The following is a 135,000-nucleotide window of genomic DNA, read 5'->3' as shown; positions in this document are numbered from 1 at the left end:
CCGAAGCCTATGTCCAGTGGACCCAACTACTCAATGTCACCAGCATGGTTCAATGTGCAGTGGGAACATCGCCTCCCTTCGCCATCAATGTCGGAGTACATCAAGGATCGGCCCTTTTGCCTTTCCTATTCGTTCTCTGCATGAGCACCGTGACGTCTGACCTCCAATCGCCTTATCCATGGTCACTCCTCTACGCCGATGACGTCTTCCTAGTGAACGGACAACGTTGAAAACTCCAAGAGCAAGTGCGGCAATAGAACGAACAGTTCGGTAAATTTGAACATCGACTGAACATCAAGAAGACAGAATATATGGAATGTGACCCTCACATCGATGGAACCATCAGCATTGGTGGAGAAAACCTCAACAAAGTGGATCAATTCAAGTACCTCGGTTCCCTCACATGCAGTGACGGAGACAGCTCCCCAGATGCTCGCACCCGTGTCAAGGCTGCATGGATGAAATGGCACCAGGTGACTGGAGTCCTGAGCGATCGTCCGATGCCCCTACGCCTCAAGTCAAACTTCTACAAGACGGTGGTGCACCCAGTCTCCCTCTACGGATCAGAGTGTTTGCCAGCAACAGCAAAGCACGAGCAGGCCTTACACTTAATGGAAATGTGAATGGAAGGAAGACATAGAAGGTACGGGCACGTTGTACGCAGCAAAGAATACTTGGTGGCAAGGACAGACATGAATCTCGACCCTGATGGCCGGCGCCCATGCGGTAGTCCCAAGAAACTATGGACAGATGCAACATGTGAACGCAGCCCCCAAAGACGCCTTTGATCAAGCCAAATGGAGACGAACCCTGCCGTAGCGCAGAAATAATGCTAGGAAGAAGACTCAAGTTCCTGGTGTAAGAAATCTGCAAAGCACTTCAATAAATGCACAGACCAAAGCATGGCTTAAATGCAGATCATAATACTCACCCAGGTCAAGGATTCGGTCACCTGGTCTGTTCCAGCGCCAGCCCTCAAGCTGCTGGTGCTCAGTGTACTGCAGTCGCCGGTCATGAAAAACTACACGAATGATGCTCTGCATTGACCAAAACCAACACAGGAGGAAGTAAGCCATAACCACAGATGCATTATCCTGTGTTATGAACAGCAAAGTAAACTCGTACCTTCACCATTTTGCCTGTGATTTCAGGAAGCTCACCCATTTTCCGATTGTCCAGCATTCGAATTTCGTAAGACTGTCCTGCAAATACAACTTTGACAACTTATTTTACAGATATATCTTTGGTGGTAATATTAATAGCACAGAAACTGTTGGTAGAAAAATGCTTTTCAGAGAACAACCAACAAAACCTATGTAATTAATTATATTACCAGACCTGCCTATCTTTACACATTTTGCATAAGAGCTCTGCAATTTAACACTGGAGTATGCTAATATGAGCTACCATTCAAAAAAGAGCAGTCGGTCTCTCCCCAATAAAACAAGAGATGAGCCAATAAACATGTGACTCTGGAACGATATGCATAGGTGTTTTGAGAATGTTTTGAATTCAATAATATTGATTAATTAAATGGAGCTGTTTAATATTCACTTTTTTTTTGCCAAAGAGAATAAAGGACAAAGGTTTTTACCTACAAAGTGTCAAATCCAACATGTTACAAATAATGCTAATGATAATTAGAAAGAAATTAAATGCTTTTTTATGCCTCAGCAAGCAGTTCCCAACTGCAAAGCTGAGAATGAGTTGTAGCAAACTTTATTATTTTTTAGCCTATCCGTTCTGCGTGATTAAATCTTTTATAGAGATTTTTTTTTTTTTTTTTTTTTTTTTTTTTTTTTTAAATGGTAAATCGCAAATATGGGGGGAAAAAAAAAAATCATAAATCACACAAGCCTAAAAAAAATCTTTTCTTTTTTTTTTTTTTAAGTTTGTGAATTCATTAAAAAATAATTAATCAATCAACTTGTATGTTGTTTATAAACAAGAACGGCTTTAACAAATCATTTGCCATTTTTGTTTATTGTTTTCTGAATAATATAATATAAACCAAAACTCCCAGGAACAATTTAACATCTAACATCTTGTTACTCTACTGAGTTTCTCCTCTAGGGCTAATCAAATGACATAATATCAATTTAAATGACAAATAAGAAATTTGAAGAATTTATTTTAAAAAACAGCATTCAGTACATCTACATTAACTGTAATAAATCATAAACACTGCCTCATCATTAATCATAACAAGCCAAAATTAAACAGGCAAAACTTAACCGGTTTCATTAAACTATGAAACTGCTAGAAGAGGATTTACATTTATATTCTCACAATCTGGTGACACACAGAAGAGGATGGATTCAGTTTGAGTCTGGGTCCAAGTTTTATCCCCATGTCGTCTCAGAGTTTTTCCTTGCCACCGTCGCCTCCGGATTGCTCATTAGAGATCATTTTAAATATATACCTATGTCTGGATATCTCTAAAACTGTCTTGTGACAATGTACATTGTTAAAAATGGTTTAATAAAAAAAATTCAAGACAAAACTTTCATAATCAACCTTATTGATTATGTCAACTAATCGTTGCAGCCCTATACCAGGCCATGTCGTCATGTTGCAAAAAAACATGTTCCTCTTATCCAGTAATTCAGAAGGAACAGACCTTGGTTGAGGTAGGTGAGGGTCTCATCATGTAGTTTGACAGCTGGTGACGTAGCAGCACAAAGAACATATTGGAAGGGAAGGATCTTGTTGTCATTATCCGGTGGAAGATTGGACTCTTCCTGCTTAAAGATTGGAAGTGCCAGCACATCACTGTGAAGAATGGGAAAGAGAGAGGGAGTAAAAAAGACTTAGATATATAGAAAGCAATATTGTATGACTTGTCTTTTATGAATCAAGTGCCTTAAATATTCTGATGATTTTTACTTTTCTTTCACATTCAGTAAGATTATCATACATGGAGCATTTATTTTCAGAGAAAGATACTGTACTTCTGAAGTATTGAGACATAGATCTTACAGCAGAAGCTTGAACTATACCTCATACTGTAGGCTCCAGCTCCTAGCTCCTGGCCAATTCCAGACAGACTGGCGTCGAAATCCTGCACCAGGCCGGACTCGATCACCTCATCAGCCAGCGGCAGTTTCAGAGCCCAGGCCATCACGACCAGGAGGTTATTCAGCTCGTACTGACCACGAAGAACACAAGTGGCCTAGAATTCTTGGAGTTGTGTGCAGGATCACACGCACCTGTCAGACGACACGTTGCTTTAGGATATTCGAGAGAGCACTTCCAGAGTCAAACGAGTTCAACCGTACAGGCTATCGTCCGTGGTTTGAAAGTTACACGATACAACGTTAAGGGATCAAGCACTGTGCAATCATTTAAAAGTTAAAGGAGTTTAAACTTTGCCCGATGTAATCACACGTGCGAGACTAAAGAGACAACCTGGTGATGGTAGTAATTACCTTCCCATTCACAAATCAGTTTGGTTCCCAACTTCAGCAAGTCACGACAAGCAAACACGAGCAGCAGTCAGAACACGTCCAAGACGTGTACAAGTACAAGACGCTCGTTTTATTCGGCTCAGGAATACAAACAAGTTAATTGATACATTGGACCCCTTTTCACGCCATATTTTAATCCGTCGTCTTCGCAGTGAAACAACTATCTGGGGTCTGGAGAGGAAACTGTTACCGTAAGCTACAGTACATCAAAGATATGCTAGTGGTCGTTCAATGTAACGAATATAGATTTAACAGAAAGAAAATAGAGAAAACTAACTGGACCAACACACACAAAAATGTATTTACATGAGAGACATGTTTCTTTATCCCTTCTGTTCACTAGAGATAGAGCTGTAATATCCGTGGCCGTTTTCTTCGTCGGTTGCATAAGGCTTAAAAGGCTCTTAGTACATTATTGCCCCCTATCGGTTTTATGGCTATTTCCGTTCTTATTCTTATTCTTAGTGTTTTATGGCGGTTGGCAAACCAACGTTAGGTGCATTTCCGCCACCTACTGGGCTGGAGTGTGGAACATTGCTGAGAAGTGAAATAAATAAACAAAACAAACACAAAAAAAAACGGAATCCTATTAAACAGTCCTGCTTTCTTCTAGCAGATGTATTCTTTCTCTTTTAAAAGCATTACAGCATAAGAGAACATGCTCAATAGTTTATGCTAATCCACATTTACTGTAATTTCCAGACTCTTGGTTCCAGATTTTGTATAGTGGGTAATTTAAAGCTGTATGACCAAGGCGAAGTCTAGTTATTATTGTGTCTTCTCTTCTACTACCAAAATCTCTTCTTTCACTACCAACCTGATATTGAATATGAAGCTGATGTCATCCCCTTTCTTCTTTCTCCCAAACGTCTTGCCACTTTCTTTTATAACCATTTGGATTAATGCCTTAACTTCTATTTTACTTAAAGGGATCTTAATCTCTATATTAGAGAATTTCAGAGCTTGCTTTGCCAGGTGATCTACCTCCTCATTTCCTTCCACCCACATATGTGCTGGAACCTAAAGAAAGCATATCTTACCACCCCTGCGATGGACTGGCACCCTGTCCAGGGTGTACCCCGCCTTGTGCCCGATGCTCCCTGGGATAGGCTCCAGGTTCCCCGTGACCCTGAAAAGGAGTAAGCGGTAGAGGATGGATGGATGGATGGATCTTACCACCCAAATTTTTAACTCTAAATAAACTTAGAAGATATCTTTTCTGGAAGATCTTTAATTTAATATGCACGGTAGTGCAGAAAATGAGTCTGAGCAGATCACCATGCTCAAAGGTTGAGAGTCATCCTCCACCCATTTAATAGCTAATAAGATTGCTACCATCTCTGCTGAGAATACTGCTACTTGATCAGAAGTCTTTTTTGCAATTTTTATTTGAAAATGTGGAATAAATACAGCTGCTGTAGGTCCAACAGTTTCTGGATCTTTAGAGCCATCAGTAAATATTGTAAGCATTGAGTAGTATTTCTGCTCTAGGTACTGATTGAACACTTCACTGCCAAGCTGCCACTGTTGGGCCCTTGAGCAAGGCCCTTAACCCTCTCTGCTCCAGGGGCACCGTATCATGGGTAACCCTGCACTCTGACCCCAACTTCCTAATAAGCTGGGATATGTGAAGAAAATAATTTCACGGTGCTGTAATGTATGTGACAAATAAAGGCTTCTTCTTCCTCCTCTACCTTTGACATTACTCTGTTTCTATCTTTAATTACTTATTGTAAATGAAGGTCCACTAAAGCCATAGGGAATAATCAAGGGGGAGCAGGTGATGCCACCACTGTAGGTGGTATCTATCTTAGACAATCCCAAGGACTGGACTACTTTTTCTGCAATCCATCCAAAGCTATTCAGGATGGCTGACTCATGTTCCCAGCAGTTCACCAATACCTTTTTGACTGGATGAGTCTTACTATGACCTTTTATTGACATCCTGCATGACAACAATAATTTTAAGCTTCAGATGTCAAGAGGCATTAGACCCATTTCAACCTGTAGGGCAGGGATGGATGTACATCTAAGAGCCCCACAACATAAACGTAATGCCTGGGATTATATTGCATCAACTTTTTTTAACAGTGTTTTAGATGCAGATCTTCCAAATGAATCACATTTTTGAGGGGCTAAACATACACAAAAACTCAAGAAACTTTGCACACGTGTCAGAACTGGTGACAATTCACATGTGAAAGGGGTTCCAGAATTGAGTGTTGCAAAATGGCTCGATAGCACCATCTAAATATTTCACCGATGTGAGCCTCACACTACGTTTCACCTACATGTAAGAAATCTGGTAAATCGGATCAACATCATATTCAGTCAGTGTCATGAATCTTAGGTAATGGAGGTTAGGACGGATGCAAGTACAGTTAAAGAAGTTTATTAGAGAGAGAGAAAGGCAAACAGACAAATCCAAAACGGTAATCCAAAGCATGGTCCAAAAACATGCAAAAGGTCAGGCGATTGGCAAACGGGCATAAACAGGGCAAGGCAAAACACAAAATGAGAAACCAGAAACAAAGTCAATAAACAGGAATCGAGAACGAGAACTATGAACAACCGCTTGGTAATGAGATAAACTCAATACTACGCAAAGTGCTAAGAGACACAAGGGGTTTATATAACATACGTAATCATGGGTTAAACTCACTCATCACAGGACAGCTGAAAACAATGATGACACACATTTGGAAAACAACCAACTATAAAACAGGGCCAGAGACAGAACATAACCATAACAAAAGCATATGTCCAACGTAAACAAATTCAGTCATGAAGACCGAAAAGCGTGCGTTCGCTAAGGGCTCGCGCACCAGGTTAGTGCACAAGCTTCCGCTTCGGTTTTCTGAGCATGCTGCAATACAGTGGTGACTCAAGGGGAAATCATGACAGAACACTGCCCCACCAAGGGCACTCCTTGAATACACTCCCCTCCCCAGGACCTGGCGGTCCTGGCCTTTTGGGCAAAATGTCTTTGGCTGAACCTGGAGACTGAGCGGCATCCTCAGCAGAGCAGGAAGGTAGCGTGACATCCTCAGTGGAGCAGGGAGGCGGAGCGACCTGGGGATGAGACCGCCTCGTGCGTCTCATGCTGGAGCTCTGAGGATGAGACCGCCTCATGCGTCTCATGCTGGAGCTCTATCTGTGAGACCACCTTGTGGATCTCAAGCTGTAGCTCTGGAGATGAGGTTGCCATATTGACCTCTGGCTGGAGCTCGGTAAGTGAGACCACCTCGTGGATCTTGAGCTGGAGCTCTGGAGCCGAGGTCACTACGTTGACCTGTGGCTGGAGCTCAGCAGGTGAGACCACCTAATGGGTCTCAGGTTGAATCTTGGGAGATGAGGTCGCCAGGTTGTCCTCCAGCTGGAGCTCAGCAGGTGCTCTCTTGTGGAGCCGTTTGTGAGAACACCAGCTGCTCTTGAAACATCCCCGAGAGCAGAAATATGATCCATGGATCCCAAGTTTCCTGCATGTGGGACACTGTAGCTGGGCCTCTTTACCGCAGCCCTCGGTCTTGCAGGTCGGCATCAGCTCCACCACTGCCCTGTCGGACGGGGGCTGAAGCTGAACTGTGGAGACTGCCCTGTTAATCCACACATAGTATGTGTGGAATGGCAGGTCAGGCTTGTTTGTCACTCTGACTCCCCTCAAAGACTCCTTCAAGAATAGTTCCACAAACTGAGTTACATTATTGAGGGCACTGGACCCTTTATTGGCCAGATGCTCCGTCCATTCACGTGCTGGGCCATAAAACTGGGACACAATGAACCCAAGCCACTCTTGTCCGGTTTGTGGTTCGCCAGGCTCGAAAAGTGGCTGTGGAACAAGAATTGCCTCGGGTAGTGATACAATCCAAAATTCGTCTCCGGGAGGTCTATGGCAGTCCACTGGGGGAACTGGACTTACATGAAGGGTGGCCAGACATTCCCATGTATACTGCTGTGATGCTCTCCTCGCTTTGCTTCTGCCTCCATGTTGGAGGCATAGTATTATGTCATGAAACTTACGTAATGGAGGTTAGGACAGATGCAAGTGCAGTTAAAGATGTTTATTACAGAGAGAGAGGCAAACAGACAAATCCAAAACGGTAATCCAAAGCGTGGTCCAAAAACATGCAAAAGGTCAGGCGATCGTCAAACGGGCATAAACAGGGCAGGGCAAAATACAAAACGAGAAACCAGAAACAAATTCAATAAACAGGAATCGAGAAGGAGAACTATGGACCAACCACTTGGTAATGAGATAAACTCAATCCTACTCAAAGTGCTAAGAGACACAAGGTGTTTATATAGCAAACATAAACATGGGTTAAACACAGGAAAGCTGAAAACAATGGTGGTAACACACATTCAGCAAACGACCAATTACAAAACAGGGGCAGAGAAAAAACATAACCATAACAAAAGCACATGTCCAATGTAAACAAAGTCAATGTCATGAAGACCCAAAAGCGTGCGTTCGCTAAGGGCTTGCGCACTGGGCTCGTGCACGAGCTTGCGCTTTGGTCATCCGAGCACGCTGCAATACTGCAGCGCTAACTCAAGGGGAAAGGCCATAGGTTTGGTCTCAATATTGGTAGGGACACCCACCCCGGAAAAAAAGGACTGTTTAATGTTGACAACTAACTGGTTTATTAAAATATAACATCTATATTTATATTAAGATCTGTATTTACATTTAAATACAAATGATACAAAGCAACAGATCAAAGACTAAAAGAAAGTAAACTATGAAATTACTTGTTAACGGAAAAGAGAAAAAAAAAATGTTTTGCATCCAACATCAACATTCTTCATGATAGTCCTTGGTGTCTATTGAAACGATCGAAACATATGCCTATGTCGGTCATTGACATTACATTTATTTTCACTTAATTGAAACAACCCAACTCCAGTTTGATTGATGTTACCTGGAATGTGCAATAAAAAAACATGATTTTTAAATATTCATATGAATGGAGATATCTGTTTTTGCAAATGAACTCTTCATATAGGCCTATGTTTAATCGCAGTATCATTTTAAGACCTCACCTGAAGCCCTGAAGGTCCAGCTGCTTCTCCCTCAACCCGCCGTAGGGCATCTTTAGGCCTACTTGACGTCTGAGTTTCCTATGTGTAATAAAATTATGCACTGATGAAGATACATAAACATATAATTAAACTTTGGACCCCATTTACAGTGCATCCGGAAAGTATTCACAGTGCTTCACTTTTTCCACATTTTGTTATGTTACAGCCTTATTCCAAAATGGATTAAACTCATTATTTTCCTCAAAATTCTACAAACAATACCCCATAATGACAATGTGAAAAAAGTTTGTTTGAAATCTTTGCAAATTTATTAAAAATAAAAAACAAAAAAGCACATGTACATAAGTATTCACAGCCTTTGCTCAATACTTTGTTGAAGCACCTTTGGCACCAATTTCAACTTTCAGTCTTTTTGAGTATGATGCTACAAGCTTGGCACACCTATTTTTGGGCAGTTTCTCCCATTCTTCTTTGCAGGACCTCTCAAGCTCCATCAGGTTGGATGAGGAGTGTCGGTGCACAGCCATTTTCAGATCTCTCCAGAGATGTTCAATCGGGTTCAAGTCTGGGCTCTGGCTGGGCCACTCAAGGTCATTCACAGAGTTGTCCTGTAGCCACTCCTTTGTTATTTTGGCTGTGTGCTTAGGGTCGTTGTCCTGTTGGAAGATGAACCTTCGCCCCAGTCTAAGGTACAGAGCGCTCTGGAGCAGGTTTTCATCAAGGATGTCTCTGTACATTGCTGCATTCATCTTTCCCTTGATCCTGACTAGTCTCCCAGTTCCTGTGGCTGAAATACATCCCCACAGCATGATGCTGCCACCACCATGCTTCACTGTAGGGATGGTATTGCCCAGGTGATGACTGTTGTCTGGTTTCCTCCAGACATGACGCTTGCCATTCAGGCCAAAGAGTTCAATCTTTGTTTCATCAGACTTGAGAATTTCATGTCTCATGGTCTGAGAGTCCTTCAGGTGCCTTTTGGCAAACTCCAGGCGGGCTGTGGCTTCCGTCTGGCCACTCTACCATACAGGCCTGATTGGTGGAGCGCTGCAGAGATGGTTGTTATTCCGGAAGGTTCTCGTCTCTGAACAGAGACACGCTGGAGCTCTGTCAGAGTGACCATTGGGTTTTTGGTCACCGCCTTGACTAAGGCCCTCCTCCCTCGATGGCTCAGTTTGGCCGGGTGGCCAGCTCTAGGAAGAGTCCTGGTGGTTCCAAACTTCTTCCATTTACGGATGATGGAGGCCACTGTGCTCATTGGGACCTTCAATGCTGCAGAAATGTTTCTGTACCCTTCCTCAGATCTGTGCCTTGATACAATCCTGTCTCAGAGGTCTACAGACAATTCCTTGGACTTCATGGCTTGGTTTGTGCTCTGACATGCATTGTTAACTGTGGGACCTTATATAGACAGGTGTGTGCCTGTCTAAATCATGTCTAATCAACTGAATTTACCACAGGTGGACTCCAATCAGTTGTAGAAACATCTCAAGGATGATCAGTGGAAACAGGATGCACCTGAGCTCAATTTTGAGTGTCATGACAAAGGCTGTGGATACTTGTGTAAATGTGCTTTTTTGTTTTTTATTGTTAATAAATTTGCAAAGATTTCAAACAAACTTCTTTCATGTTGTCATTATGGGGTATTGTTTGTAGAATTTTGAGGAAAATAATTAATTTAATCCATTTTGGAATAAGGCTGTAACATAACAAAATGTGGAAAAAGTGAAGCACTGTGAATACTTTCCGGATGCACTGTATTTTTGAGGGAAATGTTAATATTGAGTATAATAGCATCTTATGTTGTTTTAATGTAAGATTTTTTTCAAAACAAACTCATGACCAATATGTTGACTTTCAAAGCTTATACTGTATATTTGCTGAACATCCTAAAGACTGACTTTAATGCTGATGCCTCCCTACAATTTCCAAATATAATTCATAATTAGCACCTCACCTGAAACCCTGAAAATGCAGCTGTTTCATCCTGCTCTACTTCAGCCTGTGCATTTCCTGCATACAAACTAATTAATTAAATGATGACATTTTCATGGGATTTCTAGACTAAAATTCAACTCAACATAATTTCATATATGCACCTATTTTATGTTCCAGCTAGCAACCTGACTGCTAGCCTGCAGATGACAGAAGACAGGGTTAGCTTGTAGTTAACTCTAGCTAACACGGTTAACTAACATCAGTTGACATTACTTTCTGCAGTGCAAGGCTGGTGACGTTTGGTCGCTAACAGTTTTTCATTTTAAATCACTGTGGCTACTGGACAGTTAGTTTACTATTACTTAGGCTTTGGGTGGGGAAAAAGCTCCTGATGTCTCTTTTTTTGGTGGCATGATATCTACAAAGTACAAAATGTGTTGGCATGGGAAAAAATACTTTATGTATGCTGTGCCCTGCAGGCAAAAGAGGAAAGGGAGTAAAGTCATCTGAAAGACTAAATCTTTCGCCCATGCTTGAGGTATGGACTGACAGCCTTGATAACTTAGTTACCATTGTCAGCCGATCAGCCCTTGCCTCCATGTCTGTACTCTACACTGGCAGTTCGATATTTGCACGTAAGGTGAGCCTTCAGATAGCCCCTCCCTTTCAGCCATTCAAATGCTAGCATGCCTAAATCCTGGAGCTTCTGGGAGAGTATGCTATGGAATTTACATGAAAATTACATTTTCACTCCAAAGATAATGCGAACGAGTTTTAATTTTCGCCGCAAATATTGGTAGGGACAATTCTGCCCTCCCAAAATATTGATACGGACCCCTACCATCCATATGAAAACCTACGTGACAGTCAGTCTCATCTAAAGACCTTGACTATGCTAAATTGTGAAGTTTATGTGGCACAGCATAGGCGTGGCAGTCTCACAAAGTTCACTGTTGCACTATGAAAGAGGAAGTTGTTATAACTCAAACATACAGTGTCCAATCTGCTCCAAACTTCACATATTTGCTAAAAGTCCTGGCCTGAAGACATCTACATGCCAATATTTAGTTATAGTCATAGTGCCACCTACTGGCAACAGCCATGTCCAGGCCTCATACTGCTCCCAGAGATTTAATCAGATTAACATCATATTCGGTCTAATCTAAAAGGCTTTGTCGATGTTAAATTGTGAAGCTTTTGCATTTTCACTGAAGTGCGTGTCCGGGGTGGCCTCACAAAGTTCGATATGAAATTAATCACATTTTTGAGGCCTAAACATGCTCGAAAACTCATGAAACTTTGCACACACCTGAAAAGTAGGCAGATGTAACATGTTAAAACATACAAAACATTCTCTTAGAGCCTTATTCTTAATCCAACAGGAAGTCAGGCATTTTTATATTTCTCTGCAATTCTCATACTTTAACAAAGTCCTCCTAAAGATTTCATCCGATCAACATCATATTCGGTCAGTCTAATCTAAAGGCCTTGTTGATGCTAAATTGCAAAGGTTTTGAGTTTTCATTGCATGGATTGGCTGTGCCAGTCTGACAAAGGTCGATGTTTTGCCATTAAACAGGAAGTTGTTATAACTCATATATACAATGTCCAACCTGCTCCAAACTTCTCAAGTTTCATAGCAGTCCTACCCTGAAGACATCTACATACCAATATTCAGTTATAGTCATAGTGCCACCTGCCAACATAAACTGACATGTGTGAGGGCCCGTTCATCGTTACTTCCAGCTTTAATTATGGTTGTAATCTTTTCCATCTGTCCAATCAGCAAGCAATGATTTTGCTTTTCACACTGCTAGCGGTTCGAGTTGCAGGCTCATTTATTGACTCTGTTTACATTGAGGACGTAATAGGCTACAATAATATTGGGCATGCTTTTGAATTGCAGTTGCTTATTTGTTTCACAAGAGCAACACTGAGGTATTCGTATGTGGTGTATATTAGCTCCGATACTTGACAAGAGGTGGCAGCGGATACGGTTTTCATGGAGTAGAGATGTGTTGCTGTCTCTTATAGGTAGCAGAAAAAAGTGCAATTAACCACACTGACCATAGAAAAAAAACCAGTAAACTCAATACCTAGCTTGTCAATCAAACAAGTGCGCTAATGTTAGCTTCCTACCTATTGATCCACTGAAATGTCTTATTTGTTCAGCAGAAAAAAAATATCTCTGCATCAGTATTCAATCCCTTCAGATATTTATTCTCATTTTAGCATGGGCTTTGTTGCTTTCCCTTTTTGACTGTAGGCTCTCCGCAGTTTGAGGTTTCTTGGTTTTGACAACAGGTGATTCCCCAGATGTCAACGATGATTGCATTTAGAACTATCCAGATTAAAGCAGCCATTCAGATGACAAGTTTAAATTCTAAGTAACTGTTGTAAAAGCAAGCTACAAACACCCCACCATACTTAGCCCCCACATGCTATAAATTAGAAGGCAGACGTGACATAACCACGCAAAGACGAATGATGCCACAAATGACGTCAACTGGCATTTTCCAGTTGGCGGCATTTTTATGTACTTGCTCAATAATTAATTTTTGTTCATTTTTAACCAAAAAAAGTTCCGTACTACAGCTTTATGTTTGCAAAATTTTCTGAACTGATCTGTTACTCTCTGCAACATATAGTCATATGAAAAAATTACAAAAGTACACACTATGGAAATTGTTGCTTTTTTGACATATTTGGACAAGCAACCTGTGACAGACTTTAAAGCAGGGCAAGGAGAAGGAAGGTGGAGGCAGGTTTAAAACAACTTAGCTCTCTTTTTTTTGCTGCTTTTTTTTTTCTTTTTTCCACTTTTCAGCTTTTTTGCACACATACACACACACACATACACACACTTGGGGATCGGCTCTCTCCCTCTCAAGGCGAGTGTCTCTCTCCCTCTTATCCTCGCCTCGTCTCACTGCAACAGAGAACATTCATTCAGAGAATTCCCCACAGGTGTGCATTCTGTACTATTTGCCTTCTCCGGCTCCGCCCTCCACTCACAAACAATAATAGCCAGCCCATCCAGAAACTGTCTCACCTCCTTTTTGGTCTTGGGTCTTGGGCCGGTCGCAATCACCACTGTCTTATCAATTTGGGGACATACCTGCCCATAACCCAAGTGGAAGCCTAAATACCATACTTCCACACATCTAATCGCTTACTTCTTAGGGTTCGCTGTGAGTTCCACCTGCCTCAGTGATCTCAGAACAGTTCTCGGGTGCTGCTAGTGCCACTGCCAAGCATTATTGTAGATAATAATGTCATCTAAATAGGCAGTGGCATATGCAGTGTGTGGACGGAGAATTCTGTCCATGAGTCACTGGAACATTGCGGGGGCCCTGAAAAACCCAAAAGAAAGGGTCACAAACTGGTGTAACCCAAATGGAGTGGAAAAGGCAGTTATTCATGAGACATTGGAGTCAAGGGGATCTGCCAATATCCCTTTAAATCCAGTGTCGAAGAAAAATGAGCCACGCCTAAATGATTGAGCAGTTCGTCAATGTGAGGCTTTGGATATGCGTCGAATTTAGACACCGCATTGACTTTTCCACACAAAACCGGACCTTCCTGTCAGTCTTGCGAACCAAAATACCAGGCTGCTCCAGTCACTGGGACTCCTTGCTTACTCCCATGTCAAGCATAGCCTTAAGTTCGTCCCGAACTAAAATTTTTTGTGTTTGGACAGACAGTAGGGGCTGCTGTGCACCACCACCCATGGGATTGCCTCAATGGGGTGCTCTGTGAGATTAGTTGACTGTGGAGAGTCGAGAACACATCAGAAAATTCCGCCTCTAATTTATTAAATCATTTTTACTGTTTGAAGGTCCCTCCTCGCAATTTTCCCGAATGACATCAAGCATACCACACGGCTGGTGTCTGTATGAATATTCTAACAGGGAAAACTCCGTGAAGGCTTGCTGGACCTCTCGTCCTGCAAATAACAGAGGCTCTAAACACATCCTAATTTCACACATCATCATCAAGAAACTTACAAATAATGTTTTTAAGTGTTTGCTTAAACTGTTCTACTAGCCCATCCGTCTGCAGATGATAAATGCTGGTGCAAATCGATTTAATCCCCAACAATTCATAAAGCTTGCATAATGTTGGTGACATGAATATTGTGCGCTGATCAATCAGTATCTCTTTTGGGATCCTGATTCGGGAGATAATGCAGAAGAGTGCCTCGGCAACATTCCATGTGGAGATATTACAGAGAGGAATGGATTCCAGGTATTGCATTGCGTAGTCCACTAACACAAAGCGATGCCCTCATGCAGATCAATCTAATGGCCCGACGAGGTCCATACCAATCCTTTCAAAGGGGATTGATTAACGAGAGTGGTCGCAACAGTGGTTTTGGGGTGGCCTTTGGATTCACCAGCTGGCATTCGCGACATGCTGCACACCACCTGTGAACATCGGCACGAATGCCCGGCCAATAAAAGTTGGCCATGAGCCGGTCCAGTGTTTTCCCCTGCTCTAAGTGCCCTACCATTTGATTATGGTGAGCCACCCGGAATAACAATTCACGACTGCTCCTCGGAACCAACAATTGCGTTACTTCTTCATGAGTATGAGTGTCCTGCATCACTCGACATAACTTATCCTTAATAATCGAAAAATAGGGGAGGGAGAGGACAACACTTGGTCAAAGGCATGCCTAAGAGTCTAATCATGCGACTGCTCCAAGGGATCAGTCCCAGAGGGGAATCCCTGCCAAGAAGGGAGGAGTGAAGCTCCCCCTGCTCTCCATGTCTCTCTGATGTGGAGCTGGCACCAACTTCCCTGGCACCACATCTCCCGCCAATGCTGCGCACATGCCACACTGTTTTCCACTACTGCACACCTCACCTTCAGCAGCCGTGTATTTCCCAATGCCTCGCCTTGAACCAAAACTTGGTGAATTGAGGTCTGGTTACAGCCCAAATCCAGGCCCCCTGAACACTCACCAGAATGTGATACATCCCAGCTCGATCGGGATGTATCAGTCTGCGGTGCATCGGGGAGCCGGACCACTGCTCCCACCTCCATCACGTGGCACTGGTCCCCGCAACGCCAGCACGCCGACCCACTCAATACTCCCACAACTGTGGCCCCAGATTCACCCACCTGGGGAAAAGAGAAGACAGACACAGGGGGAGAGGGAAGGGGAGGGAAAGAATGGGTATGGGGCATGGGTCTTGGGGGACTAGGCCCCCATGCTCATTGCACAGGGACAGGGAAATGACAAGAGGAGGGAGAGAGATACAAGGGTGAGAGAGAGAGAGAGAGAGGAAGAAAGGTGGGGCTTGCCTGCCCCCGGATACACCGCAAGGTGGTCCTCTGCCAGCTGGACCACCTCGTCGAGTGACGCTTTGTGGTGCCACTGGACCCACTCTGCTGTCCCTTCCGGAACTTGGGCAATGAACTGCTTTAGCACCACAAGGTCTACCACATCCTCAGCACCGCATCCCTTGGCCAGCAACCACCTCCAGCAGGTGTCCCTGAGCTTCTGAGCAAAGGCAAACGGGCAGCTGAGCTCGCTGAAGGTAAGTGCCCAGAAGCGCTGTTCTGAGGTTCGGCCGTTCGGTGACTGGTAGCTGTTAGGCTGCAAGCTGGGCCTTGACGGGCAGAAGCGACAACAGATGGGCCGCCCACTGTCTTTAATCCCCCTTCTTTTGGTCACGATGCAGCTGGAGGAGGGCCTGATGTTGGGTCTGGTGGAGGTTGGGGAGGGACCTGCTGAGGTCTGCCAGCGGTGAGGACTCCATGACAATGACTTCTTCTCTCCCGGGTTTTGGCACAAGTTTGACAGACTTTAAAGCTGGGGAAGGAGAAGGAAGGCTCTCGTCCATACCCCGCCTCCACACAAACATTTGATCATCTTTGAAAAAGAGCCTATAATTAAAGTTGATATACTTAAACAAAACCACAAGGAAATTTAGCTTTTTCAATCTTTTATTCACCAGAAATATCAATAGACATGATATTCTTCTCTGGAAAAAGTAAGTACACCCTTGGCCTTAGATGCTAGTATTGCCCCCTTTAGCAGAAATAACTTTTTTTGACCACTCTTGCATGCAATATTCTTTCAGTTGCAAGATGTTTGAGGGTTTTCTTGCATGCACTGCCCATCTTCAATACCCCCAAAACGTTTCAATGGGATTTATATCCAGGCTTTGACTAGAACATTCCATAACCCTACATTTCTTATTTTTGAGCCATTCCTTGGGGGATTTGCTAGTGTGCTTAGGATCATTATCCTGTTGAAAGGTCCCATATGGCTTCACATTATCTTCAAGCATGCTTTTGTAAGGGTCCACTCACTGGTCCCCAAAGACGGTATCCAATGACGTGGTAGAAGGATTCCTTTCTGTCTTTTCGAAGCAATGTGAATACATTTAGATTATTAAATTTGTCATTCCAATTCTGTTTGACTCTCTCTTAAATTAAATCTGACTCCAATTGTAAAAACCTAAATATTCTTTAAATATCTGATCTGTAAATACTTTTGATCTTTTACATTTGATTAATTTTAATTTATTTTATACTTTAAATTGTGCTCGTTCATTCGGATTCCATGTCGCTCAGACTCTCCCGTCGGTCGTGTACATGGATCTCACGGTCAAAATTCACCAGTCTTGGTCATTAGCCAGAGGTAATTGACTAATACTATTTAGATGGCTGCCCATGCTTGCCCTTTTCTAAAAACTACTTTGTTTAGTCCCCTTAGATAGTAACACTTAATTATAGTAACATTATTTCTAGCCAGAGGTCATGACCACTAAAATTTACAGAGATAGACCAATAATATCTGAGGTAAAATTAGCTTTATATAATCATGCCATAGATTCCTATGTACACTTAAATAGAAAAATATTACAATAACCAGAGGTTTAGACTTCACCATATTTAAACTTGGTCGATCAACTTTACGTTGTCCTAAATAGAAATTTCATATCGAGCCTGTACACACTAAGTACACTTAACTTAAGTGTACTTAACTCCCACTTAACTTGTGTGAGACGAACGGAAGACGACAGGGATTTTCCGGGCTGACCGATAGCTGTAATGTGGGCGACGGCAGAATCCGAGCTCACCACAAAGCTGGTATGTTGCAGGATCTAGATGCAAGTGGAAGTTCAGGGCCCTGAGTTCTGAAGCTAGGAGATTTGTTTCCATGATTTTCATGCTAAGTACGAGCGCAAGACTGAGTAGTAGCATAATAAGGGGACAGCTCCAATGCTTGATCATATACAGCATACAGTGCGCAATATACTACCGCCGCACCAGTAGCCAGAACTCAACTGTCTTAACACCATCTAGTTAATCAAGTGAAAGGCTACCCAACCAGTCAATAAACCAGTGACACAGATAATAAAGAGAGTATCAAAGAACTCACTCATCAGCTGAACCATAAAAATGGTGAACGAGAGAGAGAGAGAGGGCTCGTAGCATATCGGTGTAATTGAGCAGCTGTATCCAAGCCAAGCACAGCAGCGTCAACAGCATACTCCGGTAGCAGGTAGAACTTCTTGACAGTCGATGCAAAGTATGCCAGTAGTTGTCATAGTCCATAGAGGGTGTAAACTTAGTGAAGCGGTCAAATAATCCGTAGGACAAACTCAACAGAACAGAACAAAACAAACAAACAGATGACAAACAAATAGACAGAACAAAACAAACAAACGGATGCTACAATGTGAAGCAGCAGCCAGGCGCACACAGCATTCTCACAAAAAAAGTCGGAAACAGAAAAGGAAGTTCTCCTCATCACTTTCAAAGACTTACATGGTGTAGCCTCCTCATACATTCATACCTCATATGAAATCAAAAGTCTGACCCAGCAGCTCAACTCCAACAAAGAAGAGGTTGACACAGTCACAGACGAGCTAAAGCATGCCTACATCTTGCAACCAGAGGCAAGAAGGGTGAGAAACCTGCTAGCATCACCACTGTCCAACAGAGCAGGGTCTTCCATTTATGGGCTGACACAAAACATAAGAAGTGAGGGGGCACACCACAGAACCTCACTGGCTCTCCTGCTGACAGAAAAAAGTGACCCATCTGTGCAGACCCTGAAGCTGTGCATGGCCTGGCCCTAAAAGACCTTGACTGTCCAGCCAGAAAAATTAATAAGTTCACCCTGAATGCCACTAGAGGCTATGATGTACGGACCTACCTGTAAGACACTGATTTCCACCTGGAAATGAGGCCTCAGGTGACCAACCGAGACAGGCTCTTTCTGCTGAGGACAACATCTAGTCCAAAGGTGCAAAATTACCTTGACAGACAGCCCATCTGCATCAATTTGGTCTATCAGCTACTCTGTCAGGTGCTGATTAAAAAATTTGCAGACGCAGAGTCTGAACATGGACTGTTAGACACCCTGGAAACCATACAGAGTTGGCAGGAGAATCCCCAAGCCTACTACAACTGGCTCCGGCAACCCTACTTTGGGGCACATAATGAACCGGAACTGGAAGAGGACATGAACTTCAAAACCTTCTTCCTAAGAAATCTGCATCCTGGAATAAGCCATCACCTAGGTTTCATGGCCTGCCCTCACACACTGAGGATTCAAAAGTTACGTGACCTAACCCACAAGGCCTACAACAAACAGGCCTCTAGAAAGGGTGACAAAACATCTACAGTCTTTAACCTCAGAACCTAAGACCAATAACTGGCACTGGAAGGCACTCAGCATCACAATGGAACTGGACTCACACAAAGAATGGTACCCCATGTCAGCAGCAAACCCAAGAACACCTGAAACAACTCATAGGAGCCCAACTGGATGTACAAGGGCAACCGACAGATCCAGGAGTGACCAGTCTTGGTAACTGATGACGACGTCTGCCCTGACACCACTCAGACTGACAGAAGCTGAAAATGAGCAAGAACAAGACACTCCACCCACAGCTGACTCACAAAAACTTATCCAGCTACTGAAGGAGTTCCTCAAAAGAAATGAATCCTCCAATGAACATGAGGACATGTCAGAACTGCCTCACTGGACCAACCACATGATATCATAAACAAGCTCTTGACAGTCGCATACAGGATTAAGGTCAGCCAACGGTGCAGAGAGCTGATCCAATGGTTCCAATGAAATCAGAGAAAGAGGCACCTGGGCACTGACAGACAAGAAAAGGGAGTTGAAACAGAGTGACACAGCTCAGACCGTTCATACACTATACCACAGTAACATACATTTAAAGCAACCACCACAGGAAACATCCAACTGTCTTCCTGATAGATAGAGCAACACACATCAGATAAACATTCCTACACTTAAATCAACTCAGTGTATAAAAGTACATTCACATCATTTATTTTATCATTACTTAAAAAAATAAATAAAATAAGTCAAATGGAGCAGATGTTAATTGTAAAGTTTTCAGCTCTACTTCATGAAAAAGTAGGGGCATAACAGGTTTTAATACAGATCATAGCCCATATCTATCTCTAATCAAAGCCTACATCTAACCAAACATTCAGAATAGTAACTTCTTAAGTCTTCAGTATGTTTATCAAGTCAGTGAAAAAAAAAGCATTTCATTAGGACATCACCAGGTTAAAAAACAGCACATACGTAAACTGCCACTGGCTTTCGGTTTCTAGCTGCTACGACTCGTTTATATAGGCCCAGCAGATTCTAATAGAAGCAAAATGACATCACAAGAACCAGAACCATGTGATGGTGTGGAATGGAACTCAATGATGTAAACCCAGCCCTAGAGACAATTCCAAGACAGCTTCCATATTGAGTGAATGGGGAAAATTTGTCTACCTCTAGAAGTGATTACAAAACTACCGTAGTAATCTGGCTCAGGGAATGGTGGCTTCAGCCCATATCCTTTCTCCACCAGATGTTTATTTATTTATTTATTTATTTGTTGGTTGATTTTTTGGTTTTGCCCCCACAGTATACAGTGCATCCGGAAAGTATTCACAGTGCTTCACTTTTTCCACATTTTGTTATGTTACAGCCTTATTCCAAAATGGATTAAACTCATTATTTTCCTCAAAATTCTACAAACGATACCCCATAATAACGATGTGAAAGAAGTTTGTTTGAAATCTTTGCAAATTTATTAAAAATAAAAAACAAAAAAAGGACATTTACATAAGTATTCACAGCCTTTGTCATGACACTCAAAATTGAGCTCAGGTGCATCCTGTTTCCACTGATCATCATTGAGATCTTTCTACAACTTGATTGGAGTCCACCTGTGGTAAATTCAGTTGATTGGACATGATTTAGAAAGGCACACACCTGTCTGTATAAGGTCCCACGGTTAACAATGCATGTCAGAGCACAAACCAAGCCATGAAGTCCAAGGAATTGTCTGTAGACCACCGAGACAGGATTGTATTGAGGCACAGATCTGGGGAAGGGTACAGAAACATTTCTGCAGCATTGAAGGTCCCAATGAGCACAGTGGAGTCCATCATCCGTAAATGGAAGAAGTTTGGAACCACCAGGACTCTTCCTAGAGCTGGCCACCTGGCCAAACTGAGCGATCGGGGGAGAAGGGCCTTAGTCAAGGCGGTGACCAAAAACCCGATGGTCACTCTGACAGAGCTCCAGCGTGTCTCTGTGGAGAGAGGAGAACCTTCCAGAAGAACAACCATCTCTGCAGCACTCCATCAATCAGGCCTGTATGGTAGAGTGGCCAGACGGAAGCCACTCCTCAGTAAAAGGCACATGACAGCCCACCTGGAGTTTGCCAAAAGGCACCTGAAGGACTCTGAGACCATGAGAAACAAAATTCTCTGGTCTGATGGCCTGAATGGCAAGCGTCATGTCTGGAGGAAACCAGGAACCAGTCATCACCTGGCCAATACCATCCCTACAGTAAAGCATGGTGGTGGCAGCATCATGCTGTAGGATGTTTTTCAGCCACAGGAACCTGCTCCAGAGCGCTCTGGACCTCAGACTGGGGTGAAGGTTCATCATCCAACAGGACAACGACCCTAAGCACACAGCCAAGATAACAAAGGAGTGGCTACAGGACAACTCTGTGAATGTGAGTGGCCCAGCCAGAGCCCAGACTTGAGCCCGATTGAACATCTCTGGAGAGTAGGGATGCACCAAATGTTCGGCAACTGAAATTATTCGGCCAAAAATAGCAAAAAAAGCACTTTCGGTGTTCGGCCGAATAAGTGAAAAGGCCAAATAAATTTGACCGATTTTTTACTTTTAAAAAATCCCAAATTGGGCTTTGTTTTTTCCTACCTAATAATTTCACCATTAGCGCTCCTATGGGCATAGATTTGGTTTGAACATTGGGGGGTGGGGGGATGAATTGAAGGGTGAAAGGGTATGCTTCCTGATATTTACTTTTTAATTACATTTTTAAATAATAATTAATAAATACATTTTTTAAAAATCAGCTTTCTTTTATCTGCAGTGTCATTACATAATTTCCCTCTGCTTATCTATCTTTATATCTATCTACCAATCCATCCATCTATCTGTCTAATCTATCATTCATCCACAAGCATCAAAAAGTGCTATATAAGTGCAGACCATTTATCAAGCATTTATGATCAAATGATTGTTTCATTAAAACAAATTTCCACAGGGCATAATAACAGTCTAAATGAATGCACACTGTAACTGATTAAATTGATTGATTGATGGATCCACTCCGATGTTTCTGACTCCGATCCACACCTGCTTTTAAGTCAGACCACCAAACATTTAAAATACGAAAACTAAAGTTGTATTCTCAGAAATTCTAATTAGTTTTCATTTGTTTTGCAGATGGATATTATAGTTGCAGTTTAGTTTTTGTTTATTTGAAAACATGTTATTTTTATTTCAGTTAACGAAAATGTTTTTTCATTGATAGTTTTAGTTTTCATGCACTATGTCACGTTTTTAGTCACATACATAGTCAGTATGTAGTTTTCAGTCATAGTTTTAATTAACAATAAAAACCTTGCATAGGCCTGGGATATGCTGCTTTGTCTTGAGCCCAGGTTTTATATCATATAAACAGAACAGACAGACTTACAAAGAGAGGTGTGACTTACCGCACTAGGTAAGTACTAGGTAATATCTAATGCATAATTAATAAATACACTAATTTCAAACTTATCACTGGACAAATAATTGATCAGAAATATTAAGTTTGCAAAATTTCCCTCTCTGAGCTGATCTGCTAGGCTCTCCCACATATAGTGGTAAATATCTAAAATAGCTAATTCCCTTACATAAGGCGAAGTTGTTTAGAATGAGGAGTCCCATAAAATGATATGAATTACTTGTGTGAAACACTGCGGTATATATACCATTTGTGCATGAAAAACTTGATAGTGCCTCCCAGTAGCTGATTAGTTTCAAATTTCTCACAGAATTTTGGAGCCAAGAGTCAAGCAAGTCCACCAAGTTTCGTTCCGATTGGCCTTGGTTAACCTTGACTGAACCTTTGACAAAGACACTGCATGCAAATCTTCAAGTCAGTTCGACCAATGGTGCCATAGTTAGAGCAAATTTCATATTTTTTTCATGGCCTAGGGCTAGTTTGCAAAAGTAGGTTTTGCAAAAATCCAATATGGTGGAAAGTTTTCCATGGCAGAAATGAAATAGGAGATTTTGTTCCTCTTGACCCATGGATTCAAATGATATGCAACAAATGGTTAAAAATTATGTCCATTTCCGTAAAAGTTTTTATTTTGTTCACTATAGCGCCACCATGGGTTGAGACTTTGTGCTGTTCTAGACTGGTGGAGTAATACCAACCCTCAAAGTTTCAAGTCTCTAGGCCTTACGGTTTGCTCTGCACAAACAGTAGGTCAGAACAAAAAATTAAATAAATATATGTGCAAGCAGCACTACAGAGGTAAAGTAAGGAGATAGCATGGTCATGATGTTTATGACAAACCGTTCAGAAATTATAAGCAAAAATGGGATTTTTTAATATCTTTTGAACACTAGGTGACACTGCTCTGAAATTGTGCAGGTACCCTAATGTTATGATGCCCATTACATATACTAAGTTTGGTCTGAATATACTAAAGCATTACGGAGATATAGCATCATGCCCATTTTGGCATGCTTGCTTTCACATTCATTTGCACATAATTTGAGTAAGGTTTGACCAATCAACTTGAGTTCCATAGCTTTTTGTTGGCCTGAAGATGATCTGTTTTAATTTTGGTGAAAACAGTCTAGGAGTTCTAAAAAGTAATTTTTTTACTAAATTCAAAATGGAGGACATCAAGTTCAGCCGACCATGGCCTAATTGGTATCATTGTTCTCGGCCTGAGCCACGGAATCTAGAAAGACTAGTCTCATGACAATGGGCAAAAGTAATCAAAAGCAATGAGCAATTTTTAAAAATTGCATTACAATTTTTCCAAAACAAGGTACCCTCAAGTCATGATGCCAATCACAGGTACTAAGTTTGCTCTAAATACACTAATGCACATCTGTTTTCGCGTGATAGCCATTGAATTCATCCACATGTTATTTGAGAACAGTTTGGTTTATCAAAAAGCTTTTTATCTTTTGATAACTTTTTGCCGGCATCATCTGATGATGATCTCTTACGAATTTCGTGAAAATTGGACAAATGATGTAGGATGAGTACAAAAAAAGTAGGCTTTACAGATAAAAATGGCAGACAAGAATTTTAGCCTACCATGGCATAATTGGTATCATTGTTCTCTGCATGACCCAGGGAATCTGACATAAGCAATCTCATGACAATGTGCAAATGTAGTCAAAAGCTATTAGCATTTTGTCTACATGTTTACCTTTCCCAGTACTTGCTGCAGTGTAGGAATAGTGGTTAAGCAAGGGAAGTTTGTATAGTGCGTTGTGTTGCACACTTCTTGCACGCAGCAGGCTTTCAAGAACAAAAAGTGATATGAGTAATGGGGGGCTTGTGCCCCAGTAGAACTTTATGTCTAGCAACGCCCCTGAGAAGAATAAAGAATACTAACGAAAACAATAGGTGCCTATGCACCTTTGGTGCTTGGCCCCTTAATATAGTTGCAAGCAGCAATTAAGGCCAAACACAAAAGAGGCTAAATGAAGAGCTAAACAAGCAGACAGGGAGCATCAAGACCAACTGTAAAAAAGAGCTATTTTAGACATCTGTATATGATTTTAGGCAAAACAGTAGTCATAAATACAATAAATTGTTATATGATTTAATTGCTTATTATGTTTGACCAATATAGTGGTGCTGTCACCAAATTGATGTGGTGTGGTCAGGGTGGGGTGTCAATGCCAAACACAAAGTTTGGTTTGAATACGCCAAAGTGTCGCAGAGATACAGCCTCAGAATCAGTTTGGCATCATGCCACCATTTTTGTTGGTGTTAAATGAGAATGGTTTGGTCTATTAAAAAGCTTTTGATAACTTTTGGCTGGCATGGTCTGAAGATGATGATGATAATAATAATAATAATAATAATAATAATAATAAGAGGAAGAAGATGAAGAAGAAGAGGAAGAAGAGGGTGTGTAAAAGTCTATATATAAGTTACAAGTTATGTGAACATGACATGAGTAGAGCATAAGGAAAGATAATGTACTTTGCATGGTACTGTAGCAGCTAAACCCATAAAATAATAGCTTAGTTGTGCCTCCCCTTGGCTAGCAACACAAATCTAGCCTAGTTGGAAAAGTTTTATTGGTCTGGTAGTCCTATGAACAGTGACAACACCCAAGGGAAGTTTTATGATAAAGACAACTTTTTTCTGATCAGGTCATACATTGACAGCTAAGTTACCACAGCTTCCATAACGCAAAACTCTATGATACTAGCTGAGCTGGAAAAAAATGCAGGAAAAAAAAATGCATGGAAACAATCTATTTAGAAGTATTTTTTAAAACATTTTTTGATGGATAAGAATCAGTCCATCTCATGTCCAGCTGAAGTCCCTGGTCAATACAGTATATTGGATCTGTGCATTACGTCTTAAAGTGACAGCTGTCTAATAAACCTGCTGCTGTCTGTATCATTAATATTAGTCAAACAACAAAAGACAAAGAGAAAATCACTCACTCACTCATTTGACTGAATAACTTCAGCAAATGTAATAAGAATCACTGTATATGTGATACGATGAAGTCTGTTTTATTTCACATTTAATTGTTTTATTCAATTTCCGCAGTATTTCTTACTTGAATACTGATAGACCTACCTGAGAAAACGTATCGTTATCATGAAATAAGATTGTAGTCATATGGTCATTCCAGTCTTGAATTTCATGTAAAATGTGAAATGAACTCCTAAATGTAGTAAATATCATAAACCCTGCTGATACGTTTTTTTTTTCATTGTAGGAATTAATATGAAAAAAAGTTAGAAGAACAGAGCTGAGTTCAGAAATTAGTTTGTTGTCATTCATAGACAGATTAAAAGCAGTAATAAAGCATGAAGCTTTTTGTTAAGACAGGCTGCTGAATGTAAGTCTACTCTGTACTCTCTATCTCACCCTATATAACTGTGGGGGAGACGCATCAAATAATTGAAATGTCAACTCAAACTTGAGGACACAATATACTGTGATACAATAACAAAACAGGTTCATTTGTATTTTCATACACTTATAATATAATAAAAATTCTATATATACACCTCTATATCCCTTTTTTTTATTTTTTTGATAGAAAACTAGTTGAGCTGCTGATGACAATACAAATATTAAATGGCAATGGCAAGATGTAATAGTGGGTGGTATTTTTTGTTACATTTATGTTGCCACTGGTTTGTGAAGGTTAAAATATTAATTTAACAGCTTAGTGTTGAGTTTTGAAATTAAAATTTCAAATTACTTACTGGATTTGGCCATACTCAACTCGGACTCTGCCATTAAGGATACGGACTTAAGTCCAACTCAGCCCCTTTTGGACTCTGACTCTGACTTGATTGATTAAGGACTTGGTCTCGACTTGACAAAGGTGGACGCGGACACAATACTACTACAAATACCAGTCCATTTTAGTGCAAACCTTTCAGGTGTCTGCTAGTAAGCTGAAGATGAACAGGAATTTCATCTTTCAGCATAACAATGACCCAAAGCATATATCTAAATCAACAAAGGAATGGCTTAACCAAAAGAAGATCAATGTTTTTGAATGACCTAGCCAGATCCCAGAAATGAATCCAACTAAAAATCTGTGGGGTGAGATGAAGCGGGCTGTGCACAGGAGATGCCCTTACAATTTGATGGATCTAGAATACTGGCAAAGTCAAGATGTGCCACGCTGATAGATTCTTACCCAAAAAGACTGAGTGGTTTAATAAAATCATATGGTGCTTCAACAAAGTATTAGTTTACGGCAGAGGGTCTTAACCTTTTTGTGGGTGCGACCCACTTTTAAGAATGACAATGTTTTGCGACCTCGAGGTTCACATACCTTTTCTGACAAACATATTTAATGTTGTATAATTTTGCTCAACAAATAAGTGTAAAAACTATAATGTTTTTGCATCATTTGTTTAATCGTATTGGCTTTATCTAGTTTACGACGAAGATCTGATTACATTTCAGGTCATATTTATGCAGAAATACAGAAAATTGTAAAGGGTTTCACAAACTTTCTAGCAGCACTGTACAGTTAAGCTGGCACACACAGATAGATACTGTAAATGAACAAGGTTTTGAAATAAAAAATATATGGGATTGGCATATCTTCTGTCATGTAAAACTGAAATCTGAAATAAAATCTAATCAGTTTAGCAGTCTAACAGCTGAGGAACAAATTTGGGATGCTCTGTCCTATACCCATTCCCACTGTATGTCTACATGAGGTAGACAGTTGCTTTTCAAAAAAACATTTCCTTTAATACAGAGACCCATCAGTGAGATCACCATGTTTCTATAAAGTAACAGTAAATGTAGTTTCTCGTAGGTTATTCAGTGAAAAGCTAAATGTTTTATACTTCTTAAATTCTGTATTTAATTCTGTATTAGACATCAGTATGCATCAACTTTTTGCCCATATTTGCCTCCAAAATAGACAGGAAAGCCCACAGTACTATGACTGTCCGGTGTTTCTTATACATACTGTAGAAAAAGAGGGGGCAGGCAGAATTTCTTACAAGAGACTGGCTGTAGAAGACCTGAAAGAGAGAGAAAGCTAAAACAAAGCATTTAACAAACAACAGCCCCAGCAAACTGAAAACTTTTTGGAAGTCACATTTTTCTAGATATCAGTTAGACTCTTGGGAATACACTAGAATTCAATGGCAAATGGCAAATTGTATGGCACAAGAAATCAAGTATGTGTAAGAATAACATCAAAAAGGCTCACAGACTGAAAAAGCAGATACAGTATGCATCAGGAGATTTTGCCAGTAGTACTATTTAATGTTATGACAGTCTGTATAAATTATTGGTTCTTAAATTGTTTTGTTATTTCAAAGGGCAAGTTCACATGCAGATTTAAAAAAAACATGACAAAACCAATTATGATTTGTGCCACATTGACCATCTGTGCAATGCCAATGCTTTTAATGTGAAAACAAACCTAGAAGCTCCTCACAAAACATTAATCTTTAACATGTCACAGTACAAAAGAACAATTCGTATCCATGCATACAGTTGTAATCAAAATTATTCAACCCCCCCATTGCAAATCAGGTTTATTGTCAAAATTTACAGACTTCCAGCTGTTTGCAATGAACAAATCAAAACAAAAGCAATTGAAATAGTTCGACACAATGAATGCTTCAAGTGGTTTCCCCAAATTCAACTGAAAATGCAACTTATAATGACTTCTCCAGTTTCAAAATTATTCAACCCCCTGAACAGAATCCCTCACAACCGCACAGATATGCAGAACAGGTGTTGTCTCAAGTACACCTGATGCAACTAATCAAGGGCTTCATTAGTTGCACCAGGTGTGCTTGAGCTGGAACACATGAAATTCGTGAACTGGCTAGGGGTAGAGAATGTATGAAATACCTGGACAGAGCAGAAAAGGAAGCTATCAACAGCTGCAAGCGGATTTCTGAGAAGGCAGGTTGTGAAAAACCCTCCAGTGACTGTAAAAGACCTGCAGCGAGACTTGGTAGCAACAGGCACTAAAGTTTCAGTGAGCACAGTAAGACGCGTACTAAACGCTGAAGGTTTCCATGCCAGAACTTCAAGACGTTCACCACTACTGACCCAAAAGCACAAGAAAAGTCTCTCAAAATCATATAAATCATGGGATTCTGTTCTGTGGCGCGATGAAACTAAACTGGAAATTTTCAGCATGATGGATCAGGGGTATGTCTGGAGGAAGAAGAATGAAGAAAGAACACTCTGTCCACAGTCGAGCATGGTGGTGGCTCGATGATGCTCTGGAGCTGCTTTGCATCCTCTGGCACTGGAAACCTACAGCGTGTGGAAGGTGAGATGGATTCATTGAAGTATCAGCAAATCCTAGAAGAAAACATCATGCCGTCTGTGAGGAATCTGAAGCTTGGGCGTCATTGGACCTGCCAACAGAACAATGATCCCAAGCATACCTCAAATTCCACCAAAGGCCTGGTTGCAGAAGTCCTGGAAGATTCTACAGATCACCTGACTTGAACCCTCACAGTCACCTGACCTGAACCCCACAGAAAATCTCTGGTGGGATTTGAAGAAAGCGGTTGCAGCACACAAAACCCAAGAATATTACTGAACTGGAGGCTATTGCTCATGAGGAATGGGATAAGATTCCTCAGGAACACTGCCAGAAGATATGCATCTCATTTGCAGCAGGTCATAATGGCAAAAAGGTGCTCTACTAAGTACTAAAGATGTTTGCCATGAAGGGGTTGAATAATTTTGAAACTGGAGAAATCATTATAAGTTGCATTTTCAGTTGAATTTGGGGAAACCACTTGAAGCATTCATTGTGCTGAACTATTTCAATTGCTTTTGTTCTACTTGTTCATTGCAAACAGCTAAAAGTCTGTCAATTTTGACAATAAACCTGATTTGCAACGGGGGTTGAATAATTTTGATTGCACCTGTATATCTCATTGTCCTTCCAGGTGTGTATTGTACACTCTACTGCACTTGGAACACATTGATCTTGCTGGTATTCTTCAGTGTCTGCCTGCGGTTACAAAACCAAACTCGTACAACCTCCCTGTCATAATTCAGTTCCTTGGCAATTTCTGTGATCTCCTGCCCAGTTGGAAGTGCATTTTTCTCAAAATAGCTGTTCAGGACCTCGATGGCTTGTGGTGTGAAACTGGTGCGGCGTTTGCGTTTCTTGGACGGCTCACCTCCCACAAATTCCATTAGATTTTGCTGGCCCTTCTGGTTCCACAGCTCTGCTTCAGCAAGCCAACGCTCTAGAACAGGTTTTAGCTTCTGGGCACTCTTAGGCGTTATATCAAGCTTCTCAAACCTGAAATGGGTCAGATCTTAAGATGCTTCAGATCTTTAAGAGGCCTAGATGTCCAGAGGTATCATGTATTATTAATACAGTAAGATAGAGAATAAATAGAGTAAGAGGGAGCAATACAGAAAAATATAAAACAAACTAACCTGCATATTGCAGACTGGCTATAAGCCGGTCCCTCAGTAGCTGTTAGAGCTTGACCCACTTGTGTTTGCGTCAGTCCCAATGAAAGCCGTCGAATCTTAAAGTTTTTGGCAAATTCACGGATCTCCTCCAGATTAATGCCCTCTTCTTCAGTCACCCCAGACTGTGGCTCTAAATATAACAGAGTTGAAAGGTTTCAACTCCCACAATTTAAGTACAGTTGCACACAAAACATACTGTAACCTTCAGCAGTATTGAAAGTCAACATAAATACCTTCAGTTAATACATGTTAATAATCATAATATGATCTATCTATTATCTCTCTATGCATTCAGCTCTTAAATATCCCCCAAAAACCATCCCACAGTAAAGAATGTATGCAGTGGATATCAAATGTCAAGACCATTAATAAGATAACATTATCAAATGTAATGTTATTAAAAATGTTATCATATGTGGAAAATGACATTAGAAACCGTTTTTAAAAATTACATTTACTTGCGAATTAAACAATGTTTTTGGAGTAATCTCTACAAGATTTTTAGCATTTCCTCATAATTTGGGGAGTCTACAAGTCTGTTTAAATTTGGCTTTATTACACTAGTACTCGATTTCAGATGCCTTTTTTGGATCAGGGCTCTAACTGGACATTGCAAGGACATTTATCTTCCTGACCTGAACAGTATATGTGTGACGGTGAGCCTGTAGCCCGCGGACGCCAAATACAATGTGCTCCTCACACAACAGCCGGATTTAGACAAACGGACAGTGCCATTTCAGCACCCTGAATGGTTTGGACAACACATCTCTCTCTCTCAGAAGCAGACAAAGAAGACGACGATGATGACGAAGTCAATATTCCCCAGCCTCCCCACCGGTGCCCATGCTCCACTCCCATTGCTCTGGGCACCGCCTCAACACTGCTAGAACCCGCACGCTGCTCTCCACACCAGGAAGGTCACACCTGCACCCTTCACTCACACCCCTCACCTCTACACATTGATTTTTATTACAAACAAAAGACTTCTTTTCTGTCTGCCTCTTGTGTGTCTATGTTCTGCCCTGCCTCAGCTCTGAGTAGCCACAATGTGTTTGGGATCACTGTCATGTTGAAAGGTAACTTCTTTAGCTTCAATTTCTTGCAAAGTGTGAATTATACAGTAGCATTTGACTTTTTTTTTCTCAATGGATGTTTGTACAGGGATCCTTTTTAATACAGGTGCATGTTTCAAAGAACTGAAGTCTGACACTAATTACATTATCTTGTTTATATATACATATTACATACAAATATTATTCCTCAGCTATTACGTATTACTTTCTTAAATTGGTATCAAGTTAAACTCTCATCATATATAATCATAGGAAAAAGAAAGTACACTCTCCTTCAATTCAATGTTTTTATTCATCAGGGCCTAATTAATAATTGTGTGGTCCTCCCCAACTTCTATAAACAAAAAAATAACCGTCATGGTCCAGGCCAAGACTCCTGTGTCTTTCCCCACGTTTCCCTGTTTATACCCTTCCTTGTGTTTCAGTGTTATCGCTCCCTCTTGTTTCTGCCCATACCTGCAGCAGTGCCTCCTGCTCCACTTCCAGTTCCCCAGGTACCAGATCCCCTTGTAGAACACCGTCTGCCTCTACCACAATACTTCTCAAGAGATCCCAGTACCTCACCTAGTGCTCTCTCACATTCAAGCTGCAGCCAAGGTCTTTTGGAGCCAAAATTGCATACATCATCAGGATGAACACTCTCATGGGCTACAGCCATCTGAGAAGCTCAATGTCCCATGTGTTCCAGCTACTCTGCCTGTGCAGAAGAGTTCAGGCAGGTCTTCAACCACCTCATCAATGGTCATGAGGTGACTAATAGACTGCTAACTTTCCAGCAAGGCAGGTGCAGTGTCCGTGTCCAGTGTCGCAGCTAGAACAAGAAGAAACTTATGGCTGGGCCCGATGCCATGTGCCCCCTCTGGGAATTTTTGAGGAGGGGGCTCCTGTCCTGGCTGGAGCCATCTCCCACTCTCCCTACCCCACTTTAGATGCTGCTCTACCTTCCTGCTCTGCTGAGGACATCACTCTGCCTCCATGCTCAGTTGGGGACATTGCCCCCCCTCCCTGCCCAGATGATGATTTCACCCCCCACCCTGCCCTGCTGAGAGGCGCTCTGCCTCCTTTCTCTTCTGAGGACGTCGCTCTGCTTACACACCACGTCATTCCCCATTCCCGCCTCACCGTGGATGTCGCTCCCTGCTTTGGCCTTGCCGTGGGCACTGCTCTACCCAGGGATTCAGGCAAAGCACATTCAGAATGGAGGGCTCTGAGGGCTCGAGCCCCTGCCCTACTTCAAAATTAATCAAAAGTGGCCCTCTCAACAATTAACAATAAAACATAATACATCTGAATAATAAGTAATATGATGTATAAAACAGTAACATATCACACAAAAGTCCCCTGATTATTTGCCATGGTATCTTTTGTCAGACTGTCTGAGATGTTGTTGCCATAATGCGTTGCTATGTGTTCCATCTTGCTTTGGACCTGACTGACAGAGCGGCAATCTGGCACTGAGTTTTCTTATTAACAATATTAGCAGCATTGTATGCTTATCATCCGTAGATTTCAAATTGTTTGACAGGGGATGTTAATAAGTAACCTACTCAACAAAGTTTGTTGCATTTCCAGACATGAGTCTGCAAGCGATCTTTTTATTTTATCTGTTATAAAGGGAGAAAAGGCAAGATGCCAAACACACAGAGATGGCAGACAATTAAAGAAAATTTGAAGAAGGTGGCAGCAAAAGGGACAGTTTCTCTATCAACATGGATAAGAAAAATTGAGCTAATCTGAGACTGACAGGTTGAAAAATATGTGGAGAACCTCAAAGAGTCAACCTCTTCAATTTTGCTTTAATCTTTTTGTTAATAACTAATATAATCAGAAAATCCAGAAAATTTCTTAACATGTGTAAATATTTGTATTAACATAAAAAGATTCAACAACTGAGACATACACTGAAGAAGTTTCACAGACATTTGACGAACAGAAATGGATTAATGACTCCCAGAACAAAGGGGGGGGGGGGGTCAATATTAAAAGTAACGGTCATTATCTGGTGTGTCCTCCAGCTGCTTTAAGTACTACAGTACATCTCATCCTCATGGACTGCACCAGATTGGTCAGTTCTTGCTGTGAGATGTTGCTCCATTCTTCCACCAAGGCATCTGTAAGTTCTCCATCACGTCTGGGGGGACACACGGTTACATGTAATTTTCCACTGCAAGGACGATCAGCTGTCCTTACTGTCTCCCTGTAGCAGTGTCTTAGGTGTCTTACATTACAGACATTGCAGTTTATTGCTCTGGACACATCTGTAGTCCTCATGCCTCCCTGCAGCAGGTCTATGGCATGTTCACGCAGGTGAGCAGGAACCCTAGACATCTTTCTTCTGGTGTTTTTCAGAGTCAGTAGAAAGGTCTCTTTAGTGTCCTAAGTTATTGTAACTGTGACCTTAATTGTCTCCCACCTGTAAGCTGTTAGTGTCTTAAGGACTGTTCCACAGGTGCATAAAGATCTGTAAAGCTTATTTGGATTTTACAAAATTATCTTTAAAATACAGTCACCTGAAAAAGGGATGTTTCTTTTTGCTGAGTATAAATACAATTAGTGTTACTTGTCTCTTGTTATGGTAACTAATATAGTAAATTTAGTTCTGTAGCCTAATATAGCAAAACAAAATAGACTAATGCTTAATAATAGGAAGTAATTGTGATATATTCAGTAAAATATCAATTTATTTATTTAAAATGGAATTTATCAGACAAAATTGACCAGAGATGCATGGTGAGGAGGGAGAGAGAGAAGATGTTGAAGTAAGAGAACAGTCAGAGATGCATGTGTCAGAGATACCCCCCCATTTCTGGGTTTTTTTACATTGTCTTTGTTTACTGTTACACATGTGTTTGTTATGGTTTATGTCATGTTTCTGCCCCTGTCTTGTTATTGCTTGTTTCCCTAATGTGTCTCAGCTGTTCTGCATGTTCCCTTTGATTACTTTGAATATTTAAACCCCCGTGTGTCTTTGTTCCATGTGAAGTATTGTTTCTGTGTTTAGGCCCCCGAGCCATACCAAGACTTTTGTTCATTGTCCTCGTTTCCTGGTTTTTGATCCTGCTCTTGCCATCGTTTATTGTTTTTTGGCTTAATTGCATCCTTTTTAACTCAATGGACTTTCATATATCCCCCAGAACCCTTCGATGGCTTTTCAATATATCCAGAAAGTTTCCTGGTGCAGAGCTAGTTATATTTTGAGAGCCTGGTGAACACCAAGCCTAACTAGAAGCAGTGGCTGGGGTTCTTGTTGTCCTGGCTCACTGGCCCAGCCCACCGGTGGGTGGAGTTTCTGATTGCCATGAGATCCAGTGGACTAAGTAATGTATCATAGTCGGTTGGACTGTTAATAAAGATGTTCGGTAGACCTGAGTCCAACCCTGACCTTAAAAAATTTTGGGGTAGGGTCAGCCCATCGGACAAACCTATTTCGCCATTCACCAGCAACTATGAAGTAGTACGTGGTCTCCCCTGCAGAGCTCCAGTTAGAGCTCATCCTGGTGACCTCATCTCCAGAGCTCCAGCCTGAGACCAACAAGATGGTCTCCCGTGCAGAGCTCCAGCCAGAGGTCAACGTGGCGACCTCATCTCCAGAGCTCCAGCTCATTTTTTACCAACTGGAATAAGCTGTTTCCCAGTCGATAGCACATGCCGTCAAACACACGTAATGTGACACCACTAGCTTTAGTAGATACCCAGAGTCAATTAAATAAATTTCTTTAGTTTACTGTTTGTCAGCGCTACCTTTTATTCCCAACATGACCTCAGTCACTATCAGACGTGTAACCTTCAAGTGACAGTGGAAAAAAGTGTGTGACCTCCAAATCCTCCAAAGGCATGGGCGCATTATATTAAATGCCGCGAAGAAGATCAAACTTTACAAAGCGGAGCTTGTGTAGAAAAGATACACGACAGTGATGCACGAGCACTTGTGTTTATATTCAAAATGCTACATGGTCTGCAAGGGGTTGGGGAAACTGGTGAGAATTGCTTAAAAGGTTTAGTTTAATTCATTATCATTGTTATTGTCATTATATGCAGTATTTGTGCAATATATTGTAAATTCTGTAGATTATTAAAACTGGAGCGATCTATTAGTAATGAGGCATCGTTGCTCCTCACTTGTAGACACAGTGATAAACAGTAGTGCGAGTAAGATCTGCAAGGTCTAATTAAAACTCTACAATCGTACCGTTGGGTACAATGGGTACCGTTGTTAATGAAGGTACCGTGGTTGCAATTCTTCCGGAACTGATGGGAGCAGCATATACGCATAAGTGTTTTAGTCGATCCACAAGTGGTGAAGAAGAAGAAGAATGCCTACAAGCACACGGGAAAACCTACAGAAGATGGCGACAAGTTTATCTCCCACTCGTTGAGAGGAAAGGTGGTAAGAGTTAAATACGGAAATACTTCACATTCGAGGCGGATGACAACAAACATATAATTTATGCTCTGAAGCCGGTGTGCAACCGATGCTATCGTTCATTTCAAACAAAGCGAGGAAACACCTGGAATTTGGTGAAGCACCTGAAAAACGGTCCTATATTATGTTTGTTTGAGGCAGCTGCATTGTGGCGTGAAACCAGCTAACGTTATGCTCCATGTAATGTTAGCGATAGACAGTTATTTGTTAACGACGCTAACGCATTGCGATGTTATAAACTACCTCCTAATGTTCCACCATGCATCGCCATTCAGCCCGTGTCCTGTCAGATAAATGTAGCCTAATGTCACTAATAATTACTCAGATGTTCATACTTCAATAAACCTTTTTGGCCTGACACCATATCAGTAAATTTAAACTAATGCTTGCATTCAGAGTATAAGGTATATGTGTATGCGTGCGTACGTGCGTGCGTGCGTGCGTGCGTGCGTTTACGAGTGCACCTTAGCACTTGTAGCCGCCACTGTTTTATTAGTCATTGTTAGACAGTGTTTGATAACTGATATATCCCCCCCTCCCCTCTCTCTCTCTCTCTCTCTCTCTCTCTCTCTCTCTCTCTATCTATCTATCTATCTATCTATATATATATATATATATATATATATACACACACATACATACACACACACACACACACACACACAGTGGGGGAAATGAGTACTGGACGCATCAACATTTTTTTCAGTAAATATATTTCCAGTGAGGCTAGTCACATGAAGGTAAAGCAAGGAACCAGCTGAAATCCGTAAGTAATTATACCTCCTATCTGTGCAAATTAATATCAGCTGGGTTAGTAAATTGGTGGTCTATAAAAAGGCTTTTCATTACCAAGGTGTTACACAAGAAACATCTCATGAAGGGTAATAGCAAAGAGCTCTCCCAAGACCTTCACAACCTTATTGTTGCAAAATATTAATCAAAACATATTGATGGAATCGGATACAGATATATTTCAAAACTTCTGAATCCTCCAGTAAGCACCATTGGGGCCGTTATCCGCAAGTGGAAGCAACATCACTCCGTCTTCAACCGGCCACGCACAGGAGCTCCTCGCAAGATTTCTGACCAGGGAGTCAGAAGAATAGTCAGAAGAGTAGCCCAAGAGCCAAGGACCACTCGGAAAGCGCTCCAGAAACACTTGGAGGCAGCAGATACCATCGTCACAGAGAAAACAATAGGCAATGCACTCCACTGCTCACGTTCGCCCCGCAAGACTCCATTACTAAAGAAAAGGCATGTTGAAGCTCGTTTAAAGTTTGCTACAACTCATTTGGACAAGCCTATGAAATACTGGGAGAGTGTAGTCTGGTCAGACGAGAGCAAAATTTAACTTTTTGGCTGTCATACTACACGCCATGTTTGGAGAAGAAATGGCACTGCACATCACCCTAAAAACACTACACCAACAGTGAAGTGTGGAGGTGGAAGCATCATGGTGTGGGGCTGTTTTTCATCACATGGTACTGACAGACTTCATATAATTGAAGTAACGATGAATGGAGCCCTTTACCGGGAGATTCTTGAGAAGAATCTTCTGCCATCCACCAGGATGATAAAGATGAGACGTTAAGTTAATACCAACGTCTGGTGAAAATTTCATGTGAATCGCCTCATTGGAAATATATTTACTGAAAAAAAGTTGACACGTTCAAAACTTATTTTGCCCACTGTATACACGCCAAGGTGTTTGAACCTGACAGAGTGAAAGCTGCAAGTCTAGGACAGACCCGTTTCCTGTTGTGGTGCTGTTTTTAAAATGCACATAAAGACGAAGATAGCATAGTTTTGTCTTGTGTACATGTTAACAATTCACTAATTTATGTCGTATTTTAAATATGTTTTTAGGGGTAGACAAATTTTTTTTGTTGAAAGTGTGCTGAAAAGCACAGACTGAATATGTGCAAGTCTGGAGCTTGGCTAAAGTTACACCTGCCTCCCTAGCCTTCCTCCACACTCTCAAACACCAGGGGCAATGGAAATGGTATTCTCTAAAGGCTGTTGTTTTGCTCGTGATCACCAATCCTTGGAAAAAAATTGCCTTGCTTGCATTGGTGGCTAGATGACTTCAGAGTGACCTTGGGGTTTAACCTGGGGTTCCAGCCCCATCAAATCATCTATTTTTGTGTAGTAATTTATTGCCTTGCAGCATACCATTGGAGTGAATCTGCTAAACATTCCTTGCTATGCCTAGTATATGTCCTACAGTACTATTTGGACCATATAGTGGTGATTCGACCTAGATCAATTGTTCATCTGTCACAGAGGATAGACACAGGGATTTTCCCTGTCTAAACAGAAATTTAGCTACTCTGTGATGGACATCACCACCTTGGCCCACAAGCTGGTCAGATGCCAGGACCATACTATAACCTGTCACTCTAGTTTCTACTCCTCATGGGCATACTTAAAGATGTGCCGTTCAAGGAAGTGCTGTTGCTACCTGTATTTTCTCTAGGTTCTACAAGGTTAACATTGCCCCTCACCATTGGCATGAGTGTGGCAGTCATCTCTGAACACCTTTGCAGTCAGTCCTAAGGTGGGGTGGTTCCTCATAACATTGTGGCATATATTATCAAGGTGTTATTCACTGCATAACAATGCTGCTGAGCACGAAGTGAGTTCCATACAGACATGGTTTGCCAAAGCTGTTTTGGAAGAACTTGAATGGACTGCACAAAGCCCTGACCTCAACCCCACTGAACACCTTCAAAATTAATTGAAATGCTGATTGGGCACCAGGCCTTCTCACCCGACATCAGTGCCCGAACCTCACAAATGCTCTTGTGTCTGAATAGTAAATTCCCATAGCCATAATCCAAAATCTAGTGAAAAGTCCTGTTCCATCTGAAAAAGTAGCCCCAAGACATCTTCCCATATGGATGGGGGAGACTGAAGTTATATACTGTAGATCTAAATATAAAGCTATGTCCAGATTTCTTTAAAATTGCTTTGTGACCATTTAAAATTTTTTTCAAGTGCTATACAAATAAAATAAATCGAAGTGAAATACTGGAATTTAAATAAAGGCATGTTTGAAATCCACTGTACACTATTCTGTTTAAAAACAGAAAGAGTGTGTGCATACTGTTGACGAGCTGGCTGACTGTGGGCGTTTCTGCACAGGCAACAGGAATCGATGAGGAGGTTGATTTCCCTGTGGAGGGCTGTGGGGCAATCATGACTGGAGCCTGGTTTACTGTTACAATCGGAGCCTATAGTGCCGATCAGAACAACCACATTAACTTAATACATACAACTGCTACATGCAACTGAATATTCTATAAAAGAATTGCACACACACAATCAGTCATTCAATAGCAATTTACTGTGCCACACCTGTGTGTTGACCCTGGTGTGCGACAGAGTAGTTTTATTCAAGACTGTGGAGCTGGTGGATGTAGTGAAAGCACCAGGGTTGCTCCCAATGGTGGCAATGATTTGGCCCTGGGAGTTCAGCAGCAGCTGAGGAGCCACAGTCTGCACCTGAAGACCCTGAGTTTGTGGTGAATGTGTTGAGGACACTCCGGTCAGAGATGCAGGGTTCACCAGCACAGGCAAAGCGCCTATCATCTAAAGATAAGGTAATAAACTCCATAAGAAAAACCCCACATGATTATGGAAATTGCATTTATTTTAATTATTTTTATTGGAATGTACAAGAATGCAAATTGAGGCAGCTATTGCAATGCCACTGAAATACTGTAAATTGGGTATGCAATTTGTGAATTAATGAATCTGTCTTTATGAGAGAACACACTATCCTTTGAATAGACAGGTCTGGTTAAAAAAAAAAAGCTGCATTGATCCCATTGATTCTGGTAAATCCATAACTATTACATATGCTCTAATTGCATATAATTGCTGTTATCTCACCTGACCCTGTGCATTGGTGATGATCTGGCTGGTTAGTCCTGCCACATTGGTGTTAGTGATGATGGGAGTTGTAGTCAGAGAACTGATGAACTGTGGCTGAGCACCCAAAGATGCAGCACTGATCTGAGATGTAGATAAATAATATATTATAATGCTACACAAATTCACCATACACTATACACCTGAACCATGGAAACATGTATTCAACCATTAAGCTAGGAGAAGCTTATATAAATCACAGCATATCAGCTTTATTACACACAAAGGAATGACTCATTTAATCTCCCACCTGAATATATTTTAAAAAGTCCACTGCTTAATTAGTGTGTGATTAATTTGTGTAGGGCCACTAACTCACAATAGCAGGGTTGATTGTGAGGCCTGTGGTCTGAAGTGCTGCAACTGATGAACTAGGCTCAGTGACCTTGTGCATGACTGAAGCTACAGTAGCAGGGCTGGCTGGAGCAGCCTGAGTCTGCTGCACTGACTGTAGTGCAGTTGCCTGGGGCTGCAGGAGTGTCTGTGCAGGTGCCTGAAGCTGAGGCTGGACTGAGTTCAGAACAGTGGCAGCTATAGGGAGAGAATATACAGATAATTCATGAAAAAGCCATCAAATCAAACTGACCAGATTACTGACAATCATTTTTCAAACACTGAAATAAGAAAGAATGAGTAGGTACAATTTACTTGTAGGAATTATGGTCTCCGATGGTTCAAAGGAGTATTTCCTACAGGAGCAATTTTTTCATGATTATACCATTTCATTTGCAATCGTTCATTTAACCAGATCATGATTGTTGTCTTACTATCCATGTTGTTTTACTAGTATGTATGCTTAATAACCACATTTCCAAATGGGCATGGTATGCCACCAAGTTTACTTTTTCATCTGATGAAAGCAATGTTACTTTCTAATTGCTTATGTTCCGGAACACCAGGGTGGTTCCTACAGACATGGTGGAGTCTTCCAGTGTGCTCATTTCCTGGTCAAGTACAAATAGCAAAGTTGTCACCTGATAAGGAAGAGGATTCAGACTGGTGAACACATTCAGACTGCTCCCCTCTGGCAGGTGATACAGGACAATTCACTCATATATCACAAGTATGAAAATCAGCTTCTTTCTCAGAGCTGTTAAACAGACTGGCAAACCCATTCAGTGTTCAGCTGTTTAATAGCTCTGGGAAAGAAGCTGTTTTTCATACTTGTGGTATATGAGTGAATTGTCCTATTCACCTGCCAGAGGGGAGCAGTTTGAAAAGGTGGTGTGCAGGGTGATTTTGAAGGCCCTGCTCTGACATGTGGAAAGATAAATGTCCTCAACTGCGTGCTCATGATTTTCTGGGCCGTCCTAATGACCCAAAGCAGATCCTTCTGGTCTTCTCTTGGGCAGCTGGTGTAGCATGCTTTAATGCAGTACATCAGTACACTCTCCACTGTACATCGTTAAAAGTTCATGAGAAGATTCTGGGACAGTCTCAGTCTCCTCAGTCTTCTCAGGAAGTAGAGATGGTGTTGTGCCTTTCCAGTGACAGCAGAGGTGTGTGTGGACCAGGAGATGTTCTCTGTAATGTTCACCCCCAAAAATCTCTAACTGGGGACTCTCTCCACAGCCTTGCCATTTGTGAGCACAAGTCTAAGGTCAATTCTCCTTTTCTTCCTGAAGTCCACCACAAGCACCTAAGTCTGCCTGATTTTAAGGATGAGATTGTTGGCAGAGCACCAGGCTGCCAGGTTTCGTACCTCTTGTATGCAGTTTCATTATTATTTGTGATCAGCCCAATGACTATTGTGTCCAGAGTGGCAGGGATGATGCTTTTAATATAGTGGGGGAAATAAGTATTGAACGCATCAACATTTTTTTCAGTAAATATATTGCCAATGAGGCTATTCACATGAAATTTTCACCAGACATTGGTATTAACTCAGGAAATCCACACATATACAGAAATCCAAACATTAAAGTCCACATAAATTAAGTTATGTGTAATAAAGTAGAATGACACAGGAAAAAAGTATTGAAAACACTAACTGAAATGTATTTAATACTTAGTGGAGAAGCCTTTGTTTGTAATGACGCTTCAAGACACTTCCTGTATGAAGAAATTAATGGGTTGCAGTATTCAGGTGTGATTTTGGCCCATTCTTCTAAACATATTGTCTTTAAATCTTGTTCAATTGGATTAAAGTCAGTTTATTGACTGGGCCGTTCTAATACCTTGATTTTTTTTCTCTGAAACCAATTGAGAGTTTCCTTTGCTGTACGCTTTGGATCGTTGTCCTGCTGGAAGCTCCACCCACGTCTCATCTTCATCATCCTGGTGGATGGCAGCAGATTCTTCTCAAGAACCTCGCGGTAAAGGGCTCCATTCACCGTTCCTACAAATATATGAAGTCTGCCAGTACCATGTGATGAAAAACAGCCCCACACCATGATGCTTCCACCTCCAAACTTCACTGTTGGTGTAGTGTTTTTAGGGTGATGTGCAGTGACATTTCTTCTCCAAACATGGTGTGTAGTATGACAGCCAAAAAGTTCAATTTTGCTCTCGTCTGACCAGACTACACTCTCCCAGTATCTCATAGGCTTGTCCACATGAGTTGTAGCAAACTTTAAACGAGCTTCGACATGCCTTTTCTTTAGTAATGGAGTCTTGCGGGGTGAGCGTGAGCTGTGGAGTGCATTGCCTATTGTTTTCTCTGTGACGATGGCACCTGCTGCCTCCAAGTGTTTCTGGAGCTCTTTCCGAGTGGTCCTTGGCTCTTGGGCTACTCCTCTGACTATTCTTCTGACTCCCTGGTCAGAAATCTTGCGAGGAATTCCTGTGCGTTGCCGGTTGATGATGGAGTGATGTTGCACTTGCATATAATGGCCCCAATGGTGTTTACTGGAAGATTCAGAAGTTTTGAAATACGTCTGTATCCGATTCCATCAATTTGTTTCACAACAATAAGGTTGTGAAGGTCTTGGTAGAGCTCTTTGCTTTTACCCGTCATGAGATGTTTCTTGTGTGACACCTCGGTAACGAAAAGCGTTTTTATAGACCGTCAATTTACTAACCCAGCTGATATTAATTTGCACAGATAGGGGGTATAATTATTTCAGCCGGTTCCTTGCCTTACCTTGCCTTGGAGAACTGCTTTTTCTTAGTGTGTTCAATACTTTTTCCCATGTCATTCCACTTTATTACACATAACTTTATTTATGGACTTTAATGTTGTGATTCCTTTATATTTCCGGATTTCTTGAGTTAATACTGATGTCTGGTGAAAATTTCATATGAATAACCTCACTGGAAATATATTTAGTGAAAAAAATGTTGACATGTTCAATACTTATTTCACCTACTGTATGTGCCAGAATCAGCTTCTCAAAGCACTTGGATCTAGCAATGGTCAAGGAGCAGGTGAAAATGCTGGTGAAGACGTCTGTCAGCTGGTCAGCGCATGCATGATATATATGCCCTGGGATACCAACAGGACCAGCCACTTCCCTCACACTGATGCTGCACAGAACCCTTCTGACCTCATTAGTGTTCAGTGTCGGCAGTTGATGCTGGTCATGTGGCAGTGTAGGCCTAACTCTCTCCCTACTATTGTTCTCTCTGTCAAAGCGGGCAGAGAACATTTTCCTCAGCCATGGAGAGGTTGGAGAGGTGGGTTATCATTTTTTGTAGTCTGTGGCAGCTTGTATACCTTGCCACATACATTGGGGTTATTGTTATTAAAATGGTCCTCAATCCTGAGATTATGGTTGAGTTTATGGTTGAGTTTTGCTGCTTTAGTGCCTCATTTTAGATTAGCACTGCTAGACTTTAGGCTGTTGTGCTACCTGCCCTGTAAGCAGCATCTTTTTTTAGTAGACTTCTGACCTCTTTGGTCATCCAGGGTTTCTGGTTAGAGAACACACGGATTTCCATAATTATTCTCTGAGCAGTAATTAATGTAGGACAGGACAGATGAGGTGTATTGCTCCACTCTGTGCACTCAAAACACTGCTGTAGTTGTGACATTGCTCCCTCAGGCCATACTCTAACCACTTTGCTAGTTGGTTTAATCCTGTTAATGAGTGGCTTGTACGCTGGCAGCATTAACAAGGAAAGATGGTCAGACTGTCCTACATGGGGACAGTGTAGGGCCTTAAAGTGTTGTCAACCTTTGTGCAAACATTGTTGAATGTTTTCTTACTGCTGGTTGAGCATTTAACGTTCTCGTGGAATTCTGAATAAACTGACCTTAGATCAGTTTGAAATCCCCTGCTACAATGAAGATTCCTTCAGGATGCAAGCTCTGTTGTTTGCTAATCAGTCACTCCAGGATTTTGAGATTTTGCAATCGCAGACATTAATGCAAAATCACTCAAACTTCCCAATATTCGGAGGAGCTTGTAATTTTTCAAAATTACCACATATTTTGCACAGATTTGGGCCAAGATATGTCATGTGACTTCATCACAACGTGCAGTCAACCAAAGCCCTCTTTGATTCACATGCATCGAACATGAGTACAGCTAAAATGTCTCATTTACCAACAAACATCACTGCAAAAGACAGAACAATTTCGTGTAACTGCAATTTCTCCAATTCAAGTAGTTTAAAAAAAAAGCACAAAAACTCTGGTGAAATCCTGGACGGATTGGCTAGTGGCTGATTGTAATATCTTGAGTGCTAGCTTACCAATAGCGTGCAGTATGTAAACTGCAATTGCAAAAACCACAGAGAATTCCCAAGGAAGATGGAAAGGCCTGCATCTCACCATGATATATTCCAAATCGGGTGTGCAGTGTCTGTCTGTGGCAATTGCATGCTTGCACCAGGCACTGTTCACATATATACAAAATCTGTCTCCTGTTTTCTACTGACATGGAACAATGTGCGGCCTGTTAACTCCATTGCAGGAATGTTGGGAATGTTGCGGTTTAGCCATGTCTCAGTCAAGATCAGGATACAACAGTTGCGATCAGTACCTCGCTGCGATGTTATCCTCAGTCGTAGTTCATCCATCTTATTGGAAATGGACCAAATGTTTGCGAGAAATATGCTTGGGAGTGGTACTTTGTGTGGTGTAGCCTTTAGCTTAGCTTGTAGCCCCACTGTCTTTCTTTGTTTCTGTTTCCGTTCCCTCCGCTACCAACGGTGTCATCCTGCTGACATGTTAACTGAAGCTGCTTCCGGTGGTGTCTCACAATCCATTTTCCTAGTGATATTTCTAATATTAATTTTTAAAATAAACAAAGCAAAAGAGGAGATTCTTAGAGTTTCTCTAATGAACCTATGGGAGAGAGATGCAGTATAGAGTCCAGCACCACTGTCTGACAATTTGTTGTAACATGTCACTCTGAAAATTAACTTTCTGGGCTATTAATTCATTAAAAATATTGTCCTTGTAAAGTAATGTAAAACAGAGGTCGGGAACCTTTTCAGCTGCCAGAGCCATAAAAGCCAAACAATGATATGATTTTTTCTTTAAAAAGCCAGAGAAAAGTTAATGTATTTTTTGACACATAATATTTAATATCTTTACTATTATTGCATAATTATCAAAAGTGGTCATGTAATAAAGGCCATTTCACATTTTGCGTATTCTTGATCTAACAGCCTAACTTCACCTAATAGGCCTGCCTGACGGCTTCATCAAATGGAAAATCAATACAAGATGCAGTACATTTGTAACAGCAAATTGAACACTACTTACCATTAATGTGACTTCCACAAATGTAAATTCGTCTGTCCATTCTTACTGGAAAGAACGATACTGGTCTTTTTTTCTTTTAGCCATTCCACCTTTGTTAAAAAACTGAAAACAGACAGTGGCCATGTAGTTTAAACTTCAAAATTTCAACCGTTTTTATTTATTTTTCCCACTGTCGAGCAGTGAAAGAGCCATAGGTTCCCAACCCCTGCTGTAAAGGATGTGAAATCAGATGAAATCAGAGACGGCATCTCAATGATAGATACTGCTCATCTCAATGACAAAATGTGATAGAGATAAAATAGTGAACTATAGTGAGTTAAGCCCTAGCAGAACTATAGTGAGCTATAGCCCTAGCAGAAGAGTGCTTGGCAGACTTGCCACAATATCATAATTTTCACACCTATAAGGTATCCCTAGTTCAAAGCTGGTTGGATGCTAGATGGTGCTATGGGGTCATTTTCTGTGCGCAATAGCCTACACAAAAATGCAAGGTAGCTTGATTTCAAACGTTGATTTTTTTTTTTTTTTTTACAAAATATAAAAATGAAATTCGGGAAAAAGTGTAAGCAAATTAAATTGTGTGCTGTTCACCAAACTTCTAACACCACACCTGTGGATGCGGGGGCGTGGTTTAGCGCCATCATATGAACGGAGGGCGGAGCTGGAGAATGTGAGCAACATGGATTACAGACACCTAAATATTGCCTACTGTCATGAGACTGGTTCATACCGAGAACAATGATGCCAAATATTTCATGGTTGAGCAAACTTCCTGTCTGCTATTTTTAAATATTTTGAAAATCTGCTTTTTTGAACTCCTCCTAGATCGTTTGATTTGTATGAAACTTGGCCCGCATCATATAGACGCACTCATAACAAAAATATATTCAAGAATTTTGATAAACCATACTGTTTTTGAATGGCGCTTCAACAAATTTGAAGAATGTGCAAAACTGAATTTGAAGCTGTGTCTCCGCAAGGCTTTGAGGGATTGTAACGAAACTTGGTATGTGTCATCACCATTAGGCCCTGAGGTAATCTGCAGTTTTGGCACACTGGCTCCTACTGGTCAGGAGATAGCAAAAACTTTTTTGAATTATAACTCTTGAACGCTTTCCTGCATGATGACCATCACACCCAGATGCTACCTGAGCAGTTTCAGAACAGCACCAAATACTGCAAAAAATTTCTTAGAAGTAGCTATTTTTAGTTATTGTGTGTTTTATGATTGAAAGTGTATAACTCCATTTTATAACTGCTCATACACTGTTCATCGGACTCTAACCAAAAACATGTCACAAAGCTTCTTTTGCTGCTCATGGTGCCAATGATTGGCTTGACCCCGGTATTGCTGCTTGTAACTATATTTATTATTATCATCATTGTGTTTTAAACATATGGCGCTAAGGCCATAAGTTAAGCTAATTGTCACTTGTGCTTTCCCTGAAGATAGATGGCCCCAATGGCAAAGAGCACACACTGCTTCTCCTTCATCTCATAGAATATGATGAATATATACACTGGTGAATTTTATATACAAACACTCTCCCTCCAGAATGTTTCATTTTAGTAACAATAAAACTGGTTTGTTGTCAAAAGTGGATTACTAGTTGTGCCACCCATGTTGTTATGGTATCCAGTAGTAGGAACGCCTACAGGCGACTTCATAGTACAGCGACTGGTGACTTGCAAAATCGCTGTATGTGTGAGTGAACCTTAACAGTTTGATTGGCATATTTTATGTTCTTTGACTTGAACTAACGTGACTACATTTTGAAAGACATCAGGAAAAAAATAAAAACGAATAAGTGAAATTAACCTTTTAAATAAAAAAAAATAAGCATGGTTGGGGAGTAACAGGGTACAAGCAAAAACGAGGCAAAAACTGTATTTCATCGTTCTGGTTTGAGTACAGTAACATTAAATCAGTCAATGATGATTTTTTATTTGACAAAATAACAATAATAATATAATAAGCTTACATTTTTATTATTATTAATTTATTCCATTAATTGATCTCCATGTCACACTTCCAGTCATTCTGGGAACTGTCACTTTGCACATGACTTTATATGAACGACTTTCACATGTGACTGGTTTGTATATACTGTCGTGGCCTTGCGGCGATTGGTACATACGGTGTAATATACATTCTGGTTGACTACCTACTGTACACACGTAACCTTCCATTGTTTCATCCTGTTGAAAATAGTAGTAATGTTGGCAATACCATTTGAAAACACTGAGTACAAAACACCACTAACATGACTGTGCCCAGATATAAAATTAAGTGTTTATGATGATTTCACAGCATACTTTATAAGAAAGCTTGAATGAATTATACACATATTCATAGGTCAATTATTTCCAGTTCGAAACAGCACCTTACCCTGCAGGCCAGCAAAAGGTAATTTAATGAGACCTCCAGCTGGGCCACCAGCTCCAAAACCTGGTAGCGTGGCTAGTGTGGTTGCTGGAAGGGTGAGTAGTGCCAGGCCATTTTGTCCACCCACAGAGCCTGCCATACTTAGTGGAATCAGCAGAGGCTGGCTCAGAGGGCTTTGCTGGGCAATCATGCCAGTCATCAGAGTAGCAAGGCCATCCTGGGTCAGAACCTTAAAGGGGATATCACAATATGAAACAGCGAATTAGAATTCTTTTGGCAGGTTTATTTTCTTTTAGGTGCTTTCATCTAAACCATCCCACAAGTCCAATCATACTGCTAAACAGGTAAGGGACAAGGACCTTGCTCAAGAGCAACAGTGGCTTTCTGTCAGTCCCGGGACTTGTACTTAAACCTTCTAGTCACCATCAATCTACCTTAACTGCTGAGTTACAAGCTGTATAGACTTATGAGCAGCTCACCTGTGGACAGGCCTGGATAGTGATAGGCATGCTGGTCTGAGGGTGAGGCAAAGAGAGACTTATAGGAATTGCAACATTTTGAACGGAAGTGACAGCAGCCTCATTAGAAACTGTGAAGATTAACATAAGAAATGGTCAAAACACCAGAACATCACAGAATAAAACAGAACAAAATATGCATGTGTGCAAAAGATCCCCCACCTGTGGGGATGGTACTGGGTGCTGTTTGTCTATCCTGAGTGGTGCCTTCTGCTGGCTCTAAAGCTTTTCCTCTCCCCTCTTCTGCTCCTGCCTCAGTTTTCACGTGAGTTCCTGGGGAGGGAACAGCTGCATCCACTTCAACCTCTAGAATGCGTATGGTCTCATGACCGGACATGACAATCACCTGAAGACAAACGAGCAAATAAATTTATTGAGTTGTGACAATTTGCAGTGTTAACAGTACAGATATATATAGGTAACATTAAGGCTTGCATGATTTGACCGATGAGTTAATAGTTTTGAAGATTAAATATGGGCTAGACAGAGATGTTATAGCGCTCTTTTTGCTTTCTGAAGAAAATTACATGCATACCAGATTGTGTGGAAAAGGGAATATGAAAGTGCAGCACCCTAGCAGCTCAAAAACACTTCTGTAGTCAAAGGGTAAATATTTAAGGAAAACTGCGAGGCCTCAGCATATCCAGTATATTCATTTCAAACAAGAAGGACACAACTGGAATGAACATGAAACATGAGTATAAGCAGTGAAAAATACATGCATTGCCAAAACTAATGGAATCAGTGGTTTCTGCAAATGTCCAACCAGCAAAAGACTGTTTTTACTAGCTTAATTCTAAATGTATAGGACACTGCCTAGGCAGTCATGCATGGATCAAGGCATAATACAATAATTTTAATTAAACTTTAAATTGGCAAGAACATAAAGACACTTAAGAAAATTAATTAATTACTATTTTTTTATTTGTTTCTAATTTGTTTCAAATATAAGTTAATACTAGTTGGTATAGTTGTTTTAAAGGTAATGTGCGGTGCCATTTCTTCTCCAAACATGGTGTGTAGTATGACAGCCAAAAAGTTCAATTTTGCTCTCGTCTGACCAGACTACACTCTCCCAGTATTTCATAGTCTTGTCCAGATGAGTTGTAGCAAACTTTAAACAAGCTTCAACATGCCTTTTCTTTAGTAATGGAGTCTTGCGGGGTGAGCGTGAGCTGTGGAGTGCATTGCCTATTGTTTTCTCTGTGACGATGGCACCTGCTGCCTCCAAGTGTTTCTGGAGCTCTTTCCGAGTGGTCCTTGGGTCTTGGGCTACTCTTCTGATTATTCTTCTGACTCCCTGGTCAGAAATCTTGTGAGGAGCTCCTGTGCGTGGCCGGTTGATGACGGAGTGATGTTGCTTCCACTTGTGGATAATGACCCCAATGGTGCTTACTGGAGGATTCAGAAGTTTTGAAATATGCCTGTATCCAATTCCATTAATATGTTTTGCAACAATAAGGTTGTGAAGGTCTTGGGAGAGCTCTCTGCTTTTACCCATCATGAGATGTTTCTTGTGTGACACCTTGGTAACGAAAAGCCTTTTTATAGACCATCAATTTACCAGCTGATATTAATTTGCATAGATAGGGGTATAATTACTTATGGATTTCAGCTGGTTCCTTGCCTTAGAGAACTGATTTTTCTTAGCATGTTCGATACTTTTTTCCTGTGACATTCCACTTTATTACACATAACTTTATTTATGAACTTTAATGTTGTGAATTCTTTATATTTCCATATTTCTTGAGTTAATACTGATGTCTGGTGAAAATTTCATGTGAATAACCTCATGTATAAAGTGCCCTCCAATAATATTGGCACTAATATTTATAAATAAATATTGTCTTTATTGTTTAACCTGTTGATCTGCTCTCATGGATATCAAACAATTGCAAACAAAACACAGGTTTATCAAAAAAAATCTTTGATAAATATGTGTGCAACAATTATTGGCACCTGTTTACTTTGTACTACCACCTTTTGCCAAGATAACAGCTCTGAGTCTTCTCCTATAATGCCTGATGAGGTTGGACAATACATGGCGAGGGATCTGAGACCATTCCGCCATACAGAATCTCTCCAGATCCTTCAAATTTCGAGGTACATGCAGATGGACTCTCTTCTTCAGTTCACCCCACAGGTTTTCTATGGGATTCAGGTCAGGGGACTGGGATGGTCATGGCAGGACCTTGATTTTGTGGTCAGTAAACCATTTTTGTGTTGATTTTGACGTATGTTTTGGATCATTACAATTTGGATCGTACAATATGTTGAGACGATATAGACACATGTCCAATTCCAGGTTGATTCATAACATTTCCAGTTGACTGGAACTTCTTAATTATTGCCCTGATGGTGGAAATGGGCATTTGCAATGCTTGTGCTATTTTCGTATAGACACTTCCCATTTTGTGAAGACCAACAACCTTCTGCCACACATCACAGCTATATTCCTTGGTCTAACCCATTGTTATGAATGACTAAGGGAATTTGGCCTATGTGTTACCTCATATTTATACCCCTGTGAAACAGGAAGTCATGGTTGAACAATTTCCTGTTCCTAGTCACCCAGGTATACTAAAAAATTTTGAATATCAATGGGAATATACTTCAAATATATTTTTCTCATATGAATTCATAGGGGTGCCAATAATTGTTACACACCTATATTAAACAAGGTTTTTTTTTAAATAAACCTGTGTCGTGTTTACAATTGCTTGATTTCCATGAGCGCAGAGTATTTTTCTGAATTTTTTCAACAAAAGATTAAACAATAAAGACACAGCCTTCTTTTGTCTTTGCATATTTATCAAGTTTGCCAATATTACACAACCTTATAGGTGCCGTCGCGAGCGGCAGCGGTCACAGCAGCTCCTGCAGCTTTTAACATTAACTTCCTTTTTCACCTCTTTCCAACTTTCTATCGGTCTGGTTTTTATGCCACCTTATTGTTTATATGTGTGCCCGAATTTGTCATTTTAAACGTGTTTCTTGCCGTATTTTTGGACCGTCCAAGATTACTCGGACAATGCTTGTTTATTCAAGTGAGCAGCTCGTGATGTATCAGACTAGGGTGGCGGCTTTGCCGACGAACACACCAGTGGAGTTACGGAGGCACAGGCGAGGGATGAGAGCAGGAGAGAAGGTCAGAGAGGAGCGAAAGAAAAAAAGGAGACTCAAACTTTGCCTTCCATCATTTGTTATGGGGAATGTAAGATCACTGGCCAACAAGTCAGACGAGATTGCAGCACTGACGAGTAGCCAACGCAAGTACAGGTTGTGTGTCACAGAGACGTAGCTAACAGGGAACATTCCTGATTCTTTGGACGAGCTAGCTGGCTTCACACTAGTGCGAGCAGACAGGAAAACAGAACAGTAAGAAGGGAGGAGGTATAGCTGTCTTTGTTAACTCAAAATGGTGCACCGCTAGACACATAACGGTGGAGGAGAGCATGTGTACGCCAGATATAGAGCTACTGGCTGTGAGACTGAGACCATACTATTTGCCCAGGGAGTTCTCTCACGCCATTATTGTGACTGTGCACATTCCACCATCGGCAGTTGCGGCACATGCCTGTGACATTATCCACTCCACCACTGCAAAACTTCAGACACAACACCCGAGTGCACTCATGATTATTAATGGGGACTTCAACCATGTCCCCCTCTCTAAAACCCTTACAAACTTCACACAATATGTAAAATGCAAAACAAGGGAGAATAAAATCTTGGACCAGCTGTATACCGATGTTTAGGGGCCATACAACTCCACTGCCCTTCCCCTTCTGGGCAGATCAGACCACAACTTGATCTACCTCACACCTGTGTACAAGCCTGTAGTCAAAGAGAAGCCTGTCACCATCAAGTTCGTAAAGGTGTGGTCCAGTGAGGCTGAAAAGGCCCTGCAGGAATGCTTCGAGACCACAGAAACAAAAAAAAACAGTGCCAAAGAGGTATGGGAGGGCATGAACAGGATTACTGGGCTTATAAATTCCAGACCAGCCATGGAGGGCTCCTGGAACATGCAAATGAACTAAACCGGTTTTTCAACAGGTTTGACTCAGCCTCCACACCTGAGAGCTCAAATGTACATTCACACACTCCTGATGATAAGGACAATACAGGAATCATCACACACAAAGGCCCCCCAACGACCCCCTCCCTCCTCCACCAGCCCATTAATAACATCAAGCCAGGTGAGACGGGCACTATCCAAGCTCTGAATTAAAAAAATCTATGGGCCCAGACAACATCAACCCCAGGCTGCTCAAGGTGTGTGCCACACAGCTTACAGGGGTGTTTCAACACCCCTTCAATCTTTTGCTAAGGCTGAAAACGGTGCCCCAACGGTGGAAGACTTCCTGTATTGTTCCGGTGCCCAAGAAAGGTCATCCCAGTACCTCAAATGACTACAGACCTGTGGTGCTGACCTCACATGTCATGAAGATCATGTCATGAGAGACTGGTCCTGAGGCAGCTGAAGCTGATCGTAAGTGACTCCCTTGATCCGCTGCAGTTTGCATACCAGTCCCAAATTGGCGTGGACGATGCGATCATCTACCTACTGCATATGGCTAACTCACACCTGGAGAGGCCAGGAAGCACATTGAGAATCATGTTTTTTGATTTTTCTAGTGCATTTAACACCATCCAGAGCCCCTGCTTGAAGAAAAGCTCTGGGACATGCGGGTAGACCACGACATGGTGGCCTGGATCATGGACTATCTCACCAGCAGACCACAGTACGTCAGACTGCAGGGCAGCCTGTCAGATATGGTGATGTGCAACACTGGTGCACCTCAAAGAACTGTGCTTTCACCTTTTCTATTCTCCATATACACCTCTGACTTCAGCTACAACTCCGGAACATGCCACCTCCAGAGATTCTCTGAGGACTCCTCCAATGTGGGCTGCATCAGTGAAGATAAGGAGGAGTACAGAGGCGTCGTGGAGAGCTTTGTCAGATGGTCTGAGGATAACCACCTTCAGCTCAACATTGGCAAGACCAAAGAACTGATAGTGGACTTCCACCGAAACAGAAAGCCCCCAACACCTATTACCATCCAGGGGGAGAAAATAGAGATGGTGGACTCATACAGGTTCCTGGGAGTGCACATTAACAGCAAGCTGGACTGGTCGGAAAACACCGAAGCTCTCTACCAGAAGGGACAGAGCAGGCTGTTTTTTCTAAGGAGGCTCAGGTCGTTTGACATGAACAGAAAGCTACTGCAGATGTCTGTAGTAGCCAGTGCCCTTTTCTTTGCTGTGACCTGCTGGGGAGGTGAAATTAAGGCTGGGGAGGCTGACAGACTCAGCAAGTTGGTGAAGAAGTCGAGCTCTGTTGTTGGTCACAAACTGGACAATCTGGAGACAGTGGTGGAGAAGAGAATAAGGAACAAAATCAGGTCCTTTTTGGGAAACCCTCTCATCCTCTGTATGCTGAGCTGCGGCAGATGTAATGCACCTTCAGCCACAGGCTCATCCCCCCAGGTGCAAACCAGAACGCTTCAGATGTTCCTTTGTGCCAACAGCCAACAGGCTGTACAACACTTAGCCACCCCCCCCCCCCCTTACTTTTGACTACTCTGCAAATACGCTGCTACACTGTTGTAATATTGTTACCATACTGTACTTTTTGCACTGTTCACACATCACTGCTTCAAAGCTTTTGTTATATGTCTACACTGATTATACCATACAGCTGCAATATGTATATAGTATTGTGTACACTGTACATATGCGATATGTACATAGGCTATTTGTATAGTGGGACTGTTCGTTGTTGCTTGCTGTATATTCTGCTCATATGTGTGTGTGTGTGTGTATATATATATATATATATATATATATATATATATATATATATATATACATACACACAGTGAGGGAAAAAAGTATTTGATCCCCTGCTGATTTTGTACGTTTGCCCACTGACAAAGAAATGATCAGTCTATAATTTTAATGGTAGATTTATTTGAACAGTGAGAGACAGAATAACAACAAGAAAATCCGGAAAAACGCATGTCAAATATGTTATAAATTGATTTGCATTTTAATGAGGGAAATAAGTATTTGACCCCCTCTCAATCAGAAAGATTTCTGGCTCCCAGGTGTCTTTTATACAGGTAACGAGCTGAGATTAGGAGCACACTCTTAAAGGGAGTGCTCCTAATCTCAGCTTGTTACCTGTATAAAAGACACCTGTCCACAGAAGCAATCAATCAATCAGATTCCAAACTCTCCACCATGGCCAAGACCAAAGAGCTCTCCAAGGATGTCAGGGACAAGATTGTAGACCTACACAAGTCTGGAATGGGCTACAAGACCATTGCCAAGCAGCTTGGTGAGAAGGTGACAACAGTTGGTGCGATTATTCGCAAATGGAAGAAACACAAAAGAACTGTCAATCTCCCTCGGCCTGGGGCTCCATGCAAGATCTCACCTCGTGGAGTTGCAACGATCATGAGAACAGTGAGGAATCAGCCCAGAACTACACGGGAGGATCTTGTCAATGATCTCAAGGCAGCTGGGACCATAGTCACCAAGAAAACAATTGGTAACACACTACGCCGTGAAGGACTGAAATCCTGCAGCGCCCGCAAGGTCCGCTGCTCAAGAAAGCACTTATACATGCCCGTCTGAAGTTTGCCAATGAACATCTGAATGATTCAGAGGACAACTGGGTGAAAGTGTTGTGGTCAGATGAGACCAAAATGGAGCTCTTTGGCATCAACTCAACTCGCCGTGTTTGGAGGAGGAGGAATGCTGCCTATGACCCCAAGAACACCATCCCCACCGTCAAACATGGAGGTGGAAACATTATGCATTGGGGGTGTTTTTCTGCTAAGGGGACAGGACAACTTCACCGCATCAAAGGGACGATGGACGGGGCCATGTACCGTCAAATCTTGGGTGAGAACCTCCTTCCCTCAGCCAGGGCATTGAAAATGGGTCGTGGATGGGTATTCCAGCATGACAATGAACCAAAACACACGGCCAAGGCAACAAAGGAGTGGCTCAAGAAGAAGCACATTAAGGTCCTGGAGTGGCCTAGCCAGTCTCCAGACCTTAATCCCATAGAAAATCTGTGGAGGGAGCTGAAGGTTTGAGTTGCCAAACGTCAGCCTCGAAACCTTAATGACTTGGAGAAGATCTGCAAAGAGGAGTGGGACAAAATCCCTCCTGAGATGTGTGCAAACCTGGTGGCCAACTACAAGAAACGTCTGACCTCTGTGATTGCCAACAAGGGTTTTGCCACCAAGTACTAAGTCATGTTTTGCAGAGGGGTCAAATACATATTTCCCTCATTAAAATGCAAATCAATTTATAATATTTTTTACATGCGTTTTTCTGGATTTTTTTGTTGTTATTCTGTCTGTAAAATTATAGACTGATCATTTCTTTGTCAGTCGGCAAATGTACAAAATCAGCAGGGGATCAAATACTTTTTTCCCCTCACTGTATATATATATATACATACACACACACACACACACACACTAGAGCTGCTATGCAAGGCGCTAGCTTGCCATCGTGAGCAACTCGGGATTCAGTGTCTTGCCCAAAACCACTTTGGCATGTGGAGTCATGTGGGCCGGGAATCGAACCGCTAACCCTACGATTAGTGGACAACCCGCTAATATATATATATGTGTGTGTATTATATATATATATATATATATATATATATATATATATATATATATATATATATATAAATATAAATCATCGGATTTTCACATGAATCCTAAAAGTAGACAAAGAGAACCCAATTAAACATATTAGACAAAAATATTATACTTGGTCATTCATTGAAGAAAACAAGCTAATATTACATATCTGTGAGTGGCAAAAGTATGTGAACCTCTAGGATTAACAGTTTAATTTGAAGGTGAAATTAGAGTCAGGTGACTTCAATCAATGTGATGACAATCAATCAATCAATCAACATTTATTTCACATTTAAAAACAACACAAGTTGACTGAAGTGCTTTACTCTCCCAAAATTACAAAACACCAATACACACATACAATAAAACAAAAAACTCATCACTATTCAGTCTCCATGCATTTAAGGACAATTATATGCATCAGAGTAGGGATGCGTCTTCAACATAGATTTAAAACTTTCTTTCGAGTCACAGGATCTAATACGTAGGGGAGGCTATTCCAGAGGTGTGGCACCGAGAAGGCATGATCTCTTTTAGCTTTCAATTCAGATTTTGGGACAGAAAAAAGGAAACTCTGAGACAGATCTTAGAAGTCTAGCAGCACGATGATGCTGTAACAGGCTGGAAATATATTCTGGCGAAAGTCTCTGTAAACCTTTAAAAACCATTAGCAAGACCTTGTCGTGCACTCTAAAATCAAGAGGAAGCCACTGCAGAGAAGCCAGAACTGGAGAGATACTTCAGCATTTCCTCGTTCCAATCAACAGTCTGGCCACTGCATTTTGCACCAACTGCATCCATGACAGCATATTCTTAAACAACCCCAGATATAAAGAATTACAGTAATCCAGTCTGGATGGAATAAAAGCATGAATCACAGTCTTCTTCTTTTCGTGCCGAGGTTCCACTTCATAGTGGAACTATCGTGGTGGAAGGATTAGTCGAACCCGCAACCCTGGAGGTGTGAGGCTAACGTGCTAACCACTAAGCCACCATGCGCCCCATGAATCACAGTTTCCACCACGGCATTAATTTGTTTGAGAGGAGGAAATAGAGCTGCCTAATTCCACAGCAAAGGTTCTTCCATATAAATAGGATAAGAACCACTTTAGGGCAAGCCCCATTATATCCATGATTCAGACAGTCAAAAAGAATCCCATGATCCACAGTATCGAATGCTGTGCTGAAATCAAGAAGCCCTAAAACAGCACCATTCACAGAATCTACCCAAACAAATCATTAGTCACTTTAAGAAGGGCAGTTTCTGTACTATGCTGGGACTTAAAACCAGAATGAAATTTGTCAAAAATGTTATTTTCATTCAAAAATGTCAAAAGTTGACTAAGAACCACCTTCTCCATTATTTTCACAAAAAAAAATAATTTTGAGGTTGGTCTATAATTATTTAACAATGATGGGTCCAAATGTGTTTTTTCTAAAAGAGACTGCACCAGGGTGTGCTTAAAAAAGGATGGGACCAGCCCCTCTATCAATCAGGTGTGAGTAAGCACCTTGTTTTACTTAAAGAACACGGACCCTATCAAAATCAGATCTTCAAAATTCATGTTTGTGGAAGTGTATCTTGGCATGAATAAATTAGATTTTTGAGGACCTCAGAAAGAGAGTTGTTGATAAAAATAATTTAAAATACTGTAAACCTATTTTGGAAAAAAAAAAAAATCAACATTTATTTCCAAATCAGTGGCCTGGTTGCTGTATGCCTCCATGTTGTTTTTGACAAAGATGATGTGATGATGCCAGGGTGCTGATATCAAGTCACATTACCTGGGAACTTGAGCCAGCCCATTCTTCAAATGTTACCCACTGAAATTAAGCCCACCCAATCATTGCTTCTCCCCAGAGCAATTTAATTGGTATCTGATCAGATTAGGCACAATTTAATTAAATTTTATTTGTATAGTATTTTTAACAATGGACACTGCAATGTCCATTAGAATGAACACAAAGCGATGCCCTCGTGCAGTCTGCTCTAATGGCCCAACGAGGTCCATGCCAATTCTTTCAAAGGAGACCTCAATCAATGGGAGGGGGAGCTTTTGGGGTGGCCAGCAGATTCACCAGCTGATATGCACGACATGCTGCACACCACCTGCTTACATCACCACGTTTGCCTGGCCAATAGACTCTGGGCCATGAGTCAGTTGAATTTTTTTCCTGCCCCAAGTGCCCCACCAGTGTTTGGGACTCAGACACAGTGTCAGTCATTAAGACTAAGCTGAAAACCTGTAGGTTTAGTAAAGCCTTTTGTCAATAGCCTTTTTCTTAGGTAACGGTGCAGATCCCGAGGGATTATGGGCTTAGAGTGCTTTGGTAAACTGGATGTTTGGATGCTGTTATTACAACTCCTTTTGGTCCCTCTTGAATAAATGACAGCAGCCAGTCACAGGTTGAGTTCACCTTCTTTTATTGAGTCAGTCGGGTTTCTGTGAGATCAATACGGGGGAAACACTACATCAAAATGGCTTCTCTGCTCCGAGATTCATCCTAAAGTGTAGAAATTAAACAGCATTGTCCCGCATCCCAACTACGCATTGCACAGTGCTATCAAAGCTGGCCTACATGCTGTCGAGTCGGTTAAAAAATAAAGTGTGGATAACTTGAAATACAAAACAAAGAATTAACACAATATGTCTAAAAGCATTCATCAATCAATTATCTTGAAGGATGGACACTTGCATATAAAATTACCAAGATAGATGATAGTTACTGATCACAAATGGAGCAGAGCACATTTTGACTTAGTGTCTCCCGCACAGTTGAACTCAGACTGGAGATGAAGGGACGGAGGGTGCGAAAAACTTCTACATGTAGTCCCCCCCTTCTCCACTAGAGGGCACACATTCTCCTTAACTGGGCTTAATATACAGGTGCATCTCAAAAAAAATTTAATATTGTGGAAAAGTACATTTTTTTCTGTAATTTAATTCAAAAAGTGGAAATTTCATATATTATAAATTCATAACACATAAAGTGAAATATTTCAAGCCTTTTTTGTTTTAATAAAAAGGATTGAGGGCAAATGGAAGAAGGATAAACTTCAAGTTTCATATGAAATCATGAGAAACTCTCTCACTATGTTCCAGAGGGTAGTTAAGGCTGTTAAGTGCAAATACCTGTCTGAACTGCCAAAAACTGTCATAAACCTCAAGTTCTTTTTCCCACCATTGACTCTGTGTTAAATCCTCCTGTAAAACTCTTTCCTGAGCCTTCTACATCTCTTTGTGCAAGCTTTAGGGAGTTCTTCACAAATAAAATCATGGAAATAAGATCACAGTTGTCTCATACTAAGTATAATTTACCTGATGTTCCTTTATACTCCTTTACATGGTCTATGTTTGAGCCTGTTAATCTGCATTCCTGTAAGGAAAATTTTTGATCATCTTAAACCCATACTATGTCCCCAGGACATTATTCCTTCGTGTTTCCTAAAAAAAAATGATGGATGCGGTTGGCCGGGCTGGTTCTAGACATTTGGAGGCCACCCGCACCTCCTATGACAACATGTTTTTTCCCCATTTCTTTAAAATGTTAACTTGATTAAACTTTTTTTTAAGTCAGTTTATTATAATTTAATTAGAAATTATTCATAAAGCCACACTGACGAAAAATTTTAAGGCAGCCAGGATTTTTTTTACAGTAATTTATTTACAGTAACACACCCACCCACTATTTGGGATGAAGAACAACTATAACAACTTTTGCCTACTCTATACTGTAAAATGAAAAAAATAACAAATAAGATAACATTACATTGCCAACAAGTAATTATAGATGAACACTGCACACCACTTCAGTAGATGAACATCAGTGCCTTTACTGTTTTTTCCTAGCTGGGTATGGACAGGATTCCCTCCTATTGAATCAATATCGACTACAAATATAGTCATATTACACTCTAAAAAAATGCTGGGTTATTTTTTCTACCCAAACTATTGGGTTAGTGGCTGGGTCATTTTCACGGACAGTTGAATCAATGCACCCCTCCCCCACCCCGACGCCTCAGCCCAGATCCTTGGGTCAAATCAACTCAGCGTGGACCATTTGTATTCCCCTCAGGTGGAGGTAGCGGTTTTTGAGGTGAGCAAACCTAATGAATACAGGTAAGTTAGCGTTCATCACTACTTAGTGTTAACGCTGCTGAAAATGCCTGGCTGAGTTTTTGATATTCAGGCAGGGAGCTTTTGAAAATGTATTCATTGGAAAACAGTAACTCAGCGAGCGATAATTAACTTTACCTATCGCAACAGCCTCAAAAGTGAATATAATGTTCTGCTTCTTCAGTATTGGAGTTACACTACTAGTGTCGTGTTTATGTTTGCTGTGAAATATGGACTGAGGTTATTATATCATTCTCTGGTCTGTATCTTATCTGAGGCTCCGAGTTAGGGTTAGCCAGCTGGATACGGTCACCAATCACAGTAGGAATGAGTGAAGCTAACCCTGAGTTAATAACATTACTTATAGTATACAGTTCGTGCTAATGTTAGACATTCCCATTACCTTTTTGAAAGTTAACAATAACCTAGCATTACAGCTGTTCACCATGATGTAAGACAAAGAGTGGGTTAACATTAACTACATTTAGCAAGTGTTTTGAACAAGGCAAGCTGTAGTAATTAGCATTAGGAGGATGGGAGAGAGCAGTGTTTCTTCATGTGAATGAACATTCGGTGAATGTTAATGCTGGATAACAGCTGCAGACAGTCAGTGGTTAACGGAACTTAGCTAGCTCTTAGCAAAAGATTATCGGTGAGGTGCTAAAGGCAGGAAAATAAATATTAACAAATTTTCCTGGTGAGTCTACAGCACCATTGTGTTCATTAGGAGAGCGGAGGTCACATTTCCAAAATTACACAGTCTGGGATTCTGTAACGCAATTTCTCAGTTGAAGCCCAAAGGCATTTGTCCATATTTTGTAGCTAACAACTAACTAACACTCTTTTTGCTCTTTTACAGCTTTTCAGATGGAAGGGAGTGTGACTCTTGTAAGAAGATGCATCAACTCCAGTTCTTACATCTATCAAATGTTTTCATGATTTTAATAAATGTTACCTGAATTTAATTCAATTGTTTGTTTATTTTGTGAGCATTTACTAGAATTTTAGCATATAAACAAATTGCATTTTAGTATAATTGTAGGGAAAAAGTATGAACACATCTCTGTTATGTTTGTGTTATTTGTGGAAATGTTTAACATGCAGAATGTGTTAAATGTACTAAGAAACAGTGTTAAAAACAACACAATATGTGTTGTCCTTAGCTAGACACACAGTTGTGTTAAAAATTAACACATGACTGAAGAGTGAATGGTCATATCAGTATATTTATCCATAAAACCCATTACTGTACACTAGAAAAAGCAAAAATGTGCGATAAACAGTCCAGTTTACATGACACTAAATGCACCACTGTCTTCGTTAGCTTTGGCTTACTTGTTTGTAACGCCACTGGATCCTAAGTTGTTTACTCAGTTTTTTGGATGTTTGGATCTCCTTTGATCAAAATCTGACATTTTCATCTCAAATATATGACTTATTTGAGTCATTTACTTCAAAGTCTATATATAAACACCACTTTAATAGCTAGCAATACATTTCTGAACACCTTCTTGTGTATAAGTAAAGGAGATACCATGTTGATTTATTTGTTTATAATGTGGTATCTTTGACATTTTCAAAGGGTAAAAATAATCCTGAAAATATTAACCTATATATGAAATAAAATTAACCCAGCGTTTTTGTAAAAATGAAACTGTCCTTTGGGTTAAAGAACAGCCCATTTGCTGGGTTAAAATTGACAACCCACCTTTACGGGTTAATTTAACCCAAAATGTGTTCTGTCCTATATTTACCCAGCCATTGGGTTAAAAACAACCCAATATGGGTTGTTTTTAACACAGTGTTTTTTTTTTAGAGTGCATGTATTGCAGTGCAATACACTAAATATGCATTTTATACACAAATCAACTGCTAGTGAAAGTGAAGAATAGTTCATTTTTTCATAAAATTGTATGCTTATTTTTCAATAAATATAACGAGTATTTATGATTTTAAATCTAAAATGAAGTATTATGTTAGAGCAGTTTGAACAAAAAAGTTGAGGTACTTTTTTAATGCTCTAGTGTGTTTGCTCTTTGACTTTGAACACAAGTTTCTTTACTTTCACTTTAGTGTTTTGCTAGTCAGCTCCCGATGCAATGTCACTGTGCGGGCGAACTCAAAGTGTCTGACAGTCTCAACGCGTCGATGGCGCTCTCGCTTTTTTGAACTCGGAATAATGATCTATGCAAATTATCTATCCTGAAATGACGCTCATCAACAGAACGAGGCCTAGTTTATTTTTAGAATTGATTTACAATCACTCCAAATAGATGATAACTCACATTGTTTCTTTGCGTGCCTGTTTAGCCTTTTGCTCAGCAGCACCCGAAGGATGTGTTCATTTCGGCGCGATCATAAATCACTGACTTAAAGTCAGTCAGCTGCAGAAAACTTACATTTTTGCATTTTGTTCATCATACCCTATCTCTTCATACATTCAGATGGTGGGACCCACTGTGAAACTGTGACATTAAATGGGGTCATTACATGTCATTAAATGGGGACATAAATTGGGGTCATGTGAGTGACAATTCATCTATATCCAATGGACAAAGAGCCTAATCTTTTGCTGCCTATCTTGATTGGTGGACTGGCATATAGTGATGTGATGGTTATGAAGGCCCCGCCTCCAAGCCTGAGGCTCTAGGCAATTGCTTACTCTACCTATAGGTAGCCACGGCCCTGGCAGTTTATACACCGGTACTGTTCCTGCTTGTCTTAAACATGCTGTAGTGTCACTGTATCTTAAAAAACCGAATCTTCGTCCAACACCCCTCTCTAATTTTTGGCCTATCTCAAATCTGCCTTTTATTTTTTTTAAATGATGGAGAAAGTTGTACTGCTTAAATTACAATCTTTCTTGTCAAATAATTCTATCCATGAAGTTTTCCAATAAAATCCTTCTTACGACTGATACAGGGAAATCTATGGCTCTAGTCCCACTAGATTTAAGCGCTGCATTTGATTTGGTTGACCATGACATCTCTTGTCTCGCCTGGAGACATGTGTAGGACTTTGTGGCACTGTATTAAAGTGGTTTCGCTTTTATAAGTAAAACAGGTGGTTTACAGTACGTCTGGGATATCATTCTTCTTCCAGCATACCTCTTGGTCGTGGTGTTCCGCAGGGATCAATTCTTGGTCCGGTGTTGTTTTCCCTGTATATGCTCCCCCTGGCCTCTATTTCTTATAAATTTGGAGTGTCCTTTCATTTATATGCCAACGATAACCAGGGTTCCCTTACACCGTAACAATAAAAACTCACTTTAGCCGCTGTTAGATTGCCTATTTGAACTTAAACTATGGCTCTTAAGTAAATTTTAAACCTTAACGAAAAGAAAAAGGTTGAACTCATTTTGTTTGGCCCTAAGGAACTCAGCTCTCAGCTCTCTTGCCTCATGTAATATGCAGTGTGCCAGGAACAGTTAAGTCCTTCTTATCCATGAGTAACTTTGAAACAGTAATCCATGCCTTTTTAACATCTCAGCTAGATTACTGTAACTCGCTGTATAACGGTGTCTCTCAGTCTTCCATTTCTCATCTGCAGCTAGTACAAAATGCAGCTGCCAGGCTTCCCAAAGGGAAGTGTAAATTTGACCATATTACACCCATTCTAATCTCCTTGCACTGGCTCCCTGTCAAGTATAGGATTGACTTTAAAATCTTATTATTTGTCTACAAAGCCCTCAATAATGTGGCACCTCAATACTTAACTGACTTATTGCTCCCATACACTCCTCGAACCTTAAGACTGCATGACCTTCACCTACTCAGCATCCCTATACCACCATCGAGGTAATCGCACCTTCGCTACCACTGGTCCAAAACTTTGGAATAGCCTTCCTCTTTATATCAGACATGCTCCATCCATGTCTACTTTTAAATCTTCTCTTAAGACTTCTTAAGAAGTCAATTTTCTATTTGCCCTGGCTTTTAACATCACCTAACTATATTATTATTTTGGGGTCTTTTATATCCATAACTTTTATTGTTTGTTTATTTTTGTCTTTAATTTTGTTCACTGTACAGCACTTTGGTCAACCTCGGTTGTTTTTAAATGTGCTTTAAAAATAAACATTTATTGAGTGATACATGAATGTAAAAGTGTGAAGCATCTGAGGCCACTGGTGATTAGGGTGTGCTGGAAGAACTCTGATCATGTCCCCAAAAGTACAGTTGAAACATTCAGTTGTCCCGTTCCCCACGGGGTGATACGCAGTATTATGAGACTTTTTCACACCCGAGAGCTGTGTACCTCTTGTCCTCCTCATACAGTGGCCTGTATTATAAAACCCTGTAGTCAAATCCATCGTACTGAAAAATGAGTTGCCATTCAGTGCAATAAGACAATCTTCCTGATGTAGAAGAGGGTAAGCATCTTTAATCATTCTGGTGTTCAACCACCTAAAATACATATATATATATGCAAGTTACCATTTTTCTTCCAGCACAAGACCAGGGGTGAAACAAACTCATTTACAGACTTCTGGATGATGCCGGATGATTGCAGGGCAATTATTTTATCACATGGCCACCAGAATGACACCCAAGACACAGTCGTTCAACTCTACAGTAAGCAACCATTGTGTGCAAATTATCGTTACAGATACGACAGGCTTGAGCCTTTCCCTGCATACCACTATTTCCTGGCTTGTAGTGTGGATGGTGCTGCGATTGTTCTCTATCCATTAAAACATCCAACATCTTAGACAGCATACCAGCCATATGGACAAGGATGGGGTGAGCAGCCGAATTTGAGTCAATAGGCTCCACTGAACACTGTTTCAAAGACGCTATTCCTTTTGCTATTCCTAATCGCAGTGACGCACATCAACATTATCACCAACTCCTCAACCATTATGCTTAAATCCCTGACTGCATTGGGTTCACTTATGTCTGCTGTAGGCTTAGGTGTGGATGAACACTGTGGCTGTGTCAGAATAAGTACCCATCTCGATAACAACAAAATGTTGCTCAGAATGCATCCCCCTATCTGAAAATTGCACACCTGATTTCCGCTTAGCACCAGTAACGACTGGACCAGGGGTCAGGAACCTGACCAGTGATTGCCTAGGGCTCGACGGCGGAAAAGAAAAAAAATAAATTAAAAAAATCATGAAAGCCAGTGTGTTGATTCAATAAATAAAAATCTACATATGTAATATTTATCATAATCGATGCCCATTTGTCATGTATACACCAACCAATCGTGATGTGTCACAACAAACTCATATTTCATTAGACAATGTAGAGGAGAGTGGTATGGCATTCCACATGTGGAATGGAGTGGTAATTTCCCACTCTCATAAATCAATCAAAAAGTACATAACCACTGTGTATTTTCATTTTTTAACAAAGGAGAAATGGCTAAACGAAAAAAGACAATGAGTATTGAATCGATTTTTGCAGTCCAAATGGACAAACAACATTTGTGGAGTGAGCTGGATCTGGATCTCAGTTTGTCTCATTTGCAAGCGAACTGTCATTTAAAAACTTTTTATGTCAAGAGGCACTTTGAAACTCACCATGATGCATTTGCCTTGAAATATCCATCAGGTGAGAGCAGAAAAAAGCATGTGCTGAGCTCCAGTGGAGAGTGAAGACCAGCCAGCAGCAGCTACGAGCATGGGCAAACCAAAGGGATGGGCTCAACTGAGCTAGCTTTGTAGGTTCTTTGGTGATTGTAAAAAATGGAAAACCATTTACAGATGGAGAGTCTGTCAAAAGATTTATGCTGAAAGTGGCAAAAGAACTGTTTACTGACTTTACAAACAAAGAAAAAAAATAATCCAAAAAGATATGTCACTGTCAGCAAGAACAGTTCATGATCATGCCATCATGATGGGAAACCAGTTAGAGGAGACACAAATTGAGGACATCAATGCAGGTAGCTAATTTTCTACTACCTCGGATGAGTCAACCGACATTAGCAATATAGCACAGCTGAGTATTGTCGGGCAGTACGTAACAAGCATTGCATGAAGACAATCTTGCTCTTTTGCCAATGAAAGGCTCAACAAGAGGGTATTTGTGTTTCAATCATTTATGCACTGTCACAGAAAAGAAGCTGCATCTGAATAAGCTTGTTTCTGCATGTACAGATGGAGCTCCCAAAATGTTGGAAAAGAATAAAGGATTTGTTACTCTTTTGTGTGAACAAGAAAAGCAGCCCATCTTAAGCTTTCATTGTATTTTGCAAAAGGAGGCACTGTGTGCTGCTCATTCATGTGGAGAACAGCTTCAAGAGGCCATGTCACTGGTTATCCGTGTTGTCAACTTTATTATTGCCCGAGCTTCGCATGACAGCCAATCTAAAACTCTGTTGGATGAAGTTGAGAGCAATTACCCAGGATTGCTCTTGCACAGTAATGTGCGTTGGCTGTCAAAAGGGAAGGTGCTCAACCGCTTTGCTGCCTGTCTTTTCAAAGTGCAGGCTTTTCTGGAAATTAAAGGCATTGTTCATCCTGAGCACACCGAGTGGCTGCTGAAATTTTATTATCTAGTGGACATTACTGGTCATCTGCACAAGCTCAATGTTAAAATGCAAGGTATCAGAAACACAGTCTTGTCCCTACAACAGTCTGTGCATATGTTCGAACCAAAGCTGGACCTTTGCATAAGAGACATTGAAACTGGTCGTCTTCTGCACTTTGAAACACCGGGAGGATTTAGAGATAAATGTTTAGAAACAGACCCCAGTCAACATTTTGACCTGAGGCAGCTGGCCACCTTCACATCAGATCTTCTGATGTCTGTAAAATCATATTTTGGAGAATTCTGTGTTCTGCGCTCTTCAAATTCATAAGCCATCCACATGATCTGAACTGATCTTCACCCCTTGAGATTCCATTGTAGATTTTGAGTTGGAAGTTGCGGAAATGAGTGTCTCCAATATGTGGGTGACCAAATTTAAGACACTGAATGCTGTACTGGAGAGCCTAGGTCGTCAGCAAACAGAGCTGGCAAGGGACCACAAGTGGACCGAAATGACAAAGCTTCAACAGGAAGATAAGCTCATTCTCAAAACCTGGAATGAGCTTCCTGCCATTAACCACAATATATTAGTAGTACTGTACTATCTTGTGTTGTTTGCACACGTTTGCATGTGCACTTTATGGAGAATGTGTAAGTCTTATTTAGTTCTGTGTCTCATGTGGTTAGTGTGTTGTTTTATGTAGCAGCGTGGTCCTGGAGGAACGTTTCACTGTGTACTGTACCAGCTGTATATGGTTGAAATGACAATAAAAGCCACTTGACTTGGCTATGCAGTGTGTCAGTATTGCTGTGCTGATGATGTTTGGCTTGAGGTACTCACGCGAAGAGCCTTTCCCAAATCTTAACTATATTAAAACCAATCTGCACTCACATCTAACTGATGGAAGCCTGAATACCTGCATGACGATAAATCTCACCAGCTATGACCCAGACTACAAAGCACTCAGCAAAACCGTGCAGCACCAGAAGTCACATTAATGGTAAGTAGTGTTCAATTTACTTACATACCGCGTTTTTGCATTTTGTATTCATGTACGATTTGATGAAGCTATCATAGTTGGTTAAATGAAGTCTGTTAGGTCAAGAACATGCAAAATGTGAAATGGTCTTTATTACATTAATACTTTTGATAATTAAGCAATAATATAAAATATAACAAGAAGAGGAAGCATATAAAACATAAAAAATTTGACCTTTTGTCAGGCTCTAAAGAAAAAAAATCATAACTTTTTTTGGTTTTTATGGCTCTGCCAGCTGAAAAGGTTCCCAACCACTGAACTGGACTATCATCAAAATAAGCCATCATGAGTGTACATCAATATCAGGTACAACAGACACAATGTCGAGGAAAATTATTATTTATTATTATTATTATATAACAAAAATAATTAAATACCTTCTTTACAAACAGCGTTTGTTCAGAGAAATCCAAACAGTCGACCAATATACAAGTCCGTGTTGTGTGCACAATATAATCAAAAATCTTACATGGAACGTGTGTATGTGTACAGTACTTGATACACGAAATCTCTGCGTCACGCTAGTGTAGCTCTCCGAGACACCTTCACGAATCTGCAACCAGGATCCAACAACCAGATAGCACAAAAGTCCAACAAAGTCCAGCCATGACACATTGAATCTGAAGATGGTGCGCACACAAATGAGATTCGAACACAGAAGATCATGGCACCATTGTAACACCTCCTTTTGGTCCTTATAATTAATGGATTTGTTCTCGGCATGAACCACGGAATCTATCAAGACCAGTCTCATGACAGTAGGCAAAAGGAGTCAATACTTATTAGCATTTTTATAAATAGAATTATAATTTTTGACCACAAGGTGGTGCTGTCAAAAAATTTCTTGAGTCCCTTCAGAGCATCATGCCAAAGATATATAATGAGTTTTGTAACAATACACCAAGTAGTTCGTAAAATACAGCATTTTATGTCTATCTACACATACCACAATATCACAATCCCTCAAATCGTTACGGAGATATACCCTCACATCCATTTTGGCATGCTCACGGTCGAATTCATTGAAGCGCCATTCAAAAACATCCATTTTGGTGTGCTTGATCCCATCATCCTGAGCCAAGGAATCGGATGAAAAAATGATTTTGTTTCTAGGGCTCACGGTTAAAAAGTTATTAACATAAATGTGAGTGCAACTTTGGACAGTTGGTGGTGCTAGAGGGACTGAGTTAGAGACTTCAAATTTGCAGAATTAACAGATCAGACTGTCCTCTATCTGTGTGACAAATTTCATAACTTTCACTTTAAGTGGTTCTAGGGTTGCCATAGACTGGAAGAGAGGAAGAAGAAGAAGAAGAGGAAGAAGAGTAACGAAAACAGAGGTCCTAACTTGCCTTGGAGAACTGCTTTTTCTTAGCGTGTTCAATACTTTTTTCCTGTGTCATTCCACTTTATTACACATTACTTTATTTATGGACTTTAATGTTGTTAATTCTTTATATTTCCGGATTTCTTGAGTTAATACTGATGTTTGGTGAAAATTTCATGTGAACAGACTCATTGGAAATATTTACTGAAAAAAAGTGTTGACATGTTCAATACTCATTTCCCCCACTGTATATATAAATTTTGTTATACACACACGAACAAACAGTTGTGTTAATGTAAAATTTTAGTATGAGGTTTATATTTGTAACACTTAGTTTATCAATCTTATTTTAAATACATGAAAAAAATAGTACTGAAAGTTTGTCCCATTACTTCCCCCCATTAATCAATTAATAGAAGAATAAAAAAAAAAATCAGCCAATTAATCAATTATGAAAATTATTGTTAGTTGCTGCCCTAGACACCTGCATATAAACTTATCAAAATAAATGATAGTTACTGATCACAAATGGAGTGGAGCACATTCACAGCCGAACTCAGACTGGAAAGGAAGTGATGGAGGATGCAAAAAAGTTCTACTTGTAGTCCCCTCTTTTTCCACAAGAGGGGAGAACATTCGCCCTTAACTGGGCTTAGTATATACAGGTAGCAAAACGGATATTAAAGGCTCCTGAACAATTTTATTTACAAATGGCAGCTATCAAATTTTAACAATATTTTTTCCCAAAGTTCAAATAATTAAATATTCCACAGTTCAGCTCTGCTATCACCTATGCACACACAATGGTCCTGCTCACTGAGAGATAGAGAGAAAGAAAGAAAACCAGCTTGTCAAATAAGCAACCACAAATGAGAAACAGGTGTGCCACATTAATTTGGTTATTCCCTCACACTCCCACTAAACCATGCCTCCACATACCTCAACACCAGCCTATATGAGTGACTCCCCTGCTTCTCCACAGTACTCCCGCATTGAGAGTTTGAATTTGTGTATTTTCCTGTTCAAATACGGGGGAAAGACGTGAAGGGAGGCAGCGACCAGCTGAGCCTCCTCTCGGATTGTGCAATCCCTCACAAACTGGGTTGAGCTGCTCATTTTTTTTTGTTGCTCAACTTGAGCACGTGCAATTGATCTCTCTGTATGTCACCAATGTAATGTTTGTACACACTTTTATTATATGTCCTCACATTCCATAGTCTAGGTCATGTACTTCACGTATGTGTATAACATATTAGTCTTGCTGATCTGACATACCGCCGCAGTGAAAAAGCAGGAGGGGAGGCGGCCAGTACCTCTGCCTCACTGAAGGGGGCGTGTGTGAGCATACGGGCTTGTTCTGCTAGTGTTCTTCCCGTATTACAGACAAATGGCATTGTGGGTAATATGCTAGCTTAAAAAAAGTCAAGGGTGGCTGTGGCTCAGGTGGTAGAGCAGGTTGTCCAGTAATTGTAGGGCTGGATTCCCAGCCCACATGACTCCACATGCCGAAGTGTCCTTGGGCAAGACACTGAACCCCAAGTTGCTCCCGATGGCAAGTTAGCACCTTGCATGGCAGCTCTGCTACCACTGCTGTGTGTGTGTGAATGCGCTATATAAGTGCAGACCATTTACCATTTACCAAGTAGAGAAAGTCAAGTGCATCGCATCAGTCTGTTTATTTTTATTTCTTGACCTGACTGCAAAAATGGAAGATTTTATATATATATATATATATATAACATTTCTCAAAACTGGACTTTCAATCAAAACTGGAAGTGATAATTAATGGAACACCGATGCCAGAGCTAAAAGACTGGCAGTGTGATTGTGCTACGAGAAACCGCCTTTTCTACTGTCTCTGCCTTTTGTTCTTAATGAGTGACAATGTCTGGACTACAACGGGATTTTGTGACTTGAAAAATATACCAAGAAGCCTCAGCAGACATGAAAGTTCAACTACTCATATTCAAAGCCAAATTGGTTTAAAAACTTTTGGAAGCACAAGGATAGATTTGGCTTTGAACGAACAGCGGAGACTAAATATTAGCCTCCACAATGCTAAGGTAAAGGAAAACTGAGAGATTTTAAAAGACCTCATTAATGCAACTTGCTTCCTAGCCGAACAGCAATTAGAATTTCGTGCCAACAATGAGAGTACGACCTCTTCTAATCGTGGCAACTATGTAGAAGTATTACATGCTTTTGCTGAGAAAGATGATGGGTTAGCCAGACATTTGGAGACATCCACTGTGTTTTCTGGACTTCATTTACAAGTAAAAGTAAGGCCATGCATACACTGCTGTACAGGTCACGACAAAAATAAAAGACCAGCCCTTTTTTTTATAATAAATAAATAAAAATTATATAAAACAAGATAAGAAAAAAATTAAGTTATTTTAAAGAATAAAACTACATTTGTCTTTTTGTTGTGGACTGTATATACTTTCATTTGTATTGAATGAGTATGAATTGTGGAATTGTGATGGCAAATTAAGAACACATGGAGGGTGCAGAGCAAATACGCTCTCTCTGAGCCGCTATAAATTTAACGTTCTTCTTTGTCCAAATATATACCTTACCTATGTGTGTGTAAAGAATGCTGATATGGGATATGAAACATAACCAGTAACCTCATCATAGCACAGAGACAGCGTTAATTAAAGTAGTAAACGACCTACTACTGACCTCTGATCAGGGTTGTGTCTCGCTGCTTGTGTTACTCGACCTTAGTGCAGCTTTTGATACTACAGATCATACTATTCTCCTTGATAGACTAGAAAATGTTGTTGGCATTAAGGGAACAGTCCTCTCAGGTATTATTTGGCAGATCATTATCAGTTCGTAGATGTAAATGGAGACTTCTCCACGCATACTGAGGTTAAATTTGGTGTTGTACAAGGTTCTGTTTTAGGCCCACTGCTTTTTACTTTATATATGCTACCTCTAGATCAAATTATTCATAAACATGGAATTATCTTCCACTGTTATGCTGATGATACACAGTTGTATGTTTCAGCGAAGCCAGAGGACAGACAGAAGCTTAATAAAGTTGAGGAGTGTGTAAAGGACATTAGACATTGGATGCTTATTAACTTCCTTTTACTTAATTCTGATAAGACAGAAGTACTTATACTAGGACCACGTGCAGCTAGAAGTAATCTTTCTGATCTCACAGTACCGTAATTTTCGGACTATTGAGCGCACCTGAATATAAGCCGCACCCACTAATTTTAAAAAGAAAAAAATTTTTGTACATATATAGGCCGCACTTGTCTATAAGCCGCAGGTGTCCACGTTGTAACATGAGATATTTACACAGAAAGATGTTACACAAAGATTTTTTTTAACTTTTAATTAAATACGTACCGTAAATGCTTTTTTCCGAACAGTGCCTGTAACATGGCTGGTTAAAAAAATAAAAAATACAGTTGCCTACCAGGAAAAGTCATTGATCGCTATCTTCATCTTCCTCCTGCGCACTAAAACCACTAAAGTCGTCTTCTTCAGTGTCAGAATTGAACAGCCTCAGAATTACCGGTACTTCGTCACACACTTCCTCAGTCTCTCTTTCGTTGTCGCTCTCAATGTCATTTACGTCTCGAGGCAAATTCGTCCTTGAGCTTGTGCTGTCCTCTTCATCACGCAGCAGTCCAGCCTTTCGAAACCCGTTGGTGATAGTAGATTTTTTGACACTGCTCCACGCTGTTAGGATCCACTGGCAGACTTGAGCAAAAGTTGCTCTTCGCATGCTATTTCCTTCTTCGACAGCCAGATCGATCGCCTTTAACTTGAAAGCTGCATCATATGCATTTCTTCGTGTGTTTTCCATGAGGGGGTGTGCATGAAGTGCAAAATGACTGATCTGAAGAATTTAGTGTGAGTGCGTTTGATTTAATTCGAACAGTTTCATTGGTCCACTGTGACCTGTTCGGTAATTTCATTGGTCCGATGTGACGAGGCTAAATGTTTTGGCGGCATGAAGCTCGTTAGCCCATAAAAATCCATAAATTAGCCGCATCATTGTTTAAGCCGCAGTGTTCAAAGCGTGTGAAAAAAGTAGCGGCTTATAGTCCGGAAATTACGGTAACTCTGGATGGACTTTCTGTTTCATCATGTACAGCAGTTAAAGACCTTGGAGTGGTTATTGACTCCAGCCTATCATTTGATGCTCATGTAGATAATATTACTAGGATAGCCTTCTTTCATCTCAGAAATATTTCTAAGATAAGAAATATATTGTCACTACATGATGCAGAAATATTAGTTCATGCTTTCGTCATCTCTAGACTAGATTACTGTAATGCCTTACTGTCTGGATGTTCCAGTAGGAATATAAACAAACTCCAGTTAGTCCAAAATGCAGCTGCTAGAGACCTAACTAGAACCAGAAGATACGACCACATCACCCCGATCTTATCAATACTGCATTGGCTCCCAGTGAAATCTCGCATTGATTATAAAATACTATTATTAACTTATAAAGCACTAAATGACCACTAAATGTGGTCTCGCGCCACAGTGTCTAAGCGACCTTTTGGTTTCTATGATCCACCACGCCTACATAGATCAAAAGATGCAGGCTATTTGACGGTACCTCGAATAGTGAAGGCTACAGCGGGGGAAGAGTTTTCTCTTATAGAGCCCCACAGTTATAGAACAGTCTTCCAATTAGTGTTCGGGACTCAGACAAAATCTCAGTGTTTAAGTCTAGGCTTAAAATGTATTTGTTTACTCAAGCCTACCCTGAATAGTCTTCGTTACGCTAAGCACAGTCCTAACAATCTCTTCCTCCCTCTCTCCTTCTGTTGAGCCACACACGATTTTATGGAGATACTAGAGATCCTGATCCTTTCTGCTCTCCGGACCTGGCTGACCAGTTCAGATGTCCTACCTCTGGATGGAGCTCTCATCTCCTCCAATTCCAGATTGCTGGGACTACGGCTGCTTCTAAGGCCAAACAGACTTCATATAAATCATTAATGAGGATGGGTTCCCTTCTAAGTCTGGTTCCTCTCAAGGTTTCTTCCTCTTAACATCTTAGGGAGTTTTTCCTCGCCACCGGCTTGCTCAATTGGGATAAATTTGCACTTTTAAAATCTGTATACCGTGTTTATATGTTTCTGTAAAGCTGCTTTGAGACAATGTCTATTGTAAAAAGCGTTATACAAATAAAATTGAATTGAATTGAACCAGCAGTCAATGTGAAAGCAGCCAGTTGAATGGTGAATTTATGCTACTCTGTTGAATTCATATATTTGTAAATCTGAATTTGAAAGAGTCAATGCCTCCCCAGCCACGAACCTCACCACACATCACTGATTAGGCACACTGCAATAATATCCCACCAACCCCAGGAACCATCTCACTTCCTTTTTTGGTCTTGTCTCGGGCAGGCAGTAATCACAACTGTCTTATTAATTTGGGGACACACCTGCCCATGACCAAAGTGGAAGCCCAGATACCGTACTTCCAACCATTCAAATGCAATTTGCTGTTAGCCTGGCTCACCTCAAAGACTTCAGGATTGCCCTCACATGCTGCATACGGCGCTCTCATTCGTTACTATAAACTATTATCGTCAAACACGCAGCAACTTACGCACTGTGGAGCCGTAATACACGGTCCATTAGTATCTGAAACGTGGACAGCACCCCAAAAAGCCTGAACAGAAGTGTTATGAATTGGTGTAAATGGAATGGTGTAGAGAAAGACATTTTTCCTTGGATTTTTGACAAGGGCATCTGCCAATAGCCCATGGTAAAATCCAGGGTTGAATAAAAACGAGCCGTGCCTAGCAGATCTAGGAGCTGAATACGAGGCATTGGATAGGCAACAAAGTTAGAAATCGCATTCACCTTGTGGAAGTCCATAAAAACGGCCTACCCCATTGGCCAAGGGCACCAGCACAACAGAGCTGCTACAGTCACTGTGGGATTCCTCAATCACTCCCATCGCCAGCATTTTCCCCCAAGTTGTCCTAAACCACTTTTTGTGTTCAGGTAGTCAATATAGGTGGCTGCACACAACCATGGCAGGAGGAGTTTCCATGTGGTGTTCTATGAGATCTGTGCAAAACCTCATAGTCGACCTCTCCTACTCACCATGTGACATCAAAGGGCCCTTTGCACCTGGTGAGTAATTTGAAGCTGGAGATGGGAAGTACTACAAGGACTTTATCTCCTGGTGTAAACTGTCTCAGTTGGGAACACCTACTATAGAGTTGTTGCTGCCTGGGCTGGAGCAAATGTGTGGAGTTTTGCTCACAGGTCCAGGAAATACTGAATTTCATTTTTGGATTGTCCACACTCCACACTTTCCACCTGTATATTTAAAATGGGGAAAACCCTGTGAAAGACTAGGGAACCTCCCAGACTCTAAATAATAGGGCTTCTAAGCGTTTATCGCAATTTCAGTTATCTTTGTGCATGAATTTATGAATCATCTTCTTAAGCGTTTGATTAAAGTACACCACTAACTTGTCAGTTTGTGGATGATGGACACTAGTGTAGATCACTTTAATCCCCAACAATGTGTAAAATAGTCTAATTGCCATAAATGGCGTACCTTGGTCACTCCGGATATCTTTCGGGATCCCAATTCACTAGATTACCCAAAACAGTGCTATGCTCTTCACGGAGATGGTTTTCAGAGGGATGGCTTTGGGATATCGAGTCACATAGTCCATCCATCCATCTTCAACCGCTTACTCCTTTTCAGGGTCACAGGAAACCTGGAGCCTATCCCAGGAAGCATCGGGCACAAGGCGGGGTACACCCTGGACAGTGTGCCAGTCCATCGCAGGGCACAATCACATACACACTCACACACCCATTCATACACTACGGACACTTTAGACACGCCAATCAGCCTACCATGCATGTCTTTGGACTGGGGGAGGAAACCCCCGCACGGGGAGAACATGCAAACTCCGCACACACATGGCCCCAGCGGGAATCAAACCCCAGACCCTGGACGTATGAGGCAAACGTGCTAACCACTAAGCCACCGTGCGCCTCAAGTCACATAGTCTATCAGAACTAATACTAAACAACATCCCTGTGCTGATCGATCTAATGGCCCAACGAGATCCATGCCAATTCTGTCGAAGGGGATCTCGATTAGAGGGAGAGGGCACAATGGTGCATTTGGTACGGCCAGCAGATTCCCCGTCAATCACCGGCACCTGCTTAAATGCATGCTTTAATGCATCATCTCAGACAGGCCAGCTGTCTCACCTTTCACCTGGTCATGGTGATGTGATGTACCTGGAAGTGCGTTGCCTGCCAGACCTCACACCATGCTACTGGCCATGACCCAACCAGTCCTAAATCTACAGCTAATTCCCTAAACCCTGGCCAATCAGTGCCCATAATCACTGGGTTAATTAGAGAGAGGTCGACTACGACTGCCACTTTCAGACTATGTTTTTATCCCTTATGAATGTGAGAGGCATCAATAAATGTGTGCACATCCCCATGAATACATCGCATCTTTGCCTCCCAACACCTCTCCATAGCTTTGTTATGAATCAGGCTTTGGTGGATTGAGGTCTAAACACTGCACGAATTCACAAAGGCCTGATGTATACCCCCTTGAGAACTAACCAGCACTTTGTATGTTGTTCCGGATTGGGGGAGCCACGGAGATCCGGAAGCACTTGACTCACATCTATCCAGAGCCATATCACCATGCAGCTCTGGCCTGGTTTACCACTGAAGCTAAGCAGAGTTGAGCCTGGCCAGTACCTTGATGGGAGACCTCCTGGGGAAAACTAAGGTTGCTGCTGGAAGTGGTTTTAGGGTGGCCAGCAGGGGGTGCTCACCATGTAGTCTGTGTGGGTCCTAATGCCCCAGTATAGTGACAGGGGAACTGTAAAAACAGCACCGTCTTTCGGATGAGATGTTAAAATGAGGTTATGGCTCCCTGTGGTCATTAAAAATCACAGGACACTTCTCATAAAAGAGTAGGGGTTTAAGCCCGGTGTCCTTGGGAAATTCCTCCATTGACCCTTATATTGGCACCCTAATAATCTCCATCCCTGAATTGGCTATATCATGTTCCTCTCCTCACCACCAATAGCTGGTGTCTGGTGGGCGTTCTGGTTGACACCATGCCTGCCGTCGCATTATCCAGGTGGATTCTACACACTGGTGGTGGTTGAGGAAATTTCCCCCCATACAATGTAAAGCGATGCCTGCCGTCGCATCATCCAGGTGGATTCTACACACTGGTGGTGGTTGAGGAAATTTCCCCCCCATACAATGTAAAGTGCTTTGAGTGCCTAGAAAAGTGCTATGATAATCTAAGGAATTATTATTATTATTATTATTATTATTATCATTATTATAATCACCCTCGGGAACTCTGCCTGGAAGTGCCCCGGCTCCCCGCAGCCCCTGTACAACTGCCAGAGTCCCATTCCTGCTGTCTGGGACTCCATGGCACCCTGGGGAGAAGGACAAAAAAAAAGGTTATAGCAAGACTGGAACTGGCCTGTGCTCCCTGTGCACCGGTGCTCACCACAGTTGCTGCGGGTAGGCAGAGGCAGGCAGCGGCAGTCTCTTCCATGATGCCAAGGTAGAAGGAGTCCTGAAGGGGGACAGAAGGGCTCGTTGTGTCCCTGATTCCATGCATGTGTATATGGGGTGCTTGTTGAGTTGGATGGGTTCAGCCAGCGAGTCAGGGTGGTGGCGGCACTGGAGCCATTTCAGCAGCTGATGAACTGCTCCAGTGCCACCCGCGCAATGACCTACTCTGGTCGGGCAGGGTCCAGTTGAAGCCAGCATTTGCAGGAGTCCAGGTTGATCCCCCTCTTCTAATGGCATGGATCAGAAGCTTGGACGATGTTCCTCTGGCAATAATCAGACCCACTCGAGCACAGCTTTCCTCATAGCCGTGTAGCCCATCTGGCACTCAGGTGACAGACTATAGGCAGCCAGTTGTCCCCATCTCCTCTTGGCTATCCACACCCTCGATCCTCTCCAGGTACACTTTGGCATCATTCTGGGGTGTCATCCTGGCCAGAATCTCCTGCTGCTGTTTCAGACTCACAAGAGCCTGAAGCTGTCTCTCTTGCATCTGTGCCAGCAACTGAATCACCTGGGCAACAGGATGTGTCCACGTGATGACATGGTCCACTCCATGTCCATGTGACGACATTCACTGATCTGCTTCCTCCCGGGTTTTGGCAAGCAGTGTGACACTAACACAGCTCAGGGACACAGTGGACTGATGCCTGGAAAGTGTTTTTTTATTTGTCTGTGCCTAAGGAAATGAAAAGTTATTAGCATTTTCATAAATTTATTTGTTTTTGACCATAAGGTGGCGCTACACCCACACATTTTGAATACCTTCAGGGCATGGGGACAATGACAATTTTGTATCGAAAGTCCGATGTGTTTGTAAAACACAGCATATTAATACAAAATTCAACATGGCCGACACCCAAAATGTCCGACATAGTAAAATTGATCATCATTCGACTCGGCATGTCTCATTGAATCTAAAGATACTACTTCCACAATCTTAGGACAAATTATACAGAAGTAATAAGCAAAAATAGCAATTTTTCATATCTCGTGACCAGTAGGTGGCTCTGCTCCGAAACTGCTCATGTCCCTTCAGGTCATGGATGTTACAAGACAAACCAAATTTGGCATGAATATTCCAAAGCATTGCAGCGATATAACCTCATGTTCATTTTGGTGTGCTCGCAGTAATATTTGTCGACACGTTATACGCAAATGGTTTGGTATCGAATATCTTCTAATTAACCCCCCCATCGTTGATGTGAACGGGAGACTTTTTTTGATGCCATGTCACTAAGTTCTCAGTATTTGGTGTGCACGGATATCCAAAAAGTCTGCCAGTGGCTTATCTGTGAACCTCTGTGTACAATTGTTTAAAATAAGTTTTTCCATGACCCCCACATTAAGAACCACTGAAAAGTGATTTATTAGATTTATTATTCTAATAACATTAGCGTTACAGACCTCATCCGTCACGCACATTGAGATAAATGGCTGATAAGAAAGAATTTGCTGTTAGCCCCCGAACACCAGAAATTCATGAAATTTGGCAGATTTTCTCAGACTGCCCTGTTGTCTATGTGTTCCAAGTTTCATGATGTTTGGACATTGTGGTCACAAGATATAAGCCAATAAGTTATTATTTGTCACACCCACAAATATATGGGTCTATATCTCCACAACGATTCCACGAATCAAAATTCTTTTGACAATTTCTTTTTCTTGAGTATCTTTAGATGGTGAATACTTAATTTTGTGTGAATCAGACAAAAAGCCTAGGACAATTTTTTTTAAAAAAAGTAGGTTTTTAAAAAAATTTAAATGGAAGATAAACTTTTTGGATCAATACAAGAGATTTATACATGTTAGGGCTTAGAGAAGGATTCAGAAGAAACAAGAATTTTGATTCTATCACATGGTTGTGGAGTTAGCTAAAAGGTAAAGTTGCTTATTGTAGATCCATTCGTAAAAATTGGAGTTGCCTGGCCAATTAATTCACTACTATCTTTGCAACGCTTTGACAACTCAAAATTCTTTTGATAACTTTTTGTCATGAGGGTCTGTAGATCATGCACGCCAAGTTTCATGCAACTCAGACGAATGACCTAGGAGGAGTTCGAAAAAGTAGATTTTTCAAAAAATTAAAAATGGTGGAAATATTTTCATGATGGAAATGAAACAAGAGATATTATGGTGTCTCTACAACTTATGGTCTCTGAGGCCCAGACACTATTATGGGAGAAAAAGAATCATAATAATAGGATCAAGAAAATCAGTACAAATACAATAGGGTTCCACCACTTCGTGCTTGGACCCCTAATAATAATCCCTACAAAAACAATAGGTTTTCATTGCTTTGCGCTTGAACCCCTAATAAAAAAACGTTGATTTCAGGTTTCTTACATGTGTAGAGGTAGAGCACAAAGTCTAAACAATTAAGAAAACTGTTCTTATAGAACTTTGGATTGCACATTTTTGACCATGGCATTAGAGGATAAGTGATAGAAAGACAAGTCTGTCCACTGTCTCAGGCTTTAACGTTACTAAGGGCATGGTCAAGAGTAACATTGTAGAGGTGTGTAAATTAGCGAATTCGATGTCCGATACAGTAGCATGCTCTGGCCCCATCCCAAAGCAGTGTGGCAATGTAGCTTACAGCAGGTTATGGTTGCTGAACTGCTGGAAGTCCAGGTGGTGCTCCAAAAACAATGTGGTCTTTATAGATAATTGGAGTAGTTTTAAGGGCAAGGCTGGCCTGTATATTTTTACATTAATGAAAATTTCTTGAGGTAGTGCACTTGTTAAAAAGCCTCAGCGCCCGTCACAAATACAAAAGTAAAAACAAAAGCAGTGCAATCCTGTGCATTTTCAATTAACAAATGAGTAAAAAAAAAAAAAAATGAAATGGAAGTAATTACTATTCTTTTATATGCAGACATTCTCTACAGAGGTGAGGTAGAGTGACACCCATTACTGTATTAGCTTAGCTTTGAGAATTACAACGGGACAACATACTTATCAACAACAGTTTACTGGGCCATCTGAGAAGGCCCTGGCTGCAGCCTGCAGAACGGGGAGGGGCTGCATTTTGGGTGGGGCTACATGTGATGCTCTGCCCATAACTGGTCTCATTGGTTAGTGGCAATGTAATGACGCTGACACCTCAGCATGTTCTCATTTGACTCTATTCAAGGTCGCTACGCTTTTAGTCTCAGTGACTAGCACAACTTTCGTTGCTGCACCGGAAGCAATTTTTGCCTACCATTTCAATGGTCACTGTCAGCATAGCTTTTTGCACTCACTGCTTGCAAGATCTTCCATGGATTATTGTGAACGATGATAATCGCATTATGACGTTGACATCTACCATTCCCTCTAGCAAGAAGGAGAATGGCTTTAAACTGTATGTTTCATGTTATATCGACAACTTTGAGGGTCTCAAGCTAACAAGCTAGCTAGCTTCATTTGTGACAGTTCATACTCTTAGACGTTTAATTTTCTAAGTAGTTAACCCTTTTTTTTTTTTTTTTTAAGATATTCAGATTTTTTTGTTGATCGTTATATATATTATTTTAAAAAGAAAGACCATATTCACATGTGTCTTGGCTTAATCTAATGCTTGCTTAAATGAATAAAAAAATGTTTCTAATACCAGCCTGTTCTTATGTACTGTGCTGAGCTGCTTTGCTCAACCCTGAACATGTTTATACTCACTTAAAACAGAAAAAAAGGAAATGGGAAATTATGGAAACTAAGCACAGAATTAAACCTTGAGGATGTGTTACATAGCAGGACACAGCAATACTGCGATGATACACCTTCATGCTGAAACAATTTAAAGCTTGTTGAAAATTCACAACATTAAAGTCCATAAATAAAGCAGTTCTCCAAGGCAAGGTAAGGCAAGGAACCAGCTGAAATCCGTAAGTAATTATACCTCCTAACTGTGCAAATTAATATCAGTTGGGTTAGTAAATTGATGGTATATAACAGCGTTTCCCAACTTTTATTCCATCACAGCACCCTTAATAAAAAATTTTGGCACCCTACGCAAACACTAATGCTAGACAGCATTAAGCCTGATTTATACTCGACGCGCCTGCAATAACGTGAAGGAGCACGCTGTAAAAATGGCGTGATTGCAGAGTGGAGTGCTCGAGGACTCATTCCACGTGGTCGTTTGCACGGAATTTTTTGTAACTTGCCACGCAGCGCTGCTTCTGAAAATTAATGACTTCGAGGCGACTCTTGCCGAAACGTACAATTGTACAGGTATCTCTATGATCCATCCATGCAGGACCATAGAGAGAGCCAGATGGTACAAGATTCATGGAAAGGTTTTTAAAAATAGTGATTTTGATTTGCTTTGTACATACTGCTGAAAGAATAAAGCCCAAGCTGAAAGTTTTTTGGGGTGCACCATGTTTTCATTCATCAGTATCTTCACAAATAAACACAGTCACTACACTACACCGTCAGACACAGTGATTAAACCTCATTCTTTTTCTTTATAAATAGAGAAGTTTACACTGATGGTGAACATACTGAGTGATCATTCTGTAATATCTTTCTTTTGTCTCTATAAATAAAGAGACATTTACACTGATGGGTGAACATAATTACCTGATTTTGTAAATGTGAGAAATGACATTTGCAGGAAGCTCCTAGTTTTTGTTGATGTCTACAGTGATTGATAACATTTACAAAATGAGCCTACAATAAATAATAAGTCTATTTAATGAAAGCAAAGATCCATATTTAATAAAAATCTTAATGAAATGAATAAAATAAAAAATTAGGTTGTTCAATTTAGTTTTATACAAATTCTCATACTTATAGCTGTATTTTGTTGTGACAAGTGATAATCTCAAGGTTTACTGGGTTTTATATGATTCTTAGCTCTTTTTTTCATACTGTGGGTTTTAGTGAAGTTTACTGAAAACAAACATCAACAACAACAAGCACAATTCCTCCTCAGCATTCAGCAACTCCAGCGAGACGCCATGTTTGTCAGCGTTGCTTTGGTTGTTTAGACAAACTACTTCTTGTCTCAGCTACTTCCTGTTGGTTTATAGGACGATTACTCAAAGTTGCCCCCTTTCGTTTCAAAGAATATTACAACAGCAAGCACGTGAAGTATAAACGCCTCGTCCGTTTGTGGAGGTGTGCGCAGTCAGTGGACACTCGCGAGGCAGAAGTATAAACAAGGCTTTAGCTCCATGAGGATGAAGATGATGGTCCAGAAGAATCTGGAGCTTTTCTTTTAAGAAATCTGTCCATATTCTTTTGCACTACACATGCATCGTCACACGCTAATTAGTAGGATAAAACACGCATACATAACGCATACTGATGTTGACGAGCTGCTGACAGCAGGTCGACAGCGAGGGGGGTCGAGGGGGAGGGAATTTTTTATATATATATATATATAATTTTATATTATTGTTATGCATGTGTGTATCTGTCTTATTATTTTGTGTCTGTGTTAGTATTTCAGACATCAGATATTTATCACATATATAAAATATTTTATACACATTTAGAAATGTTTGAATGATTTTTACAGGGCACCCCGGGGTGCCGAAACACCCCTGTTGGGAAACACTGGTCTACATATAGACTTTTCGTTACCAAGGTGTCACACAAGAAACATCTCATGATGTGTAAAAGCAAAAAACTCTCCCAAGACCTTCACAACCTTATTGTTGTGAAACATGTTGATGGAATCGGATACAGATGTATTTCAAAACTTGTGAACTTGTGAATTTGGACATTTTGACTTAGGGGTGTACTCACTTTTGTTGCCAGCGGTTTAGACATTAATGGCTGTGTTGAGTTATTTTGAGGGGACAGCAAATTTACACTGTTACACAAGCTGTACACTCACTACTTTACATTGTAGCAAAGTGTCATTTCTTCAGTGTCGTCACATGAAAAGATATAATCAAATATTTACAAAAATGTGAGGGGTGTACTCACTTTTGTGAGATACTGTGTATATATAAAATTTATTTTGTTTTACTTTTTTCACTTGAATTACATTTCAAGGAAATCCACTGTTAAAAATACAAAAAAAGTTGCTTTTTTTTAGGTTTTTTTTTTTTTTAAGTTCAATAAATGCATGATGTTTCCAAAGTCAATGGCTATTCGCTACACATCAGAAGAGCTTCTACATTTGAACTCGGCATCACCTTTACCAGCAGGAATTTACAAAACTTGTGTAGGGCTGGGGATTGCTCATCGCCCTTGCTATGTTCACAGCAGCACACGTTGTACTATCATTTCTCCTCACACATCTGCAGATGATCTTATACCGTCTTTTTGGTCTCCTTGTCACTACTAGATCAGGCACTGGAAATGGAGTTAACTTCTGTAACTTCAGATCACTGGAGTATCGATCAACACATTGACCATCTAATTTCATGTCAGATCGACGGTGGATTTTGGACTGTACTGTCAAATTTGCACTAAATTAAATGCTAGATCTCTGTCCAACAAAACTTTTATTTTTAAATGACTTTTTTACTACTCGTGCGTTGGATTTTTTATTTGTGACGAAGACCTGCCTCAGCCCTGGTGATTTTACAGCTCTAAGGGAACTTACTTCTCCAGACTGCCTGTTTCTTAATTCTCCAAGAACTGCAGGTCATGGAGATGGAATGGCAACAATTTTCAAGAACTGTTTTAAGTGTAAACTCGTGCCTGTTGAAGTCTTTCCAAAGTTTGAGGTGCAGCTCTTCAAGGTTGATCTCACTACTTCCTTGCTTTGTGCAATGGTTTACAGACCACCTAATTTCAATACGAGAGTTTTCTGACTTTTTGGCCTCCCTGATGTCACACTATGATAGACTTCTGATTCTGGGTGACTTTAATATCCATGTCTGCTGAAGTCTAAACCCTTAGTCAAAGAGTTTCTGTCTCATGGACTCACTTAACTTTGTACAATTTGTTTCTGGACCCACTCACCAGAAGGGTCACACCTTGGACTTAGTGTTTTCACTTGGTTTTTCAATGACTAATCTTGAAATTGGTGCCACTGCTATCTCTGACCATTGTCCAGTGGTTTTTGACTTTCTGCTGCCTTGTACTCTCCCCAAATCTTATCATTCACCACGTTTTTCTAGATGTTTTAATTCCTCTACTGCGAAGTCATTCAATGATGTCTATTCATCTACCCAAAACCCTAATGTTGTTAAAGCCCTCTACTCTCATCTCTATCCTGATGAATTTGTTGATCTTTTTAACAGTACCTGCACTGCTACACTGGACTTAATTGCCACCCTTGAAGTTACAAGGATCCAAGGTGATGAAGAAAGTTCAGCCCTGGTTAAATAGCTACACTTGCGCTCTCGGGCAGGAGTGTTAGGTGCACTGAGCGCATGGAAGAAAGACAAACTTCAGATATCATATGAAATCTTCAGGGAGTGTCTTAAGCAGTATCAGAGCGCTATTAAGGAGGCACAGTCGAAATACACGTCTGATTTAATTACACAAAATGTATATAGGCCGTTGGTCCTTTATAGTACAATTAATGCCTTTCTAAATCCCTCTCCTAGTGTTCCATTTGAGATTTTCTACTGACTTGTGTGATCAGTTTTTAACTAATTTTACTAATTGAGGGTATTCGGTCTAACATACCATCTCACAGTTCTTTTCCTCTAGAATCGCCTCTGTGTCAGAGCTCTCTTTTCAACCAGTGTCTCCTTCTCAGCTTTCTGATATTGTTTCTAGTATGAAGTCCTCTTTCTGCGCTTCTGATGTTCTGCCTTCGTTTATTTTTAAAGAGGCTATTCCTGCTTTGAGTCCGGTCGTGACCACTATTATTAATAGCTCTCTAGTCAATGGGATGGTGCCGGCCACTTTTAAACATGCTATAGTACAACTAGGGCTGCACAATTAATCAAATATCGATCACGATTGCCCACGATTACATGAACATGATCGACTGCGATATTGACGTTTAAAGTTTGTCCTCCGCTCATAGAAAACTCCTCTGCAGATCAAATCAAGCGCTTCCTAAACTTTCAGCCAATCACCATAGAGCGGCGCAGGGATGACATCATTTTGTAACGCCAAAACCCGGAAACAGAGTTAGCATTTAGCCCTCAAGCTGCCAGCTTTGCTTTGGAAATCATGACACTAACATGTTGCTAAATGGCACTACAGAGACGTCATCATGCCGAACAGGAAAAAAACTTTGCAGATAAACTCAGGGCTCTACAGTGCGACCATTTCACTCGCATTTGTGAGTGAAAAGTGTTTTGTGCGACTGTGAATAAATATTTATTCGCACCGGTGTGAGTGACCTGTTCAGAGTTGTATAATACAATCAGAATAAAAACTACAACTCTGAAATACATCTACACTGCACAACAGTTACTTTCACACTGCTTTTCATCTCCTCAGTCAACCGAACAAGTGTGGAAATACTGCAGAGAAGCAATTATGATGACAAGTAACTCTGTACATCATCTGCTTCTCTCAACTTCCCGATCTCACAACCACCATCTTTTATTGATCACCAAAATGACCTGAAACTGCGACAGTGACATGCTCGTGTAGCCACAGCGGCGTCGGGCGGCGCCAGTAAATTATTAATAATGCTAACCCTACAAGGTGGGTTTACTTCAAATTTCGTTATTACATAATTCCTCACCAATCATAATCAAGCTTAGCAACTGTTCAGTCTGTAAACATACAGTACACTGCAGCTCTCCTCTCTCTTCACCAACTCTAATAGCGCATTCACTTCATTTAAACTCACGGTTGCCAGATATCACTAGAAAAGTCAACTCCAGTTTCCATTTTCTGATATAATCCCCCAACACTGTACTGGGAAACCGATCTAAAAGGAACAACTGATAAACAAAAATAAGACTACTAAAATGTAAAGACAGAAAATGTACTTAGTTATAAATAAATCATTTAATATAAAAAATAGATATTATAATAACTTCATAAAATATAAATAAAATGATAAATAAAATAATATTTAATTGCTATGGGTTACATTAAGCTTAGTTCGCTATTTCCTTAGAAAGCTATTAGTCTTTTTCCTAAGATGGATCATTTTTGTGTTAGTCTACTTTTAATTAGGACTCTTTATTGTTTAAGATATTTAAAAATAAATATTTTATGATAGTTTATTTATCAATTAACCAACAGTATCTCATTGCTATTATTTTAATTCAATTAACAGTGACCATGAGCAGAGAGCTTACATTTTACTGTTTATGACCCCCTGATTAAAGCTTAAACAAAAAAAAGATTGGTATCTGGATCGGTATCGACTGTAAAAATCCTGATCGGAGCATCAGTAATGAACACCATTAAACTAAAGCGCTTTGCATCTGACGGGTAAATGAACTCACCCAATCACATCCTACATGAGATTATTCAGATATATACACAATATACACAGAGCAGTTCGAGAACTGACTCCAGCCCAGAACCATGACAGTGGAAAATGTCCAATAGTGTAGCTTTAAATATCTTTAAGAGGAGCAGACTTCAAACACTGACATTCAGGTTTATTGTATTTGCTTACAAAGGTCGAACAGGTTAACGGTTGTTTTTTGCACACAGTCTGTAAAACTAACTGATTTAAAGGTAAAAAGGTAAATTAATGTGTCATGGCTCACACTATGTTCCTAAATTCTGTCATAATTGACCAACTCAAGTTTTCTCATGCCTACTTGTGTGTTATATTGTGGCACATTAACGTTACCATCGCTAAAAAAAAAAACCTAAACTTCAACTGTGCTCCAAAATTTTTGTAATTTTGTAATTGTAAAGAAATTGTTACCGTAGAGCCCTGAAACTGGTTCAAGTATGCTGTGCACAATCACCCCCCCCCCCCCCCCCCAAAAAAAAAAAAAACTTGGATGAAGATTCATCCACAGAGTAAATCTGTATTATGGAAAATGTTTTTAAATCAAGTTTGGAGAAGTTGTGGGAAGCTCGGTGATGGTGACGTTGAAGTCAAGCGACTGTGGTGTAGATCGTTTATAGCGTACGGTTAGCTGTTTATTTCTGGAGATTGTATTTAAGCTTCAAACTTCATAAAAGTTGTTTTCATTTGTGAAAATTATCTTGATGGACAGAACGTGTTAGTGTTGTAAACTTTTGTTGATCACAGAGATTATTTTTTTCCAATAACCCACAAGTCTACGTGAAAATCCTATTGGGTTTTTGTCGAGGGAACCGGTGTGATGATAACTTCCGGGTTCCGGTACAAAATGACATCATCCCTGCACCGCTCTATTGGGTGATTTGTCTGCGTCTCTCCTCCTGTAAACATTATTACCTTTTCTGCATTCACCTGAATTGTTTTTATTTGGTTGTATATTGTTATATTTGATGCATATTTTCATTTGGTTGATGGCATTTTTACTTATCCTATATTTTGGGTACAATTTTATTTATATTTTGCTTCTATGAGATGATGCACTTTATGGATCAGTCTAATTTGATGCAAAGATTTGTGCATTAGCAGGAATGTAGCAAAACATGGAGGTGAAAGCAGCGGTCTGTTTATTTAAATGTAAAAGTGCAATAAAAGTGCAAAAAAAGTACATTAGCTGTCCTTATGATCTACTCATATCATGTTCACATAACTTGGAACTCATACAGATATTTAAATACCTTGTTTTCCTGCTGAGCATGAGAGGATGTTACTGTTTCATTTTCAACCCCTTTACTGGTTTAAAAAATAAATAAGTATAAAAAATTTAAAAAAAACGGTGTATATACATTTTCCCCTCACACAGACTGTGTGAGCTAGAGACCTGTCAGCCAATAAGACAAGGATTTCCAAGCATTTTCCTGTAAACCCTGTCTGATTGGTCTAGCGTCTGTTCACAGAAGATACAAAATTTCAACAATGCAGTCTTCTTTTACTGACATTGTTACGTAGTGACAAACCATTCCAAGCTGAGAATTATTCGGGGCTAAAGATAAAATCCTTGGGGCTACAGCCTCTGATGCCCAGGCCAGGTTACACCCCTGGAAGAATCTAACGTATTAACTAACATGAAGTATTGATTCGTGGGAGCACAGTGCCAGTACTTGCCAAGCGGTGCCGCCAGTGTTGTGCGCATCATTTCCGGTACCTATTGCATTTCAGCCCACGTTAATAACTGCTAACACTACTCAAAACATGCTAACCCTAGCTAAATATTACCAGGAATTCATCTTATCATAAGTGAAATTAAATTTAATGACAGATGTGGGTTTGTTTGTCGTTAATTATCCTTTATTCATACATCATTATCTCTCTTACATCATTATTAGGCCTCTTGTTTTCCCCTTGAGCTTCATTTTTCAGATTCATTTTAAGGAATTAAAGCTTACTCGACTCAAGGGTATAGGGGTGGAACATAAACAAGTCCTCTGCAAAGGGGCCGCTTTTAAGGGGGTTGCTGAGATGTTGCTGCACATTATTTTAAGATGAAAATTTCTGTTTATTAAAATGATCAGACATCAGGGGCCCTCTCCGTATGCGGAGCCCCAAACAATTGCCTCCCCTGTAGAAGAGACAGCACTGTTTTTCGTCCAGGGACTTCATACCTGGGATCAAGCACTTTCATTAGCCTTTTGAACCTGTTTTTCCACAGTTCTAATTGAAAACATTTCTTTCGCTATAAAATATAAAATTGTGCTCAATACCTCCTTGCTTCTTTTTGACCTCCTCTCATATGGAGTAATCATTGAAAAGGAGGATACGAGTGACTGCTGCAGGGGATTCACTGTCAGACTACCAGAAGGGGCTCGTTTCTTTGTTTGGATGCTAGAAAAGGTTTGTTGTATTTCCTGTTGTCGTTTGCACACGTTGCCTGCACGTTCTACAATAAACATAGTTCTGCTCTATATCCAGCTTTTTAAAATCCAAACCACTTCCATATCACTGAAATTGTTTGACCTCTTTATGCTACAAATTCATTGCATTCAGTCTTCAGACTCTCCTCACGGTCATTCATTTTTAAGTTTCTGAAAATTATTCTTCTTCCTGGTTTTGGAACATGCGTTGCCTTTCAGCTACCTAACCCGTACATGTCGTCATTACGTCCACAAAAGACTCACATCTACTGCGGACACAACAGCGCTGTGGATTATTAAAAAACGTGTGCAAGTGTCTACTATTTGCTGTAAACATAGGCTAATTATTGAAAATTGATCAAAATGTTTATTATCAATATCATGGAATTTGGAGTTTTCCTTAAACCATTAAAGTACAAGAGCATGCCTAATAATCTGTGTTATCCCCCCACCTCTCTCACTGATCAGCTACACGTTGGTTGGCTGTGGATGTTCTTTCTTGAATAACCTTAAGCCAACAATTGCTAAGAACAGTTTTCAACTCAAGTCTCCATCATTGCACAGTTGATAACTTCAGTTTGGTACAAGAAACTTAAAATTGTAATGATACTTGTACTGAAGTACGACTACTTTTTAACACATAAAAAGACATGTAATCACACTATCTGGTGTCACCCAGATGAGGATCCCCTTTAAGTCTGGATCCTCTCATGGTTTCTTCCTCTTGTTGGCGCAGGGATTTTTCCATGCCACCACCGCCTCTGACTTTACTAATATATATATATATATATACACACACACACACACACACACACACAGTACCTCACAAAAGTGAGTACACCCCTCACATTTTTGTAAATATTTGATTATATCTTTTCATGTGACAACACTGAAGAAATGACACTTTGCTACAATGTAAAGTAGTGAGCGTACAGCTTGTGTAACAGTGTAAATTTGCTGTCTCCTCAAAATAACTCAACACACAGCCATTAATGTCTAAACCGCTGGCAACAAAAGTGAGTACACCCCTAAGTGAAAATGTCCAAATTGGGCCCAATTTGCCATTTTCCCTCCCCGGTGTCATGTGACTTGTTAGTGTTACAAGGTCTCAGGTGTGAATGGGGAGCAGGTGTGTTAAATTTGGTGTCATCGCTCTCACACTCCCTCATACTGGTCACTGGCAGTTCAACATGGCACCTCATGGCAAAGAACTCTCTGAGGATCTGAAAAAAAGAATTGTTGCTCTACATAAAGATGGCCTAGGCTATAAGAAGATTGCCAAGACCCTGACACTGAGCTGCAGCACGGTGGCCAAGACCATACAGCGGTTTAACAGGACAGGTTCCACTCAGAACAGGCCTCGCCATGGTCGACCAAAGAAGTTGAGTGCACGTGTTCAGCGTCATATCCAGAGGTTGTCTTTGGGAAATAGACGTATGAGTGCTGCCAGCATTGCTGCAGAGGTTGAAGGGGTGGGGGTTCAGCCTATCAGTGCTCAGACCATACGCCCCACACTGCATCAAATTGGTCTGCATGGCTGTCGTCCCAGAAGGAAGCCTCTTCTAAAGATGATGCACAAGATGATGCAAACAGTTTGCTGAAGACAAGCAGACTAAGGACATGGATTACTGGAACCATGTCCTGTGCTCTGATGAAACCAAGATAAACTTATTTGTTTCAGATGGTGTCAAGCGTGTGTGGCGGCAACCAGGTGAGGAGTACAAAGACAAGTATGTCTTGCCTACAGTCAAGCATGGTGGTGGGAGTGTCATGGTCTGGGGCTGCATGAGTGCTGCAAGCACTGGGGAACTACAGTTCATTGAGGGAACCATGAATGCCAACATTACTGTGACATACTGAAGCAGAGCATGATCCCCTCCCTTCGGAGACTGGGCCGCAGGGCAGTATTCCAGCATGATAACGACCCCAAACACACCTCTAAGACAACCACTGCCTTGCTAAAGAAGCTGAGGGTGAAGGTTATGGACTAAACCCTATTGAGCATCTGTGGGGCATCCTCAAACGGAAGGTGGAGGAGCACAAGGTCTCTAACAGGTCTCTTTGAACTGCCAACACAACAAAGGACTTCATCAGGGAAAAAAGTCTAAGGTTTTAGACTGGCCAAGTTAATCACCAGAGCTTTGATCTCCTGAAAAGGGAGAAAGCCCTCAAAACAAACAACAACTGAATGAAGCAGCAGTAAAAGCCTAGAAAAGCATCATAAAATAAGAATCCAACAATTTGTTGATGTCAGCGAGTTGCAGGGTTAATAAAGCTACAGCGAGCAAGGGTTATGCAACCATATACGAAGTGTTATTTACTTTCATTTACTCCCAAAAATGCTTCATCTTTTCTCAGCTTTAAATGGCTTGCTTTTGTACCATAGACAGCTGTCTGCTCTTCATGTGGGTTAATCCTTTTTAACAACAAATACAGTCTTCACAGTCAAAACCCATGGCTCAAACCAAGAGTAGACATTCAAAGCTATTAATTGTTCGAACAATTAATTTAGTTCCAACAAAATGTGCCATTTTCCAAGTTGTTTAACACATCTAAATGTAAATATCAAGAAATGAAAATCTAAAATTCTCAAAATTCATCTTACATCTCAAATTCATCTTTTGATCTCAAACTCAAATGACTTCAGTCTATAGAAAAAGCAAACACTTGGCGGTCCAATACTTTTGGAAGGGAATGTATATTGTGCATTATATGCAGAAAAGCAAAATATTCTAATTACATTCATCCTAATACCACTTTTAGGACACTTAAAATCATTTTTTTTGTTTTCACATTTTTTTTCCAATGAGCCTGACAGATACAAAATAGCCCAATTTGCATATATTATAATCCATTGGTAAATATTTCAGTAATGCAGTTTCAGTTGGAGAACTATACAAAAAATGTCCAAAATAAATGTTATAAATATTAAATTCTAACCCTGGGGGAGTTTAAACATGATGATCATGAAAAATGTTTTTAAAAAATGGACCAGTGAATTACTAGATTTATCATGATAATTAATTTTATTATAAATAGTCGTCGGTACATTGAGCAAAACTGAACTGTGTTGCAAAAGCACTAGGTGTACATACTTTCATCATTCAGCTGTAATAGTAATACCTGCTCGTTGACAGTAAGTGGTGCATCATTTGCAGGAAGGTCTTCTGAATCCATAATTCAGTTTCATCCATAAGATCACAGGTTAGACATGATGACACAGGGGTGATCTGCTTCCAAGCCACCTGAGGCAAGAAATGAGAGCATTCACCATGCTCATCCATGTCATGACTTTAGGGTCAAGTTTAAAATTTTAAATGCTCAATGTGTGGAAAGTAAGCTTACACCTTACTTAAAATCCAATGACATGGTTTCAAACATATTTGAGTAAACAGGGCCATTACTCACTTTGTCCAAATATGATTGATTTTATCAAACACACTTAGCCCAGGTTATTCAACGGGTTGTGAATTACATAGTTAAATGATGTACTACGGTTCGGGAATACAACTTGTTCCAAATGCATATAACGAAACATTCACCACCTGTACCTTGAGGGCTATTCAGATGGGACTAGTTTTATATGGGTAGGTGGGGTAATGTAATAATTACGAGGCTCTCTGTGATTTTAATCCCATGCAAATTGTTCATGTCAGTTATTTTCTGGACTTTTTCTGGACTCTGCATTACCGAGCCAGTGAAGGTTACAGTGTCTTTTACCTTATAAAATGGGCTGTAAAAATAACCCCAGGTTAAAATAATCCCCTGTGAATGCCCTCTCTGTATTTTTTTAGGTAGTCGATTCGTTTGACATGTAGTCCATTCGCCAAACGCCACTTTGACAAAGGGCCATTTATCGCAAATTTCCTGAAAATTCTCCTCCCAAACAGAATGATTATGTACCATTTGTTCAAACAGCTTTTGATAACGTCATTCTCCCCAAATTGAAACTAAACATAAAGTTTCAGCTCTTGTCCAGTTGCAGCTTATCTTTTGCTTAGTCAATGCTATGTTGTATTATCAAACACCATGTTACACATGACGCATGGGGCTGCTGTGATGGATCGTAAACGTAAATGACGAAGACACACCCATCTCTGCAATTTCCACAGAATTCGCATATCTTGTGCGAACTGACGATAAATATCACAGACATCCATAGTAACAATTACTTCACAGCCATTTGTCCTGAAAACTAATTCCGTCCAAATAGGGCTTTGGAATAAGATGTTACAAATTATGACATAAAAGGTAGACTGAATGTAAAAAAACATATATCCATTCGAAGAGATCATTTTGAGACATTTTGTTATTACATGCCATAACGGGATGGGGTACTTGAGCATTTATTCTGCAACCATTTTAATCGTGTGGCATTAGCTTATAAAACAGAGCATTATGCAAGTAGTGCGTAACCACGATTTTAAATGAGGAGGCCTACAGTAGCCTTAGTTGTGGTTTGTTTTGTACACTCTTAAAGAAAAAGAAAAAAAAAAAACAAGTGAACTCGTAAATAAAAAACAAAACACATCGCACGTTCCCCCGGTGTGCTGTTAATGTCAGAGAGCACGTGCAACTGAAAGCGGTCACTGAATTTCAACATCTGTCCAAACTTGAGCAGGTGTTGCGGTTTTCTGTGCCTTCCCTCCCCATTCAAACACCTCGGACTCGTGTTAAACATTTCCTCAAGAACCTGCCTCTTCTAATCACACTCCTCACACGCCAATCCTCTGGGCTGCATTTTGTGCATTTCCTTTCTCTTTATCATAAATATATAAATTATGCTAATTAAGACCATTGCATATTAACCCTAAAGTCGTTTCCCATCACTACTGTGCCTCGTAAATGGGATAAAGACAACCTCAAATGCAATTCTGATCATAACTTACCCGAGGAATCGCGGTTAATTTCAGCCTTTCACCTCCTTCAGCGCTTTGCCACAGTTTGTATTAGACACACATAATTAAAAATTCATCTCACAGCTCCAGACGGACGCCATGGCTGCACACAAAAGAGGCATTTGCATTGATAAAGAGGCTCGGAGGCTCAACCAAGCTCCTTTACTACATATTTAATAACGGCTATCCTCGTAAACTGACGCTCAGGTCAACGCAGTCCACCGAAATAAAGTAAACGTTAGCGTTATCTGAAGAAAAGCCTAAAAATATTAACAGAAATTTATATTTTGCACTACGTCATGAACATAATTTATGCAGGCCGAGTGTTGCCATGAAAAAATGTCGTTGGCCCGACACCAAGCGACATGGCTGCCTTAAAGAGACAGTACTCCAATTAATAAACTATCCACCAATCCATCTTACACACTACATATAGGCTATACACATACATACATACATATACATACACATACACACACACACATACATATACACATACACATACACATACATACATACACATACATATACATACACATACATACACACAAAAATACATATACATATACATATACACATACATACACATACCTACACACATACATATACACATACATACATACATACACATACACACACACACACATATATATATATATATATATATATATATATATATATTGCTGAGTATATATATACACACACACACACATATATATATACTGTGCAACAACAAAAGGTCCTCTCACATTCAACTGCTTTTATTTCCAGCAAATTTCTTAACACGTGTAAATATTTGTATTAACATAAAAACAACTGAAAAATAAACTGAACAAGTTTCACAGACATTTGAAGAACAGAAATGGAATAAATGACTCCCTGAACAAAGTGGGGTCAATATTAAAAGTAACAGTCAGTATCTGGTGGCCACCAGCTGCTTTAAGCACTACAGTGCATCTCATCCTCATTGACTGCACCAGTCAGTTCTTGTGCACCAGCCAGTTCTCGTCAGTTCTTGCTGTGGGAGGTCACCCAACTCTTCCACCAAGGCATTTGCAAGTTCTCGGACAATCAGCTGTCCTTCCTGTCTCCCTGTAGAACTGTTTTAGGCGTCTTACATTACAGACATTGCAGTTTATTGCTCTGGACACATCTGCAGTCCTCATGCCTCCCTGCAGCAGGTCTATGGCATGTTCACGCAGGTGAGCAGGAACCCTAGACATCTTTCTTCTGGTGTTTTTCAGAGTCAGTAGAAAGGTCTCTTTAGTGTCCTAACTTATTGTAACTGTGACGTTATTTGCCTACCGCCTGTAACTATTAGTGTCTGAAGGACTGTTCCACAGGTGCATGTGCACTAATTGTTTATGGTTCATTGAACAAGCATGAAAAACATCGTTTAAACCCTTTCCAATAAAGATCTGTAAAGCTGGATTTTACAAAATAATCTTTAATAAACACGCTCCTGAAAAAGGGATGTTTCTTTTTTTTTTTTTTTTTTTGCTATATACAGGTGCATCTAAATAAATTAGAATAGCATGGAAAAGTCATTTTTTTCCATAATTTAATTAAAAAAGTGGAACTTTCATATATTCTAGATTCACTGCACATAAAGTGACATGTTTCAAACCTTTTTTGTTTGTTTGTTTGCTTTAATCTTGATGATTACGGTTTACAGCTCATGGAAATCAAAAATCCAGAACCTCAAAATATTAGAATAAAGAATTTATAATACAGAAATGTCGACCTTCTGAAAAGTATGTTAATTTATGCACTCAGTACTTGGTCAGAGTTTTAATCCTTTTGCACGAATTACTGCATCAGTGCGGCGTGGCATGGAGGCGATCAGCCTGTGGCACTGCTGAGGTGTTCTGGAAGTCCAGGTTGCTTTGATAGCAGCCTTCAGCTCGTCTGTATTGTTGGGTCTGGTGTCTCTCATAGATTCTCTATGGGGTTCGGGTCAGGCGAGTTGGCTGGCCAATAAAGCACAGTAATACCATGGTCAGAAACCAGTTACTAATAGTTTTGGCACTGTGGGCAGGTGCCAAGTCCTGCTGGAAAAGGAAATCAGCATCTCCATAAAGCTCGTCAGCAGGTGGAAGCATGAAGTGCTCTAAAATCTCCTGGTAGACGCTGCAGGGATGCGCACAGACATTTTGGGTGGCAGGGGCTCAAGTGGAAATAAAAGGGCTGTTTATATAAAATATACATGAAATAAACACGAGGGAGACCTAGTATGAGTAATATGTAATCTTACTGAGAATTCACTGGGCTGGTGGACTGTAAGAACGGATGTGCACCTAAGACACAACACACAGATAAGCAAGGCGCAAACCATACATGTATTTGATTAGTGCGGCAGGCCTCAGAGCGTAGGTGGACTAAGAGACACACACACACACACACACACACAGGACTATGCCACCACGCACACACATACAGAAGGAAAACAGAACATTATAAGAACAATAAAAGGAGTATTAAGATATTATAAGGATAATATAATGATATTATGAAGTAGGGATTACAGTAAACCACTTGCAAGCAGTATAACCATATATATATAACAGAAATGTAGAGCAAATATGAAAGGAAATTATAAACCAGAAATACAGAAAAATGTGAAAGAAACTTACTCATAATATACTTGGAGGTGGGGAAGAGTCTTGTCTCACGAGAAAAAGTCAGGAGTAATACAGACGAAGGCCTTAATTTTTAAGAGAGAACCAAGAGGGGCCATTTATAAGGGTAGTTGAGTCACGTTGCACCCGCGAGATAACTGTGAGAGCAAGGTCTCTCCGAAATGTTGTGTCTCGTACCTCTTTCAAACCTAATGGTGATATATAAATAAATATTTAAACATATTTCAGTAAAAGTTAAAATCAATCAGTATTCTTGATTTTATCATTCCAGAGAGAACTTTTATGGCAGTCTGTGTTTTGTGACACTTTGTTTTTCGCTCAGGTATATCACCATTTTTGCCTGACCAAAGATAAAATTGATCAGCTGACACTTGAATCTGATGTACTTAAAACCAAAGATAAAAAACTGAAAAGTAAAATCCACATAAAATGACTTCAGGTTGTTTTTTTAAAAAAAGGAATCCAAACGAAAGACTTTTTTTATTGCCATTGTATATAATATTCAGGGATTGTTATGAATATGAGTACAAATTATTATAACGTTTGGATCATGAATTAATTTTGCATGAATTTGTAAACATGCCGTAGTGTTCTTTTTAATTTTGCATTCTCGGGCTCTAAATTTCTAAACCTCTGATTGTGGAAACACAGTAAAGCTCCTAAATCAGCTCAATTTGTCAGAATATGTCTCAATCAGAACCAGATCCAGGTTACAGACTCTGCCTAACTGTCTAGACCACAAGGACATGCAATATACTATCAGCTAAGTCAAAAAATTCTCATCCTGTGTATGTAAAGCAACAATATCCCTTATCTGAATCGAAAGCCCTTGATATTGATGTTATTGTTAATTCTCTGTTACAGCAAGGTGTTTTGAAGCCCTGTGTGAGCCTGTATAACACACCTGTTAAATCCTGTTCCCAAGCCTGATGTCGCGTGACGAGTTACACAAGACCTCAGGCAGAAGCTGTGTTTCAATGTTGTGTTTTTCCTGTTTCTAATACATTAATAGCTTCACACCATGCATGGTTTAGCGTGGTAGATTATGCTCTTTTGGTTTCAGCGTTTAGCCACTGTTTGCATTTACGCAAGGGGACGCCAGCTGACCTGGACACGCCTGCCAAAGGGTTACGTTGGCCCTGTGTTTTCTTGTGTAGTGAGACAAGCCTCTGAGACTCTTTGCAAGATTTCCATATCACAGACGACGCCAGTCAGAAGCTTGCTGCTGAACTGCAACCTTGAGACTGCTGTAGCATCTGGCTCACAAAGGATTCAAGGTTCCAAGTGCAACATTGCACCTATGTAAAACAAAGTCAAATGTTTTTGTTTTCTCTTATCAAAAGGACAGAGAAGGCTGTCGGACGGCCGGATGGCGTTCTCAACTGCCCGCTACAAAACAGCTCAGGGCCATCGTAGAACATTCGATACACGTTGACTCCTGGGACCCATACTCATGTGACACACACACATCTGAGACTGTTTCTGCATTTAAACATTTAAAAAACTGTTTCATGTTCCTCTTTCCAGCCCTGGGTCTGCCAGACTACACGGAACTTTACCATCTGCCCACTAACACTCCGGGGGTGGCACAGGAACATGCTGGACTACCTGCACGTGTCTGCGTGCAGTGGCTGAGAGTGCTGCTCTTTTGGTAATAGATGCAGAATGATTGGTTCTGACACCTTTTGGTGTTGCACAGGTGAAACGGGTATTATCCAACATTGAAACACAACACATGACGGCTCAGCGCAGAAGTGGTTATGAAACTATTTTCTGTGCTATCACAAATTTGACCATTAAATTTGTCTGCTAAATTGACACCATTCCTTTACCTGAAAATCATGATTGTTTAAAAGAAACTGTTTACTAGATGTGGTAACTGAAGCACATTCATTGCCATTTAATTCAGCTCAAATTCGTGTGTGCACGATATCTGAAGGTCAAAGAATCACTATTTTTACAGTTCAGAAAAGGCTCTTTTCAAAACATACTGGTAATTTTGATAAGCCCTTTCTAAAACGGAATGGTAATTTTGATAAGCTCTTTCTAAAACACATTGGTGTCTGGGTCATCCTGAACCTAAGAAAACTGTATAAATAGAAAAGCTTCAGCTCTGGTTTTTTAGATCGCATTTTGGGTCGTCTCAAACTGTGTGGATCTCGTGTGGTGGAACGGAACGAATAAACCTGGACCCTTGCTTCTTCTCACTCACGGCTGGTGTCTTATTTTTCTTTCTCCAATTGAATATGTGAGTATCTGTTTCTATGTTAAGTGTCTTCAGGTAATAGGCAAAATTTGAGCCAGCAGGGCACTTCTCATAATTATTTATTTTTAAATAACATTAAACATTAAATATATTAACACAACTCTGACTTCCTTACCAATTTATTTTAATTGCCTCACACTCATGCAATTGTTTCATACTCAACAGATCTCTACAAAATAATCAGTTCACACAGAGACGATGGTCTTCATTAGTATTCACTAGGTTTATCACAAGAGCAGGCAATAGCAAAGGAAACTGTGCAACAGTGTGCATGTTTTCTATACTACTAGTTTCAAGTATATATTTAGAATAAATGACTGCACCAAGGAGAGGGACATAGTTTCACTAATAATTTGTTATTAGACACAAATTTTACTGTATTCTTCTGAAGTATCTCCATTAAGTACAGTGCATTAGCCTGTATGGCCATGATATGTTGCCTTAGCTAAATTTTAGCTAACATTTACATTTAGGGATGCACCGAAATGAAAATTCTTGGCCAAAGCCGAAACCGAATATAAAGAAAAACTTGGCCGAAAGCCGAACACATTTTTTCACGTTTTTTCTATTTATTTTGCCATTTTTTTCACCATTGCATAGATTAAATAGTCAAAATGTGCTTTTTACTATTTTGTCTTGCTTTTCCAAGAAAAAAATCAATTACAAAAACTACAATTTCAAAATATTTATTTAACACTGAACATTTTTTTTTTCATTCCAGCAGGCATAGGCTACCAATAAGGCACAGTATAACTTTAAATAAATAAATGAGTAAAATAAAAATATTTTGATGTGGTCATCTTTGAGCCCCTTGAATAGCCGATGTTAGGCCTATAACTGACTGCTGAGAGAATGGAACACTCTGTAGCCTACAACTAAAACGTGCATTAAAAAGTGCATTGACAAGAGTGCAGAAAATGGTTCTATTGGGTTCTATAGGGCTGATTATATTGGGGATATATACCGCTCGCGTCCCTGTACATCTCGCGGAGTATTATAGTAGATATAGGATTTGACTGCCTGCCCTTAAATAAATACGCCTTTACCTGCTGCCATACTCTACTAACTTACGTCTCGCGACGTGACAGAAACATGCTCCGGAACAGAAACAAAACAAACGCACGTGTCCACAGCTCATGCATGCGCGCACCCCCTCATCGCGGTCGTGACATTCGCACGTCTCACTCTGGTTGCTAGGCTATTTGGTCGTGTCATCAAACACGTCATTGTTCGGTCAAATTTATTCGGCCTTTTCACTTAATGAATAATTTCGGTTGCCGAACATTTGGTGCATCCCTAATTACATTAGCTAGTAGCTCATGAGTCATGCATGTTAGCAAGACACAAGTTAACTATATTTGGCTTTTGGCTAATTAGCTGTAAAGTCTAAGCATGGTATCTTAGTCTTTTGTTCATCACCACTCACCTCCACACAAGCCAAGAAAAACACAACTGAGATAGGAGCTAGGAGGGGCTACTGCCTGCCTGTCTGTGTGTCTGATGCACTGGGGAGGGAGGGAGGGAGGGAGGTCATCGGAACTCGACAAAGTCTCATCTCCCGACCTGATATTTTTATTCAATAAATATATTTGTTTAACAGGGAAGTTGTGCTCAAACAGGAATAAAAAAAAAAGGGCATTTTCTCTCAAGGATGAAAAAGGGCAGGTGCTCGAGCCCCCTTTGATGTCTATGTGTACACGTGTCTGGAAGGCTGCATCGACTCTCAACTTGAGAAAACACAGTGGACCAACCCCAGCAGATGACATAGCACCTCAAATCATCACTGACTGTTTCCAAATTTCCAAATGAAATGCAAAATTGACTTTTATCTGAAAATTGATTGTGGTTGTGTACTGAACCAGACTGAGAGATTAAAGGCTCAGGAAATCTTTGCAGGTGTTTTGAGTTAATTAGCTGATTAGAGCTCTTCTCAGGTCGACATTTCTGTATTATAAATTCTTTACTCTAATAATTTGAGATATTTCGAGAAAAAAAAAAACTTACAATAACCTGCATAAGTGTGCACACCCCTAAACTAATACTTTGTTGAAGCGCCATACCATTACACCACTTGTTTTGGGTACGAGTCCATCAGCGTGGCACATCTTGACTTGGCAATATTTTCCCACTTGCAAAAACATTCTAGATCTATCAAATTGTAAGGGCATCTCCTGTGCATGGCCTGCTTCAGGTCACCCCACAGATTTTTAGTTGTACTCTGGGTTTGGGCTCTGGCTAGGTAATTCAAAAACATTGATCTTTTGGTTAAGCCATTCCTTTGTTGATTTGGATGTATGCTTTGGGCCATTATCATGCATAAAAGTGAAATTCCTTTTCATCGTTAGCTTACTAGCTGTAGCTGTTCAGGATTCCCTCCACTGCACCGTGTGTATGGTGTTCTTTTGGTGATGTGCTTTTGTTGCACCAAACATAACTTTTGGAATTATGGAATTATTATATCTTTTGGTACTGGTCTCATCAGACCATAACACATTTTGCCACACGGTTTGGGGTGATTTAGTTGAGCTGGGATGTTTTTTGTGAGAAAGGACTTCTGTGTAGTCGCCCTACCCCATAGCCCAGACATGTGAAGAATATGAGAGAATGTTGTCACATGCAGAGAGTAATCAGTACTTGTACTTGCATCTCCTCTAATGTTGCTGTAGGTCTCTTGGCTGCCTCCCTGGTAAGATTTTTTCTTCTCTCTTCATAAATTTTGGGTAGATGTCATATTCTTGGTGATGTCACTGTGGTGCTCAATTTTCTCTTTTTGTTGATGATGGCCTTTACGGTGTTCCATGGTACATTTAATGTTTTGGAAATTATTTTATGCCCCTCTTCTGATTCCTTTAAACAAGTAAGATACCATGCATGCTCTATAAGCTCTTTGCAGACCATGGCTTCAGCAGTCGGATGAAACCAAGATAATTTGAAGAAAATCCTACAAAAACAGCTGGTCTTTATTTGGAGTTAATAAGAATAATTTAATTGATGACAGCTGTATGTTAATTACTTTTGAACATGAGATTGAATGTGTTTGGTTCATTCTGAACACAGCCACATCCCCAGTGATATAAGGGTGTGCACACTAATGCAAAGAGGTTATTGTAACTTTTTTTATTTTTCCCTCAAATGTTTCTGATTGTTTTTTACTTAATTTCTATAAGTTGTAATTTCACACTGACGGTGGGAATAGTTCTGACATGATTTATCTTGGTTTAATTTTTTTACATCACAAAAATCTACCATTGTAACAGGGGTGTGTAGACTTTTTATATCCACTTTGTGTGTGTGTGTGTGTGTGTGTGTGTGTGTGTGTGTGTGTGTGTGTGTATAAGATAACACTTTATTAACCCCGGATGGAGTTAGGGATAAATATATGAGTGTGTCCAGTTTGGGTGAGCCTGTGCCCATGATAGCCTCAGATTCCTATTCTTGGTTGACAGGAATTTTGGATAACTCCATAAATAAGCAGGTGTACAGCTGGTGTACAGGGCCCTGAATAGGTCCTCTGATCAGGTCTAATTTCTTTTCTCTCCGTTTAAAGCAGAAAGTATGCTTCTCTTTTTAAACGTACACTAGGAACAGTGTACTGTATGCGTAATGCAAATTTTGTATGTATGTGTGTACTGTAAGTGCGCCACCCAATTTTTCTAACTGCGTGTACTTTGTACATGCAAATCGCACATGCACATTTAATTCTTTTGCACTATTTAGATGTTCCACAAGGTGGCAACAGTGACCCAGGGCCATTGATTCTCAAGGTAGTTGAAGAAAAAACTAAATAAAAACAGAAGAGATGGAAATGAGTGCAAGTTAGAAAGTACCCGCATTTGTATAATTCTAGCCTTAAAGTGTATAAAGATTTCTATATGGGTGCTAATCGTGGCGAGAGATTGCCCAAGCATTGTTCTTTATGTTGTTGTGATTCTTCTTCGTTGTTGTCTTTCACACCAGAAGACCTGCTTGACTGCTCTAAACTAACTCTTGTAGGCCAGGAGGGGTAGTGCAAGTTGTCGCAACGCGCATGCGTCAACTGCTTTGTATGTGTACATGTCAAATGGAGTATACTTTAAAAGGCAATGCATATGACTGTGCACATAAGCTAGCGTACAAGTAAAAAAGACGTATACCAGAGGCTTTATGGACATATAATCACACACCCAGCTGCACCTATGACAAATTCATTCTATAACAAATTAATTCCACACACATCACACAAATCGAGACATTTGTGTAAATATTGTGTATAGTTTACATACAGTATATCACATGCACTTGCATATTGCAATGCGAAGTCTGTACTGTAAGATATTTATCGTTTTTATCCCCTGGCCTTTATTGTCCAGCATGTCTTATGTGTCTTCGCTCTTTGTAATTAATGGACTCTGAAGGTCTGAAATGTTTTCAGTGTACCGACGTAATGAATGAAGTATTGTTTTTGGCAAGCTAGAATGAGTGTTGGAAAAGCATTTCATAGAGGGAAAAGTCAACTTATTAAACTGAAGCTCCTCCACCCACTTCCACACCAGTTGGCAGGTAGCAATGTGATTGGGGTGGGCTTGTGGAAACTAGTCGGCGCTTCCAGCCTGAATGTCTGACACCCTTACTTTAAACATGTTAAACATGTTGGGCAGTAGTGAATCTATCAGTTTATGCACATTTCCCATTACAAGGTAGAAGCATTTTTTCTTTTTATATCAAGTAGCTTGTATTTTCTTAACCAAGTGACAGCGATCTACACTGATTAAATACATATTGTAAACAGCAAAAGTGTCATTTAGACCATGCTAAGAAAAGAAAACAATGTAGAGTTTATTGCTACTCTTCTAATAACAGTTTAACTGGTTATATGTTGTATATCCTGTTGGTTCTTAAAGCCTATTTTTCTCATTCAATTCAATATGGCAAAGGTGTTTATTATTGAACCTGTGTTTAGGGATTTTTGTAAAAGAACTTGCATCTAACTGCAATATTAAAATAACATGTCAGGTTGTCAAACTGTGATACATTATTCAATTTATTCATCTTCCACAGATTAGGTAGATAGATAGATAGATAGATAGATAGATAGATAGATAGATAGAGTCATGTGAAAAAATAAGTACTCTATCAAATGACACATAAATTGATATTTTGTAGTAATTTCCACAATTTAAATTAACAAAACACAGATCAGTCAGATGGAAAAAGTAAGTACACCTCTACATTTATCACACCTTCAAATACATAAAATTAGAATCAGGTGTTCAAAATTGGGTGCCAGTGATTAGAACCTGTCTTATTTATACCCCTCTCATATCTAGTGTCTGGTGTTCTCTTTTGTTATTGAGGTGTGTGGGGTCGTCATGCCTAGATCTAAAGAGTTCTGTAAGGCCTTCAGAAAAAAGGTTGTGGATGCCGATGAGTCTGGAAAGGGATTTAAAAAGATCTCCAAATTATTTGAAATACATCATTCCACTGTAAGGAAAATAATCTACAAATGGCACAGATTTCAAATGACTGCCAATTTGTACAAGACTGGCCGTCCCAGCAAATTCAGCCCAAGAGCCGACCGTTTGATTCAAAAAGAAGTGCCAAGAACTCCAAAATTTCATCACAGGATCTGCTAATAAGTCTTGCAACTGTTGGTGTCAAAGTGCATACTTCTACAATCAGAAAAAGATTGCACAAATTTGACCTGCATGGGAGGTGTGTCAGGAAAAAACCTTTACAAGACTACAGTTTGCCAATGAGCATATTGACAAAGACCAGGCCTTTTGGAATAATGTGCTCTGGACAGAAGATAGAGTTGTTTGGCAACAGTAACAGTACACATGATTTCTGCATCATATCAAAGCGTGCTTGAAAATAATGTGAAGCCATCTGTCCAAAAGCTGAAGTTGAATTGAAAGTGAACCTTTCAACAGGATAATGATCCTAAGCATACTAGCAAATACACCAAGGAATGGCTTAAAAGGAAGAAATGGAGGGTTATGGAATGGTCTAGTCAAAGCCCGGATTTGAATCCCATTGAAATGTTGTGGGGGGATTTTAAATGGGCAATACATGCAAGAAAACCCTCAAACATCTTGCAACTGAAAGAATATTGCATATTGCACTCAGAATAAGGTCAATAATTAGATTACTGTTGTCCATGTAAACGTAGTCACTCAGTGCGTTTACATGGACAACAATAATCCACTATTAACCCGAAGACGATACTCTGATTAAGAAACTACCATGTAAACAGTAATTTTTAATTACCTTAATCTAATTAAGGTCAGACTCGAAGTAAACACAAATCGAATTAAGACATGGAGTATTCCTGTTTTAGTCGCATTATGGACGTGTATTACAGACATGTAAAACTCTTACCCCTAAGTTCCCACAGTATTATGTCCCACAACCCTATATTCCCCAGAGAAACAGCACGCCAACCCTGTGTTCCCGGGCCAAAATTGGTCCCAAAATCAACATTTTAATTTTAACAATTTTAGGCCTTGAAACAACTTATAATAATGTATTTGTGTAATATTACTTTGAAAATGAAGCAGTTCAGTGTTTTTACTAAACTTAGAGAACAATTCTTAACTAGAGAAATGACGAAAAATGCTGGCTAAAATCTTTCTACTCATTTAGAAGTACCATACGAGCATCAGCGTGGTCAATGCCTTTGAATAAATTCAAGTAAATAATAAATAAATAAATAAATAAATGCATTTTAGCGCCAAAAGTCAAGTTTCTGGTGATAATCAGACCAGCAGGTAGTGTTTTCACGAATGCACAGAGATGGTCCCGTTATGAATCCAGACCCCTGCAGTGTCAGTCGCACTGGTTGATGCTGAAGATGAAGACGGATCAGGGTCTGAATCAGGAGAGTTTGCGTCTCTATCGGTTTCAGTTTCAATGAACTGAAGCAGAGGATCTAGTATGCAAGTTGATGAATTTGCTGAAGGGATTAATGAAGCTAGTTTGGTCTCTCTAAGGCGAGTAAAACATTCTAAACGTTGATCTGATATTGCTATATTATCATCTACAGGGTTAGTTATCATTCTGGGAGCATTCGTTTTCGGTTTGCACAGCATTATACATTTTTAAACATACATTTTTAAGGTGTGTTTTTGGTTAGCCATGAATGTTTTCTTTATGAAATAGGATGTTTGCAGAACATTCCCCTAACGTTCTCTTAACATTCCCATAACACTCCCATAATGTTCTCCTAAGCTCAATTTTCATCATTTGTTTTAAATATTCATACATTCTTAATCACAAATAAAACAAATCAGTCTATATAAATAAATAATTAGCACACAATCCATGTTTTTGTTGATCCATTGTTTACATCTTGGGATATTTTAAACAGTAATTAGCATTTAATACAAAATAAAATAAAATTAATGAAAACATTTTCATTGATAAAAATTTGCAAGAACATTGTATCATTAAAAAATAAATTGCAACTATAAAAACTTATCAATTTTTCAACTTCTGATCAACTCCTCCATTTGAAAAAAAACAGGTTAACTTCTTCCACCACCACCATCCGCAAATTGAACAAAATAATAAAAATACAATGTAAAGTACATCGATATTAGATTAAACAATTAGAATTAGATGAACAATTAAATAAATAAACTTCTACTACATAGGCCTTTAATATCATGAAGTTTGAATATGCCCACATCTAGAGGTCTGTGTTACACGCAACAGCAAAAAAAATCAAAGTCTTCTTAAAAATATAAATGAACATGAAAAGCAACCATGCTTCGCATATTAAGACTTGTTTTGTGTATTCGTATAAATCGTGAAATGAATGATAAAATACACTTAATCCCCTGTAGTTTGCTTCTCAGATTAATTTATTCATTTTTAAAGATCTTTATATATTTATACTGAAAAACAAGACCAATACACAGATTATAGCTCAAATGCATATCGCAATATTAAGTGATTTTGATATTGACTTCAGCTGACAGTTTTGTTTAAATATATACAAAACAGGTTGAGATTATTTAATAAAAGCAGATTGAGCAGAGCAGAGCGCAGCAGTAGCAAAGAGTAAATATAAAAAATGTAGACACAGAGAAAGAGAACCAAAAACTAAGAAAGACAAGTTTGTATAGGTTAAAGACTATACACTGTTCTGTATCTTGTAGTTTTGGTTTGGTCCTAGTGAATGTATCCAGCTAAGCTAACATACTGTTTGTTGTTCTCCTGTGCTGGCTAATTTATTATTTGCTAATTCCTTCACTTTCACTCTTTCAGCACACAGCGTGGACAGGTAGTTCTGTACGCGTCTCTTTATAAGCATCCTAGGAATATCTGTCACGGTTCAAAGGTAGAGACAGAAGCAATCGCAGATTTCAAACATTTAATAAACAAACAGAAAAAAACAAAGACACAATAACACGAGGCAAAATACTGTGGCAAAACTAAACATCAAAGGGCGGACAAAAGCATGGATAGACAATACGTAACACGAGGAAGCAGTGCAAACAGTGGCTATATATATATATGTATATATATGTATATATATATATATATATATATATATATATATATATATATATATATATATATATATATACACACACATATACATATATACATACATACATACATATATATATATATGAGTGCTTTTTAAACAAAAAATGTGATACAGGTGGTCATGTGACAATGATGTAGTATGGTGCAGTGGCTGCTGGGAAATGAAGTCCAGAGTTCCCTCCTTGATATATGACAGAACCCACCCACCCCCCCACAAAGGGCAAGAAAGCAACGCAACGTCATCAGTGGAAGAGGTAAACAGAGTGACGTCCTCAGCAGAACAGGTAAGCAGAGCGGCGTCCTCAGCAGAACGGGTAAGCAGAGCGACGTCCTCAGCGGAACGGGTAAGCAGAGGGATGTCCTCAGCGGAACAGGTAAGCAGAGCGGCATCCTCAGCTGAGCTGGAGCTCAGAGCGACGTTCTCTTCAGGGCAGGACAGCGGGACAACTTCCTCAGCAGGACAGGAGAGGGGAGCAATGTTCTACGCGAGGCCTGAGGGAAGCTCCAAGATTTCTGTGAGGCCATAGAGGGGAGCGAGGTTCTCTGTGAGGCCAAAGGGAGGAACGATGCTCTCCCCAAAGCATGAGGGGGAAATGATGCCCTCAGTGGAGCGGGAAGGGGGAGTGACATACGGCGCGCAGCAAAGAAGAGGAACGACGTCTTCAGCGGAACATGGAGGCAGAGCAAAGTCTTCAGCGGAACATGGAGGCAGAGTGAAGTCCTCAGCCGAGCAGGAAAGCGGAGCGACGTCCTCAGCCGAGCAGGAAAGCGGAGCGACGTCCTCAGCCGAGCAGGAAAGCGGAGCGATGTCCTCAGCCGAGCAGGAAGGCGGAGCGACGTCCTCAGCCGAGCAGGAAGGCGGAGCGACGTCATCAGCCGAGCAGGAAGGCAGAGCGACTTCCTCAGCCAAGCAGGAAAGCGGAGCGACGTCCTCAGCCGAGCAGGAAAGCGGAGCGACATCCTCAGCTGAACAGAAAGGTTGAGTGGCATCCTCAGCCGAGCAGGAAGGCAGAGAGACGTCCTCAGCTGGGCAGAAAAGCGGAGTGCCATCCTCAGCGGAGCGGTAAAGCCAAGCAATGCCCTCAGCAGTGCAGAAAAGTAGGGCAAGCTCCTCAGCGGAGCAGGCAAGCATAGCGGCATTGTGCGCAGGGTTGGCGAACAGAGGGGAGCACTTGGGTATGTCGGGACACGGAGCAACGTCCTCAGCCAACCAGGGCGACTGAGCAACGTCCTCAGCCGATCCGAAAGGCTGAGCGGCGTCCTCAGACGAGCAGGGGGGCTGACTTACGTTCTCTGCTGACTCCGTTTGCTGGACTAGATCCATAATAGGGGAGGGAGGGTGGGAGATGGTACCAGCCCAGTTAACATCCTCCGGACTCCTCCATGTCCTCCTGCTGCTTACATAGCGTAGCTTGGTACTCCTCCTCCTGTTGGCGTAGCATAGCGTAGTTCTCCTCGAACATAGGTGGCAGAGTGACGCCCAGGTATTTCATGATGAATCTGCTGCTTCCGAGTTTTAGGTCTTACGTTCTGTCACGGTTCTGTTACGTGTGAGGATGAGGTCAAGCTGTTTGCCGGCTTTGTGGGTTGCTGGTGTGGTGAACTGCTTGAGGTCAAATGTGGGAAGGAGAGCAAGAAAGTCAGCTGCATGTGGCTTGTCTAGATGAATGTTGAAATCACCAAGGACCAGAAGAGGAGTTCCATCATCTGGGATGGTGGACAGTAGTGTGTCAAATTCATCGATGAACTTCCCCAGTTGACCTGGAGGACGGTAAACAACAAGAAAGTGCATTTTGGCAGGGTCAGTGACTGTAACAGCATGAAATTCAAAGGAAGTGTAGGAGCAAGAGGGAGAAAGACAGGTAAATTTCCATGTTTTGGAGAGAAGCAAACCTGTACCACCCCCTCGTCTGTTGGGGCATGAGGTATGGGAGAAGTTGAAGTTGGAGCCTAGGGCAGCGGATGTGGCAGTGTTCTCAGCATGGATCCAGGTCTCAGTCAGAGCCAGCACACTGGGGTTGGAGTGGGTTGCAACTGCAGGAATGAAATCTGCCTTGTTGACAGCAGAGTGGCAGTTCCAAAGTCCGATTGAGAATGAGAGGGAACCTGCAGAGGCCACATTCAGAGAGCGTAGGTTGTCCAAGTTGCGTACGTTTCTGGGAGAATGCCACGGTCTGCGCCTGTGGCAAATAACAGGGATATACTGATGACACATTTTAGTGTGTGTAAACAGGTAACAGCAAGAGGAATAAAGGGAGAAAAAAGTATACTAGCAGCACGTGTGGTGTCTTGTCAGTGTTCTTGCTCGGTGGACTGGCGCAGGTGGACTCGCGGGTCTTTACACAAGCTCGGTCTTCACACGACAAGGGCTGACGCTTCCACCTCAGCATTTCTTAATTAATAAATACTGATGTGTTACAGCTGAGCATGCCAGTGACTGTTAATCATCCAGAGCTGAACCCAGATTCTTCTCTATCAAAAACTTTTTAAATCGTACTTCTAAATAGACTGTTCCCATGCATTTCTTGCATATGAGGGCTAATTGCTAAAAAAAGATAAAGTGAAAATTAGACAAAAAGTTTATCATAAAACTTGACTTGAGTGTTATCACTGTTTGCAGGACTACCAGACTGATAAAATATAAAACCTTTTGCCTATCTAACATGAGACTAGGCTAGTTTGGTGTCGCTAGCCAAGGGGAGGCACAACTAAGCTATCATTGTATGAGTTTAGCTGCTACAGTGCCATACAAAGTTAGCTGTCTTTAGGCTCTGCTCATATCATGTTCACGTAACTTGGAACTCATACAGACATTTACACACCTTGTTTTTCTGCTCAGCATGAGAAGATGTTAGTGTTTCAGTTTCAATCCCCTTACTGGTTAATAAAAAAAATGCATTTTTCCCCTCACACACTGACTGTCTGTGTGAGGTAGAGACCTGTCGGCCAATAAGACACAAGTATTTCCGAGCATTTTCCTGTAAACCCTGTCTGATTGGTCTTGCCTCCGTTCACTGAAGATACAAAATTCCAGCACTGCCATCTTCTTTCACTGAAGTTCAGATACGTAGTGACAAACACCAATTTTAATAAACATAAAGTATTGATTTTTGGGAGCAAGTGAGTTCGCATCATTCCCAGTACCTATTGCATTTTAGCCCACATTAAGAACTGCTCACACTACTCAAAACATGCTAACCCTAGCTAAATATGATCAGTAATTCATCTTATAATAAGGTGAAATAAAACTGAAATTGGACAACTAGGTGTAGGTTTGTTTACCTTTAATTATCCTTAATTCATTCATCATTATCTCCGTCACTTACAACTGTCCTGTTTCCTCTTTTCCTCTTCCTCTTGTTGTCCCTTGTGCTTCTGCCAGATAGGTTCATTTTTCAGATTCATTTTCAGGAATTAAAGTTCGCGCAACTCAAATATGAAAGGATGGTGCAGGAGCATATAAAAGTCCTCAAGCGAGATTTTAAGGGGGTTACTGAGATGTTGCTGTGCATTATTTAAAGTTTCTGTTTATTTAAATGATCAGCCCTCAGGAGCCCTCTCGGTATGTGGGGCCCCATGCAATTGCCTGCCTTGCCTGCCCTGTAGATATGGCTCTGCTGCTGTCATTGACTACGTTTACATGGACAGCAGTAATCTAATTATTGACTTTATTCTGAATAAGACAATATTGTGATTAAGGCGTTTACATGAGTTGCTTTTAGAATATTCCTTTCATGTTCCCTTTTTACATGTTATAGAACATGTATTATTATTATCATGTTCACTTCATTACTCATGCCAGGGATTATCAGTTGAAATTTACAAAAAATTGTCTGCTTTTTTTGCTAAGCCAAACGTTATTTAATGAGCTAAACACAAAGCCATTCGTGATTTAATCACAAAGTTTTATTTGGTTAAATAAAACAAAATGCATTTAAGCACACGGTGGTTTAGTGGTTAGCACATTCGTCTCACACCTCCAGGGTCGGGGGTTCGATTCCCACCGTGGCCCTGTGTGTGCGGAGTTTGCATGTTCTCCCCGTGCTGCGGGGGTTTCCTGCGGGTACTCCGGTTTCCTCCCCCAGTCCAAAGAGGTCCATGCATGTCCAAAGTGTCTGTAGTGTATGAATGGGTGTGTGAGTGTGTATGTGATTGTGCCCTGCGATGGACTGGCACCCTGTGTCCCTGAAAAGGAGTAAGCGGTAGAAGATGGATGGATGACAACATGTACAAAACAGTAATGAATCACTCAAAAGTTGGAAATTCCCCTGTTTATTTGCCACGGTATCCACCGTCGGACTGTCTGAGACGTTGCTGCCGTAACTCATTGCTTTGCGGTGCGTCCTGCTTCAGACTTGACTGACAGACCGGCAATCTGACATTGCGAGTTTGCTTGCTAACAATGTTAGCAGCATTGTATGCTTATCATCGGTAGATTTTAAATTGTTTGACAGGGGATGTGTTGGTAAGTAACCTACTCAAAAAAGTTTGTTACATTTCCAGACACTAGTCTGCAAGCAACTTTTTTATTTTATCTGTTATAAAGGTAGTATAAAGGCAAGATGCCAAACACACAGAGACTGCCAAAAATGGGACATTCTAAAATGCATACTGTGGATTAATGTATGCAGTAATGAAAGTGTTATTGGGTGTATGACCAGTAGAGTGCATTCTTTGGTAAGCAGGTTATGTTACCTACTGAGCAGTAGTAGAGAAGAGTTGTTTTATGCTTGTGCTCAATTAAGCCAGCCACTACTGTTGTACTCTGGTACTCGGTTTCTGTGAATAAAAGTTAATGTTAATCCCACTCCTCAGTCTCAGTATATTACATAAATGGCGACGAGGATTAAAAGGTTCGCACTGTGGCTGCGGTGCATAGGGTTGTTGTGACAGCCTAAAGACCGCATGTATCTTGCTGTGACTGAACACGAGGCAGACCATGTGTAGGAGGATAAACGTGCACTTTGAGGAATAGAAATGATGGCGCTGGTGGGAACAGTGAGCCCAATGAGTCATAATTGACAATGAGTCACAATTATGGGAAGAATACAGTGAAATGTTAGAATATTTCTTTCAAACAAACAGCACTGATAACACCAATAAAAGAAAATGGTGCTGTTAAGTGGACACTTTAAACAAGCAAACAGGTAAGGTCAAGCAATCGGTGGCGGAATTCCAAAAAGTGTCATGGAAAGGACAGAGAGGGGAGAGAAAAGAAAAAGGAAAAAATAGGAAGACACATCTAGTCAGAGAGGAGGAAAGAAACGAGATGGAGAATACTCGTCATATTAGTGTAGTGGGGTGTGTGTCGTGGTTAAAACGTCACCCTTATTAACTATGTGGCCAATGGGCTCTCTCCCTACCACAGTATATAAGTGGTTGTTTATGTCTCCCAGAATGCGTCATGGTCGAAAACCCGCCCCTTCCTTTCATTGCTATGGACTACAGAGTGTGACGTTGGGCTACAGAGACTGTGTGCAGGTGTGATGTGCTGCTCACTCTCAGTGCGGTGTGCAACTGTGAAGCATGGTAGTTTAACGTAGCTCCGGTCGGAGCGCCAGCTGTTGCGCTATCATGATTTTCGTATGTGCCATCGTGCGTATCATGTCATCGGATCACGGGCCCTCAATTTTGCATGCGTTAAGGCGGGCTGAGTAAGGTGTGGTCATTTCGGTATAGTGCCTCCCCCTCACTCGCAGAGCCACGTTGCTGCTTTGGGGCTGCTTTGGGCTGCTTCATTCTGTTTGGTTTTGCTGCTTGATGTTTTGATTTGTTTTTATTGTTTTATGTTGTTCTGTGTTTTGTTCTTTTGCTTTGTGGTGGTTACTGTCACTGAGATCAGCTTTCTTTAATTCAACTGTGTTGTAACAGTCTTTATCAATTATGCTGATACTGCTATGTGGTAGTAGTGGTTTTGGTCAGTCTTGGTAAACTTGCTACCTGTAATCAGTTTGAGTGTGGGGTTATCTGTGTTTTTGTGACAGTAAGTTTGTCTTTGTTTTGTTTTATTCTTTTGTTTGTCTGCTTTGAGGATATTGTAATTGATTTTGTGTCTTTGTTTTTCTCCTTGTAGGAGCTGTGTGCTTCCTGAAGCTTGGGGATTTCTTTGCTGCACCTTAAGCTTAATTAAGGGTTGTTATTAGTGCTGTGTTTATTTGCAGTTAATTTTGTGAGTATGATTCTAATTAGTGGGGTGCTTTTCCCTTTTGTATAGCTGGTGCTGTCGTACTAGCCTGCCCTTCATACAGGAAGCCTCAGTCCTCCTATGATTATTGTTAACTTTCTCTTGTGACTGTTTTATTTGACCAATGCCTGACTGTGTTGGTTGCTTCTTTTAAAATAATTCTTGGCCAGTCTTTTTAACTTCAAAATAAAATGTATTTTTGTATGGAAACCCATGCCTCTTGCCTGATCTAAGTGGAACGTACTTGCGTGTCTTTATTTGGGTTATTTTCCCCATTTTCTCAGGGTGGCGTAGTTGGTACAAAATGAAACAAATGAGCCACATAGCTATACGTGGCGTAGTTGTTGCTACGAAACGAGCCACATTGCTACCTGTGGTGTAGTCGGCAGGATCTCCATAGTATATTTACAAAAAGAGCCACATTGCTACACATGGCGTAGTTGGCAGGATTTACAAGGATACGAGCTACATTAGCACAATATACAGTGTATCTCAACACCTACCTAAAGTGGCTCCCATCACACAAAAGGTGAATGTGAATGGCATGAAAGTGGAGTTGAAGTCGACACAGGATGTGGCATGACCATCATCAGCAAAGAACAGTAATAAACAAACATGCCAGAATGGAAACCCTGCCACCTGAATCTGAAGATATATACAGATGAGAAGATGGGGGTGCTGGGCATAGCTCTGGGAACAGTGCAGAACCAGGATGTTAAAAAAAAAAAAATAAAAAATAGCGATGGTAGTTGTAAAAGGGGCAGGGCTTAATTTGTTGGGGTGTGGCTGGCTAAAAGAGTTAGCGTTGGTGCCGCAGCTGGTAAACCAAGTAAACGTAGTACCTGCTAGTTCAAAGAAGAGCTGGGGCAGCTTAAGGACACTACAGCTAAAATTCATGTTAATCCCAGCCACGATTCTATAAACCCAGACGAATGCCATTTGCTGTCAAAATGCTGGTGGAGGAAGAGCAACATGAAAAACATGCAACACGTCACAGTTGACCTGGACAATATATTAGTCACAGGGGCCAGTGAAGAGGAACATCTGAAGAATCTTGATGAGGTACTGAGCCGACTGAAACAAACTGGACTGAGACTGAAGAGGAGCAAGTGCACAGACATGCAGCTAATAACAGAAAATTAGTACAGGCAATCCAAGAAGTGCCCACACCGAAATAGGTGAGTGCAATGAAGGCTTATTGGGGCCTACTGAACTATCTGAACTATAACTATTTATACCACAAATTTCTGCCTAACCTGTCCACGGTGTTGGTGCCCTTGCATGCCCTATTGAGAAAGGAGGTCAAATGGATATGGGGCATTGTGCAGAAGGAAGCTTTTGAAAAGTCTAAGATCCTTCTCCAATTCTCTGCTTTATTAGTGCATTACAATTCCCACAAACTGCTCATGTTAGCCTGTGACGCTTCCCCGTATGGGAAGAAGCAGTGTTGTCTCACAGGATGGAGGATGGAACAGACCGACCAATCGGGTTTGTGTCACGAACACTAAACGCAGCTGAGACAAATTACTCTCAAATGCACAAAGAGGGTCTCGCTGTCATTTTTGGAGTAAAAAAATTGCACATGTATTTGTAAGGAAAACAGTTCACAATAGTGACAGACCACAAACTTTTGATTTTGTTGTTCAGTGAACTAAGAGAAGTGCCACAAATGGCCTCGCCACGCATCCAGAGATGAGCAGTGACGTCAGGTGGTTATGAATACACCATCAAGCATAAAGCTGGATGGAACATCTAAATGTTGACGGGCCAAGCAGGCTGCCTTTGTCAGAAAAAGGAGATGAGACCCCCGAGGAGGAGGGGAGAGAATTACTGTTGGAGGAAAGTGATGTACCACTGGTAAAAGCTGAGCAGGTGAGGATATAGACTAACAAAGATGCTGTGTTAGCACCGGTCCAAGAATATGTTCTTAGATGACCAAAGCATACATAAAAAAAGAGAATGAGCTCAATGTTCAGGGAGGATGTGTACTGTGGGGTGCATATGTTGTGATTCCCCTTCCTGTTCTACTTAAGCAGTTACATCTTAACCACCCAGGCATCACGAGGATGAAAGGCTTGGTAAAAGCTGGACGTGGTGGCCTCAGATGGACGCAGGTGTGGAGGAGATGGTAAAAGCATGTGCCATATGTCAAGAGAACAGGAATGCTCCAGTCTGTGCACCATTGCATCCTTAGGAGCTACCAAATCTGCCATGGAGAAGGATCCACATTGACTATGCTGGTCCGTGGCTAGGTAAGATGTTTTTGATTCTGGTGGATGCGTACTGTAAATGGATAGAGGCATTCCCGTTGAATAAGTCTACATCCACAGTTACCATTCATGTTGATTTCATCCAACTTCAGCTGCAGACCTCTGGGCAACTTCATGGGTACCGATGGATGTACGCCAAATGCAGAGAAAAGGGTCTGCGTGTGAGAAAACAGGATGTGTGCTTGGTGCTGAATGAACTGGACCCTACAGGAGTTACAGTGAGGAGAGCCAGACGTCTCAGACGGTGCAACAACTTTGCTAAGGGACCCAACTTTATTATACATTTGGACTCATACGATTAGTTAAAACCATATGGCATTTGTATTAATGGTCGCATTGACAGCTTTTCGAGGAAGATTATCTGGCTTAATGCATACACAACTAGTAGTGATCTAAAGCTAATAGGCGGTTACTATATTGAAGCGGTGGAGCGTTTGGGAGGATTCCCAAGAGTTGTTAGGGCGGATCTTAGAACTGAAAATGGTCATGTTAGAGACTTTCAGCGTTTCCTTCACATCAATCATGCAGATGAAACTCTTGACAGCTATTTGGATGGTGCAAGTATGGCCAACCAAAGGATAGAGTACTGGAGGGGGTTTCTGTGCAAGGAATGCATGGAATTCTGGATTTCCCTGTTTCTTGACCTCAGAGACAACAGATACTTCGATGGAGGATTCTTGGACAAAAGTTTGCTCCAGTTCTGCTGTATGGAACTCATCCAAGTGAGTTCAATGGAAATTATGTTTTGATGCTTCTTTGTGTGTGTGTGTGTGTGTGTGTGTGTGTGTGTGTGTGTGTGAGAGAGAGAGAGAGAGAGAGAGAGGGAGAGAGAGAGAGAGAGTCACCAAAATGAAAAATTCTGTCTTTACCTTCCAAAACTTATGAATGCATTTAAGAGATGTGATCAGGGCGTTGTAGACAGTACTGTCCCCAGGGGGATCCTGCAACATTGTAGAAAGTTTTTATAAAGAATTACAATACATGAATGCCATAATACATGAAACTGACAGTTGTTAATTGTTTACAAAGTTATAACTGGGCAGAAAAGCTACTGAGGAAATCTGTTTATTTCAGACAAATTTGAACATGTAACACCATGTAAACTTTGTGTTTAAAGTTTATGAAATAAACAAAGAGGTTAAAGATTCAGAGAACTTTCCTTACCAACAGCCCAAGTGGTATTGCATAGAATGGAAAACATAACAGCCATTTGTTAACATTTCCAGTATATTTTCAACTCAAAAACATTGAGAAGCGTCAGGATCATAAATCCATATTTTAAAACATACTCACATTTTTTTTTATGTGTAAACACAATCCATATAAGACTTGAATAATATAAGAATCAAATAACAGTTTGTCAGTATTAATGGCTGCAGTGATGTATCGTCAAAGAAAACAAACCTGACCACTTACTATGTCTGTGGTTAGATTTTATGTAATTAACAAAAAAAGTTGATTGAGTAATTTCTGTACTAACAACAAAAGTGATATTACGTAACATGAAAAACAGCTCAGAAATCTGTTTCATTTCAACACTTTGCAGCTGTAGAGTACATTTCAAAATATTATACTAAAATTTGCGACGGCAGATCGTTCAGTCAAAGAGAGGTAGTTGTGGATGACATCAGGACACCATCACTGAGTCAATTCCATGCATGCTAAAATGAAAGCACTGGAAAGCCTCACTGGCAGTACACTAAGGTCAAGTAATCCTTTTACTCAGATCCTTCCTACTGCCTCCCATTCAGCTTCACAGAAGTCTGGTCTCAGTCTAGGAACACGCTCACCTTCCCCTTCACACTGTTCAAGGAACTGATCCCAGAATGCAGTGTAAACTTCTCTGGACACTCCAGCATCATCTACAGCATTCTTATTTACAGATTCCCTCTTCACAGTATGCTGCTATCCATGAACACAGCCAAAAGATCTTCTACAACCTCTACCCTGTGTATTAAAGCATGAACATCTTTTGGATTTGCTGAGTTTCCAGATGAAATTGTAGGAGGAAGGTGGTTTCTTGAATGTAATGGCAAATCTTCTGGTGCTGAAGGCATTTCGCTACGCATCTGGAAAAAAAGGTAAAAATAAATAAATAAATAAATAAAAATAAAAAAATTTTAAACATTAGAACTATTATTCCAAGATTTCTTTACAATGTGTGTTCAAATTAAAAGTTTTCAAACAATTAGTTCAGTCAAAAATAATTTTCCCACCCTCATATTGCTGTCTAATCTGAACAAGATTTTCTTTTGTCACTGTAAAGTGGCACATTTATGTATAATTAAGGCAAATTACAAAGTAATCAGCTTTTAAAATATACTGGGTATCAAAATTATAATTACACTTGTTCTCAATCACTCAATCTTAACATTCTCTAAACTGTAAGTTCAACTGTCGTAACTGTTTGCAGGAACATCAGAACTCTATTGCATGTCTGCAGAATGTAGTAACTTACACAAAACATTTAATTAAAAATTTTAAAAAAGTGGTTTTGTCATTATGTCATTATTTTTCTTCGACAAGCAACCGCGAATTTTCAGTTTACATACAACACATTTCTACAAAAATTACTGTATGGCCTGTGACGTTCCTCCAGACATTACAAAGATTCCATGTGATAAATATTTATGCAATATAACTGTTTATATATATTTATGGAATATAAATATTTATGGAATATGTCTGACAGATTTTGGTAACTGAATGTATTATTTTTGCATATGATGGCTCACACAATGAAAGAATGTCTCAGGTTTGATGAACTCGAAGATGGAGAGATCAGATCTCCGTGTGGAGCATACCGGCTGTTGTCAGACTCTTTGTACATACAGAAATCTCACTGGATTATTACAATTAATGGCAAAGGAAATATTTGGAAATGTAAACTGATATTTCCTACTGACACACTACAGCAAAAGATATCAATAACTGGCTTAAACACTTTTTTGGGGTGAAAATACTAACATACCTAGTATGTTCGCCTCACACCGCCAAGGTTGGGGGTTCGATTCCCACCGTGGCCCTGTGTGTGTGGAGTTTGCGCATTCTCCCCGTGCTGCGGGGGTTTCCTCCGGGTACTCCAGTTTCCGCCCCCAGTCCAAAGACATGCATGGTAGGCTGACTGGCATATCTAAAGTGTCTGTAGTGTATGAATAGGTGTGTGAATGTGTATGTGATTGTGCCCTGCGATGGATTGGCACACTGCCTTGTGCTCGATGCTCCCTAGGATAGGCTCCAGGTTTCCCCGTGACCCTGAACAGGATAGAAGATGAATGGATGGAGTACTAACATGCCTAAAACCTTTGCACAGTACTATATATATATATATATATATATATATATATATATATATATATATATATATATATATATATATGTGTGTGTGTGTGTGTGTGTGTGTGTGTGTGTGTGTGTGTGTGTAGTAGTAGTAGTAAATTATTGAACACGTGAACATTATTTTCAGTAAATATATTTCCAATGAGGTTATTCACATGAAATTTTCACCAGACATCACACAAGTGTCTTGAAGCTGTCATTACAAACAAAGGCTTCTCCACTAAGTATTAAATACATTTCAGTTAGCGTGTTCAATACTTTTTTACTTTGTCGTTCCTCTTTATTATACACAACTTTATGGACTTTATTGTTTGGATTTCTTCAATACTTATTTCCCCCACTGTAATTAACTGGCTTAAAACTATTTTTGGAGGAGTGAAAATACTAATGTACCTAAGACCTAAAAATTTCATTTTTCACATCTATACTGAGACATTACCAGTATGATATTCTCGTTCAGATTCCATGTTATCACAATTGCTTGGTCTTCATATATTTGTCCAAGTTCATCACCTTCATTCCACTCAACTGTGTCTTCCTTATCATCATCTCCAAGGGTTTCAACTATGCTGTTGTGTCATGGAGGAATCTGATCAGTCAAGTGAATTAATTCACAGCTTCTTTGTATATCAAGGAGCTCATGTGAATGCTGTGGACTCTTCGGTTGCTGCGCACTTTGATTCCACAATTCATCAGTCACCTCATCACTTGATGTGCGTGTGAGTCTTTGGACAGTGAGTGTTCTTTTTGCGAGGTCTCTCAGTATCACTGTCTAATCCATCCTGTAGTAATGAGTGTTCATTACATTTCTCTTTATCTCCATCGGATAAAGATTCTACGTCTGTGAGACACAGACCTCCTGTTTAGTGCAAATGTAAAATCAGTTGGGTTTGTTCATACAGATTTCCAACAGTGCTATCCAAGGGAATTTGGTTTCTTTTAAAATCACAAAAGTCTGTTTCTGGACCTTTTGGTTATTTCCCCATTTGGGGAATAAGATGGTTCTTTCCCATTTCCATGATTTGTAAGACAGTTGTCTCTTTTTGAACCGTCACATGTCTAGTGCCACCACCAGTACTGGTCCTCACTTGTTGGTATCCATTACAGCAGAAGTGAAGTCATCCAATTTCAATTCTTATTGAGGTTTTTTTTGCAGACACATTTTTGTGTCTTGCCAATGAATTATTATCCGTAGGGAAGACACACGCTTTACCATGCAAAGTTTTAGCTGACTTTGAGCTCAGTTTCCTTGCTTCAATTTTATCTCTCAAATTTTGTAACAGAGATTCTTTATCAATGCAGGCCACTGTTTGCTGACAGAAGGAGAGGACCGCCAGTCGGTCACCATATGAATTAATATACTTTGCCATTTGCTCATCAGTCATCATAGAGAGCACGGACTTGTCAATCTGAAAGTCCAGAGAAGATGTAATTATATAGATTTGTTCTTGAAAGAACATAAATCTAGATTTTGTAATGTGTTGGGTTTTTTTTTTTTTTTTTTACAGTGAAAGTCACATCTCTTTATCTACATGCCATCCTGGTTCTAAAATGGGGCTCAATATTAACATTCAGGGTATAGTTAATCTAATGAAAGGGTTCATACGTTTACATCATCTTAGTTACCAAAGTAACTAAGATGATGTAAACGTATGAACCCTTTCATTGGTATAATTAAATTATATTAATTATTACCCCTGTATGTTGCTTGCTTGACGATGATCATTGACCGTTTGTATGCTCTGTGAGAGATAACTGTCACACCCCTACATGTACCTGTCCACTGGCTACCTGTAGCTGCTTGCATCAAATTTAAAGCTTTTACTCGAACCTTTAGGACTGTCATTAAAAGAGCACCCTCCTACCCTCATGAACTCACACAAAATACAGTCACTGATCATGCAGGAAGTCAAACATCATAACAACCAGAGGAATGCACATTATTTGAACATCTTCTTGTACTCGGCATCTGTGAATAAAAGTTAACGTTAATCCAACTCTCCAGTCTCAGTATATTGCAATGTACTAAAACAACGACCAGGGAAAACCATTTTTCTCTCACATTTCCCTTGCCGTAAACACTATACTGCAAAACAACTGCACTGGAATCCAAGTGGAAAGACAATATTTAAGCGTCTCAAGCTGTCTTTTCTCCCCGTTAGAAAACAATAGTAAAGAAAACGCTTAACATGGTTTAATTTATTAAGAAAGTGATATTGGGGGGCCAAATTCGGTATACGCCTTATTAATGATACATACTATACTCAACAAAAAAAGAAACGTTCCCTTTTCAGGGGACTGTATTCAGGCAAGCAGATGAACCCAGAATATGAACGCAACGTGCAAAAGTTTTGTGTTAAGCTTTTCCAATAGAAAACCGTTATAAAGAAAACGCTTAACATGACATAATACATTAAGTTATTGATATTGAAGGACCAAATTTAATACACACCTTATTAATAAAAAATAGGCTACTATATATAGGCAAGCAGATGAACCCAGAAGAATGCAACGCGCAAAGTTTTCCATTAAGTGTTTTCTTTATAACGTTTTTCTCTGGGAAAAAACTTAACGTGAAATTCTGCGTTCATATTCTGGGCTCATCTGCTAGATAGTATGCATCATCAGTAAGGTGTATACTGAATTTGGTCTTTTAATATCACTGTCTTAATACATTAAGCCATGTTAAGCATTTTCTTTATAACTGTTTTCTATTGTGTAAAAAAAGGTTTAACATTAAAGTATTGTTTTTCCATTTGGAGTTGGTGTTTATGACAAGAGAAATGTGAGAGAAAAATGGTTTTTCATGGTCATTGTTTTGAGTACATTAATCAACATTAAGTGTTTTTCACTTTTCACATTAATCATTTTAGAACGTCCCCAGAAAAGTAAAGAAAATTTGAAGAAGGAGGCAGCAAAAGGGACAGTTTCTCGATCTATATGGATTTTAGAAAGCTGAACTTATCTGAGACTGATGGGTTGCAAAAAGGCATTCATCATATGTGGACAACCTCAAAGAGTCAACCTATTCTATTTTGCTTTAATCTTTATTTTGTTTAAAAAAATAAATAATAAATCCCAATATTGTTACTTGCCTCTTGTTAAGGTAAGTAATGTAGTGAATTTAGTTCTGTACCCTATATACCCTAACAAAATAGGCTAATGCATAATAATAGATAATTGTGATGTATTCATTAAAATATCTTATATTTATCAATTTAAAATTACATTTATCAGACAAAAATTACCAGTGAGAGATGCATGGTGAGGAGGGAGAGAGAGAAGATTTTGAAGTAAGAGAACAGTCAGAGAATATGCTGAATGTGATCTGGGACAACAAGTTGAAAAGAAAGCACCACATGCACAGATTGATGAAGGAACCGTCACTGAATTAGATTTTTGGATGTAAACATCCAACAGATCCAGGTTTAGTACAGAAATATGACATTAAGTCCAATCAAGGGTATATTAAAAAAGGACCATGTCAACCAGATATTAAATTCCCTAAAAATGAAAGGGAGCACTCTTTCCAGAAGCACATAGTGGTAGTATAATGATAGTCCCTGGCTTGAATTCACTCCTGAAAGTGACAGAATTGATGGCTTCAGCTGTCGATTATTTATGAGCCATGAAGATAGGTTCAAAAACCTCATATCCTCTGCAGCTTTTATGGAGTTGAGGAAGAAGAGCAGCTGCTGAGGGAAATGTTTCACTCTGCTTGTAGATGCACAGTGAAAAGTGCCAAGGTAATGGAGATTTTCATAGAAAACCTTTGTTCCCAGCCCTATATCAATTGGTAAAAATACATGCTACTCTACCAGTTTCCACTGCCACAGTGGAGCATTCATTCTCAAAGCTTAAGCTGGTCAAGTCCAGATTGAGGAGTCTCTGTGGTCAGGAAAGGCTGTCTGATTTGCTGCTATTTGGCATAGAGAGGGACATTCCTACTGACAAAGTGGAAACATCTTGGAACAGATGTTTCCCAAAAGAAGGTTAAACACGTGAGACCAAAAGCCAGTTGACAGTTCAGCAAGCAGTGCTACAGAGGAAATCATCTCTAACCATCATCATTTTCTCTGCACTAACATGCTCCGGACGCAGTTCGAGCTTTTATTTCTAAATGTTATGATTTAGATTTATTTTGTCTTGTTGGATTCAAGTCAACACTGTTTTATTTATTTTTTTTTTATTACTTTCTTTTTTTTTTACTTTTTGTTGAAATTATTCTGCTTATTGTAAAAATAAAAATAAAAATAAACAAGAAGTTTATATCAGTAGTCCCATATTCATAATTATGACCACACATAATGACAATGACTATCAGGGTAATACGATTATGTATCTTGTAATTAGTAATTACGTTGGCTTGAGAAGGCCAACATACTGTTTTTCTTTATTATTATTATTATTATTATTATTATTATTATTATTAGTGGTGCTTGAAAAGCACTACTATTGTTATTTGGCATACTTATTATAATTATTATTATTATTCCACCAAAACTTGGGCGCGTAACTCGTCCCGCACAGTTTATCATAGACCCATGAATGAGGTGTCAAATTGATCAGCTTATGAAAATCGATCAGGGATCAAAATTCCCCAAAACTCCCATTCACATGATACACTGAACACCCTATACACTGAAGCCTAAACCTATTGGAACACTAACAAGCTAGCAACATGTTAATTCGTGGTAGCAACATGCTAATCCATGTTAGCAACATGCTCATTCATGCTAGCAATGTGCTAAAACATGCTAGCAAAATGTTAATTCATGCTAGCAACATGGTAATTCATGCCAACAACATGCTAGTTTATGCTAGCAACATGCTAATTCATGCTAACAACATGCTAATCAATGTTAGCAGTGTGATAAAACATGCTAATACATGCTAGTAATGTGCTAAAACATGTTAGCAACATGCTAATTTGTGTTAGCAGTTTGTTAAAACATGCTAATTCATTCTAGCAACATGCTAATTTATTTTAGCAACATACTAATTCATGCTAGCAACATGCTAAATTATGCTAGCAATGTGCTAAAACGTGCTAACAACATGCTAGCAGTATGCTAAAGCATTCTAGCAACATGCTAATTCATGTTAGCAACATGCTAATTCGCGCTAGCAATGTGCTAATTCATGCTAGCAACATGTTAATTTATGCTAGCAGCATGCTAACAAATGCTAGCATTGTGCTAATTCATGCTAGCAATTTGTTAGAAGATGCTAGAAAAGTGCTAATTCATGCAAGCAGTGTGTTAAAACATGCTAATTCATGCTACAAAGTCCTCATTCATGCTAGTAACATGCTAATTCATAATAACAACATGCTAATCCATGCTAGCAAAGTGCTAATTCCTGCTAACAATATGTTAAAACATGCTAATTCATGCTAGCAACATGCTAATCCATGCTAAAAGACCCAGAACACCTTAGCAACCATATAGAAACACCCTAGAAACACCCTAGCAATGCCCTAGGAACCAATATATATATATATTATATCATTGTTATATTGGAATTCCTCCTTAGTTATAGTTTTTTAAAAACATCTACCAATTTTTCCATTAACATTTTGCTTGAAAACGATAATAAAACAGATGCAAGTAGGAAATTATTACACTGCCTTTATTTTTGCTCATGCATTTCACTTTAAGTGAGAGTAGCGCAAACAGAAATAACGTAGAATGGATCGAACAAACCAGATGTGACAATGTTTTAATATATAGTCATTCTGCCCTTATGAGTATAAAGTCTGGTGTAACAAGAAACCATCAGGAATTATTTTATCAGATTTTATTTACAAACTAATGAATAAGTAAGTAAGGGAGAAGCATCACATTTATGTGGGTACCAGCACATCTGGGCATCCAGGGAAACGAGAAAGTAGACAGACTGACAAAAGAAGCAACAAAAAAAGAACAAGTTGAGGTCAATTTAAATTTTCAAAAGCATAAGGGATTCTAGTGTGGAAGAAGATAATGGGGAAATGGCAGCATTTAATGAAACCAAAGGGAGACATCTGTACATGATACAAAATATACTAGTTATGGAAAGATAAACAAAACTCTTCATGTTATAGGAAAACACCCGACAGGACTATGTGATGAATGCCGAGAGGAGGAAACAATTAAGCACATCTTTATATAATGTAAGAAATTTATACAAGAAAGGCAAGAGCTGAGAACCAGCTACGGGAAATAAGTATAATGTAAAAAGTATAGTAGAAAGAGGAAATATTGACCAAGGAAGGAGATGTCTGTTTAATTTCCTAAGGAGGACGGGATTGGAAGGACGAATTTAATTAAGAAATAGTAAGTTGAAGTGAGACAGCAGGTGGCAGTAATGCAACGTCATGGATGCCAACTGCCGTAAAACACCAAAGAAGAAGAAGAAGACGAACTGACGTAGTGGAGTACACAGACCGAACAGACGGATGAAAACAAGGAAGTAGCTAGGAAACGAGTTTTGTGTTTTAATACCGCGTTTTAAATTCATTTGTTTTCGACCAAGAACAATGAACAACAAAGGTGAGTTTGTATAAGTGGTCTTTTCTACACACTTAGAAAAAATACATCGATGAGTTAGTCACCGTGTACACTGGTTTTGTAAGGCCATTGTAATGTGGTTTTAGTAGATAGCGAGCTTGTTAGCACACAGACCTCTGTAAATGTAATAGTAACTATAGTAACTGTTTCCCGTTCACTTCTTAATACGGAAGCAATTATAACCTAATGTCAATAAACCTGTTTGGAACTACTATATTTACAGTAAATTTTAATAACGACTAGCCAACATTTTTGCTAGTGTTGTCGTGCATAAAAAAAAGGTGACCGTGAGCCCAGCTAATTAGCTAGCTAAATAATCAAACTCTGACACTACAGTTTTATAGAGTTTTGCTGGTTCGATAGCAGGTCATTGTTTTGTTTGGTTCTTTGTTTGTTTGTTTTGTTTTGTTTTTCTTTACTGATGACACAATTTGTAATTTGTGGCATTTTCAGGTTTAATCTGATGTAGTTAGGTTGCCAAATCGGCGACATTCCCGGATTTTGATTGTTTATTTAATTGTCCGCAGTTTAGGATTTAGGCCAAATTATATTGATAAATTAAAGAATATTCCCATTAAAACAAAATGTTATTTTGCCAAAACTCTATAGGAATCTAACTGACCGTACGCAAATGAAAACGTAGCCGTAAACTTTTCCTTTGTGATAGGTATAGACTACTTATATATATATATATATATATATATATATATATATATATATATATATATATATATATATATAATTTTAGGACCTTGTTGAAATAAATATTTGCGGGGAAATTTAAAATGTATATCACTTTAAGCTGCAGTACTATACTTTTGCCTCTCTACTGCCCTCTCTGTTTGAAACATAAAATTGCAATTTTTTTTACGTGAGTTGTGTTTCGGCACTGCTCCTCTACGCGGATGACCCTGATTGTTTGAGGTATCCGTATGGGTTGTATATTACACCCCCTGTCAAAAATTATGTAATCACCACAATTGGGGGATGCTCATCTGCCTTTTTTACTTCGTAGCAAATAAACAAATCACAGATATGACACACAACAATTTTTGTTTAATAGCAGATCCTTCTGTCTTCGTGAAACATACCTCAAACAAATTAAATTAAATTGTTTTAATTAATGGCATATTTTTTTCCCAGATCAAATAGAGTAAAAAGATTATGGAATCAGTCAATGTTGAAGAATAATTTCTGAAATCATCAACAAAAAAAATTCACAGTTAGTACTTTGTTGCTCCTCCTCTGGCTTTTATGCCGGTCTGAGTTCTTTGAGATGTGGACTTCATGAAAAACAATATTCTCCATCAAGCCGGTTCCAACTTTCATGAATAGTGGTTGACAGATCAGCTTTGCAGGATGGAGCCTTGTCATGGACCAATTTCTTAATTTCCTCCATAAATTTTCAATTGGATTGAGATCCTGACTGTTTGCTGGCCATGTCATCGAGTTGAAATGTCTTTTCTGAAGAAAACACTCTTTGCTGTGTGGCAAGATGCATTATCATTTTGAAGAATATGACTTCTATTTTTAAGGCATATTGATTTGAGTTTTCCATTTTGACGTTTGGTATACCCATATGTTTTCCTTTTATAACCTTCCACTAAATTTGCACTAAATTTTAGACACAGCTGACTGGGAACAACCGACATCTTTTGCCACACTCCGTGTTGGATTTCCTTCTTGAAGTTGTTTTATAATCCTTTCAATTCTTTCAATTGACAACTCTCTTGTTAGGGCCATGTTTCCTTTCAATAAGTCCAAGGTTAAGGTCTGTAGGCACTCTTAACTGCAGACTAATTTGCATTTTGCAGTGCTGGTATTTATTTTAGAAATGCAAATTACAAGGTGAATCCCTAATTTTTTCTTCAACATTGAGTGATTGCATATTTTTTCTTTCTACTTGATCTGGAAAAAATATGCCATTAATTAAAATAATTTCTTTTAACTTGTTTGTGGTATGTTTCACGAAGCCAGAATGTTTTGTCATATCTGTACTTTGTTCATTTGCTATAAGGTAAAAAAAATCTGGGTGAAGATCCTCAAGGTCTGGTGATCCCATAATTTTTGCCAGGGGTTGTAGCTCCAATACTTGACTACGGATGTGGCAGCAGATACAGTTTTCTTGGAGTAGAGGTGAATTGCTCTCCCTCATAGCAGAAAATGAGTGCATACCGACCATTGCAAAGCAAACAAAAATAACATAGGAAACTCAATACCTAGCTTAATCAAGCGAACAAGTGTGCTAATGTTAGCTTATTGAGCCACTGAAATGTCTTACCTGTTCAGCAGAAAAAAGCCATCTTTGTGTCAGTATTCAATTCCTTCAGATCTTGAGTTTTCGCCACCTCTCAAAAGCCCTGCCGATATTTATTCTCGTTTTATCACAGGCTCTATCGCTTTCCCTTTTTGAATGCAGACTCTCAGCAGTTCGACACACAGTTGACAACAGGTGATTTCCCCAGATGTTAATGATTATTGCGTTTAGAACTATCCAGATTAAAAGCAGCCATCTAGATGACCAGTTTAAATTCTAAGCAACTGTTTTAAGAACAAGCTACAAACACTCCACCATCATATAGTAGCCGTGTCTTCTTCTTTCTGTTTATGGACGTAAAGATGAATGACGTCAAACTGACGTTTCCCGTGAAATCTGAACCGACATCTCATTAAAAATCATTATTTTAAGCTTACCGTTGCGAATCGGGGTAAGGTAAGGAGACAGTTTTGAACACTCATTTTTTTATGTGCTTGATCAATAATTAATTGATTTTTGTTCAATTTTAACCAAAAAAATTACTGCAGCTTTAAATATTACAATACAATTGACTGTAATATAGGAAGGGGAATATTTTGAGTTTTGGCACTCAAGTCAAAGATCTGTCAACCCTGGACACCGGAGCACAGCCATCTGAATGCAAGTAAAAAGGAGATCGTGGACTTTTTTGTGCAGCTAGTGGAACTTGGAGCCAAACAGTTAGGTACAAAGCTCACTGGACAGCTCTTAGTTGTTGTTAATGTAGAAATAACATTTAACAGTCCTGTTCCTGTATTTTCGATGATGCCTTTAAGTTATGTCCAGGGTTCTCCCTTAACACTGCTGCATACAGTCCCCACTGAAAGTATTTGAATGGCAAAAGCAGGTTTGTTGTTCTTCACTGAAGACATTTGGGTTTGTGATCAAAAGATGAATATTGGATGGTTGATCAGAATTTCAGCTTTCGTTTCCAAATATTTGCATCCAGATGTGCTTAAAAAACTTGCAACATGGCACCCTTTGTTTAAACCTACCCTTATTTAAGTGATCAGAAATATTAGAACTGACAGGTGTTTCTTGTTGACCAGGTGTGCAATGTTAGATTGATTTGTTTAAATAAGTAGTAGCTCTGAATGTCTACTCTTAATTTGAGCCCTGGGTTTCACCTTTGAAGACTGCAGTAGTTGTTAAAACGGATCAAGTTCAAGTGGCTTTTATTGTCATTTCAACCATATACAGTTGGTACAGTTCACAGTGAAGCGAAACAACGTTCCTCCAGGACCACGGTGCTACATAAAACAACACACTAACCACATGAGACACAGAACTAAATAAGACTTACAAACATTCTACATAAAGTGCACGTGCGAACATGTGCAAACAACACAGGACAGTACAGTAACTACTAAAACAGGACAATAGGTACAGTAAGTGACAGTGTAGCTCCGAACAGTACACAGTTTTAGTGTGGAAATGTCTGATCTAACAGGTAGTGCAAACGAATAACAATATAAGTTTAAAAAAAAAATGCTGTGAATATAAACATAATATACTATGACGTAGTAGTATTCAGCAGATTAGCTTATACTATATGTGGACATAGTAGTTATTGTGGAAGCAGCCAGATAAAGTGTATAATAGTGACACGAAATTAAACATTATTTGTTTTTAAGTACAGTAGCAGCAAAAGTACAGGTTGTCAGTACAGAAATCTGCAAAAATTGCGATGGGAGTCGGATGGTGTTCAGTTCGGTGTGTGTGTGTGTGGGTGTGTGTGTGGGTGGGTGGGTGGGTGGGTGTGTCAGTCCAGCCTCTGAGTATTGAGGAGTCTGATGGCTTGGGGGAAGAAGCTGTTCTGCAGTCTTGCCGTGAGGGCCCAAACGCTTCAGTACCTTTTTCCAGATGGCAGGAGGGTGAAGAGTGTGTGTGGGGTCATCCAAAATGCTGGTGGCTTTGCGAATGCGGCATTTTGTGTAAATGTCTGTGATGGAGGGAAGAGAGACCCTGATGATCTTCTCAGCTGTCTTCACTATCCGCTGTAGGGTCTTGCGTTCCGATGAGATGCGATTTCTGAACTAGACAGTAATGCAGATGCTCAGGATGCTCTCAATAGTTCCTCTGTAAAACGTGTAGAGAATCAGGGGTGGGAGATGGGCTTTCTTCAGCCTTTGCAGAAATTAGAGACGCTGCTAGGCTTTCTTGGCTATGGAGCTGGTGTTGAGGGACCAGGTGAGGTTCTCCGCTAGGTGAACACCAAGGTATTTGGTGCTCTTGACGATCTCCATGGAAGAGCCATCGATGTTCAGCAGAGAGTGGTCCCTCCATGCTCTCCTGAAGTCAACAACCATCTTTTTTGTTTTGTCCACATTCAGAGACAGGTTGTTGGCTCAGCACCAGTCGGTTAGCTGCTGCACCTCCTCTCTGCATGCTGTCTCGTTGTTATTGCTGATGGGACCCATCACGGTCATGTTATCGGCGAACATGATGATGTGATTGGAACTGAGCATTGCTGCACAGTCGTGAGTCAGCAGAGTGAACAGCAGTGGACTGCGCACACAGCCCTGGGGGGACCCCAGTGCTCATTGTGGTGGTCTCTGATGGCCCGGGACAGTTTGGCTGTCACTGTTCTTAGGGCTTGTCATTTGCCTTGAAGGCGGAGTCTCGGGTCCTCAGTAGTGCACGCACTTCCGCAGTCATCCACGGCTTCTGGTTGGAGCGCATGGTGATGGTCTTGGAGACAGTGACGTCATCAATGCACTTGCTGATGTAGTTGGTCACTGATGCCATGTATTAGTTCAAGTTAGTGGAGTTGCTGTCAGTTGTAGCCTCCCTGAACATGTGCTAGTGTGCTCAAAACAGTCCTGAAGAGCAGAGATGGCTCCTGCTGGCCTTTCACCTGCTTCAAAACTGGTTTGGAGCGTCTGACGAGCATGTCTGTATGCTGGGATTAGCATAACAGAGATGTGGTCTGAGTAGCCAAGGTGGGGGCGGGGCTCTGCCCGCTATGCACCTGGGTTGTTTGTGTAGACAAGAGCCAGTGTGTTCACCCCTCACGTTGCAAAGTCCACATGTTCATGGAATTTAGGGAGCACTGATTTGAGATTCACATGGTTGAAATCTCTGGTGATGATCAACAGTCCATTGGGGTGTGTGTTCTGCAGTTCGATAATAGCCCCATACAGTTCTCAGAGCGCCTCCTTAGCTTTAGCGCTGGGGGGAATGTACACTCCGATAACAAGAACGGTGGTGAATTCCCATGGTAAATAAAATTGTCTGCATCTAACGGTCACAAACTCCACCAGTGATGAGCAATAACTAGAAACTAGCACGAGTTCTTGCACCATTCCGTGTTGCTGTAAACACACGAGCTACCACCGCAAATCTTACCACACAGCTGAATTTCTGTCAGCACGAAACGAGCCGAGCCCGTCTAGCTGAACGGTGGCATCTGGAACTCGTTGAGCAGTCTCTAAACTTACGCCGCATTGCCTGCTGGAGTCAGATGTAGTCCAACTTATTGTCCAGGGAGCAAACATTTGAGAGCAGGATGGATGGGAGAACCGGCCGGCTAGGGTTTGCTTTTAGCCTACCGTGGACCCCTGCCCTTTTGCCATGCTTCCGCTTTCTCGTACACCTCTTACGGCATCCCCTTCCCTCACTACCAGCGTCAGGTGACACCGTGGACCGGAGGCCTGGTCCCCGCAACACACCGAGATCACGTAGCTTCTCCAGCAGATCATCATGTAGGTTGGTTGTTACATGATTTTTGTGGGGGTTTTTTAGCAGTGTCTGGCGATGTTGGACATGACCACTGGTTGCTCTGATGTTCATCTGCTGTAAAAAGTCGAGCTAAGAAACAATAATAGCACCATTTTGGATCTGGAGAGGCCACTACGTGCTACTGCCACGCCGCCATCTTGGATCATCCAACATGAAGACCAGAGAGCTGTCTATGGGGAAAAAAGCAAGCCATTTTGAAGCTGGTAAAATAAGGAAATTTGATCAGAGCCATTGCACAAGGATTCTTACAGAAGAATTGGAAGGCCAGAATGTAATCCATTAAGAAATGCAGAGATGAGCCATAAAAGTTCTGGAACCAAGATTAACCTGTACCAAAGTGATGGAAAGCCCAGTGTGTGGAGAAAGAAAGGATTGTCATGGATTGGGCTTGCATGGCCACTTCTAGAACAGGCTCACTAATCTTTTGTTGATGTAACTCATGATGGTAGAATCAGAATGAATTCAGACATCTAAAGAAACATTCTGTCTGACAATTTACAGAGAAACGCATTAAATCTATTTGGGAGGAACTTCATGCAGCAGGACAGTGACCAAAAACACAACCAATGACTTTACCAGGGAAAAAGTGGAAGGTCAAGTCAGTCACCAGACCTTAACCCAGTTGAGCATGCATTTCACCTCCTTAAGAGGAGACTGAAGGGAGAATATACATGTACACTTTATGTGGTCCTTGTAGTCTTATTTAGTTATGTGTAGTCTCATGTGGATCTGTGTTGTGTACCTTGGTCCTGGTGGAATGTTGTTTTGTTTCATTGTGTACTACCAGTGGCGTGTTGGATGGGCATGCAGGGCACGTAATGCGTCGGGGCCCCACCCACGAACAATAAAAAAGCTAATATTTAACAATATTAAACAGATGTAAAATGGGACTTTTTATTTTGGTACTAATTATCGCCTGTTCTGCAATGTCTACCGGTGTCTGCCAGTCACAGTTAATCTCTTTTGTTTTATCCAGTCACAATCCTTGATCATCTAGATTCTCCACAATTAGCCTACTACCAGTGAACCTAGTAGTGGATTATAACGGATTCTTTACGAAATGAGTAAAAGAAAATATCTCAGTGGGGCCCAAAAAATGGATTAATCAACACCAAAAAGAGCAAATCAATGCAAAACTACCAAAAATCTCATCTATATGTCTCGCAAATCAGCTGCAAGCATAAGTAGTGGGGGAGTTAGCAAGTTGCTAACTAACCCAACGCCAATCAGAGACCCCGAAGCTCACTCTCCAACAGATGACGGCAGCAGCAGTACTAATAATATCATGGTGGCAAGTGCCGAGAGGTCTTTTTCTAAACAAATACAAATCAAATCCTGCTTGAGAAGCACAATGAGCCAGGACAGACTCTAAGGACTTGCAGTTCTCAGCATTGAAAGCAAGCGCGCACGTCTGGACAGCACAGACATTGTGAAGGAGTTTATGCAGAAAAATGCTAGGAGAAAAAGACTATTTTTAAAGGTATGATGCTTTATTTTATTCACAAGATTGAATCAAACTAGTGTAAATCATTGTTGTAAATCATTGTAGCCTAATTAACCAAAAGAGTGTAAAATTCATATATAATATATAATTTATTAGTTTTGACAAAAGATATACTAGCAAATGGCAAGAGCACTTGTACGTGATATTGAAGGGTGAATAAGTTTGATTATGATGAGGGTTCCCGTCTCCTCTCTTGCGATTCAGCCACCGCCGTTTGCGCTACGCCACTGACTACACCAGCTGTATATGGCTGAAGTGATGACAAAGCCACTTGAAACCCCAAAAAACAATTGAAAGAAGCTGCAGTACAAGACTGGAAAGGCATCAGAAAAGATGCAACGGTTTGGTGATGTCAGTGGCTTCCGGCTTGATGCAGTTATTGCAAGTATGGTATATGCAAGCAGTTATTTACTATTTGTTCCTATACTTTTGCTCACAAAAAATTGAGTTGTCTGCCACCAAAGGTGCCATTTTCTAAGTTTCTAGGTGTAAAGATCAGGAAACGAAAGCTGAAATTCTAATCTGTTGTCTCATATTCATTTTTTAATCTGAAACCGAAATGTCTTCAGTGTAGTAAAAACAAAAGAATTGGCTTTTCTGTTCCAATACTTTCATAGCGGGCTGTATTTCAGACAGGGCTTTATAGCTTACCCAATGCGCATATACAGTGCTCATCAATGGTTAAAGCACCACAATTTTGGAAGTCATGTCTAATGTCACTTAGAGACTCACATGTTGAAACTTTCAGTTTATTGGGACCAAGCACTGAAGATGCAGAGGCACCATATTGGAATTGTCTGTCTTCATTGATAAGGGAGTCACCCGCAGCCTATAGAATGCTTAGGTTGGTTTTTATTATACTTGGCATTGTGTTGGGGGGCAGTCTCACTTGCCTACACGGCTAATTTGGACTTATGTTTGCAATAATAATGCTTTTGGTGTGCCTTGTAAGTGGTCATTTGTTATAGGTACTGTTGTTCTACTATAGTGAACTTCAAGCATAGTAATGTGTCTAATGTTGATGATTAACTTCTCAAAACAGCGAGTGCTATGTTATAGACTTAACCAAGTACTGTGTCTGTATAGTAACTCCTCTAAAGCCAATACTGTTAAACTGTTTGGTATCCCTAGTTCAAAGCGTTTATTTTTTTAATATGCAGGACAGTTTGTCTGTAATGCACGTAAAGGACTCTGACAGTGAAGTTGCCAGACAGGAGCTGAGGGTGTATCTTGGCACTTTTATTATGTATTCAGACCAAACAGACCAAGGGTGCTATAATTCACAAAGCAGTAAAACTGCTCATAACTTTTAAACCGCTCAACGTTAAATCATAATTCTTCTTTCTCTTGTTTCCCTGGAAGATGTTCATAATGTTGCAAGTTTGTGATTTACCTAACAGGAATTTGGCCATTTTGAAGTGTAACAAAAACCAGTCAATGTGAAATTTAAAAATGGAAGTATGTGTAAAATAAGTCTCCCTTTTAAAAACAAATCAAATAGATAAGAAATCTCTCATTTGAACAAAAGAAATTTGGAGGAAAAAGGATCAGAAACTACAGTGGCTTTGTTTAGAAATATTTTCAGTGAAACGAAGCAAAAGACAATATTAAGTCTAATATGTAAGTCACTTAATATGAACTTATGGTTTACATGTTAGTATAGCATGTTAAACTAACTACTAAATGAAAAATAACATCAGCTTTGTGAGCTTTTAACGTAATGTCCTTTGATTATTAACATATACTGTAGGTGTGCAACATCGCAGCAGAGGTCTCCTGTCTATATCTTTAACTCGCTCTCACACGCACCCAGATCGGGGTCAGTAGCCATG

The 135,000-nt window shown here is 40.2% G+C and overlaps 3 protein-coding genes across 7 annotated transcripts in view; 1 reads left to right on the top strand and 2 right to left on the bottom strand.

Annotated features, from left to right (window-relative positions):
* Positions 1–4,468, bottom strand: part of tfcp2 (transcription factor CP2) — a 31,196-nt gene extending 26,728 nt beyond the window's left edge. The window contains exons 1-5 of one of the 3 annotated variants that reach the window (XM_053642741.1): positions 3,774–4,468; positions 3,000–3,209; positions 2,621–2,772; positions 1,126–1,202; positions 932–1,037 (exon numbers count right to left, since the gene is read on the bottom strand). In XM_053642741.1, coding sequence (XP_053498716.1) covers positions 932–1,037; positions 1,126–1,202; positions 2,621–2,772; positions 3,000–3,121 — 457 coding nt within the window. In that variant the 5' untranslated portion in view covers positions 3,122–3,209; positions 3,774–4,468. Of the gene's footprint in view, positions 1–931; positions 1,038–1,125; positions 1,203–2,620; positions 2,773–2,999; positions 3,210–3,428 lie in introns of all 3 variants that reach the window. The other 2 variants (XM_053642739.1, XM_053642738.1) reach the window with 2 other exon arrangements.
* Positions 4,469–29,330: 24,862 nt separating this feature from the next.
* pou6f1 (POU class 6 homeobox 1) lies at positions 29,331–94,462 on the bottom strand. Of its 3 annotated transcripts, none has more exons than XM_053643020.1 (11): positions 93,838–94,462; positions 92,072–92,193; positions 48,132–48,315; positions 47,931–48,040; positions 47,455–47,680; positions 39,732–39,943; positions 39,374–39,496; positions 38,837–39,070; positions 38,586–38,712; positions 29,945–30,113; positions 29,331–29,804 (listed from the first exon to the last, which is right to left on the bottom strand). In XM_053643020.1, exons 2-11 carry the CDS (start codon positions 92,123–92,125, stop codon positions 29,459–29,461), a joined length of 1,785 nt encoding a protein of 594 aa, XP_053498995.1. In that variant the 5' UTR covers positions 92,126–92,193; positions 93,838–94,462; the 3' UTR covers positions 29,331–29,458. The 3 variants fall into 3 exon arrangements, with proteins under 3 accessions (XP_053498995.1, XP_053498996.1, XP_053498997.1); XM_053643022.1 differs by having other exon boundaries at positions 29,725–29,848; XM_053643021.1 differs by lacking the exons at positions 92,072–92,193; positions 93,838–94,462 and adding an exon at positions 75,168–76,769.
* A 30,994-nt stretch (positions 94,463–125,456) lies between these two features.
* dazap2 (DAZ associated protein 2) overlaps positions 125,457–135,000 on the top strand; it is a 17,835-nt gene continuing 8,291 nt past the window's right edge. The window contains exon 1 of the mRNA XM_053643604.1: positions 125,457–125,609. Coding sequence (XP_053499579.1) covers positions 125,597–125,609 — 13 coding nt within the window. The 5' untranslated portion in view covers positions 125,457–125,596. The remainder of the gene's footprint in view (positions 125,610–135,000) is intronic.

This window comes from Ictalurus furcatus, chromosome 15 (assembly GCF_023375685.1).
Source record: "Ictalurus furcatus strain D&B chromosome 15, Billie_1.0, whole genome shotgun sequence".
NCBI lineage: Eukaryota > Metazoa > Chordata > Actinopteri > Siluriformes > Ictaluridae > Ictalurus > Ictalurus furcatus.
The sequence above is the reverse complement of the archived record's forward strand: the minus strand, read 5'-3'. Positions and strand labels throughout refer to the sequence as shown.

Bases quoted from the DNA above. Each gene is read 5' to 3' on its own strand.
- pou6f1 (XM_053643020.1), bottom strand. From the start codon at position 92,125: ATGGATTCAGAAGACCTTCCTGCAAATGATGCACCACTTACTGTCAAC. The intron at 48,316-92,071 runs GTATTACTATTA...GTTTGTCTTCAG, and splicing joins CACTTACTGTCAACGAGCAG to GTGATTGTCATGTCCGGTCA. The intron at 39,071-39,373 runs GTGAGATAACAG...CCTTATCTTTAG, and splicing joins TCACCAATGCACAGGGTCAG to ATGATAGGCGCTTTGCCTGT.